The sequence below is a fragment of the Tauraco erythrolophus genome, chromosome 4 (genome assembly GCF_009769465.1).
Source record: "Tauraco erythrolophus isolate bTauEry1 chromosome 4, bTauEry1.pri, whole genome shotgun sequence".
Classification (NCBI taxonomy): Eukaryota; Metazoa; Chordata; class Aves; order Musophagiformes; family Musophagidae; genus Tauraco; species Tauraco erythrolophus.
In genome coordinates this window covers 57890613-58029880 of record NC_141468.1, presented here as the reverse complement: position 1 = coordinate 58029880, position 139268 = coordinate 57890613, and the positions used below count along the sequence as shown (strand labels likewise).

Here is a 139268-nt window from a genome sequence, read left to right as displayed (position 1 = left end):
GTATGAGAACTTCAGGGGTGCAGAAGCACCAGGGAGCGAGAAAGACTGTTTAGGGTTGTCTGAAGGAGTATAAATGGTATAAATGTAAATTAAATTAAGCAAAGGAAACATTAATCTACAAGACTGCAAAACGGCATCCCAGAGGAGCTCCTGTTACCTGATTCACACAAGACTGGATGGAGCAAAGCACACAAGAAACCACGTAAGACACCCTGACTGCAGGAAGGGATTAGATGAGGACAATATGCCTTCGGGACCATTTAACCGCCCACTAACTGCAGAGCAATAGGTCTCAGCCCAGTACCTGGTGGAAACTTCCCGTTCTCTACACCATTGCTGGAAATATTTGTAGACGAAAATAACCATGCTTAGTTCCAGCAGGTTAACTATGGAGGGAGTGCTGTATTCAGAGGGGTTAGGGTGTGGCAGGGGTGTGTATTGTCAGAGTTTTTCCCTTTTACCACAGGAATTTTCTTGAGAGGTCACTGGCTCATCACGTGGTAAGCACAGCAGTGATGGCACTCCTGTGTTTTGTCATCATAACGTTCTCTGGCATTACACAGACCTTTGAGTAGATGTCCTGGACAGCGCTTACCTCTCCCAAGAAGTCTCCAGCATTCAGATACAGCAGTTATTTGGAATGAAAAAGATCAGAGGCTTCATTATTCCTTAGTTAGGTCGATGAGATCAAGATGAGTCCTCTTCCTAACATAGGAAAGGCAACGTGAACTTGTACCCATAACATCTTTACATCACACTATGCATCATATATTCTGGCCTGCCTGTCATACAGAAAAGAAGACCTGACAGCGTAATATGTTCCTCCCAAACGAGGGCTGATATACCGCGTTGCTGCTCATCCTGAATGTGCCAAACACACATTGCTGGGCAATACGAAACAAACAAACAAACAAACAAGCCCAAACAATTTTATAAATGTTCTATAAGAGGTTTGAATGTCTTTTCTTATTTGGTCGATGTTTTTTTAACAGCACCCCTTAGGGAGGCACGTGCAGTGATAGTTATCAGTCCAGCCATACACAAAGCACGCAGAGGTAGAGTCTCCCATAACCGTTGACCTTAAATGGCCTTTCTCCACATAGAAATGTCACACTCTTCATGAAGGAAACCTTTCTGTTTATTTATTTAAGTGAAAAACATGGCCTAACACACGAGCATACAGCAAATATAAGTGTACTAACATTTGGGTTTGAGATAGTCTTGTAACGAATTCCTGAAACATACACTAGTTTGTTTCAGGAATTCATCACACCCCCCTAGTTTTTCATGAACCTGACTGTTTCATTTGCACTCTGCCTAACTGCCCATCTTTCTCAGGGCAACATATGTTACAAACCTCTCTGTAATTTCATGTTCTTACCTTGCAGGCTATGTTTAATGGGAAAAAAAAAAAAATTAAAAGTGTTTTCTTCTTTCTTTTAAATGTAGCTCTTGTCTAAGTGGTAGGACAGGCATTGTCAGCACTGAAAATTCAAGATTAATCAAGCAATTAAGAATTGATATCTAGTGACTTATGTCTGGAAATGAGAGATGCTGCATTCATTTTAGTTGTGCAAGAACCCAAAATAGCTGAACTGATTTTTATGGACAGCAAGATGATTTTAAATCTTTTGGGGAGGAGAAGAAGAGTTACAGCTCCTTCTATTAAACCGGTTTCTTCAAAACCTCGGTGTGCGTTTTGCACGTTCCTTAGCAAAGGTCCAGTCTGTACAGAGGGCCGTGCCGGAGGAGCTGCTGTACTTCAGATTCACAGCCTGCCTTGAACTGAATGAGTCTGAAAGTGTGCAGAAATCCCGAGAGAGTAAAAGCCGAGCTGAAGTTTTACTTTCTCTTCTCTGTGTGCTAGCGCAGCGCTGCACCGCTTGAATAAACAACCCAACCGAGCAGGAATTACATCACCTCAAGACTGTGGTTTCCTTTAAACATTAAAAGAATGGCAAGCATTTCCATTCACGTAATTATCAGCATTATCACCTCTCCTCACACCTCCTTCTTCTCCCGCATCTAACTGTTGGGATGGTAGGGACTTCCCTGCCTCCCTTCCTCCTGAGCAGAAAGAGCCTTTGTGATTCAACTGCAGCCATTTGCTCTCCCTTTTCTAAAGCCTCTCGACAAGCTCAGGAACTTCTGCAGCGATCAGGACGACTTTCTAGGGTGGATGAGCAGCGACTCAGCACATTCCCTCCATGAACATTTATTTGGGGAATTACAGCATGCATACATACATGGGCTTTCCATGTTAATTTGGCTCTGATGAGCTTTCCTTATTGCCAAAATGGTGGATACCTCTGTAAAAGAGAGCAGTGACTTCTCCTGCAGCACTGCTACCTCAGCAAATAGACTTCAGCCGCGCAGACGTGAGCCTGATCGATACCTGCATGAGAAATCAAAAATGAAAAGCAAAGTGCTGCAGAAACCAGTGCTGGTGACTCAGGAAGAACCTTTTTTTTTTTATTTTTCCTAAACTGTAAGGATCTCAGCAGCTTCTGCTTATCCAGCCAGTGGCTCCTGCCTGGACGTGATACAAATAAGAACATAGGAACCTGAACTCTGTTTCTGACTTCACCTCTGACCCTCTGCAATTTTGGAAAAGTCATTTAACCTCCTGAATCTCCATTAACCTCCTGAGTCTCCATTTTCTCCATGTGTGAAGCTGAAACATTGTACTGAGCCTTGCAAGGACTTCTGAAATCTTTGATTTTAATGGCACATGTCAGTGCCAAAAGCACTGTTAGTGGCATTACAGGGCTAATTCCCTCACAAGGGAGGGAAGTTCACTGTGGTACAGGTATTTGGGGTACAATTATTACCCTGGAAGTGCTCAGATATCATTGCATAAAATTGTAGGCAGACAAATCTTTCAGATAGGATAGAAACCAGAGGCCCTGACTGGTTATTAAAAGACATAACGTTTTCAAGAAGCCCATATGTTAGCTTTCCCATGTTCACCCTGTTCCAATTTGGATAATTACATTCTGACTCCTTAAAGCAGGGTGGCTGACCTGCCTAGCCCTACCAGCTGTATATCCAAATCTTCATGTGGCCCAGAGTGATACAACACAATCCACGTATTGCAAAGAGCTGAAGGAGAGGAGGAGCTCCAGGAGAAGTTCATCAGCTGACGAGGAGAAAGACTCCCTCCCAGAATGGAACGGGAGCCCACCCCTCCTGCCTGCACAGCCCTTGCCTTAGGAGCTGACAGCTTGCCCTCCTGTGTCACTTCTCAAGGGAACTTGCCTGATATTGTCAAAGCACCATCACGCTTTGTCCCCAGGTGGTTGTGTCATTGCAGCACTGGTGCTGTGAACCTTGCAGATCCACAGCCCGTAACATAGTTTGGCAGCTTAAAGGCCTGGTTATTAATAGTAAAGTACTTAGTAACGTACTAGTTACTAATAGTAATCTCAATTTCTATTTTATCATTAACAAATAAAAACATTTTAACCCCGACAGTAAGTGGAGAATGGCTTGCCCTAGAATCAAGCAAGAGAAGACATTGAAGGTTCACGTTCTCCTCTTCCCTTGGAGATAAGGTAGTCCCTGTAGCTCTCTGACTTTCTCCCTTTTTATTTATAAACTCTTGATGATACTTCACTATGCATAGCAAATCTTGACCACCACAGAATCCTAAAACACAGAAAGAGCGATATCTGAGCCTTTGTCAACTTCCTGACACAGCAAAGAAGAGGAGCAATATATGCTGCAAAGGATCTTTTCACCATGGACACACAGTAAATTTTCCCAAACCCAAGATAAGATGCCGTTTCCAAACAGCAAAAGAAAGTGGTGGCAGCTCCAAGCAGCCCCCAACATCTGGCCAATTTTGCATTTCAGGCACCATTCTGACCCAACGACAGTGTCAGCAGCCACTCTCCTGTTCCTCACATAGGCACCCTGTGCCCAGACATTGGTATCTGATGGAGCTATTTCTCCAGACTTCATGGATGCAAAGGAGGGGAACCTGTCCTGTCCCCATCTCTTGCAGGTGCTGGTGGCACATGGGCCATGGCGCAGAGCTGGTAGGGGTGCCAGAGGCACCAGCCCCAGGGGCAGAAGACAGTCACAGCTGAGGATGTTCTGCATGGGTGTAGGTGCCCAGCCCCAGGAGTCTGTGGTCTGGTGGCTACCAGGGGAGCTAGGAGGGGTTGTGGGCACGCAGGGGACAGGAAAGGGAGCAGAGAGGACCTAGGGCACCATCTGGTGGCTTCACTCACTGCCTTCCCTAAATCCGTGTCTCACAGGGTCACATTATTGCATGGTCAATGGCTGAAGAAACACTAGGTGTTTCCAAGAGACAGCCCAGCAGGAAGAAGAGACTCCTGCCCTTGGCTCAGGCTTGCACACCCTTAGGGCACTGCTGAGTGGGACAGTGATGCAAACCAGAGCAGTAACAGCCATTTCACTTGGATGCTGTTCAGTCAAGCACCTCCCTTGATAAAGAACCAGCCCTAGCTAGGTATTTAGAGATGATTTATGGCAGTGCAACCCCTGAGCAGGAAAAAGAAGAGGAGTAGGAGACAGAAGCAATGAAGAAGAACACCCTGGACACACATTTCATTGCCAATATCCACCACAGCAAGATCTTTCTTATCTACAGATAAAGGCAAAACAACAGTACCGATGCAAGAGCTTGTCCTCTGCAGGAAAGGATGAAACCAACAAACCAACGAACAACTCAAGTGTACCTCAGTTTTTGTCTTATAGAATCATAGAATCATAGAATCATAGAATGGTTAGGGCTGGAAGACACCTTCAAAGGTCATCTAGTTTAACCCCCCTGCAAGGAACAGGGACATCTCCAACTAGATCAGGTTGCTCAGGGCCTCATCCAACCTGACCTTGAACGTCTCCAGGGATGGAGCATCCACCACCTCTCTGGGCAACCTGTTCCAGTGTTCTACAACTCTCATGGTAAAAATTTTTTCCTAATATCCAACCTGAATCTACCTCCCTCTATTTTAAAACCATTACCCCTTGTCCTATCACAACAGGCCCTCCTGAACAGCCTCTCCCCATCTTCCTGTAGGCCCCCTTGAGGTACTGGAAGACTGCTATAAGGTCACCCCGGAGCCTCCTCTTCTCCAGGCTGAACAGCCCCAACTCTTTCAGCCTGTCCTCATAGGAAAGGTGCTCCAGCCCTCTTATCATCTTCGTGGCCCTCCTCTGGACCCTCTCCAACTGGTCCATGTCCTTCTTATGTTGGGGGCTCCAGAACTGGACGCAGTACTCCAGGTGAGGTCTCACGAGGGCAGAGTAGAGGGGAAGAATCACCTCTCTCGACCTGCTGGCCATGCTCCTCTTGATGCAGCCCAGGATGCGGTTGGCCTTCTGGGCCGCAAGAGAACATTGCTGGCTCATATTGAGCTTCTCGTCCACCAGTACTCCCAAGTCCTTCTCCTCAGGGCTGCTCTCGATCCATTCACCACCCAGTCTGTATTTGTGCCTGGGATTGCCACGACCCAGATGTAGGACCTTGCATTTGGCCTGGTTGAACTTCATGAGGTTGACACGGGCCCACCTCTCCAGCCTGTCGCAGTCCCTCTGGATGGCATCCCTCTCTTCCAGCATGTCGACAGCACCACTCAGCTTGGTGTCATCGGCGAACTTGCTGAGGGTGCACTCCATGCCACTGTCCACGTCACCGACAAAGATGTTGAAGAGGGCCGGGCCCAACACGGACCCCTGAGGGACACCACTCGTGACCAGTCTCCACTTGGACATTGAGCCGTTGACCACTACTCTCTGAGTGCGGCCATTGAGCCAATTCCTTATCCACCGAGTGGTCCATCCATCAAACCCATGCCTCTCTAGTTTAGAGAGAAGAATGTCGTGCGGGACAGTGTCAAAAGCTTTGCACAAGTCCAGGTAGATGATATCCATTGGTCGACCCTTGTCCACCGATGCTGTCACCCCATCATAAAAGGCCACCAAGTTGGTCAGGCACGATCTGCCTTTGGTGAAGCCATGTTGGCTGTCACACACCACCTCCTTGCTCTCCATGTGCCTTAGCATGGTTCCCAGGAGAATCTGCTCCATGACCTTGCCAGGCACAGAGGTGAGGCTGACCGGCCTGTAATTGCCCGGGTCCTCCTTGTTCTCCTTTTTAAATATGGGGGTTATGTTCCCTCTCTTCCAGTCATTGGGGACCTCGCCAGACCGCCACGACTTCTCAAATACAATGGCCAGTGGCTTGGCAACTTCATCCGCCAGTTCCTTCAGGACCCGCGGATGGATCTCATCAGGTCCCATGGACTTGTGCACCTTCAAGTTCCTCAGATGTTCTCGAACCTGCTCTTCAAGTACAGTGGGCGGTGGTTCATCCTCACAGTCCCTGCTAGTTCTTTCCACAGCTTGGGCGGTAAGACAAGAGGCTTTATCAGTGAAAACTGAGGCAAAAAAGTCATTGAGTACCTCAGCCTTCTCTATGTCCCGGGTAACCAGAGCACCAGTATCCTTCCGGAGGGGGCCTACGTTCTCCTTGGACTTCCTTTTGTCCCCTACATACCTATAGAAGTTTTTCTTATTGCTTTTTATATCCCTTGCCAAATTTAATTCCTTCAGGGCTTTAGCCTTCCTCACCTGATCCCTGGTCACTCGTACAGCTTCTCTGTATTCCTCCCAGGCTATCTGTCTCCGCTTCCACCCTCTATAGGCTAACCTCTTCATTTTCAGTTGGTCCAGGAGCTCCTTGCTCATCCACGCGGGCTTCCTGGTCTTTTTGCCCGACTTGTTCTTCATCGGGATGCACCTCTGCTGAGCTTGGAGGAGGTGCTCCTTGAATGTGGACCAACTTTCCTGGGCCCCTCGTCCCTCCAGGGCCGCCTCCCACGGCACTTTGCCCATCAGGTCCTTGAAGAGGCCAAAGTCCGCCTTCTTGAAGTCTAGGGCACAGAGCTTGCTGTATAGTTTCCTTGCTGCCCCGTGGATCTTGAACTCCACCGTGTCGTGGTCACTGCAGCCAAGGCTATCCTTAAGTTTCACATTGCCCACCAGTCCCTCCCTGTTGGTGAGCACACGGTCGAGCATGGCACCCCTCCTTGTCGGCTCCTCTATCACCTGCAGGAGGAAGTTGTCATCCACGCATTCCAGGAACCTCCTGGACTGCCTGTGCCCTGCCGTATTGTCTCTCCAACAGATGTCAGGGTGGTTGAAGTCCCCCATGAGGACCAGGGCTTGTGATCGCGAGGCTGCTCCTATCTGTCTATAAAGCACCTCATCTGCTCTGTCCTCCTGGCCAGGAGGTCTTCTCAAATTAGGATTTGCTGTAAAGCATTGTGAAGGAGTTGTTTTAAAAGGAGTGGATAACCTCAGTGTCACCGACACTCTTTGCAGCAATGTCTACAGCTAAGACAACATGTTGAGGATGATCACAGAGAGAGACTGCATTTCTCAGGACCAGAGACTCACATCTCGTGGTGAGGGCAAAGGATCCTAGTGCTAACACAGCACCTCCTTTAGAAGAAGGCAGGCAGCACCTTTCCACCTCGCACCATTACTTACTTTGATAATGGGCCTTCACTTCCCTGAAATCCTGTCAATACATAGGGATGATTCAACAACTGGGAATCAAAGATTATATCACCGTAACCTGAGAGCATGCTCTGTGCCAAACAGCACCGTGCTGGGGGAAGCACGTGCAGCTGAGGCCCTTAGAGACACCATTTTTAAGGGGAATCCATTTTCAACATTCATTTTAAGGCAAAACGTGTAGAGGGAACACAACAAGCCAGTCATCACCTCTCACTGTTGTGGAGCTGAGGGAGCTGATCCTTAATTTATCTTTTTTTTTCTTTCAATCGCTCAACACTTAAAAATTAACTCCTTTCCTCTTGCTAGTAATACTCATTTTCTGCATCTACTCTCATGGGCCATAGAGCCAGATAAGACAAAAGGACCAAATGACTGTCCTTTGCCCAAACGAACCTGTGCTACAAAATAGCTATACCGATATTATATAAATAATACTTCCTAGTCTCTCCTACCTGTGCCTGAAGGCATTTCCTCATACCTCCTTGGAAAACTCCATACCATTTAAGAACACCCCTGCTCTCCCAGTCTTCTGCTTCATGCCTTTCTCTCTCACTCATTCTGATGCTATTGCAGCTGCCCGTGGCACACGATGCTAAAGAAGCGATATTAGCTTGTGGCTACGTGGCTACGTAGCTTCAAAACTTTCTTTTTCTTGTGCAGCAGCCTTTTACCCTTGCAGGGCCAATTCAAAACCCCTTGAAATCAACACAGCAACTCCTCCCGACTTTGGCAAGCTTTGGCACACAGCCCAAATCCCCAGACTTGCCAGTGTTTCATGGAAATTTTTACTTTTTCACTTAATTGATCAGAACCTGGTGTGATTCTTCCAGTACTTTAGCACTGACTGTTCTAGAATAGCTTTTTCTATTCCAATTACCATTCTCCCTCTCATGTTTCATTCTAAATAGTTTCAGCTACTTAATATATAGAATTGTTCAGGCATAAATGTAAGAAACACTATTTAAAAAAGTAACAGAAAGACAAGACAAATCAATTCATTGCAAAGTGAGATACTTGCCAGGAAATTTCCGGTAGCACTCGGTATGTTTAGCATTTACAAAATTTAAAAAGCAAACCACAAATCTAAGCAGTATTATTTTGAAAGTTTTCACTTTTCATCTAATCCACCAGCTTCTGCTGAATATTTTATTGCCATACTGCAACATATTTATAATTCGTCTCATCATTTCTTCAGATTTGTTAAGGAAAGGAATTGTTAGACCTGTACAATCCTCTGCAAAGTCTTCTGTGAACACAAATGTTTTCTGGTCATATTAGTAAATGCTAAAATTGTTGACTTCAAAAATGTTTATTTAGAATTGTCACGATCACTTAACAAATGGAAAACGGGTCTAAAAAGCCATGCAGTTTATTCATTGCTCTTTCTGAAATGAATTCCTCAACACTGGGAAGAGAAAAAGCATTTTCCTGTGGTTAAAGAAAGTCCAAATTGCACGTTTGAAATCTCTTCTAATAAAAAGAGCAAAGAAATAAGCGGATTATCTCTTTAAACATAGTATAGGAAGGCTGGAGGCCCCAGAGACATTTTCCATAGCCTCTGTCTCTGATGCATAGCAACATTATCTTCAACTAGAGAGGGTCCTATGACCCTGGAGCTCAATTTTAATTTGATCTTCCTCTTTAAAGAGGTTTCTTTGATTCCTCTCAAGTTATGCTACATATTCTTATTTTGGGTTGGTTTTGTTTGGTTGTTATTTTGTTGTTGTTTTTTAGTCTGAGATAAAACAGCCTCAGCTTTTTGATCCCCTGGTTTGATCGTGTTATACGGATATTTAACATAACCTCTTCTCTATCAGAACTAGAATATACATCAGCACAAATAGTAGGTAAGTTCCAGCTGACAGGAGAGAGAAGAGCTTGGATAGAAAATTCACCTCTAGGGCCTCCCTCCTCCCTCCAGTCGCTCTAATTTTCAGAACTGGTCTACCTGGTGAAATAACGTGTGGGGGTAAAAGAGTGTTATACTCGTGTTGGGAAATACTGACCAGCTGAAACAAAAGCAAACCTATTGGTTTTGGTAGCGCAGAGGTACCATGCCTGCTCCCACAGAGGCTCAAAATCCCACACGGTAACGTACATCCATTGCCAAGAAGAACAGGAAATCAGGGAGCTCGGCTTCAACTTCTCTGGGCTGGAACCTGGCCCCAGACTTGCTTGGCTTAGCCCCAGCAAGGGAGTTTCCTTGAGTTCCCACCTCCTTGTTCCTCTCCCTTGTTCTGGAAAGGGCACTGCCACTGAGACATAGTGCCAGGCAGGGATATTTTCTGTTTTCCTTTTCTCCATCTTTATCTCTGTCCGTGCATCCAGTCCTCACAGTATACTGCTGAAGGGAAAGCATTTACTCAGAGGCACTGATTTGAGTCGGCTGAGTATGGTCACAGCAGGCAGCTGTGACTACTTGATGGGATTAGCAGATTATGAGAAAGCATGTTTCACCGTGGGGTTCCTGAGAAAGGAAGAACGGGCAGGTGGATGCTTGGATCTCAGTTAAACTATGCAGGAAGGCCTGATGGCCATGTCAGGAAAGCCATAGGCACAGGATCAGATGGACTGCTGCAGGTCAGGATTGGAAGATCAAGCCAGCAAGCAGGGAGGTCTCTGGATTGTTCTATCATTTACAGAGCATTGAGATTTGAGTACTTCAGCCAGGCCAGGTGAAAGAAACCCACACAGATCCCATCTGCACCATTTCTAAGATACGAGTGAGTGCTTGATAAAAGTAGCTTTTCTTTTGCGTCAAAAGGCTTTGCTGCAAAATAGCTTTGCTGCACCAATGCAGACTGAGCCCGGCGGTATTTGAACAGATGCATTCTGTTGTTAATGAAGGGCAGTTTAGAAGGAGCCAGAAGTTCACAGGTCCCTCGTGGTTGTGCCCCAAAGTCGCTGTGGATCTCTGCAGAGAACTAGAGATGTAAAAGAGTAGTTCTGCCGTACAGAAAGATGTCTGGTCCACATAGGGTCAGATTTTCCCTGCTAGATGTTCTCATACAATGTATCAGAGGATTCTTCTAGAGTTGCTTGCTTCTTAGGAGTCTGCAGAATGATGAAAAGGAGAAGTAAGAAATGGAGGAAAATTAATCAAAAGAAGATTAATTAATTCTTAATAAGCAGACACTGACGTTTGTTCTGTTAGAAACGACTACAAGTGATCCGCTGAAACGGAAGCCACTACAGTGAGAAATGTTGCTCCACCAGAGACGAACGTGACTAATCCAGCCCAAGGGATAAAGATGCCTCCTTTACTTGTCACTCTTCCCCAAAAAAGCTGTCAGACAGGGAGGGGAGGGAAAATTGGACTTGGTAGAAAAATAAATCACTTCGGATTCTGTGAAGGAGGAATTCCCTGACCTCCTCAATCCTGTTTCTTCAACAGTTGAGTCTGTTCCTCACAGGCGTTCCCTGTGCAGACAAGGCGCTGACAGACCGATATTTTAAGCGCAGTGTGGCACAGGCCCGCTGTAAGCAAGGTTACACAGCAAGCAGCTGAAATGCCACCGGGTGAATGAAGCCCTACCTACACTAGCATTTTCTCTGTTGCCACCACCAAGGGGAAACGTTTTACAGAAGTGCTGAGCACAGGCACCTCCGAAGCATACGGCATTAACCCCTTGCTACCCAAGCTGGCAGACAGTCCAGCGCGACAGCATGCGAATACTCTTGTTTCAGGGGCTCTCTGCCCCGTTTCCCCTTACGGCTCCTCCTCTATGAGCAGCATCCCACAGTAACAGCTGTCCTGGACCCTCTGCAGCAGAGTCTCAGCCACCGTTCAGCAATCCTGGCTCCCACTCACAGACCAAACCCACTGGCCCACAAGTCTCACTTTTAGGGAAAACACCCTGTTACCTTGTGGCACAGCCAGCTGGAGGACAAGCGTCCCAGGCAGTCACAGCCCAGGATGACTGAGAGGGAAGCTGATTAAGATGCTTGCAAAAGTAGGGGAAAGCGCAGTCAAATTCTCCTGCGCAGAGATAACGAGGCCCTGCAGCTCATACTTCCCTTCTTTCTGACTGGCACAAGAACTGAGGACACTCAGTGGTATCTGCTCTTGGTGAGAGAGCTCATCCCATCCCCTCTCTTTGCTTTCTTCTCCTTTACTTCTCCCATCTCTGCTTCGACCTTTACCCCACCCTGGCTGAGGCTACCAGCACCTGACTCACTCGCAGACAGTGCTCCTTTGCTCTTGCGTTGTTGCTTTGCTCCTGTTCCATTTTACAGACCCTCTACTTCGCAAAGCAGCGGTTGAGTGCTGTGGGCCACATACAAGTGATTCAGCACAGCCCAGACAGCTCCATAGTAGGGAGAAAACCCCACATATACCACACCTCATCATCCAGACTGAATCATTTCAAAGGGAGCAGCTGATAAAGGTATATGGAAGAATAAACAGGACAGAGAAGAGGGATAAGGACCTACTGTTTTCCCTATCCAAAAAATTCAAAATGCAGCAAGAATACAAAACCAGGAATGCTGTCTTCTCCCCCAGTGCATATGATGCAGTGGGGTATAAGACAGCCTATATTAAATAATCCATCTTTCTCCTCAATAATCAGATATCTGCCACTGCCTTTGCTGCCACCAACCACTGTGGTGCCACAGCAGTCACCACAGGAGGCCAGTGGCCTTGGAACCAGACCACATGGCAAGTAGCTCTGATACAGAAGAGGCCACTTGATTTTAGACCACCTTTTCCTAAGAGGTGTGAGTTGAGAAAATGCCTCAAACACTAAAAAATACTGTCCTTCATGAAACAGAGGGATGGTGCCAACTGAAGCTGGCACCATGCTCCACACTGCAGTCAGTCAACTTGGGGAACTCTGCCCGACAGGACATCAGTGGGAGGAAGCAGGAGATCTTTTTCAGAAATGTTTTCCAGCGTTAGAAAAGTGAATCTATTTTTTTAAGCAGATAACAGGTCTGGAAGGGAAAAAAACAACGAAGTTCTGAGGACAGGAAGATATTCCCTAGGGAGTGCAAAGAGATGCAAGTTTTGTCCCTATGAAACAGCTGATGCCTGCCAAAGGCAGGGTAGAAGGTTGTGTGGGCTTCTGATCTGCTTCATGTGGCCCTCACCAATGATCTGCACCTGCATATTCTGAGTTGCAGCTACCTTCACTATGAGTGAATTTAGTTCTGTATCTCTAACTCGTAACTCCTAGCCCTGCAAGAAAATCCAAGCCCAAAACATACCCACACTGCCTTTTCCTGAGCCCCAGAGCTGACAGAGACTATATCAGCCCAGCCTCTCTTCAGAACATCTTAGCTTCCGCTACCATGAAAAGACTCTCAGGTGCTTAATACCGATGAGAGCAAAGCTGTGTCTAGGATCTGCCCCGGTGCACAGATTCCTCTACCCAGGAGGACTTCTCAGCTGCCTAAATAAACTGGAAAGGGAAACAACAGGGGCCAGCATGTGGGAAACTCTCCATGAATGTTTGTCCCATTCAGAGGGAGCAGCAACACCAAACCCCTCAATGCCTTTCAGGGTATGTCATACAGCAAAGCATCTGCATGAAACCAGGACCGCCAGAACTGGTAGCACTGCAGGAGCAAGGGTTCTGCCGGAAGAGGGAAGATAGGCTACATGTGCAGCCCAGCTGGCAAGTGGATGCCACGTCCTGTTTTCCCCTTTTGGAGGACTGTTAAGTGGGGAAAGAGCAGACACGCTTACTGCCTGCTAGGGTCATGGCAACTCGGTGGGTTTTCTTTCCCGATGTGCCCAGTGCATAATGGAACTCTCCAAGAACAGGGCCCCAGCCCTTACCTTCCCCGGAGGACTCTTTCTGGGTGACAGGTTGTTTGTGTTGTCCTCGAGGACAGAATAGACATCAACTTGCTGCACATCCAGGCACTGCACAGGGAAGAGAGAAGAGAGTAGAGGTCAAATAAATTACTTAGGTTTAAGACAACTAATTGCCCACTGTGTTGTTTCCCATCTTGTACTTGAGATTATTGAGGAACCCCTGCCATCTCCAAAATTTTGAAGTTCCTGACCTGAACTTGGGCAAACAGAAAATCCTTTTCCCCCTGAAATCTCTACAGTGCAGCTGCATCATCTTCCTTTTTTCAGGCTCAGAGACAGGCTTGGATGTTACCTACCCCGTGTAAGTCAGTGGAGAAGAATGCCAATGCCCCTGCATCCCTCCACTCCAAATTGTCCCAGAATGTAGAATAAAGACCCCTCTGCCCATGAAAGGATTTTGTGCACCACGGGGACCACAGGTAATGGGCAGCGCTTTGCATCACCCAGGTCTGTTTAGGTGCCTGACACACACAGTCTCTTGCTCATGGTTATTCTGGGCACACAAAGGTGAGAAGAGGGGTGAGGCTGAAGGTCCTGAAGCAGAGGGGCTTTTAAAAATGGGAAACCCTACATCAGGCATGATTTTTATCTATTGTTCTTTTTTCTTTTTTTTTCCAAGGCAGAACTCTCCTTTCTTCTTAGTAAGCAAAGAATAATAATACAAAAAAAAAATCAATACACTCCCAGGTCCTCAAACATATCCATGGTCCCACACAGCTACAGAAACACACACACGCCCTATGTGCATATGCACCCGATGCACCCGCTGATCCCTCAGGTAATCGTTGTCACAGGAGATGCATGTCAGTTTGAGTGATGTTCCAGATCTGCCTGAAGGATCAAACATAACAATCAGGAGGACTTTTCCATGTGTGTTTCAAGGATGACAGCAGGTTGCCAAGGTGGCTGTTTCTCTGGCAACAGGAAGATGGGAGGAGCTCCGGCCGCAGGAGGGGCAGATGGTACCAGTGGAGAGGCTGCAAAGGGAGCAAGAAGCCCTGCGACACAGCGAGGAGGATGACCAAAACATGGGGGCTTGATTCCAGGGCTGCCAATCACCTGAACTCTCATCATTTCATCCAGAGTTGCAAATGCTCAGCATCTGTCGGGACCGTGGCCAGCAGGATGGTGGTTTGAACAGGACCAGATGATAGAAGAGCAGCATTTGGGAGCAGGGCTTGGAAGAGGCAGACACTCAGACAGGAGAGGGCCACAATGAACGGAGCACTGCTTGGATCTCTCATTCCCACTTTTCCTCTGGGAACAGTCAAATTATTTCACCTGTCTGCTTCCCACTCCCAACAACTCGCTTGCCCACAAAGACATTCCCAGCTATTCACGTGTGCACATGCACACACAGACAATCCCATTTCCCCGTCCTCATTTTCAGTTCTCTTTGTGATACTCACAGTGAGGACCTCGTCCCAAATGCTGCACTCCCAGCAGCTTGGCTCCGTGTCCCCTTGGCAGGATAGGCAGTCTCTTTCACTGCTCTAGTCTGAAGCCACTCATGAGCAAGAAGGGTCCTTTTGGTGTTTAATCTCCAAAAAAGATTCCTTCCCTCTGCAAGCCCTCTTCCCATGGAGGCTGTTGACAATGCTGATCCTTTGCTGGCCAGTTGGAAAGCTGGTGTCTCCAACTGCCACTTGCAAATTAATTACTTTTACTTGGTCACCGACCACCTGCTACTGTCACAGTGGAGGCACACAGGCCTCTCTCCTCCCCGCTGGCAGATGCTTTCCTGTCTCCCTCGCACTGGGAAAAGCTCCCGTGCTCTGGAACCCGCCTGCACTGCAGGAGTTCTGTTTGCTGCTCAAAAAAGCTTGTTTGAAGTGTAAAGCGGATGAAGCGAGTCCCTCGGATTGTTATTTTCAAGCTGCTCATTAACTAGGCAGCTAAGCTGGAAGACAGAGAAAAATACAGGTTTGGGTCTGGGCAGCACAGTGAGGTAGAGCTGCTCCGGGGCTTCAGGAAGACAAAGAGGTCAAGGAACACCTGGCAGTGTAGTAGGAACAAAGTGGGTGCCCAGCTGCCTTGGGGCTTTTTGCTACCCCTGCTTTCCACTGTGTACACCCACTCTCAGGGACCACGAGGTAAACGGTGGCACCTGGAAGAGTCAGTGAGGAAGGCACTTGCTCCTAGAGATGTTCAGCAGGATGGCTTTGCAGAGTGGGCTAGGACCCTTCCCACGCCAGAGGTGAGCCTTGCTGCCATGTAAGATAACACAGAGCTTTTAATGAGCTGCACCAGCCAGTTCCAAGCCCTTACTTTGATGTCCAGTGCTGCCTCCTGTTCATCCCGCTTCCAGCTCCAGGCCTGCAAGGACACTGTGGTTTCCTGACCCAACTCTTTTCTGGACTCTGACTTCTTGCGTTTCCTCACAGATCACATATCTGGCATGTGCAGGCCTCCTGTTCCATCCACCAGTTTCTGACCTCCTTCTTTATCTCATCATTTAGAGCTACTTCTCACTTGTCCTTCCCTTTTCCTTGCCTTGGCTTACCCCAATGCTGATGACAGATTTCAGCCCTCCCCATGAATTAAGCGCTATTTAACACTGCCGAGTGTCAAATTTAACACCAATTTAACACCATCAGATTTTCACAACGCACCTTGTCTCAAAGGCAGTTTGCAGGGCTGGGTTTACACCATGCAGAGTCCCAACAAAATTTAGCAGCAGCACACCAGAGTCATCTTTCAAAGGAAATGAGGTTTGTCAACTATCCCATGCCCTCACCTGTCCTGAGGGTCCATTGTCCACGGTAAGGTAACCTCCAGCGGGTGGGCTGGTACCCCCCCAGCACACAGGAGATGGTCCGAGGCTGCTTGCAGCTCTGCCAAAGAGGGCTGAGCCACCTGCCTGGCACACCGGGCTGGCTGAGAGCCCCGCACAGCTGGCGTGTGCTGAACGGGCTTCGGGGCATGGCCAGCTGGGCCAGGTCCACAGGGTTCTTGCAAGCGTGGGGGCCCAGCTCCCGGCACTGCCTGTGCCTACGGCTGGCTCTGCTGGCTCGCTGCATTAGCCTTAGTGGGGCCTCCTGAACAGAACAACATGATGAAACATGTAATTAAGATGGAGCTAAGGATGCATGACGAGGCCGACTGAGCGAGAAATGGATTTGATTTTTTTTTTGTCTCCTTGCAGAAATCATCCACTTCAGCAGGAAACTACCCATTCAGATTTTTATAAGCCCGAATTAAAAAGAAATTACTTGATATAAATGAAAAGGTTTATAACCTGCAACCTCCTTTACTCAGAGCATTGCTTTTTTCCCCACAATAAACATATCACATCCAATATATAGTGCTTTCTTTTAAACCTCTACTTCAAAAATGAAAGGGCCACAAGACGGTGTCCCCCAACCTGCAAAGCAAGAATGAGAAGGCCCATCCTGTTTTTCATACCTACCCCCTATCATGTCTCCTGCCTCTTTGGCAGAGCTTTGCTTCTCTCTGTAGTACATTCTCCAGAGCTTCGTTTTGTTTAGCTTAAATGATTAATGCAGCAGAGCTTACAGGTTCTCCTTGGAGAGACTTTTCCAGCCCTTACAGACCTCACAGTCAGAAAGGTTTTCTAATATTCAGGCAACATCCTTCTCCACTCACTTTCATCCTATTCCTCCTCGTTTGTCCCACAGATCATGGGGGGAAAAAAAAACCCTTTCCTCCTTAGTGGAGCAGCCCCTCCTATCCTCCTATGGGAGTAAAGGGGGGAAAAGGAATCCATTTTAAATGGAGCTGGACGGGTTGTAAACAGGATTAGGGGTCATGGTTACTTGAGGTAGCTGAGGTCTGGGCCTGACATTTCAGGAGAGCCACTCCAATCCTATTACCCATGACGCTGACACTACTGGGCTCAGGGAGTGGGAGCAGTCAGCATTCCCCAGTTTGGGAAATGGAAAAAGGAGATCCTATGCAATGAAAAGGAAAATGTTCCAAAAGAGAGACTCCCTTCACTTTCTCCCTGTCCTTTTCCCCTTGAGAGCTAGTCAGCTTGCTCAGAACTGCAGTGGTCCATGAGACTGACACTGGTGAAGGTGTCACAGCAGCAGCTCAAAACAGCTGGGGTTGTTGTGGGGAGCACTTCTCTCTGCTCCTTGCCTGGGCCATCCTTCTCCAGCTGGGGAGGGCATGTCCTTGAGACACTCTAGAGTAAAAAGTGGGGCTGAGATCCCCTCTTCCTTCCTGACTTCTGGAGACCCTTCTACCTCTATCACCAGAACCCTCTCTGGCCCCAGCCTTGCTGCTCCCTGCTGCTGCACCACTGGCAGAGGGAAGGTTGCTGCCCAGCAGGGCGTGGTGCAAGGCTTTGGCACTGGGGAGGCCACGGAGTGGGACCAGGATGGAGACATGTGACATGTGCAGTCCTCAGAGGAGCTAAACAGGGCAGAGCACAGGAGCAAAGTCACCAGTACCAGGCTGGTAGCATAGAATCATAGAATGGTTAGGGTTGGAAGGGACCTCAAAGATCATCTAGTGCCAACCCCCCTGCCATGGGCAGGGACACCCTCCACTACACCAGGTTGCCCAAAGCCTCATCCAACCCGGCCTTGAACACTTCCAGGGATGGGGCATCTACGACTTCTCTGGGAAACCTGTTCCACTGCCTCACCACCCTCAGAGTGAAAAATTTCTTCCTTAAATCTAATCTAAATTTGCCCTCTTTCAGTTTAAAGCCATTGCCCCTTGTCCTATCACTACACGCCCTTGTAAAAAGTCCCTCTCCAGCTTTCCTGTAGGTCCCCTCTAAATACTGAAAGGCTGCAATAAGATTGTCCCGGAGCCTTCTCTTCTCCAGGCTGAACAGACACAACTCTCTCAGCTTGTCTTCTTAGCAGAGGTGTTCCAGCCCCTGGATCATCTTCGTGGCCCTCCTCTGGACCCGCTCCAGCAGCTCCATGTACTTCTTGTGTTGGGGACTCCCGAGTTGGATGCAGTATTCCAGGTGGGGTCTCAGGAGAGCAGAGTAGAGGGGCAGAATCACCTCCCTCAACTGCTGGCCACGCTTCTTTTGATGCAGCCCAGGATACGATTTGCTTTCTGGGCTGCCAGTGCACATTTCCGGCTCATGTTGAGCTTCTCATCCATCAGCACTCCCAAGGCCTTTTCCTCAGGGCTGCTCTCAATCCATTCTCCGTCCAGCCTATACTTATGCTTGGGATTGCCCTGACCCATAGGACCAGTGCCTATGCAGGTGTTGCTTACGTTTCACATCATGATACTGGCATTGTCTGTACCATGGTAGAGCAGGGTAAGGAAGGGTTGTACCATGATGCAGACAGAAAGGATGGAGGGTGCTTCTGGTACTCACATCATAGACAGGAGGCGGTGGTGGTGGGCTGGCTGAAGGAGGTGGCGTTTCCACTTTCTGCCTCAGGATATTTAGCTGGTTCTTTCTGGGGCACAACACCTGCTGAGGACAAGACACCAAATGACACATTTGGAGAAAATCCCAATGAGATGAAGTGAACACTAATGTCACGTGAAAGCCAGGTGCTCGCACATCCCCTGAGTGCTTCCGCAGCAAAGAGTGCTGGCGCTGTCTGCATATTGTGGACTAGTCCCTTTCCTCATCACAGGGTAAAATGGAGGAGTCTGATGACTTACACTGGAGCAGCAGAAAGGAGAACTAGGCTCTGTGCGTACATAGAAATCACTTCCACCACTACAACCTAGCTGGACAGAGGGTGTAAGTACTTAACAGCACACAACAGTGCTGTGGGACAGGGAGTAAAGCAGGGCCCTGTTCAAAGTGTGAGTGGGAATTTCAGAGAGGCAAAATGCATTGACTTTTGTCAGGATTTGGCTGGGAAGCTTTTGTTAATACGCAGAGTCTAGAGAAGAGCACCAGACGACCATTAATGATGACACATAGTCAGTGATACACTAATGTGCAAGTCCAGCATGGAGTTGAAGGACGAAGGTCTCTTCCTCTGAAACATTTCTTGCATCAGATGAGTTTTCCTTGAACATGCTCCATTCATGCACAGATAAGGGCCATCCTGCTCAGCAAGCAAGAGAGGAGGCAGAAAAGGCAGCAGGCTTTGCTAAGTATCTCTGTTCTAATTCGGAAAGAAGTGGGATGATTATATTCACATCACATGAAAACGATGAACTGCTTTCCAGTCCATTAGTAACTAAGGAGGATGCTAAATAGCTTCTCTTAAAGATAAACATTTTTAAACCAGCAGGTCTGAGCAAGCTGTGGTGAGAAATATGGCTGTGTTCTGCAGGAGGGCAAATGTAATGACTGCACGATCTCTTCAGGCCCCAAGGAGCGCCCACAGGTCTGAGACTTGCTGACCCACCTCAAAATCTAGAGATGCCAATCGGCAAGTCGTGACAATGCCTCCCTCCTCATCCCCATGGAGACATTGTCTAGGCAAGCAGAGATGGGGGCCTGTCTCCAGCCTAGTCACTCTGTTTCTTACACTCCTTTCCTCTCTATCAGGCTGCCTGCAAGGTAAGTCTCACGAGATTAGCAGGTCTGCCAACCGCTGCCATTCTGTTTTCAGCCTCATGATCTCTGACTGTGTGTGCTGAAGCCTGATGCTCCTTGGAGTCATAGGACTGTACCAGCGGCACAGCCTTCACATGACAATGCATGCAGAGAGCCTGCGCTCATGATGGCAGAGAGCAGGTTGAAAAAGTAAATACAGGGGATACTCTACCTAGAAAACAACAATCCTCAAATTACATTCTGAAAGACATAATTTTTTTTAAGCCAGCCTTAAGATCTCTGGAAGAACACAGACGATGCTCTTTTGAACGCCTGAGGGTGGCAGTACTAGGAGCAGTAGATTTTCCCCAAACAACAGGGATTCCAGTATCGCAACTTCAGAGCTTTTTTCCACAGGGCCTCTGTCTCACCCAGATCTTCATCCAGATCTTTCAGCCCTACTTTTGGCTTTTCTTCTGCTGCTCTCTACATTCTTTCTTCCCCACTCCTGGTTTCCCCTTTGCCCTCAGCTACTCATCCCAGCTTCCACTTCCTTACCCAGCTGGTCCCAAACTGTGCCACTGGTCTGCTCACCTCAGGGGCCCTGTCAATCCAGTCTTAACACCCTCCTCCAAGCTCCAGTGCTTCCTTGTTCCGGATTCCAGCCCGTTTCCCTCCTGAGAAACTTCTTCCAGACTCACAGAATCACTGCCGTTAGAAGGTGCCTCTGGAGATTATCTAGTCCAATCCCGCCTCTGCTCAAAGCATAGTAAACTAAAACAGGTTGCTCCTCCGGTCCTCGTCTCTCTGTCTCTCTCTTGTTTTCCAGTTAGTTGAGACTTCCACACAGGCTTCCTTGGGATCCTTGTCCTGACTTTCTCCTCTCACTCTGTTTTCTCTGGCAAACGTGCCCAAGGCTCTGGTCCCCTTCACTTCCACACTGCAGATTGTTTTCTTCTATGGTGCCTGAGCCATTGCTCAGGAACACAGTTGCACGATCTCCTTGCAATCAGGTTGTGCCCTTGCACTGGAGTAGCCCCTATCTTGAAAGAGGATTAGAAACATGGAAAGTCCTCCCTTCCTCCCGCTACCAGGGCTGCAACAGATTTGCTCGGGTGCGCAGGACGTTACCTGTCTGACTGGCACCGTGTGGAAAGGCAGCCGTGCAGGGGCTCCTTTAGACAACTGAGCTGCTGAATTGACAAGAGCCAGGACTGAGCATGCACAAACTGCAATTTTCCAAAGACCCATCACAAGGCTACATCTCCTTGAATATTCTCATGGCCAGCACACCGCTAGGGTGATTTCTTGCCCTGTGTCAGATCCTTGCTCTAAAGCAGAGCATGCCGGAGTCAAAATGATTACCAGAATTTCTATAATGGGCAAATCAATGACTTGTTTTGTCTTTCCTGTGATCTTTTTTCTCAGCAAGACTGAAATTAAAAAAAAAAACAGAAAATAAACTTGAGGCAGGCATCCAGCATGGAAAATTTCAGCATGGGGACTTCCAATCCAGCCAAGTTAGAAGCAAATGAAATAAATTCCTAGAATGGGTCATGTCAGGCATTGGTTTTTATTTGGTTATAACTTGCCTTTCTTTTCCACAGAAGCAGAGCTGTTGCGGTGATGCTCAATGCAGTAAGAATAACAGTAAGGGCAATGAGGATTTCCCACCCATAAGAGGTCTCTACGTACCCTGTACCTGTTAGAAAGAAGGCAAAAGATTCAGTGTGAGTGGCAGTTACAATCCAGCTGCATTTTTAACCCTGGAAAGAGCCTTGAGAGAGCTAAAACACAGAAGCAGTGCGGAATATGGTGGCACACGTACGCACACCCTTCAAAACCTAGTCTGACTGAAGAGAGAGCAGGGTGCAGCTGAAAAATCACGCAGAAGAGATAGGATATAAGCAGCTGCACTTCATGTAGATTAGAGGGAGGTAACATAACTATGAGAGCCAAGAAAGGTGGTAGTTAGAGGCTGGCAAAGGTCTTTAGTGATAAGGGCAGAAAGACAGATGGTGGAAAGCCCAGAGGCCACACAAACTAGCAGGGTAGGTACTGCAGGCGTCCTCTGACCAGTGTAGCAAAGCTCTTTCGTCACGGCTCTTTGCATTCACACTTTCTAAGAGTTTTTTTCATATCCAGCATTCAGTAATGCAAATCCAGCCAGTCAGCAGCATGTATGTCCTTATCACTTTTCTGTAACATTCCTCTTATCTTGGCATGAAGCTCTCCCTTGCTTTCCAGTCTGCGCATTAACGGAACAATCAGCCCCTTGTACCACATGGCAAAGGGGGAGGGATGACAGTGAGCCCCTAACAGTGAGCACCTAACCTGTATGTCCAACTATGGCGAGCACCCAAGCCACTGACCTTTTGTTCAACCATCTCTGTCATGCTGCTAAAGGCCAAACCGCACTGTCTCCTGAACACTGATACCTAAAAGCACCCTCTGACCCAGTGCCCAGGCACCCTGGTTAGACCCTGACTTTAAGCCTGCTGTTCCCAGGAGGCTGTGGCAGGTCAGATATAAATTACTGCATCTTCATGTCCCTGTCTGTGCACTGGGAACAGTAGCACAGGTCACCTGTGCAAAGCACGTTCAACTCTGATGGCATTAAGTATTGGGCATAAAGTCTTGTTCCCACCTGACTTTATAACATGTTTGGGTAGAGGAAAAGAAGGGCAAAGATCATCTTTTCATAGCCTGATCCAGCTGATTTTTAGCCACCTGCCCTTCCTTTCTGGTTGTTCACTTACCTCTAGCAAGGACAAACACTCCCTTTCCCATTTTCTGGACATCATTCCATTTGACCTCGCAGTAGTACGTGCCAGTAGAAGAGGGGTTTTCAAGTTGCGTGATTCTGTGGTTGTAAGATATGGTAGCAGTCTTATTCTCTTCTCCAGAAGGGATGGCTATGTTTTCCGACCTACTATAGATGGATGTTTTCTGGCCCAGTGAATTAATCCAGTAATAGAAGATAGAAAATTTGGTGTATTTCGGCATGTAAGGGAAGATGACTTTACAAGGGATGGATATTCCTTCCTTGAGCAGTGCAACCTGGATTGGAGGTTTCTGCTGTACATCGACATTTCCCCCTGTAAGGGTAATAATTGTTAGCAGTCACCTAAGATCTCTTTAAGTCAGGAGAGGACTGCTGCCCCAAAGATACAACCACACGGTGAAAACAGCCGTATGTTAGGAAGCGCGCCTGTAGCATGCAGTGTTGGCCCTTGTCAGAAATTGAGTGATTCAGAGCACGTGCCCTGTGTGATCTGCCACATCTCTTAGGTAATTGCTGTGTGATTTGCAATAGCCTGTTGCATTCACAGGCTTCCCCTTTTCCCTTGTGAGCTCCTCTGCACAACACCATCACGCAGAAAGACAGGAAACGAAGCAGGAAGTGAACTGATTTGGCAGTGGTGTGAGACTATATTTACAGCGGATGAATAGAAAGCAATTTTCCAAGACAAATGCTAGCTGGGCATCTCCTGAGACTCCTGAGTTACAAACCTCTGCTTGGGTGTCTACATCTGCCCACGTGATGACTCTGTGCCAGTGAAGGTGCTGTTCACAAGCAGGTGTTGTCAGTGGCACCGTGTATTTCTGAAGCACGAGTGAGGAAGGAAATTGCATATCCTGCACAGGGGCCAGCACCGGGGCCACGAGAAATGAGGCACAGCTTAATCTCTCCAAACTTTTGTGGCTGTAAATGGGCAGCAAAGTGCAAGACTCGATGCTAGACACGGAAACTATCTGCAGAAGACTGCAGATCTTAAGTATCATTACGTGACAGTATCTTAGAGAGATGAGAGATCACGTCCTTCATGTGCTTCCTCCTTACACAGACAGGGCTGTTGAAACTGATCTATCACTGCAATTCAGTAGACAATGATGTCAGGAGTTACAAGAGAGGATGAATAAGCACAGATGGGCAACCATACCATGGTTCACTCCCTGTTTTGTTTAATAAAAAATAAAAAAAAGCTAAGAGTAAGCCACGGGCTAGTAAGGAGCCTGGGGTACAGGACATCTTTGGCTTCCCAGTCAAACCCAGGTTTGACTGGGAACATCAGGCAGTCTCTGGATCCATTTGTTTGGCAACTGACATAACACCACAAATACAGCAACTTAGGAGGAGGCCCGTGCAAACCGTTGTTGTCTTTAAAAAAGGGAACTGGAAACTTACACACAAGTCTTCTCACAAAATGAAGGATTCTTTCGGAGACATGAAAATAGAAAAGGAAAAAAAAAAAGTAGGGAGGGAAAGTAGGGGATGGGCAGGCTTCTCCATTCATGCTTTTGATGGGATTCCCTGGGGTTCTGCATCTATGAACAGGCTCATAACAAGGCATTAAAGCCGTCCCAGAGCACAGCCAGGCTTGATCTCCTGTCATCGTGCACTAACGTCGCATCGCAGCAGCAGCATCACCTCTGCACAGCACGACTCGGCATCGGAAAAGGCAGCTCAGACTCAGCACTGCTGAATGCTGAGCACTGAGGAAGCGTTGTGGGGGGCAAAAACAGAGCAGAGGCATAGCCACCGTCCAGAAAGGACTGTTAGAAAGTAACATCTGTTAAGGAAAATATTCTACAGATGATATAGCCAAGGACAATAGCCTGAGAGTAAGGATGAGCTTAGGTTACATCACTAGAAAAAGGCTCGTAGCTGTAAAAGTAGCTGAGATACAGTACAGTCCTCAGGGACACACTCATTCGTTGTGAGCGCCCAGTCCTGGGTACACTAGATACAATATTATGGAAAGAAGGCAACAGAAAATCCTGCAGATACTGTGGGAGTGATAACCCAAGCGGTCTCTTCTGGGGCTCATTTTCTAAAATCATTCATCATTCATCATCCTTCTCCTCATCTCTACCCAGCAGAACACACATGAATATAGTTTCTATACAAGAGATGGCTAGGCAGTGCTGTAACAAAACAGAAGAGAGATCCATCTTCTTACAGCATCCCAGGAGCCATTAGCTTGAGAAGAACATGCCAGGGAAAAAGCCAAACCGTTTTATTTAGGTTATCTAACCCTTCTCCCACGTTCTCCCTTTCTTGAGGATTCTCTCTCTCAGCTTTGAAATGCTTAAAAGACAGAAATAGCAGCAGCGTGCAAATTCCTAGAGGGGATCTCTGGAAATTAGCAAAAGATAGCAGCTGGAAATGCTCTAATATGAACAAACATGAGAGTAAACAAAAGGAATGGAAAAACGTTTTTTTTACCTCTACACTGAAGCAACCAAAGAAACAGGAAGATGACTTTTAGATCAGAGGCCATGATGGGGGTCAAAGGCTGTAAGAAAGCAACCAGACATGAAGATCCAAGAGGCAAAAGAAATGGGGGTTTGCCAGGTGTTTCCACGCTCGGGCAGCTGGTTGATCCCTTCCCGTTTGCGAAGGAATGGGAGGGATGGACACACACTGCTTTTGGCAAGCTGTTCCTGGCAGATGCAGGCTCTTCTGCTTTTTGGTCAGACTCCTCCCCGCAGTGGGGTTCATTTCTCTGTACTATTGCGATGGTGTTACACCCACCAGCGGATGTCCAAAGATGAGACCGTAAGCTCTTGGATGCAGAGAGCTTTGTCTCCCAATGACCGTAAAATTTCACATGCGTTTAAAGCAAACTTTGTCACCTTCCACAGTGACCGAAGCCCCACATTGGAATATGGAAAAATGTGCTTTGACTGATGTAGATCAGCGCCATTTGAGGTGAATGCGGTCAAATTGAGTGACGGACTCAACCGACTCTGGAGCAATGGACAAGCTTGAAAGTGGCACTGTGGGTGGACACTCTGGAGGGAAGGGATGCCATCCAGAGGGACCTTGACAGGCTGGAGAGGTGGGCCTGTCAGAACCTCATGAAGTTCAACAAGGCCAAGTGCAAGGTCCTGCACATGGATTGGGGCAATCCCAAGCACGAGTACAGGCTGGACGGAGAAGGGATTGAGAGCAGCCCTGAGGAAAAGGCCTTGGGAGTGCTGATGGATGAGAAGCTCAACATGAGCCGGCAATGTGCGCTGGCAGCCCAGAAAGCAAATCGTATCCTGGGCTGCATCAAAAGAAGCGTGGCCAGCAGTTGAGGGAGGTGATTCTGCCCCTCTACTCTGCTCTCCTGAGACCCCACCTGGAATACTGCATCCAACTCTGGAGTCCCCAACACAAGAAGTACATGGAGCTGCTGGAGCGAGTCCAGAGGAGGGCCACGAAGATGATCCAGGGGCTGGAACACCTCTACTATGAAGACAGGCTGAGAGAGTTGTGTCTGTTCAGCCTGGAGAAGAGAAGAGAAGGCTCCGGGGTGATCTCATAGCAGCCTTTCAGTATTTAGAGGGGGCCTACAGGAAAGCTGGAGAGGGACTTTTTACAAGGGCGTGTAGTGATAGGACAAGGGGCGATGGCTCTAACTGAAAGAGGGCAGATTTAGATTAGATATAAGGAAGAAATTTTTCACTCTGAGGGTGGTGAGGCAGTGGAACAGGTTGCCCAGAGAAGTCGTAGATGCCCCATCCCTGGAAGTGTTCAAGGCCGGGTTGGATGAGGCTTTGGGCAACCTGGTGTAGTGGAGGGTGTCCCTGCCCATGGCAGGGGGGTTGGCACTAGATGATCTTTGAGGTCCCTTCCTACTCTAACCATTCTATGATTCTATGATTTTTACGATAATTTTGCACGGATTTGTTTACAAAGTTGTTTTGGAACAGCTGTTCTTTATTATCTCACTGCATGGACCATTCAGGTTTGGGAATACAGGCACCTTACTTCAAACTAAAGATAGTTTAAGAAATCAAGAAATCAAGAAATTAAGAAATCAACCATAGAATCATAGAACCATAGAATAGTTTGAGTTGGAAGGGACCTTAAAGATCATCTAGTTTCAATCCCCCTGCCACAGGCAGGGACACCTTCCACTAGATAGGTTGCTCAAAGCCCCATCCAACCTGGCCTTGAACACTTCCAGGGATGGGGCATCCACAACTTCTCTGGCAGCCTGTTCCAGTGTTTCACCACTCTCAGAGTGAAGAAATTCTTCCTTAGATCTAATCTAAATCTGCCTTCTTTCAGTTTAAAGCCATTACCCCTTGTCCTATCGCTACACATCCTTGCAAAAAGTCTCTCTCCAGCTTTCTTGTAGGCCCCCTTTAGGTACTGGAAGGTCTCCCCGGAGTCTTCTCTTCTCCAGGCTGAACAACCCCAACTCTCTCAACCTGTGTTGATTGCTTTGTTTTCATGGGGAAGCTACTGAGCAGTTCCACAGGGTGTGGTTTCAGGGTAGAGTAGCACCATCAAACTCCTCCTCTACTTGGAACACTTGAGTGCAGGACCACCTGTTTCACCTCCAACATGGAAAACAAGTACCCCCACCAGCAGTGAGTACAGAGGAATGGCTCCACTGTACTCCTGACTGCACAAAACTTCCCTCCACAGCCAACTCCTCCACTGGGTCACTTTAGAGGAAGGCACTCGTATTCCAGAAATGAGAACAAGCAGACAGCGAATTCATCGCTAACAGCTGGGATGTTTCAGATCCACACGATGCTGGCTCTGAAACAGCTTCACAATGCAGGCAAGCCTTAAGAAATCTATTGTAGGGAAATCTAAGGAGAGTCCTTTGAAGAAGAAAACCCTCTTTTTGTGGGAGGATCCTGCCGCCTATACTCACGAAGAGTCTTTTGATTTCAACAAAAGCTTGTTTCTAGCCAAGACATCTGCAATGCAACAGCTGAGCAGTGCCTGACTCAAAAAAAAACCTGATGTCTGAGAGGTCTTCACTTCTCTCTAGGCAGCTTCCTCCTTTCGCACTTCTTGTGAGACATTTGCACTGTCCACGAGAAAGCACTTTTCTGCAATTTCAAGGGTGGCTGCTCACACAGGGTGCTGTGGACGCTGGTGGGGGATGGCTGTGCAGAGAAAGACCTAAGAAGGCAGATGAGCTTGTAAACCATGAATTGTGAAAATCACTCTCTATTGGTTGTTTTATCCCTCCAGACTTTGTAGGAGTGAGGTTTTCTCCAAAGCAACCTTTGGTTTAGAGCATTTTTCCTCCCATTCAGCCTGAGACAGGTCCTCAAGAGGAAGGGGTCTTGACACAGGGGGGTGGCATGCAGCTGCGGCTGCTGCGGCCCCCTGAGCCCAGGGACGGCTCCGGTACCTTGCTGAGAGCCCTGACAGATGGGGAGAGGAGCAAGTGGCTTTGTGTGGCTCTGCAAGGCTGGTGCAGCAGCTGCACTCCTCCAGGGAAGGTTTAACTCAGATTAGCCAAAACCAACTCCTCTCCCCAAGACACACTGACGTGAGCTGCACGGGACTGGTCTCAGCTGGAAATCGCTCCTCGCAGGTCTTAACGCTGAGCGGCAAGGACAATCAAGAGCGGTAACAAGACACTTGGGGCCCACTTGGTATTTCGGATATGTAGGCACAGATCAGGCTGCTGTGGCTCTGGGGGGCTGTGGGGTTACAACAGTACTCAGCAGCATTTCTCAGGCCTGAATGGCATCTCAAGGTAGTTGGGGCAGGGAGGGAGAAGGGGGCAGGGGCTTACTACCCTCCTGTGGAAGAACTCTGCTGAACAGTGAGGGCTTCCTCGGCTCTTATATCACGCTCATCCCCATGGTAGTGCACAGCTTTGCAATTTCCAGCATCGATGTATTTCTAGAGGACAGAACATGCTGCTCCTGTCAGTGATGTGTTTTAACTGTTATCAGCATTTATCTGCTTCAGGAATTCAGAGCGATAAGTGGATTAAGTGCGGTAGGTTTGTAGGGCTGCTAGGTCAACATCCTCCTTCCGTCCTTTCCCTTCTCTTCCTATAAACAACCCTGTTGCCACTCTAAATGCCAAGTCCTAGAAATATCGCTGTCTGGAATTTAAAAAAAAAATAAAATATATAGATCTAGCATTTCAAAGGAGATCACACGTAAGACTCAGCTGTGGGATTAGAGGCACGGCCAGGCCAGAAATACATTCACTGCTGGAATTTGCTATGGTAGAGCTTGCTGAAAAGAAATGGCTTTGAAACGACTACCCAGCAGCTATTAACTGCGAGACAGGATGACATTCTGTTCCTTAGAGCCTAAAGGGAGCCTGAATCTTTGAATGCTAAATTCTAATTCAATTTGGTCTGGGGATTCTGGACTGGGTTTTAACCCTGGAGACATAAATGGGAGGAAGATGAGGAAAAGCTGGGGAGTTGTGTGTTTCTATTACCAGCCTGTAGCAGGGCCGAACCGATCCCCTCAAAACTTAAGTGGAACTAACCAGGATACCTGTGCCAAAGGAAATAAATGACAAAGCTCCAAAGGAATAGGTCATTGTATGACCTTCACTCATGCATTATACAGCACACTGCTGCGTGTGAGCTGGTCCCTGCAGCATAACGAGGAGGGAACTGCCTGTCCAGCTGTAGCCCTGCCACAGCACAGACTGGCCAGGATCCGTATGGCTTGGTCCCTCCTTCGATGCAGTGAATGCTGATCACTTCCCGAGACCAAATACAGGATTGGGCTAGGTGCTAGCAACAGTTTCTGCTTGTAGCTGGAAGGTGGCCATTAATTTCACTCAAACACTGTTAAAAGGCCACGACAGCGGCCAGCATTCCCAACCGCGAGGAAAAGCACATTGTTCTGGCGCGCACAAACAACAACAAGTTTGGGCAAGTGCTGAACCTACCAGAATTGCCTGTTCACAGCTGTGTTCAATGTACACCCACAAGTAAAGGCACACGTGCACACGCACACACACACGTGCCCACACATGCCCCCACAGCCAACTCCAGGGAAATCACTTATTCAAACAAAAAGGCTGCTGCTAGCCAAGGCAAAAGCAATGCTGCAGAGACCACAACAAAGCCTCTTTATTGCTGAAGCGTTTAACACCACAACCATCCAAAAGAGAAACACCGCTTGGCGCAGAGAAGAGCTGCAGCAACTCAACGAGCCTGATTGCAGAGAGCGCTTCAGAGCATTCCCCAGCACGGCAGCTCCGGATTTGCTGCCTTGTCAGAGACCAGCTCAATCCCCCATCGCTGAAAGCCAGCCAGCGGCAACGCGCACACCTCTGAGGATTCACAATCTCTTTGACTCCTCTAACCCCAGACTCTGAGGCGTTCAGCTTCCCTCTGTCTGGCGGCAGGAGCGCCAGTGCGAGCGGGGCCGTACCTCTGCCAGCATTTTTACCACTGTTGTGTGTCGAGTGCCTCTCAGCAGGGCTGGATGATGCCGAGGTAAAAGCTGCCAATGCCCTCGCTACGTTTCTACCCGTTGAACTGCTCTGGGGAAGAGAACAATCAGCAACTCGAGGGGAAACCAGAAAAAGAAAGGTGTTGACACCACTGTGGGGAAGGGAGGAGGCACTTCTAGAATTCCCTTTCACCAGCAAAACGAGCCTGCCTCAGAAATCACCCTGCTTCTGCTCTTTTTCTGTTCATCTACTGGGAAGATTCCCAGGGACTAAATTATCATCACACGCGTGATGCACTCTCGGGGGCTGACGCTGCATGGCTGTGCCTCAACCTCGAGGCGTTCCCTACGGCTCCCCTTCACAGGCTCCCTCTTACAGCCTGTGTGGCAAGCCAAGGGGAGCGGGACTCTGCCTAGAAGGACTTCTTTGCTTTCTCAGGCTGACACCTTCCAGGAGAACATCCACCTGGCCGGGCCCGGGGCAAAAGTGGGCAGGAGCTGCCCTGCTGACAGCAGGGCGGGCCATGTTTCATCCACTCGTGCAAGGAGGTGAGAGCTTCCCGCAGGCAGCTCAACCACACCGGGACGGACAGCAGAGCCCCCCCACAGCCCCGGCCGGGCTCGGGCTCGGGCTCGGTCCGGGGCCGGAGGCCGAGGGGCGGCGGCCGCTGCCCGCCAGCCTGTGCCCTCGCCCACAAGGTGGCGCCGTCGGCCCGGCCGCTCACAGCCGCCGGCCCGGCCCCGGCCCCGGCCCCGGCCCCGGCCCCGTTCTCGCCCGGCTCCGGCCCCGGCCCCGGCCCCGCGGCTGCGGCACGGCCGAGCCCGGCGGCCGGCGAGGCGATAAGCAGCGGTGACTGTATTTTTTTTCCTTTCGAGGCAGGTGAATATTCGTGGTCCGTGTCACCTGCACCGCAGCCGGGTGCTGTGCCAGCGCAGCTGAGGGTGCTGTGCCACCTGCGTTTCAGCCCAGGCGAGGGGCAGACACGGGGCCAGGCTCGTACAGGTCTCTCAGAAAACGAAGCGTGTGAAAAGCCCTCGTTGTGCTGGGCCCGGCCTCGCCCTCCCTCCCGCACCCACCGCCACGGTCCCAGGTCACCAGGAGAGCCGCCGCGTTTCGCAGCCGGTACCACTTAGCAACTCCTCTGCTCAGCCATAACCCCGGAGAAAATGAGCACAACTAGGATCCATTTAAGGCAAAATTAATGCTAATTAACCGTAATCAACAACTCGAAGAACAACATTTACTCAGCGAGCTGCAGATACTGCAGTAGCGGTTTGCCTGTCTGGCGGGAGCAAGCAGAAGATGGGGTGCAGAAAAGGAAAATAAAACCTCACTGCGGGCTCTGTCGGACGCACAGCCCCACTGCAATGGGTTTAATCCATGCCAGCTCTCAGCTGCCTGCCTGCTTGCTGCCCCCCTTGCCTGCCTGGTGCCCTCCTCACCCCCCTCTGTTGCCAGAGGTCACTGTCCCCACCAGCAGCCCAGACCTGCCTCCCACACACACCTCCTGCCCCGCTGCCGGTGGTTCCCCTCACAGCCCCAACTTGCAGCCACCTCCAGCAACAGCAGTCGAGCAGCAGCAGCTGAGTCACTTCAGCTGAGCCCTTTTGGGGGGCAGCAGCCCCAGCCAGGAGGGCGAAGCACAAGGGGCTGCGCTCAGCATTGCCTCCAGCGCCTGGCACCGTCTGCCCCAGCCGCTGACAAGCCATCCCTCCTACGTCAAGGGCGCTTTGGAAACTCCTGCCGGTGCTGGTGAAGAGCGTGGTTTTATTATGAATGACACTTCTCAACTTGCGGAGGCCTCCTGGCACCGTGTGTGGTCCCCCAGCTGGGCTCTCGCTGCAGCAAGGGAGAAAGCAGAGATCATCTGTACACTGATTTTTCCTGGGAAAGCTTTTTATATACTTTCCACCACCAGCAAAGCCCAGGCACCTATTTCATGCCACTAACTGGTAATGCTGCACTAGTCAAGGCTCCAATAATGGCCTTTAACTCACCACAGTTAGAATCATAGAATCGTCTGGTTGGAAGAGACCTTCAAGATCATCGAGTCCAACCATTCACCCTGCGCTGTCAGGGTCCCTAAACCATGTTCCTCAACACCAAATCCACATGGTTTTTAAAAACCTCCAGGGATGGGGACTCCACCATCTCCCTGGGCAGCCTGTTCCAATACTTCACAACCCTCTCTGTAAAGAAATTCTTCCTGATATCTAACCTAAATTTCCCCTGGTGCAACTTGAGGCCATTCCCTCTCATCCTGTCATTCATAACGTGGGAGAAGAGACCAATCCCCATCTCCCTACCACTTCCTTTCAGGTAACTGTAGAGAGTGATAAGGTCCCCCCTGAGCCTCCTCTTCTCCAAACTAAACAGTCCCAGCTCCCTCAGCCACTCCTCATAGGACAAGTTCTCTAAACCCTTCACTAGTTTTGTTGCTCTTCTCTGAACCCACTCCAGCACCTCAACGTCCTTCCTGAAGCGAGGGGCCCAAAACTGGACACAGCACTCAAGGTGTGGCCTCACCAGTGCTGAGTATAGGGGGACAATCACTTCCCTGCTCCTGCTGGCCACGCTGTTTCTGATACATGCCAGGATTCCGTTGGCTTTCTTGGCTGCTTGGGCACACCGCTGGCTCATATTCAATCGGCTGTCGACCAGCACCCCCAGGTCCTTCTCTGCTGTGCAGCTTTCCAGCCACACTTCCCCAAGCCTGTAACACTGCAGGGGGTTGTTGTGGCCCAAGTGCAGGACCCGACACTTGGTCTTGTTGAATTTCATACAGTTAGCCTCGGCCCATCGATCCAGTCTGTCCAGGTCCCTCTGTAGAGCCTCCCGACCCTCAGGCAGATCAACACTACCTCCCAATTTAGTGTCATCTGCAAACTTGCTGAGGGTGCACTCGATCCCCTCATCCAGATCATTGATAAAGATGTTAAAGAGAACAGGCCCCAACACTGAGCCCTGCGGAACACCACTGGTGACCGGCCACCAGCTAGATTTAACTCCATTCACCACCACTCTCTGGGCCCGCCCGTCCAGCCAGTTTTTGATCCAGCGAAGCGTACACCCGTCCAAGACACAGGCAGCCAGCTTCTGCAGAAGAATGTTATGGGAAACAGTGTCAAAGGCTTTGCTAAAATCAAGGTAAACAACATCCACAGTTCTTCCCTCATCCACTAAACGGGTCATTTTATCGTAGAAGGAGATCAGGTTGGTCAAACAAGACCTGCCCTTCCTAAATCCATGTTGACTGGGCCTCATCATCTGACTGTCCTGTATATGACGCATGATAACACTAAGGATGATCTGTTCCATGAGTTTACCTGGCACTGAGGTCAGACTGACAGGCCTGTAGTTCCCTGGGTCTTCCCTCTTACCTTTCTTGTAGATCAGCGTCAAGTTTGCCAACCTCCAGTCAGCTGGTACCTCCCCTGTTAGCCAGGATTGTTGGTAAATGATAGAAAGTGGCTTGGTAAGCACTTCCGCCAGCTCCCTCAGAACTCTTGGGTGGATCTCATCCAGCCCCATAGACTTCTGCACATTTAAGCTGTGCAGCAGTTCGCTTACCGTTTCCTCTTGAAAGAAACCTTGATAAAGCTCTCCATCTCCACCATTTGGTTCTAGAGGCATATCACCCAGTGAGTTAGTCTGACCATTAAAGACTGAAGCAAAGAAGGCATTGAGTACCTCAGCCTTTTCTTCATCCCCAGTCACTATTTCTCCCATTGCATTTAGCAAGGGGTGGAGATTCTCCCTAACCCTCCTTTTTACTGTTAAGGTATTTGTAGAAATTTTTCTTATTGTCTTTTATGTTAGCTGCCAGACTAAGCTCCAGCTGGGCTTTTGCCTTTCTAATTTTCTCCCTGCATTGTCTCACAGAATCCTTGTAGTTTTCGTGAGTGATTAGCCCCTTCTTCCATAGGTCATAGTCTTTCTTTTTTTTATTGAGCTCTAGCAAGAGCTCTCTGTTCAGCCAGGCTGGTCTTCTGCCCTTCTGGCTCGTCTTGCGGTTCACTGGGACAGCCTGCTCCTGGGCTCTGAAGACTTCTGTCTTGAGAATTGTCCATGCTTCCTGGACGCCTTTGCCTTTCAGGACCAACTCTCAAGGTACCCTTCCAACCAGTCTCCTAAGAAGGTTGAAGTCTGCCCTCCAGAAGACCAAGGCAGCAGTTCTGCTGACCCCTCTCCCTACTGCTTCTGTGACTGAAAATTCTCAACAGGGACGGGGTCAAATCAGTGCCTCTACAAACAGCGGCAGACTCACTGCTGCACCCCAGGGGCGTGCGGCTGCTGTGAGCAGCCTGGGTGGTACACCTTGCAAGCCCCCGTGGGAGTACGAGAGCAGGAGTCACAGGCACACAGACCTCCCACGGCCACGGGATGTGTCACCAGCCCCAGGTTGCCACAGCCGGGCCAGCCCAAACTTTCTCACATTAGCAGCAAAAAGGCTCAGGGCGCAATGCTAGGCAGGAGAAGGGCACGCTGCCAACAGCCATGCTCTCTTAGACGCCCCCAGCCCCTCTCCTCGCCAGCTGCATGCATTGAGGTGTGCACATCATGCCCTGAAATCCTCCTGAGTAAAGGGCTGTGCATCCTCTCCATAAGGGGTGAAGGGTGGGAGGCAGGCAGGTTTGGCAGGGGCTGGGTCCTGCATGGGGCAGACACAGGGAGAATTGTGTTGGACAAGGTCGCAGCAGTTGCGAGAGAGCCGCAGGGCCGGTCCCTGCCAGCGACCGCCTCGCCAGATGGCCCTTCTGGCCTCGTCTGCACAGGAAAGCTGCTCCGGCCTCAGAAAGTCCCGCTTCAAGCCAGCCAGCTGTGCCAGCACCGGCTCCTTGCACCCTGGCAGAGAGCAGCTTCTGACCACCACCCATACCCAGGCCCACCCCACAGCTGCCTCTAGATTCAAGCTACTTCCCCCGAAGCTCATTTAAGGAGACCCTGCTGCATCCCTGCATCCAGACCACTTCATTCCCTCCCCCATTCCTCCCCTTACTTTTTTCTGTTTTTTTTTTTTTCTTTTTTCCTTTCCTTTTAATGTCTTCCCTACTGTTTTGGTTTTTTTCAGCTGGGACCCTTTCTTTGGCCTGCGGCAGCTTTCCAGCTCAGGGTGTCAGGGGGCATGACCCTTATCACAGCAACACCGGCCTCAGGAACCAGCAGAGACCCCTGCAGTGGACACATGCGTTCAGCTGCACCCCAATTTAGATCAGCATAGATTTTCTCTTGCACACCAGGCCTCTGCCAGCTCCTGGGAAGAAGGCTGGGAAGGGATTAAGCAGCTAAGTATCTCACTGGCAAATTAATACTGCTTTTTTTTATTAATTCCTCAACTTCGCTTTTATCGTGAACTGTGGAGAATACATAGGCTGATACAGCTGTTACAGCACACTCTCCTAGGGTGGAAAAACATCTTTTCACCACCAGACCCTATTCTGGCTATCCAAGCTAAATAAAGCATCCTGGCAAAAGCATTTGCTGGAAGAACTGCCTCTCTGCTGGGGTTTTTGCCAATGTAGAAACGTGTTTCATTCTGTCTTCCCTCCTCACCTCCTAATTTCCCACCTGCCGTCTACATCCCTGGCTGACAGGAGTGCAGGATGAGGATCTGTAGTTTTGGCCTCATGCAAGAGGATCATCACTGGGTTTTATTTTTCAAACCCTTGCAGAGCACTGCTGAGCCTTCTGGGAGCAGCCAAGGCTGCTGTGGGGCAGGGGGAGACCCGGGATGGGTTTTCTGAACCTCTCTGTGGGACTGGAGGTTGGGAACTGTGCTTGAACCCACTCCAGACCCTCCAGTGAAAGGAGCCTCTTCTGCCTGGAGAACCATGTGATGGTATATGTCAGGCCAACAGGGATGGGAAACAGCACATGCGAAAAACCCTGGAGTGCGAGAGGAGGCATGATCTGTCTGCAGGGAGACACAACCTCAGTGAGAACAAGTGCATGGAGGTGGGACTATGTGGAACCCCATAGCGGAGTCCAGACCCCTTCTCCTGCGGCTAAATATATCTTTACTTGCTCTTTATATATATACGTGTGTATATATATGTGTATATATGTACAGACACATATTTTATACCTAGCTACTAATACTTGCTGAGGTTCCTCTAAGACAGCCCCCCTGGGTCCCCCCCGTAGCCCAAGTAGCCATGTGGAGACCTTCTACCACAGCCGGGCCCATGGCTTCTGCCACAGACCCCTCTCCCCACTCTGTACGTGCTGGGGAGATCCTTCCCCACCCCAGTACTGCTTCCTTTATTATCTCTGCCCAGCTGTGGTTTATAAGTTGCTTAAATCTTTTCTAGGAACAGATAGAGATCGCAGTTACCCAGAATCCAAAAACGCAGACAGCTTGAAATGTGGTTAGACTCTGCCCTACTTTCATTGAGCTGAGAACAAGGCTCTGCCAAGGTGCTCAGGGGAGAGGAAAAGAGGAGAGAAGGAGAAAAGAGAAAGAACCATCTCAGCAAACTACCCCTTCCTCCCACCCCGAGAAACAAACTTCACCCGTCCCCCAAAGCCTGCTGCGTCTACCTAAACTGCACCGCCTCTCCTCCTGGTTTGCCCGGGACCTGCACCGCAACACCTGACGCAGGCACGGACATCTCCCCAGGCTGAGAGGTGTGAGGGTTTTGCTGAACCACAAGGATGGCAACGCAGGGAGTGCTGCAGATTAAAAATGAGACACGTCGGTAGAGTTTTTACCGTCCACACACTCACCAACAGCTTTTCTCCGTGCTAAGTTGCTCTGAGGCCAGGGGAGCTGCCCAAGTGGAAGCGCCACCTGGGACTTCCCTCCTGTGAGAAATCCCCTCCCTGGGAAGTCTGTGCTGTGGCTGCAGAGCTGCTGTGGGGCTGCGCCATGCCTCCGCAGTGCGTACGGCTTCCTCGCACCATGCGGCTCCGCCAAGGGCAATGCTTCCAGGAATCTGCAGTGACCTGGAAAGGGATATCGCTGAAAAAATGCCAGGAGGCCTCTCTCTTTCTCTCAGCAGTGCCATCCCACAAGACCAACCTGCACACAAGGACACGTGTTTCCCACGCCCATTTTGCCCGGGGTCCGATTCTAATAACCCTGGGCTTTTCTTGCAAGCCCTGATGGTGTTCAGAGGAGATGGGACTTGGGCCGGGGAGAACATCCACTCATGATTGCAGATACACACCTCCAGCTCTGTGACTTTGCCCAAAGTAGATAACTTCTGCTAAGTAATTCCACGTATGTTACTCCAGCTATGGAGCAGCAGATAGGCAAGTCACTCACAGTCACTAATATTTTAAGGGCGTTGCTTAATCCTGCTTGGAAGTGCACGTATCAAAGTAAGGATGAGAGCACCAGCGGGGTATTTTTGCTGGTGTTCTCACTAGAGGCAGCAACAGCGAGGCATTTCAGGAGAAGGGTTTGCTGTAGTCAAGGCCATAGAGAGATGCTAAAGAAGGTATTGTCTGAAAGATAATATAGTCCAAGATCATCACGGTATTTATTAACACCATTTACAGGGACTGACTTGAACAGCCTTGGAAGGAAGAATGAAAAAATGCCAGCAAACACATTACGTTCTCCTGCATGAAGTTTTTTCATGCTATTGAAAAGCTTTGTTAGAAAGAATGATGAGAATGGTAATAATAAGGCACTATAATTATACCTGATCCTTCTATAATCTCTCTCTCCACAGAGTTCGGGAGTACTTTACTGCTATTATTGGATTTGAACAGTCCCATCTGGATAACATACGACTGATTTGTTTGCACGGCTTATTTTGGGTATTTCAGCACGTACATTAGAGCTGCCTTCGTATCTGGCCAATTCCCTGCACAGTCTGTAAGAGCAGGAAAAATCTTCAGTTCCTGTTCTCCACTGCCCCATTCTCCCATCCCAATGCCTTGGAGAGCTCTTTCACAGGAGTCCAAGGATAAAAGGAGCCATCAGTCCTCCCCCACCCAACCCAGTACTGCAGAACCAGGGTTACAACCTAGAGGCTGGATACTGCCTAGAGCATCTGGATTTGCACCTGTGTGATTTTAGGCTTGAGATTCAACGAATCCCAAAACAATCCCAGATGCACCTAAAAGTCTAGCGGCAAGAACCTGGCACATACCTTGTGCTAATGTACGCACTGTGAGGTCAGAATAGCTGCTACCTTTCAGGCAGAAGCTTTTAAACAAAAGGGTCTGCTGTGTGCACGTGTTCCCAGGATGCACAGAACCAGGGAAGGCACGATGGATGTTGGCGTCTTTCCGGATGCAGCGTGCTGGAGTTACTTGTAATGCCATCTCAGTTACAGCGATGCTGGCAAGCTACGGCAGCAGCTCCCTTTCACCGTGACGTCTAAACAAGCAAAGCAGCTCCACCAACTTCAAGAACTTTGTTGGGCCCTTGCAGGAGCTCTTGGGTGCAAAGCTGGGCACTTGCTACTTCACTCCGCCAGGGTCAGGAGAAAACAGACACAATTTAAAATAATTCAGCCTGCGTTTAAAAATGGTATTATAAAAAATGAGATTTTTAAAAAAAATTAATAAAAGCATGATACAAAAACTATAGTTTACATAAACAGAACTTTTTTCAGTCTGAAATTCACAGCAATTTGTCACTAGCTTACAGTACAGGGAACGTCCCTTTCAGACTGAATCCCCATAAACCTGAACAAACAAAAGTTGCTGAATTCTTTCGTTCCTCTCACTGCTTTTTAAGGGATTTTTTTTCTTCTTCTGTGAATCAGAGTGGGGTCTTCTGCATCCCTTCCACCTCCTACCCGGCCTCGTCAGCATGGACAGGTGGGGTTTCCAGCGCCTGCCCACTCCCAAGGCTGCAGGCGTTTTTCTTGAGGCATTTAAAAGGACTCGTTAGTCCTGCCTTAAGTTTTCGCCCAACTTCATTCTTCCAATTTGGAGTATTACATCCAGCAATTCATTCTCTTAGATTCTTCAGAGCGGTCTTTGTCAATTTGTTTACTTCTGGTTTATTTTTAAAAGACAAACCCCCAATGGACACAAGCTCTCAAGTCCCTTTTGAAAATGCTGTCTTGTCTGTAAGTGCTTTGTTTGTGATCCTCTCCAGTCCTTTAGGCTATTGTTTATGAGCTGGAAGGCATCTGCACTTGGGCTAATCATGCCGAATGCCAGCAATTCCCCCAGCATGATTTGTTGCACAAGCCAGTGGGAGCAGGGTTTGTTTTGATTATGTTTAGTGTGGAAAACCCGTATTCGCTTACATCTGCCTGACGAAACGGGGCAGAGGTGGTGGTTAATCCACAGTCTTCTGAAGGCAACAACAATCTGGTCATTGATTTCAATGGCACCTGAGACCAGCTCGAAGGTCAAGCGCTCTGACAGCAAGGGTGGTGTCTGGGGAAAGCAGGTAGCCCAGGAGCCAAAACCCTTCCTTTAAAAGTGCATGCACGTTGTTTTGCTCTGTGTCAGAGGAATCAAACACAGATCTAGTGGGCTGCCGGTGCTATATGGTGTTTTGCACGGCTTTTCTGAAGCCGTTCAGCTCCTTTCTGACACAAGGGTAGTGCGGCTGGGACCCCCTCAAGCCCCGCCCCAACTAGCACAGCTGGGCAGAGCCGTCCCAGCTGTCACCTCAGGCTGATGCTGGCCTCCCCTGATGCCCTCAGCTGACAAGTCAGACTCTCTCACTCGTTCTGGACAACGGTGACATTTTTCTCCCTAGGCAGGTGCTTGCCTCCAGGCGTCACACAGATGTCCCCACTTTTCTGCTCAGGAAAGCTGCAAGGAAGTGGCTGAGGGCTGCGCCCGCTGGGGCTGCCACCAAACCGCTGCTAGGGCACGCAACTGCTCGCTCTGCGGGTGGGCGCTGGGGTCTGCCACGTGCAGACACCCCGTCTGCCTCCAGAGGCCCCAGCTCCATGCGCACACAGAGCTCAGCACCGCTGTCCCCTGCTGAGCTGCTCTTAGCTGGCCTGGGCTGCTCCTTCGGCTGTTGAGCCCAAGACCAAGCTTACACTGGCTTGTTCCTGCACTCCTGCCATAGCAGGTGTGCCCAACGAGGCACAGAGCTCAAAGCTGCACCTGGATCCCACCTCTGCCCTTTTCCCTGGCTCAGTCTTTGCCACTCCAGAGGTGCTCCATTAATCACCATTAATCCCTTTTTGCACCCACATAGAGGTTAGTCTCACCAGTGGCCTGCGGCAGGGACTTCCACAGCTTAGGCTATACGTCCATGAAGAAACGTCTCCTTTTGTTTCTTTTGAGTCCCGCACTGGAGTATTTGCTCTGATGCCTCTTTGTTTTTTCAAGAAAACACACTTACTCGGTCACCTACTCCACGGCATTCAGGCTTCACGATCTCTGCCGCAGACCTCAACCATCTCTTTTCTGGCTGAAAAGTCCCAGTCTGTTGAGCCAGCCCTTACACGGGAAGCGCTTTGGAAATACTCTGCTTCGCCTGAATCAAAATCCCAGCTCTGCCAGCCCCAGCTGAGATCACAAGGCAGCAGGAGCACGTGGAGACCCGGGCGGCTCTGCAGGGAGGCACTGGGAGTTGCAGAGCAGCTCTGCGGCATCTCCCTCTCCTTTGACACTCGCTCTCTCTTTGAACGCTGCCCTTGGCAGCTCTGCCTTTGCACCAAGCAACCAACGGCACAGGGCGGGCAAAAAACTCCAGGGCATGCAGTTATTATGATTTTACAGATGACAAACATCTAAGGAACTGATGCAAAACGAGCTCAATTAGACAAAGCCATCACATTCCCCTAACCAAGGTATCCTTGTAAATCAAGGTTTTGAGCACATTTGAAGGCTAATGATGCAAATACACATTTTGGGAGGGACATCGAGGTAACGGTCCAAGACGAAGACACAGCTGTGTGTACACAGGTTTTATTTTGAAGCTTGCCTACCTAGAAGGAGCTCGTTTCCAAACACCGAGGATGCTCACGTTAATAAATTTTTTGAAATGAGTTTGCACAACTTGTGGTTTTCAGTGAATCCTGATCCATCAAGGCAGATCCCTAATGGCAGTCAGACCCGTATGTCAGAGGTAATCAAGTATTATTACAAGAGCTGCTGGCTCTGGGGCCCCTCCTGTGCACACACATGGGTACATATGGAAGTTATTAACAAGTTTTAGCGAAGGATTTTGGGAAATTAACCCCTGGGGCCCCAGAGTGCTGCTAACAGACAGCTAGTCAGGAGTAGATGAAAAGCAGTTTCCTGCTGGATGCCTGCAGTGTGTTGGGACTGAAATCCAGGCTTCTTGCAGCCTGGTAGAGGAAGCCTCTCTCACAAGGACAAAACTTTTCCACTTCTGCCATTAGGAAGAACAGTTGAAAAAAAACATCTGCGAGGCTGTGTAAGTTTCCTCGACAAACTGAAATGAGTCAGCTGGAGAAATATATAACATAACATATAAAAATGCAAACAATTTTCTTCTATTCCCTGAATGGCGCTCAAGAGGTTTTGAGGAAGCTTGTAATTTCTTTATAAGACCCTTCAGGAGCCACCAAAAGAAACGTTTGGATACAGGCCACCAGGAACTGTTCCTACATGGCAGAGGGATAGGTTCAGAGGCAAGGTGATTAAAGTGAACGTCTCCCACTCGTTAATGAAAGCAGCAGGACGTCATTTGCAGTCACCCTTCAGAAGTAAACTCTTACGGTTTTACCTTGCGTGTATTTTTCTCAAGAGTTTAAAGAAAAAGATTTCTCTTCCAATGTTCAAGCAGAAAATGAAGGCAGACTCTGTAAAGCTGGTCGCAGCCGATGCACTTCTCAAATTCCTGTTCTTTCCAAATTGGTTTCCTTTCTTGCACCAATCCTGATCTGCAAAGTGACCTCTCCTGGGGAATAATGAGGATACTCACCCATAACGTGCTTTAAACTTTCCTAATTTAACAATGCTTGGCAGTCATTCACTGTTTTTCATCCACAGATCTCAAATCGATTCGCTACAGCCCTGCATGGAATTGACTTACTTGTAAGACGGAGACGAGCACTTGCTGTGCAATTAAAAAAAAAATACATAAATGAACAAAATAAAGCAGACTTTATTAAAATCCAAACTATATCCTCCTCCCTTGATGTGCTTTTCCTAAGGCACGATCCCAGCTGCAAATGGGGCTCTTCCGCAGCCCCCAGCCGTACAACCCAAGATGCTTGTTTTCGGCCAAATGAGAACGGTTCACAGCCAGGTCAGAGCAATCCGGTTAGAAAGCTCTTCCCTCAGCAAGCTATAACTGCGGCCATAAACCAGAAGCATTCCTGTGCGCCGTTATAAATGTGGAAGCAATTCGCCCACTCTTTCCCCCCTCCCCAGTTTCTGAAGCAATGGCAGCCGAAATGCCCCAGCAACAACACCCCCAAGGAAGAAAAGGAGCGAGGGGATGGGCAGGGTGCCCAGGGCAGCAGACCTGGTCCTGCTCCTCCTGCAGCGGGCAGAGAGGGCAGGCAGCTGTTTGGCTGACCCCACCGAGGCAGCGGCTTCACCTGTGAGCCAGGGCACAGTCCCAAAACATAGGTGCCCAGAGCCACCTCAGATGCCCGCAGAGGCTGGCAGGGCAGGTGTAGGAGCTACAGGAGACTTGCGCTCTGCCAGAGCTCTGCCCAAAGAGCACTGAGGGTGAGCAACAGGATGCTGCCAGAGACCAGGCCAAATCCATGGCAGCCAGCAGCACTCAGATCACGTGTGTGACCCAGGGGTGATCCACGTGGGGAAAGCAGGAGGGAAGTGGTTTTCCTTCCACCAACATGCCACAGCAGTTGGCTGGCACTGCCACCATCTCAGTCCCTCTTCAGGGGGCTTTGCAGGCACAGCACCTGCAATGACAGCACCATCACCACCACCTCCTCCTCCTCCTGCATGGCGAGTCCCACCTCCCTGCCCTATGAAAATGCAGGACCGTAGAGTTGTTCAGGGGAAGGGACACCAGGAGGTCTCTAGCCCAACCTTTGGCTCACACCAGGGCCAGCTCTGACGTCACACCAGGTTGCTCCAGGCTTGACCCAGCTGGGTCTTGAAACTTTTGAGTGTGGAGACTGTTCCTCTCTGGGCAACCTGCTCCCCAACTGCCCTACCCTGATGGCAAAGGGAGTCTCCTCATAGCCACCCTGGACTTGTTTCCCCTACGTCTGCTATGCACCACTGTGGTGAGTCTGGCTTCTTGCTGACCTCCTCATAGGTACAGGCAGGCTGCTGTTAGGTCCCTCTGAAGCCGTCTCCTCTCCAGCCTGAACAAGCCCGGCTCCCTCAGCCTCTCCTAACAGGGCAAGTGCTCCAGCCCCGTGAGCTTCTTGGGGTCAGCCTGTTCTCCCAATCTCACTGCAATTTATTGCAGTTTTGTTGAACTAGGGAGCCCCAAACTAGATACAATACTCTAACTGGGGTCTAAGGCGTGGTGACGACAGGGAGGTAATCACTCCCCTCGTCTGCTGGTGTGCTCCTGTTAATGCAGCCTAGGATGCAGCTGGCCTTTGCTGCCAGACAGCCCACAGGAAGATTCAGCTTTGCCATCTACCAAGACCCCCAGTTCTTGCATGGGTTACGGTGCCTGGGCTGGGCTGCTTCAGGAGCTGGAGATGTCAATAACCCTGGGCCTCAGAGCGTGTGTTCGAGCACGGGATGCTCAGGGCTGTCCTCTCACGGTGGGCTGAACCTCAGTCCCCTTAGTGACACTGCTTGCGCTAAGGCAGGGCACCCCGACCCTCACCCAGGGCATCACAGCCAGGCTCAGGCATCCAAGGGCTCCAACTCACCACCTCTAATGGACCCAGAGATGACAACAGATGCAATTATCTGCTTAGCTTTTTGCCCTGGCCCTGCACAAGATTACAGCTCCGGCAGCAAGCAACACCCTACCTACATGTCAGCTGCCACCATGCATGCGTACCCTGCAACAGTGAATAACCCCAGCTGGCGCTTTTGTGCTGGGCTGAGAGCCACGGCAGCTGCAGGGCTACCCGGCTGCCCCTGGCTCCCCGAGACCGAAAGGAGCAGGCAGCAGGGAGATGGCCAACACTCCTCTGACACTTATTTAACCACCTCAGTTCGTAAGCCAGTGCCCCATGATAGCAGGCCAGGCACCTTGCCATCAGCAGAGCCAGGCAGGCCCCCAGAGAATAATTCAGAGTGTCTAAGTTGGGCTCCTGCGATGAATCACACTTCGTATCTCTCTCTGCGCTGACTGCACACTTTGGTTCCTCAGATAAGATACTTGAAGCCAAAAGAGCAAATTCAGAGTAATCTCTCCCCACGTTCAGCTTTTTTCCCGGTACAGGTCTGAAGGGGAAAGTCAGCGTGAGCTCAGCAGGCTGCCCACCTGGCTGCGGACCCTTGGCAGCACGCTGGGGGAAGCACCCATGGCGCTTCTCTCTTCTGCCGTGAAACGGTTCGTACCCGATTCACACATCAAATTCTACGGCATCTGAACACGCTTAATTTCTCGTTCTACATTGCTGTTTTCAGTCACTTATTTCAAAGACATCATATCTGCCTGTACCCTTGAAACCAACCATAACGTTATTTAAGCTGACTCTGTTCCTCTCATTTGTACTCATCCTCACCAGTTTGAGTTCACTGATGCTGTGTCCTATTCTAGGATCTTGAATTACTCATGTTTCTTTCAAACACTCAGCACAAATTTTAAGGTACTAACGATACTTCTGAAAATCTCACCCCTACATTTTTAGGATGTATCTTATGTTTAGAAAACTCTTTAGTTGATTACATTGTAGGATGAATGAAGTTGATTGTTCCCAGCTAGGACCATTCACGTATGTCCTGCTTCTGGTCTTTATAACTTGTTTGGTTTCAGTTTGATTGCCATGCCTCGGCACTACACCAGGTTTCCAACACCGCAAGGGAATGAAAATATCACCATGTATTCATTGACTTAAAAAAATCAGTATAAAAACATGTTTATTAAAATTTTAAGAAGTCTTCTATAAAAAATTCTTTGCCTTTTTTGAGGCAAAACCAAATTATCTTTTTATGCTCTGTAGATGGCAGCAGCATACTATCAGATGAGCTTAAGAAGGGGGACTGGATCCCATCTGTTCACACTTTCCCAGGGCAGACCCAACTCTCCAGATCAGGATCACCTCCGCGGGAATACCATGCCCTTAGTATAACATAACTCATCTGCACTCCCAAAAATCTGTTCAAATAAAGCAAAACGCAAAAGCCAGTGAAGCTGCACATATCGTACATGGCTGCAATGGTTCCCCTCTAGTGCAAACACTGGCTTCTGAAGTGGCAGGCATTGCATCCATGCTGCGAGGAGTGAAATGTGCTCTTGCTCCGCCGCGGCTATGTGGGTATCCGGTCGGCACAGGGGTTGCGCCCACTGATGTCCAAGTTGCACTACTGTGGAGGGCTCCGCCGCACCACTTCACGAGGGCAGATTTGCAGCAGAAACGAGCTTAGGCACTTTGGGGTAGAGCAAAACACAGGGCTGACCTGGGAAGACAGGCAACTCACCTTCTTCTCAAGCTTATAAGTTATAAATGGAGCAAAGAGCAAGACCTGGTGGGGAAGAAATCTCTGCTCTTCAGGCTCGCTTTACCCCAGGCATCTCTGGGGAAGGCCAAAGGCTGTGCACGTATAAGGATGCAGCTGTCACAGCCAGCAGGTTTAAGTCCTGCTCCCCCTGTCCTCCCCTTCCTCTCCCAGCAGCCAGTCCAGCCTCACTGGCGTGGCGTGCGACCCACCAACGCAGCCACGTAACAGGCACCTCTGTCTCCCACACGCACGCCATCATCTCCCAGACCCAGACGGAGAGGGTCTGGGGACAACGCTCCCCTCCGACCCTCCGGTTTCGCCCGGGAGTGAGGGCACCTTCTCCCTTGGGCGCATCCCTGAGGAGCCCCCAAGCCCTGCTCCATTGTCCGTTGTGGTGCCAGCAGGCAGCCTCCGGCAGCACAGTTCTCGCAGTGTGGGCACTGCCCGGCGGCTCCGGCACAAGGGCTCAGAGAACACCAGAGGGGTTCCCCCCATCTCATCAAAGTGCAAGGGATTGTTCCGGGTCCCTGCCACCACCAGCTCCAGCAGCCGGACCACGCAGTCCGAAAACCAGTTCTTCAGGCGAAAGTAGCCCTCTTGGAAAGAGATTCTGAGGCTGACGGGCCCTGTCGGCATCCGTACGCTCAGGCTGAACAAGCAGTTCCCCTGTGAGCTGTCCCGCACCAAGTAGGTCCCAACGGGCTCTTGCTGGAGCTTGGCGTGAGCCTCCCCCACAGACAAGGGGCCCCAGTAGAAGTCGCTGGCCTGGAGGATATTGAGGGATCGCTCCAGGACCTCCCACTCACAGCTGCGAAACATCCGGAAACGCGCAGGCAAGCTGGGGGGCGCGGGGCTGGGGAGAACGCTCCGATGCTGCCTTTGCGGATGAGAAACAGTGGTGTGCGTGTTGTGCAGATCATCTGGCCTCCCTCTGATCATTTCTCAAAGAGCCCATGGATCCTGGAAAGATGCTGCCTTTACCATGCTTCCTCCTTTGCATCCAGCCTGCAGGACAGAAGGAAAGTGAGGCAAACCCAATACCTTCTTCTAACAGGGCAAGTGAAGACAATTCACAAGGAAGAAAGACCAGGAAGGGTACCAGAGAAGGTACCAAGGAGCTACAGTATGTCACCAACCTCCAGCTGCAGGGACAACCAAGGATATACGTGCAGGAAGGGCTCCATCAGGGTTCCTCCTCAGCACAGGGCAGCACCTTAGAGAGCGCTGCATCCATTAGAGTTCTGAGATTCACAGCCAGGGCTTTCTTTCCCCAGCACAGCCTTCAGCAGGCTGGTTTGAACTTTGCAGATCTCAGGATTTCGAGATTTCCTTCTGTTGGATGTTTAGGGGCTTTTCAGAGTGGCCTTGAGACTGGCAAGAGGAAATGACACCTCAAATCAGAAGGGAAAAATTTCCCAAAGCAGGAAAGCATCATTCCCTTTGTCATTCAGTGAAAGGTGGAAAGGTTTCCCGCGCCTCTTCAACCCTTTCTCTCTCAAAAGGACAGACAACAGGATTTAGAAGAAGCAGAAGATGGGAACGAGTCTTTCCCATCAAACTCCATGAACCACTCCCTCATCCCAGGACATGCCTGTTTCACTGCATCAGGAGAAAGCAAAGGTCTCGGATCAAGACCCCTTCAAGAAACATTACACCATCCAAGACTCCTTCAAGAAACATTACACCATCAACTTCAGGGCCAGGACTGTCACGAATGAGGTCACTTAGTGCCAATACCAGACACTGATGACATCCCAGGGATGGTTCTCCTCAGGCCCTTCCAGCCTCTTAAATTCTGTTTCTGCCAGAGGTACCTCTGCCCCGGCCAGCAGACAATGCTGCCCTCTCCCAGTCACTGTCCTTCACTCATGTGCTGCGTTCAAAGTGCCCTCCCTTACTGTCATGACCCTGCTCATCTCCTGCACCTCGTAGTATCACCAGGCTGTCTTTTTTTCAGAAATGCAAATTCCTAGAACCAGTGTTGCCAGGAGCCATCCAAGTAATTTCAATTTTATAAAAAAACACATAGTCTGCATGTGTGTGTGTGTATATATATACACATAAACATAAAAACCACAGCCCCAAGCCAGAGGCTCATTCTTTGTGAGAAGCTGAGCTGTTACATACCACTTCCCCAGGCCTGACAAGTCAGTAGCTCACCGCCAAACCCTGCCCTCGGTCCCTTGACATACTCCATTAACCCAGTCACACTCGCTGACAGCACAGCCGTGCTGGGAGCAGAACAGACTGCTGACACACAGCCTGCAGCGGAGGAAAAAATGTGCTTCTCTGTGTCCGGCAGTCCCAACCCCAGACTCACAGGAGTATCAGGGCTCGCGGCAGGCAGGCAGCCTCCCAGGGAACATGTAGGGACTTGCGGAGGGCTTGTTCTGGAGGGAGAGCTTTAGGTTAGGCTTAGCTCCTTGCGAGGTTCCCCTCATCTCGCAATCTCTGCCAGCTATCCAAAAGCCTCGCACTCCTTTCGGTGCTCGTGGCAGCTGGGCAGCGGCGTGGAGCCCGATCTGCGCCCAGGGAAAGGACGTGGAGCAGCAGGGTCAAACGTCTTTCCCTCACATGGGCACAGTAGTTTTCGAAAGGAGGCATCTGCCCGGCAATGCCTTGCCTACAGTCATTTCTTCTCTCCTAACATCCCTCTCAATACCTAACAGTAATAGCAATAATGTAGTTGTCAGGCACGTCTCCACACATAGAGCCATAAACACCCTTTCCAAAAGCAGCCTGGGAAGCTTCTCTAGTTTCTAGCCCTACGATTTGCAGTCCACAAGCCACTAAGGTCCCTGGTACCGCTCTGAATGTGACCGATCCTGCCCTTTAGCTACGTGTCACTGCGGGAGGGAAATTCCGCAATTAGAGAAAGGTAGGAGGGGTAGGAAGGAGTTAATCAAGTTGGGTTTTTTCTTTTCCATTCAAAAAAAAAAAAAGGCAGCAGTTGAAAGCTGCTCAGATGGTTCAGCAAGTCAGAATAAATCTTAGGGGAAGTTGATTTAGTGAGCAGAATGCAAGTAAACACAGCCACCACGTGCTGCGACTAGGGTCGTCTATCGCCACCAAAAACTCAGCACTGCAGGCACCACGAGAAGTTGCCAGCATCTCTGTCCCTTTCCTTCTCCTCTCTGCTGGGTGAGGAAGCTATAGAGCCCTCTGTCATTAGCTACTATACAAAAAGAAGGTCATACTCCTGCCAGATGCCTCCGGGGCTGCAGCTATAGCCTCCACAGGAGTGAGGAGGAGCCTTGCTTCCACCAGCAGCCACTCTTCCCAAAAAGCAATTTCTCTTGGGTCCAAACGATAATTTTGCCAATCTCTTGGGTCTAGGTTGGAAAATGAATTCAAGCAGGAAAACAGAAGCAGGCAGCTGCCTTTCATTTCCAGGCTAGTTTTAAAAATAACAAACAAACAGATAATTTGTTTAAGGCTGCAGATGCTATTTGACAGAAAAAAAAAAAAAACTTGTTTGTCCCAGTTTTCAACCTTGAGTCATTCTCCCAAGTCCTTTAAGGAAAATCCACTGCTACTAGAAGTCTGACTGACTAAGAACTGAGACTGTGTCATTGTTTCGAATTCAAAATAAATGCAAAAATAGCACCCTCCCAATTTGTTAACTCGGTTTGAAATCTACATATGGGTCAGAGCCTCAGACAGCGTGAATTTATTTAGCTTCAGTGACCCGTTTCCAACAGATGACTGCCTGGTCTGCAGTGCAGTATTAGTTATATTAATATTAGCTCTACAAGTGCTTCCTGATATTACCATTAAGGTTCACTTTTAATGGGTCAACAGGTCCTCGAGGTACATGGCCTCCTACATCAAGGAGGATGAGCAGACTCTCAGGATTAGGAATAAGCCAGGCCAAGGGTATAATGAAGTACACATGCATAATTAGTTCTGCTTCTGATTTGCCACACCACGGTTTGCTTTCTCTCCCTCCCTCAAAAAAAAGCCCAAAAAACCCCAACGCCCAAACACATTTCTACCTCCCTACTGCTGGATGGTCAGAACAGAGCTTGCAGCCAAAGCGACATACTCTAAAAAGCTGGCGTCCCGCTAATTAAAAGGCTGGATAAGTTTCCCCAGACCTTCCGATTTACTGCAAGTTCAAGAGCTTTTTAAAATAAGTGCTCTTGACACAGGGCATTCTGCTTTCCTCCTCGCTCGCTATCCAAGCAAAGCAGCGTGTTTCCTATAAGGAGACAATTCTAGTAAACTAGGGGACTCTGTGCAGCCTCTGGTGTCAGCCAAGCTAGCCCTGCACCCTGGGGCTTAACAAATCTGGCACGTTCAACAAGTACTCAGCTGTGATGCGTTCTTCCATTCTTCCTCCAGGACACTTGAAAGAGCTCACCTCTTTATATTTACCATCCATAGGGATGAATTTCTGGATATCAGGCCTGGAAGTGGTCCAGATTCAAAAGCTCCAATGTGGCACGTCCCAGTTTTTGCAAAGCTTTACTGAAGAGCAGATCCATCCTTTGAAAAGACAAGAGACATCCATCAAACAGGTGACTAAGTCCATTAGTTTGCCATAATGTGGATGTACAACAAATCTGGGGACAGGTTGTCTCTCTCAACTTCTTTGACCTGTATTATTGTAGAAACACGTATACAGCACTTCAGACAGCAATAGAGACAACGGATTACTGTTGTGTTGTTATTGCTATTATTGCTACTTCCAAAGCCATGAGCTGATTAAGTCCAGACAGCTCATGGATGGCTTAAGGACAAATGCAAAGACCATGAGGTTGCCATCATCTTCAGGAAGCAAGAACCATAAAACCCAAATGTTAGAGATGACGGCAACAGGAACAAGCTTTAGGATTTGGAACAGCAAACTCAAACTTGTGCTCAATGCAATGCACAACTATTTAGAGTATCTTATCTGAAACAGGCCAAGTAGCCATTCGTTGCTACACTACCTGAATAACGACCCAGTCCATTCTGGCCTACGCTCTCCTGCCCCACTTCCCTGGCTCTCCAGGTTTTTCTCTCTCACCTCACAGATGGAAACTAAACCTGCTCATATGGTGGAGCAGCAGACCACCACTTGTGCAATCACATGTCTGTCAGCGGATCTATCAGCAAGCTGAAAAGACAACCCCAGCTTTCTGCACGCCTTTCAGACACAGTCCTGTAAGGCTTCATTTACATCTAAGCTCCGTTACCCAACATCACTTCTATGTGTTCCTCCGAGCCGAGCCCGGACCAGGCACATACCCCACCAGTCCTGCTGACTCGCAGCTAGCAGAACAGCGGCAATTCCCAGCGCAGTTAGATGGAGGCTGGGATAATTTGGGAAAGCTCTTCCTGAGGCACCCTGCAAGCCCTTGCAGCAGCGTCCCCATCGCAGCCAGCAGAGCCTGAGCAGACATCTCATGCTTGCACGTCTGCATCCCACAGAAACATGCTGCCTACTGATTTGTGGCTAGATAGAATGTTTCAAAGGAAAGCTCCAGCCAACGTCTGGAAGAGAAACCTCCCTGGTAAGAGCCAAGCACGCAGCACTGTGTTTTAACGGCGGGCCAGCCTGCTTCCCACGGTCGCCACTGTCTGCCACACACTGCCACCAGTTTACACCACGCCGTCACCGCCACGGTGCATGGCCGTACAGTCACGCCAATGCCCCTTGTCGCCAGCACCCTACGACGGCCAAGGCGACTGGGGATGATCCAGAAATGGCTCGCGGAGGGGGAAAGGAAAGGCAGGAGAGGCACAGACAGACGAGCACCAAGGGGCACAGAGGGAGCTGTGGTTAGGCGAGGAATGCGGCGCAGCTCAGCTAAGAGGACCAACATTAATCACAGCCAGTTTCTCCAGCACAAAGCAGGCCTAGGAGACCTTGCTGTTCCCTCTGTCTTTTATGCCACAGCTATAAATAGGGTTTGATGTGAAGTTGCCATTATGCCTGACACGTGAGGGAATACGTGGAAAAAAGGAAAAAAAAAAACAACAAACAAAACACACCACATATACATGTACGCAACCCAAACCAAAATCATGTTTCCCTATAAGACCAGTATTCAACAAGGATGCAATATAAAAAAAAAAATATATATATATATAAATAATATATTTTAGAAGTCAAGGCAGCACACACACTGTGACAGTTCCTACCCCCAGGCAGTAGAGATGCCAAGCAAGAGGATCCTGCATGCATGCTCTGGGAACCAGCTGCTGGAGACCTTGCAAGAGGACTGGTCTTATCAAACCCTTCCCAAGATTTCAGGGTTGAAGAACATACTTCATAAACCCATTAATAACTTCTCATGGATCTGATACTTAGGTGTTGTACTTCATACATTTTTCTATGACATTCACATTCTGCATTAACACGACACTTTGCTGATACAGGCTAAAAGGTTTTTAACCCAAGAAAACCCACCAGACAGTGTGATGTGCGCCAAATACTCTTCAAGGCAGGGTAGTCCACAAGCATGTTTGGTTTCTGCATAACATGCTTTGAGAAAAAAAAAAAGGAAGGTGACAGTTTACACGGAAAGCGAATTGCTTTTGCTGTATTAATTGAAAGAGCTGGCAGAAAGAGCCCATTTTCAGGGTCTCCTCCTCACACCTGGAAATACTATGCACATTCAGAACTACTTTCAAATGAAACAGCCCGTTCCTAGTAGAAATAGCCCAGTGTGAAACTGTAATCCTGCTGTTTCAGAATAACAGAGAAGCCACATCGCTTCCCTGAACTTGAAGGCTGCTGTGCAGTAGCCACAAGCAACTATAGCCTGTTTCACAGCAAGTAAAACTACCAACTGACTTCTGGCAAAGACAGCTTCTGTTGGAGACTGAATTACTTTCCCCTCTCCCTGTAACTGGGTAAAAGAGAATTAAAAAAAAAAAAACTTAGAAAAAGGAAATCAGTAGGGGTTGTTGCTAAGTTTCAAAGCTGCAACTGAGGCTATCTTGCCATGGTTTAAGGAAAGAGAGTTGTTGCTCCTTACCAAAAATGCTGTTGCGTTGGCCAGAGGTAAGCAAGGGAAGCCCAGTCACGCTGCTTCTGACCCTTGCAGATTCACAGCAAGCAGCCAACCCTGGGAATGTTGGTGCCGCAGAACTATAGGAAGCCTCAGCCCTGTGCTCAGCCATGGAACACAGCCTCCATGAGGCTGCCTTGCCTTCCTTCCCACCCCACCAGCTGGGAAAGCAGCTGGCTGGGAAGGCAGCCGGGGCTCTCTCCAGTTTGGGTGCAGAAATGAGGAGATGGGGAGAAAGCAAGATGAGGATGAGGAAAGAGACCAAAACACCAGTCTCTCATGGTTCTCTATCGGAAATGCTCTGTCCTGTCTCCCAGTCCAGAGGAATCAGTGGGAAGGGGGTGGCGATGCCCAGGACTGCATCCTCGCCCTCAGTCAGGGCAAAGCTCTGCATCCACCTGTCACGGCTCCTCAGCCTTGCCAGCTTCCCCATCCCCAGACCAGCAGCACAGGTACGTTTCCTCCGTTCCAGCCTCTCTCAGCTAAATTGACTTTTTTCAGTTGTTCCAGCACCAGCACCCTGTTTGAGGAAATGAGTAAATCCTGAGAAGCAAAGGCCATCAGCAGTCCCTGCAATGGCCGTGGCCTCTTATCAAAACCATCGCAGTTAGCAGAAAGGAATTCAAAGAAGCAGCTAACTCTAAGAAATGAGCGGTGTCTGCAGCTAAAACTGGTTCAGTATCATGATCAGAACTAGGATTTTAGAGAAGACTCCCAGGCGCTTAACCAACACGAGCCAGAGCACAGAGGAGAGACCCTCCCTTGGCTCTTAAGAAGGACCAGCTTCAGAAGACGTGAGGGGCCTCTGAGCAGTACACCATTTACCTAACCTTCAGAGGAAGGGGCGAGGGTCACAGAGCACAAATGCACCACAACGCTGAGTTTTATAACGGGGGATTTCCGACACACAAAATAAAGAAACTAGTCCTGAGAGTCAAAAGTGAAAAGAAAAAAAAAAATAAGTCATGAGAGGTTATTTAGGAAATCTTAAAGTCACAGAGCGCACAGACTTCCCACAAACGATGGAGGAGAGGCAGTGCCTGGATCAGAGGACAGGCTCAAGGGACAACACGGGTCACACTGCAGGTAGTAGCTGCTGTAGGTGCGACAGCTTGCAAGGGCCTCTGCCATGGATCAGAGGTACCAAACACACACACTACAAAAAACACAGTCCCTGCCCAAATCTCTCTACAACCTCAATAATCCTCCAGAAGATGAAAAGCTAACCCTGGTGGAGCCGACATAAAAGAATATAAATTACTGACAGTAGGGAGCAAATTTACATGAGGATGGCAGTCATGAAACTGGGACAGTAGGTAGCCAAGATAAACAAAACAAAAACCAGAAAAAAAATGGCATTTTCAGTTTATCAAAAGCAGAAAACCTCTGGTGGAATCATTTAGTTCACTGGGATACCAGCAACTGGGGACAAGGACACTGCAGAAAAGCTATATAAGCAAGCAGATTTTTTTTTTTTTCTTGCACAGGATGCTGAGGAGATTCCCCAATATTTAATGCTATTTAACCTGAAGCGGGGGAAGTGGGTGCTCTATCAGAAGAGATTGGGAAAAGTGACATTAAAGAGCAGAAAATCAGTGGGACACAGTGGACTATACCTAGGGATTTTGAAGGAATTTGGAAATGGCTGGTTAAGATGCAAAGAGAGGTGCTCTCTCAATCAAATCAGCTGCCACTACCAATTGCCAGAGGGCTGCAATTGTTGTAAGGAACATTTTTTTGACAGGCACTGCTAAGGCAGGAGAAGCACACGGCTACCTGACTGTGGGGGAGAGGTAATCCCTGGTAGTGCTTTTCATCAGGAAGACAGTATCTGAAGCAGCAACAGCTGCCAGGACATGCCTTACGCTTCCCTAAAGCCTCCACGCCAGAAGCACGCCAAAAAACGAGACGCGGTGCGCGAGGTGAAGAGCCAGCAGCACCTCAGGACCTGTAAAGCAAATGGACAGAAGATAAGGAGAATCTGCGCTCCGGGGTGATGGGAGGTATAAAAGAGGTGTCCTGAGGAAACCAAGGCATTTCAGCCCCTGTACATCTGATCACCTCTCTGCCACCCTCCCAGCCACTGTTGTCTTCTCCCTGGATGGACCCAGTCCTCTTTGCAGAGCGTCCCTCTCCATGACAAGTCGGGAGGTACAAGCAGCCCAAAGCCTCCCCCAGCCCAGGTGCGAGCAGCTCCTTCCCCCTACCCGTGCAAACACACACCTTGACCCAGGTCCCTTTCTGGAAACCATCTCCCTGTCTTCAAGCTGCCATTGCCCACGACACCTCAAACACCAGCCCCAACCTCACCCCACAGCAGGCAGCTTCCAGCCTCGTCTCACTTCAATCCAGGCAGCTAGCCAGAAAAGGGGTGAGCCCCCTCCGTCGCCTTCCCAGGGCAAACAGTGACAAAATCACTTCACTCTCTGCAGACCAGAGGAGTAAAAGGTCACCAAAATTCGGCAGGCTGGCAAGCACCAGGAAGCCAGCTGAGACTCTGTCCTCACAAAGGCAAGTGGATGCTCGATGCAAACTTGTGGGAAAACAAACTGGGTCTATATTTTGAAGAGCGATAAATTTAAGTGGCACAGCTGATGAAGGAGCCGAGTAACCGTTCTGAGAGTTCATTAAGGAAAGCTCCAACTCCGAATGCAAAATCAGTCATTAAAAACCGAGAAGCAAACCCGAGCCCAAGCGTGAGAATGCAAAATGGATGGGTGGGGATGTAACAGTAATGTCACCATCTGAGATAATACGTTCAGTTCCAGTCACCTTAACTAAAACCAGACAGAGCTAAAACAAAGGGGATGGGCCTAAAGATGGGTGATAAGAAGTCACATCTAAGTGTGCAGACAAGAGAGATACAGGAGAAACTTCATGCTCAATTTAGACAGCAGAGAGATACAAGGGGATGCAAGAGAAAGATACAGTACAATCGCGACTTTTTTTTTTTTTTTTTTTTAATGCTCTTTCATAAAATTAGAAGAGAGGAAGTTCAAAGGTGACCGAGATTGGAAAGTAACTAATTTTAAAACTCATAAAAGGATAAACTCCAATCACATAGACACTAAAATGCTGCTGCTGGGGAAAGTGAGAGCTGATCTGAGGAGTCTCATTTCTCTTCTTTCTCAAACGTCTCTGTAAAGTACTCACCAGCCTATGTTTTAGTAGACCTTAGGCAGAGGAAACCAGCAGCAAAGTGCTGGATTTTTTCAGCATCACCTTTTTAAGCCATCATTCAAACTTCACTTACATAAGACTAAGGGGAGCCCAGCACAAGGCGTAGTTGTCCTTTAGTTATGCAAAACTGAAGAAGCAAGCAAGGGTTTACAAAGTCACAACAAGGAAATCAACTCTGGACCTCCAGCAGAGTAGTTAAAGGAGCTCAGACCGTTTTTCCCTCCTTTTTTAACTGACTAAAAAGAAGAACACTTCTTGCTTTTATGCGCTGACTTGAATATCGGTGTGCGTCCCACACAAATGGGCCATTTGTGAGTGATTGCTGCTAAAACAGCTTTGCATCAGAAATGGTTGTGGCAATGAGATTAGAAAGAAACATTCCCCCTGCCTCAGCAGGCCCCTGAGTGGGGGATCTTAGTCCATTTGTCGCTGACCCGGGCCTGGGAGGATGAATGCGACTTCTAAGCAGGGGGAAATGGAGAATGTTTCTCCAGCTCCACTTTCCCTCCCTCCACGTCCCCAAATCTCTCGCCAGAGAACAACAACTCAAATACGCCCGAAGAATAACACAGATTAAGAATAACATTCCTGGGTTGTCAAAAAGCATCATCAAGCCATTCCTGTGGGCATCTGCGCCCATCGCCACCAGCGTGTGGAACCAGGCCAACCTCTGCCGAACCCCCTCAGCTTTAGCAAGGCACCTTCAGCAAGCTGCAGTTCAGATTGGAGGATCAGAGATCTCTGACATTTTCCAAATGCTAACAGTCACACTTCTTTTCTTCCCTGACAGTCTTAGCCTAAGTTTCCAAATAAACTTGCCTACCGAAGAACCACGAAAGTGGATCCAAACTGCTTCTGAGCTGCAGAATCACACACACACACAAAAACCACCCAAAACCTTGTTGCACAAGTCACAATCCGAGGTCAAAATTCCGCAACAAAGGCAACTGAATGCCAGCAGCTTAACCCGATTTTGCCGGCCACAGCTCCAAGGTAAAGCTAATTGCAGCCTCTTTGCAAACTGAACACAGGCACCCTTCGATTCTTTCCCTCGAACTTTGCATGTGTTTGCGAACAAGCAGCAGCACACAAAGCGCATGGGCGCAGGAAGGGAGAAGGCAGAGAGAATGTGCATTATCAAAATACCTTGAGAGCGGTTCTTGGAAATGTGCAGCCTGCAAGCCTGTATCAGACACTCATTTCCTGTGAAGTGCACACAGGCCTTTTCATTTCTCCACTGAAGAGGATGAAAATAAGGGGGCAGCTCTAAAGTCTCCAAAGACAACACAAAACCAGCATTTAGCGATTTCACTAGAACTGAATTCACGTTTTTATACTATTGAATACCTATCGAACAGAAGCTGAGATTCCCAGAAGTTTAAAAAGCAGGACTTTCTACACCTCTCACTTCTAAATCTTAACTTGAAATCTTGCACTTGGTCGGTGGGGGAAATGAATTTTACTCGAGTCATTTTGACCACTCGCTAACACAAAGCCACCAAATCCTGCTACATGAAACACCACTGCACTTTTTTTTTTTTGTTAAGGGTCTGAGACCGATTTCAGCAAAATGGTGAGCTAATGAATACCTTACTGAGGCGGAAGGCTGCAGGATATGCACAAATGCAAACCAGAAGAGCAGGCAGTAGTGAGGTGCACTGACAGGGTAGAAGGCGGTAAGCTGATACCATGCCTGCCTTCTGCCTTTACTTACACATAATCAAGGATCTAACTAAGGTAGCATTTAGCTGCGTTATTTTAAATAAATATATGATGCCTCCTAATGACACACACACTTAATACCTTTACTCTGTAAAAAGGCATCATATCCCTGTATGTCTTGTACATACCATCCACGTTTTCATTTAGAGAGAGAGATGCAGGTGCCCACCTCTTCTGGCTTGCGAGCCTTCAGCAAGCTCTGCTACCCGAGGTCTGCAGTGGCCTGGAATAATGGCTCAGAAACACGCTATTTCCCCACAGCTTTTATTAATCTAACCACAGCGTCAAGCCGACCCAAATGATGTCATATTTAAGTATTCGCACTATCTGTCTATTGCTGACCAAACTAAGGTAGGAGAAAACAGAAGAGAGAAGCCTGTGGGTGGTGGGGGAAGTTGGGGGTGGCGAGGAGCTGCAGGGAAAGGCTTGGAGGAAAGAGCAAAACCCCAGTGGGGACAAAAAGAAAGAGAAGCAAGGGAAGAAAAACAGCTCCTAAGGCACACTTTCTCCTTTGTTTCTCAGCAATGCAACCACAGCATTACTGACAGCAACTAGAAATTTACACCACCCAACTCCAGCTCTACCCTTGCGCAAACCAACCAACAACTTCACAGAAATCCCAGTTGTATTGAGGGTAAGAGGCACTGGCTGCGTGTTTGAAGCTGTCATCTGGAAACTGCATTTGGCCTTCTTCGAGCAGGCACGGCAGGGGCAGGGACACACACCTGGGACGATGTGCAGAAGGTCAGCCTTTCTCTGGTGCTCCTCTGTCTGTTTTTCAGGACCACAGCAGAGTTTACCTGTGCCTTCCAAAGCAATCTTAAACAAAAAGCCCTGTGCTCTCAACCCCACTACATTTTATTAAGAGACAGGTTACTGAAGGACACACCACACGGCACACTAAACGATAAGAAGTAGCAAAGGAAGGCCCAGATTCCAGTCTGGCCCAGAAGATGTAAACCTGTGTGGGAGGTTTGCATCTTGGGTTTGTGCCCAAGAGCCTTCCACTCTGGAGTGAACAAGAATCTGCACTTCAGCAACTACATTTTAAATCACATAACCAGCAGAATCGCTCACGAACACAGGAACAAAGCTTGGCTTCATCTGCAGCGACTGGCCCATCTTGTCGTAACTTGATTCAACCAAGACCAACATTATGCGATAAAAGAGCCTCAGTCCTACAAACTTCTGTGCATGTGCATAATTTTTAAGCACATGACCATAGCCCCGCTGTGACTGAATGGGCTATTTGACGTTCACACAGCATCTGAACTACAGGCACAATTGTTTGGAGAAAGAAGATATGTCTGCATACCCTCTTAAGGGCACAGTCAACAGAGAATGAAACATCAGGAAACTGGAGCTGTTCCTAATCCCACCCCATTTTACAGAGTTGAGCATGGTCAACATGTGACTGGGTTTTTCATTTAAGTTCTCTGAAAGAGACTGCAAAGACTGCTGCAAGGACTAGAACTAGCAAACGGCACTGTCTGGACCACATTGTCCTAAATAGCAGCTTGCTAACAATCTCTTTACCCTCAACTTTGCAGAACAATGGTCAAGCCACATTCCCCTCTTTCACCCATGCAGGGGAAGAAAAAAGCCAGGGACGTTAATTCAACATTCTTCAGTTTCTCCGAGTTACCTCCAGGGTTCATCCAGACTCTCTTTCTAAGCTTCTACTGAGCAGAAGTCATCCACAAACTAAATTAAAAAGAGAAAAAAAAAAAGAAAAGAAAAAGAAAGAAAGAAAGAAAGAAAAAAAAAAGCTCCTACGAGTAGCACGAGCTGAGGTTTTAGGTAGTAACTATTCCAAAATTCTCAGTAAGAGTGTGTGTGTTTGTGGGAAAAAGTGAGTAGCGGATCCTACACGGCTGCAAGCACCATGACTCAGATTGCATAAAGAAGGAGGTTTTAGCGATAACCTTTGCCGACGAGGCTTTTCACAGGCGCTCAGCACCGATCTTCTGAGAAAAGGCAGGTGTGAGGCTGCGTTCTGACTGTGCCGGGTCTGGAGGATGGCGAGTTCCTCTGCCTTTCAAGGGTAACCCCAACGGGCACGTACGCTCCCGGTTCACGGTTACCTCGTTTCCCTGTAACGCCTTCGATTCTGGCAGGCAGCTCGCTTTTCCAGCGAGGACTAAGCGTTACATCCCGCGCACCGGTTCTCCGGTGCGTTATGTGGAGGGAAAGAAGCAGCGTGAAGAGCCAAGTTACGTGCTCCCCGGACCCATGCGGCTGCTTCCCTACAGATCCCATCTCAGACATTGCATAATTTGCAGGTTTCGCTTTAAAACAAGCATCTCCCTGCCCTGGTGCTGTGGAGAACACCTTGCCGGCAGAACAAGCCCCACGGAACCCCCCAACTGCGCCCAGCACCCCACCGCCCCCCCAACACAGCACATGGCCTCCCTCAGGGCCGGCAGTGAGTTGCTGGCACCCCAAATCCTCCGCCAACCCGCCCTGGGAAAGGCACCTCGAGCTCCCGCACGCTCCCTCTTCCCCAGCCGGCAACAGCCCCAACTCCCTCCGGAGCCAAACCAGCGCGGGGCTGCGCCCCCCGGCTCCCGCCCTGGTAAAAAGCCAAGGGTGACCGAAGCAGACAGACAACATCCACCCACACACCCCCAAAAAGACCGTGTTCAGTTAACGCCGCACAGCTTACTCTCGGCACCTCCGGGGCCGTGGCCGGGCGGCGCTACCGCCGGTGCAGGCGAGCGCTCAGTGCCGGGGACACAGCGGCGCTGCCCGGCCCTGCCCCCGCCGCCGCTTTCCCGCCCCGAAGCGAAACCGAGACGGCCCCGCTCCCTGCCGCCCGGCGCCGCCGCGCTCCTCATCCCCCCTCGGCCCCTCAACTCACACAGGGGCCGGTGCGCGGCTTACCGGAGGCGGCGCGGGTGCTCGCCGGGCCCTCCACGGCTGCAGGGCGGGCGGCCGGGCGCCCCCGCGGCGGCTTCGGCTCCGGGCAGCGGAGCGGTGCGGATAGGAGGGGAGGGGAGGGGAGGAAACCCCCCAAGTGTTTCTTTTCCGAGGAAGGAGCCACGGGGGAGGGGAAGGGGAGGGGTTTCTCCCTCTTCCACCACCCCGTCTTTCCACGGCGTGGCTCTTGCAAGAGGAAAAAAAAAAAAAAAAGTAAAGATGAAAAAAGTTGTGGGTTTTTTTTTTTTTTTAAGAAAAGTTGGACAGATAGGGAAAGAGAGGAAAAAAAAAAGGGAAAAAAAAAAAGTGGCTGTGAAAGCCCCTCCGCTGCAGACTGGCCAAGGAACCGCACCGGGAGACACCGCAGCATCCACTGCCCCTCCCCCCCGGGGCCCGCCGGAGCCACGCGCTGCCCCGGGCCCCGCCGGCGGCGGCGGGGGATCGGGGCTCTGCCCCTCTTCCCGGTTACCGTCTGCTGCCCTCCAACACTGGGCTGGAGCATCGGAGCTCGCAAGCACCGGGGAGAGGGTGCTGTGGCCAGAGTTGGGGCAGCAGAACTGTGAAACACCGGGGCGGGGGGCTCTGCACAGGGCCGGGGCAGGGGAGCCAGCAAACGAGGTCCTTTCACACCGGCGGAAAACGGGAAGGCTGGCCCAGCCCTTACTTTCACTGCCCGAGTTCTCCCAACTCCTCTCGGGCACTGCAGGAGCCCCCAGAAGGGCACCGGGCACTCGGGCAGCGCAGCGTCTAAGAGGAGCGCGTCTAAAAACACACACTGTTGCCTTGGCGGGTCCAATGAGAATACGGGAAATAGGGAAAAAATGGGAAAACGCACAAAAATTTTGTGATGTAAAACATAAATAGTGCACTGCGTGGTGCACACCATGAGTATATTGCTGCTTAAAGAGAATAGAGGGAATAGGAGAAAATATAAACTTCGCAATTCAGTACAAACCCCGCAGTTGTAAAGGCCTAGCCTGCAATCAGGCTATGACGTGATTGCATCATCAGAGCTCTCATTCACCTATATACTTTCTCCAGATCGCAGCGAGACTGCTGTACGCTTGCGTTCCCCGGTGCGTGCGTGCCAGGTGAATTGTCCTGCTGAAAAAGCCGTATGCCAACACCCAACACAGACATGCTCTGGCTGCTCCGAACCAGTCTAGTGATGCAAAGCAGCTGACGAGAAGAGCTTTACAGCTGCTTTGCATCACCAGGGAGCACGAAGCAGTCAGAAACACACCGCTCAATCTGACTTGCAGCCTTGCCAGAAGTTCCGCTGAGTCCTTGTTTTCATCTTTCAACTAAGCATGAAGATGCTGCTGACCACAGAAGAATTTCTGAACTTCCATAAGAGTCTGGGCAAAGTGCTTAATTCTTTTTCAGGGAGGCTTCGGTGGGAGGACCTGCTGCTGGAGCCCTAAATCACAGCAGAGATGAAGTACTCATCTGTTCCATTTTTGGTTTCTAAGTAGGCTTCTCACACTTTTCTTTGTATTTTTGGATGGCAGCTTCAAAAATATCCTGTGGTTTGCTTTACAGTTGCCTAGTAGGGAGTCCGTTTCCCTCTGTGGGTATTTATAGCATTTATTGGGTGACTTCATAGACTCTATCAGCCACCTTGCCTTAATATTTTTAAATGGACCAGTCTAATTCTGCCTTTTATTCTTTCTCTTCGTCTCTGCCTGAGAAAAGTAACAACTGGCCTCACTGCTTGGAGATTTTTTGTGGGGCTCGCTCGTCTCTCTTGTAACCATGACCTCGCAGTAGTTGCAGCTGAAGCGTATTGCAGCAATCCTCTTCAGCAATAAAAGTTAGCGAGACATGTCATGATGCCAACATTGACCACAATTTTCCAAAGCTGAGACTTGACTCACAGGGACCAAAATGTGTTCAGGATCGAGGTACCTCTGAGGTGGCTTCATTATAGGTGGAAAACAAGAGGATGCTGAAGTAGCTTTGTGTCCTGTGATGCAGAGGAGGAGAGAGCAAGCAAACCATGCTCAAGCACAGGCTTCGCTGGTGCTGCTTTTCTTCCCTGCTAGCCTGAAACCAAGCCTGGGTGTGTTCAAGGTGAAAAACAACCCCTACTTTTAGTGAGTTTTCTTAAGAAAAAAGTAATACGAGCAAATTCCCTAGAACCCAGAGACTCCCCACTCTTCCACCATGGGATATATGCTTTTTTCCCCAACTGCTTTCAGTGCACGGATACCCATCTGAAAGGCTCTGTGTAACAAGTGTGGGCGCAGGCAGGCTAATAGTCCTGCCATGTGCAACCTGCTTTGAATACTGCCCATGTGGTGCATCTCTGGAGAAAGCTGGATTTATCCTGACAACAGGATTCTGAGATTCCCAGGATGCTGATGACAGCATGGAGAGGAATAGCTCCCTAGAAGAGGACAGGATTTGTTCTTATGATTTACAATTTTTATCCTACCTTTCATTTTTCACTCTGCGTAAGGATATGTATACTCTCACTATTCCTGATACTAAAACTTTAAAAAACATTAAAGCATTAATTGATAGAGCTGCTGACAGATTGAACCATTTCCAGAGAATTTTGTTTGAAGTCCAGCTGCTGAGGGCAATAGGTCTGAGTTCATTCTGCCTTTGGATCATAGTTCTGCTTTGTGGCATTTCTCTGCTTGTTCTTCAGCAACCCCCAAACCTTTGATAAGTTCAAAGATTTTGATATCCAACAACCCAAGAGCCAGTAACACCCTAACGGCTTTGCTCTTTCTCAGCATGCGGATTCCTTATGGCCTGGACAAGGCAAAAAGAGCCACAAGCTGCCTATTTGCCCGTGTCAATTTGGGAGGTGTGGGAAGAAGAGAGGTATTTTGGGGCAGGTCACTACAAACTGCTGGATAAAGATGGTTTTCTGGGAAACCGAAAGACATGCATTGCCCTGGAGGAAGGGAGAAAGTAGTGTGGCTTAGAATGGAAAAGAACAGTTAGACAGAATGAAGCACTGAAAATCTGGAGAAGAAAGGAGGAGACGTGCAGAAAAGTGAAATGAGAAGAACATAGAGGGCATGGGGTGTGTTGGGGGTTAGAAGATGGGTGAACATTTTAGATGTGTCAGTACTGCTTTGTCTTTCCACCAGCAAACCTGTGAGTGGAACCTCAGCTGGGGCTGGAGCATCATCTCCAGATGATGTGTGACTGATTATTTAGGGGCTCAGTGCCTTACAGGGCCCCCAGCCAGACCCAAATGTGCTGTCGCCCAATGCTGTGCAGACTGGCTTTGTGGATGGGATGTGAGCGGGAGGTGAAACACACTGCACGTAGTCTGCCCTGGTGATGGAGTGATCGGAGTGGCCCAGACATAACCTGGAGGGTTCCTGCCAGGTGGTCAAATGGGAAGGAAAGGGAGACAAGCTTTAAAGCATGGGGCAGGCCTGGGTACCATGGCATGAGAGGTGAAGCAGGCAGTGCATGAGATTTTGTACAGAGAGGAGGATGGAAGGATGCTTGGAGGGTGGGTAAGAAACGACAGCCACGATCTCCTGATATGCTGCAAGTTCAGCCTGCAAACAGTACAAAAGGTACAACCTTTAACTTTATATGGCCTAAGGTGGATTTTCCCTTTTGACCCTTCCTCCCCTTTCTAGATGGTCCCTCTCATAACTTCCTAAAAGCTTCCTTTTAGGAGATGCTAACAGCAAAGCAGGAAGAAGAAAAAAAAACCCAAAAAACCAACAACACCACCAACAACAAAAAGAGAAAGCCAGGAGGACAAAACCAACACACAAAAATCCCCCAGCCCCCTTCCTCTGTTCCCCCCCCCAGACAAAACAAACAAACAAACACAAACACCTTTCTGTGGTTTAGAGCAGGTGGAGGCTGTATTAGTTCAACTCTTATGAGAAAAATTAGCACAAGTAGTGGCCCCTTTGCATGAAGCTGTGGCCAGGCCCCTCCTTCCCCTCTGAGAGCAGGGCTCTTCTCAGTAACGAAGAGAAACTGCTTTCCAGGAAAGTGAAGGTACAGGGGCTGCCCAGAGCGGAGTGACCTAGCGCAGCTGTGGGGAGCTGTGCGCCGCTGCTCACAGGCTGCCAACCTCCGGCACAGAGCTGGTGCGCTCCTGTAGCGAGCGATGCGGCATGTTGCAGCAGGCAGGAGCACTCGGCATGGGCAGGCTGGAGGGTGGGGAGCCATAACCAGTGGTGCAATGGGCACCCCACGCGCTGCTGCCGATGCACCTTCGTTCCAGTCTGCAACAACCTCTGCTGTCGTGGCTCTCCCCCACAGCTGCGACAGACACCATGCTCATGCGCTTCAGCCTGGCACGAGGTTCCTGCACGTTCCTCAACTGGGCCTGAGGTTCCTGGAGCAGCAGGGAACATACGCCCGTTCTCCCAGCACCATTGGGCAATGTGCAACCCAGCGTGCCTGCAGGCAGCAGGGGCAGGAGGCGAAGCTGGGAAGCCGAGCGAGCCGGTGCACTGCTGAGACCGGGCGCAGCGGTTGCCATCAGGAGGCTGGGCTTTGCAGGGTGGCTGCTGCAGGGTGCAGCAGCCCGGAGCTGAGCTGCAGCGAGCAGCAGCTGGGAAGAGGTAGCCCAGCGGGCCAGAGGGATGCTTTGCTGGTGGCTGTTCAGGCTATTTTCAAAGAAAGGGCTTCTCTGTGCAAAGCAGGGCAGGTGGCCACAACCAGCTCCTTTCCCCACAATCACATAGATCCAAAAAGCTGAGAATAAAATCTACTCATCTTCTGTTCTGGACTTTATAATATGCACAGTTTTTTCTGTGAGGAGACAAGTCTAGCAAGACCTTGTATGTTTATTATTGCCAAACTTCAAAGGCAGAGGAGGAGAAAAAGGTAGGGCAGTTCCCACTCGTTGCCAGTGCAGTTGTGGCTCCGTGCACGCTCATTCACCTGGGGAAGGAAGACCCAGCAGTCAGTGACCTTCTAGGTTTTCAAAGAAAGCACCAGGCTGCATAGCCTGGAAGGTATTTAGGTCACATTTAAGCAGCTGCAGAGAAAACAAACAGCCTTTTATAACTGTATAACAAACCGCTCCCTCCCCTCTGAATCTGGCCTATATGTCAAACACCCTAAAGCAGAAACAGAGGAAGATCTGGGACAGGGGCAGGGAGCTACCAGCCCACTGCACCAATGGACTCAGGTGTGAGCTCCTTGGGGCTCTGTGGCCCCACAAATCCATAACCACTTCATCTAACTCCTCCTAACGTTGCTGCCTACCCAGCAAAGAGGGAGAAGCTCAGTTAAGTATTTCATCGTGCCCTTGAGGCCTATTGCTTCTCCACATTATCTCACATTTTCAGGGCAAGTTCCTGGAATGTTGTCCAAAAGTGCTGGACCTTGCCTGGAGCAACCCTGCCCGTGCTTCCCCAGATTTGTGCCTCCCCTTCTGAGATGGGAGGTGATGCTGAACCCTACTCACAGGAGACAGGAACAGAGTCCTGACCTGTGCCCACCTGCTTCAGGGTTTTCGCCAAAGCAAACAAAAACAGCCATGAGAGGCCACCCCGAAGGATCACAGGGAGGGATCCAAGACAGACCCCACGGCAGAAGGGTCCTGAGTTATTGCTGGACCTAGAAGCAGGGGCTTCCTCAGCTGAGGAAGCTGAGCCTCTAAACGAAGAAAAACAACACAGAAGACAAGAAGGAGTATAGCTCTGGGCTATGACTTTGGGAGTGGCTGTAGCAGACGCATTGCAGGCTGGTACCATCTGACAGCGGTATCTGTCGCACTAGACTGATTTCCAGACTGGTCTGCTTTCCTGACGATCACAGGACAAAAGACCAATCATTGTTTCTTTGTTAAACGTTTTATCTTGATTGAAAAACTGCTGATGGTTGGGAAGCGGCCACCACCCTAAGTAAACTGCTCAAGTACTTAACTCCTTTCGCCATTATAATATGTATACCTCATCTCTAGACTGTTTTTCTCCGGCCATTGTTGGGCAGAGCAGCTTGTAGAAGAGCAAAAACTTAATCCTGCATAGGTATATTAGGCTTTGATCGTATCAGTCCTAAACTCTCCTCCTCCATAAGATGTCTTCGAACCCTTTAACAGTCCTTACAGCTCTTGCAGGAAACCTCTCCAGCTTGTTAACTTCCTCTTTGAATTGTAGATGTCAAAATCGGGAATTCTTTCAACATCAGTAATCACATCCGTGGAATTAGCAGACACAATATAATCTCCTGCAATATAATCTCATTACACCTGCTCCGCATTCCCTGCTCATACATCTGAAGACGGAATTAGCCTTTCTGACTGCAGCGTTTGCTGGGAGCTCACATTCAGCTGCTCCTACATAGTGAGTCAAGCCTTTGCCGGAGTCACTTCTTCCGTGGACAGAGCTGCCAGATAAGAAGTGTGGCTCGCATTGAGTATTTTACCATTTGGCTGCTTCAAAAACACACATTACGTGCTTGTACCAACTTCAACATTTTGACACTTGCTAGCTAGTCAATTTTCATCCCAATTACTACAAAATTTGTTAATTTCGTATCATTCCAGTTTTTTAAAAATCAAAATGCAGTGTAAGACTATCACATTCCTTGCTGGACCCATATTAGGTCAACAGCTTTTACATTTATCAGCCAAATCCATAAACCAAACCTGTAATTTACATCTCCAAAAGTTACCAACTCAGTTTGATGGATTCATTTCCATAAACACATGAGACTTGGCATTTACTAGAACTCTTCCCTTGTTTTTAAATGATCCTTGGATGTGCCATTTCCTTATTCTGTCTGAGGTCAACTGGGAGCTGGTAGGCCTGTAATTACAAGTGTCAGATTACTTCTGGTTTTCACCATTATTTCATCTCAGCCTATGGGGAATCTGCCAGATTTTCAAAGTGAAGGAAGGTTAAGTCTAGGCAAGAGCTGGAGAGAAACTCCTTTCCTTTCCCTGCTGCTTCTGAATTAAATACATTAAAATAGGTGCTTACTCCAACAGTGTGTACGGGTTTTGTAGAGACCTGGAGAGTAGCTTGCCCAACTAGTTAACCAAAATAGGCCCAGGGGCCGGGAACCAGCAGAGACTCCTGAATCTGTCCCAAACAGAAAAGACTTTCTGATTAAGGAGGAAATGGAAAGCTGAGACGAGAGTTTACTTGTATGATAGGTGCTCATATATAATTTATACGCAATAAATGTTTCTAGCTATTTCATTAGTTGCAAATAAAGTGATACAAATGTGCACCACTTGCAGCTGACGCATGGTGTGTGCCTGGCGCTGCTTCCAGCTGAATGGCGGTGGTTCACGTGGGGATGATTTAGGACTCCAGCAGCCCCACTATCCAAATTCTCCTGCAGGTTAATCCCTGGAGCAGATGCATGCCACTTTTTCAACCACTCATAGCTTGGCTTATTAACTTAAACTGCCAAAGATTTCCATTTAAACTATCACACTGGCCCCAGACTGTGGTGGGTAAAGAGCCAGCATCTATCTATCTCTCCTACCTTCTGCAGGGCTGGAGACAAGTAGTGCAATAGGCACATGCCTGGAGCAAGGGGAGAGAAACCAACTTAGGCCTTCACAGCATTTTTTGAGCTTAATACGTCAGTGGCTATTTCAAGCATCAGACTCATTCACATCAGTGAAATTCAACAGGAAATTAGGAAAAAATAAAACAAAAGTACACCATATGAGGTACCTGGATAGGTCTGCAGCTGTTGAGCAGAGTCTGGGATGGCAAGACCTCTCGGGCTGTAGGACATTCACATCCTACCTCAACTCTTCCCCCATGGGCAGCTCATTTAAACCCTTGTGACTCCCTGAGATCAACTCTGAGGCAAGCAAGGTTTGTGGTTGTCATCATCAGTGACATCGAGGGAGATGTCCACTGGGAAATGTCTGCAGGGTGCATATCTGTGGTTCAGCCCCTCACTGAGGCATCTCCTTCTCATAAGTCCAGTTCTCCTGCCAGAATAGGGGATGAAGTCCTCACCTCTACAACCATGTGCAGAGGGGACGGATGAGAGGGCAACTTTCCTCAAGCTGGGGGACACCAAGCAGTGTGTATGACAAAAGGCAGAAGACTCAGCAGGGATCCATGCGCTGGGGAAGTGGGAGCTGCTCTGTGGTCATTAAGTGCCCCTCTGCTGTGAGCTGCCCAAGCAGTGCCCACACCCAACACCAATAGCTCTGCACTCACCAGATTTCCCTTGTCTCCTTGCAAGGATCCTTCCACTGCTTGGGGCTGCTGGAACAGAGAAGGAGCTGCTCCCAGTCTCAGAGCAGGGAAGGATCTGGTCCCTGTTCCAGAGCAGGAACTGCTCTGCGAGCCTCAACAGCAACCCAGACCTGCCTGCTGCCTGCAACCCAAAGCCTGGGAGCCAGCATGCTGGGGCTGGTTATGGGATACATTTTGCCCTGTGATCACTTTTATTTTCCTGTCCACTGTAAATCGCAGTATATAGTCACAATGTGGGGCTTTATTATATAGAGGTATATCCTCTATATATCCTCTAAAAGAAATCTGTTAAGCTAGCAAGAGCATGCTTTTTTACTTGTGTAGCTGCATAACAGAGTTTGGGGTACAGGGCTATTACTAATAAATCACCATAAATAGATCAATATGTCAGCACTTCAGTGCTTGACTCCAACCAGCTATGGGGAATTTGTCCCTTGGTAGCAATCAATCTGCTGTACTTAAAGTTTCCTCACCAGATCTGCAGCTAGCACAAACTGATCAATGCTGTTCCAAGTCAGCGGAGCATAACAGCTTTGCATGTCCCAATGTTCACCCTCACAAGTCTCCTCCTCCTTTGCAAGGACACAGAGGTTAAATTACCTTCTGCCGAGTACACGGGATATCTCAAACTAACTCCCCAGTTCTCAAGCAAATCCAGCCTTACCACCAGCCCAGTCATCCCCACCAACACCCCAGCACCTTGCCAGGTGGAGTCTAATTTGGTCCTCCTCAAGCAGCAATTCCACTGCAGTAGCCTGCAGCACTTCTTAGAAGTAGATGCAGCAAAATGAATTCTGTGAGCCATCCAAATTTTGCCAGGCATCCTGCATAGGGCCCTCCTCCTGGGGGGTGGTTTGCCAGGTGGTGCAGGGGGTGATGCATGGTCTTGTAAATGCTGGGCTGCTCTTTCAGAGGGGTAAGTATCATTGCTACAGAGGACATGAGGGACCTGAAGATTTCAACAATCTGGCTTCGGCTTATAGGATGACAGGCCTGCTGTTGAGGGAGGGTCTGGGGCTGCATCCCAGTGCAACCTTCTCCACCTGGAGCTCCATCCCACATCACCTATTGCTGATGATTTCCATGAGGAATTTTTCCTTTCGTATGAGGTCCCTGCTGATGGAGCCTCCTACCAGAAGTGACTTAGGATGCAAGTCACAGGAGTCAGTCACTAGAGAACACATCCTTCGCACCCAAGACCCAGAGGCCATTTGTATGACCCAAAGCAAAGAGAGCCCAGATCCTACTGGCTGCTGGAGCAAGGAAGAGGGTCTAAGGTGATGGGGAAGAGGGTCCAAGACCTGTGAATGGTGACTAACATACTACCAGGGTAAGCATGGACAGCAAGATCCCTGGGTTATCCCAAACAAGGCTTGTGCCTGAAAACTGGTTATTAAAAAGAGGTCAGGGGTGCCATATAAATTTGGTAACTACCACATATCTACAAGCTCTGTCTAGACTGTTAACAAGCTGCCTGGAACCAGCTCTCAGCATGTAGCGCTCAGAGGATGTTGTTTGTGAGTACAAGTTCTCAGAAATGAAGTTCCCTGTGCCCTGGTGACATGTGGCAGCCAAGGCATGGGGACCAGGGTGTGATATCTTTTGCTATGCTTGCATGGCTGACTGGACAATGCCACCACCTTTGATGGGTTCATTCCACTGCTCCCCAGAGGTGGGCCTGGCTCGCAAGGATGGGCTGTGCATCATGCTTCAGGTCTGCATGCCTGATGGTCTCTCCTTTTCAGATTGCAGTTAAGTGGCGATGGATTTTCCTGGCCCTTGTCCCACCAACCGCAGAGGTTCATGCAAGGGGTCAGCATCCTTCCTGCTCCTGACATAGGCTCCTCTTCCTCAAGAGCCACACCATAGACAGAAGAACTGCAAGCCTAGCAGCCACTGCCTAACAATTACATTGCTTTCTGGTGGCTTTTTGTGAAGAAATCCCAGCAATTCACAGGAAGACCCTGCCATCCCTAACATCATCATCAGTGACTGATTATTCAGTGCATTTTACAAATCTGTTCTACCAAAAAAAAGCTCTCACTTTTCACCTTTTGTAATCAGACACCTACCTCTGACAGTTGTAGGAAAGGAGCTGTAGATGGTACTGTGGCCTCTCTCCCTCCACATGGTTCCCCAGCACTTGTGGTCTGCTTTCTTGCTCCTCCTCCATGAAGGCCTAAGAAAAGGCAATGTACTAGACTTTCCAAAACTATAAAAATTCATGCCCTGATTTCCTTTCTAATGGCTCACCTGGAGGGGATGTTGTGAACTGCATAGCTGTCATTTCTTCTTTGTGATGGGTCCCCAAGGTTACCTTTCAACTGCTGTAGTGCAGAGCCTATTCTGCCAGGATGAGTTTGAGCTACGCAGGAGAAACAGGGCTGTAAGCTTCTACGCTGGTTTCTTTCAAGCGTTGCAGGCCATTCTGAAAATGTATTGTGTAATTTAGGAGACTGATGTGCTGAACTGAGCAGAGAATTTTCAACTACCAATATAAAAATGATTCCCTAAGAACAGACATTCATTCTGCTCTCTCCACCTGTTCCAGCAAGGAGTCTTGCTGCTCATAGTGTGGTTTGACTTTGCTTCATTTGACTGCTGAGTCCTTGACTGAAGGGGAATGGTTGTGGTCTGCACTTGGCCTGGTAGACTTTGACTGCTGGAGGAAGCACCAGCGATACCTGAGTATTGACTTTCTTGAAGCCTGGTCTATGCGGCCACCCCCTTTCTGGGCAACTAATGAGGCAAACTGTGTAGAAACCACTCTGGCTGAGAGGGGTCTGTTTTTGCAGAAGAGTGGAGCAGCTAAGGCAGTGCTGTCTGTTGTTTATTCGCTGCAACTTGGCCTCCCAGTAGAGTCAGTTCACTATAATGGGTCACAGTATGGGAGAGCGACTCTCGCCCCTGGAGCAATGTGATTCCAGCAAGCGTGAAGAGTTCAGAAGAATTTCTCCATCAGAGAGTGACAGAAGTTCAGCGCTGGTGTCAAGCACTGAGCCTGTCTGATGTCGCTACCATGCTCCTGGGTCACAGTTAAAACATCTCACACTGTGATGCTGCAGCACAGGTGGTTTCTACTCTCAGTAGCGTGCCTTCTGGAGGCAGTCAAGGACCAGCCATACCTCCATGACTGCAATTCCTCTCAGGTCCCTATCATGCCCAGTAGGGTGATCACAGCTTCGGACCCCACAGACATCATTAACCCCTCGTTGCTCTTACAGAGCCCCATCAGAACACAGGCTCCGTGCAAGGCCTGGCTACCTCGCCACGGTTCCCCCTGCCCCAGCACCACAGGGGAGAGCTGGCAGGATCTGGGTCTGGCCAGGGGCTCCAGGACCAGCTGGAGGAGGTGGAGGCTGCCATGGCGTCACCTGTTTGCTCAGGCGAGAAGCTTCGGGGTCTGGAGAAAGGGGCAGGCCAGGTTGCTGTGACTGGGAGGAAAAACAGGCCGGGAGGAATGCAAAGCGGGAGCAGTGCTGCGGAGGGTCGCGCGTTTGCCAGGATGGCCCCTCGTCGCAGGGCCAAGGGCAGGGAACGGTGGGGAACCAGGGAACGCTCCCCAGGCAGGGGAGGCCACACTGTTGCGCCCCTGCCCGCCCACCGCCCTGTCTCCCGGCCGGACCCCGGACCCGTGGGGCGATGAGGCTGGACAAAGATGGCGGCACCCCGCGTCCCACCGCCTCCCTCCGGCCGTGGCGGCCCCGCGCCGGCGGAGCGGCAGGAGGCGGGGGCCCGCGGCACCCCGGGGAGGCGGGGAGCAGGGCGGTGCAGCCGGCCCGGCCCGCCCGCCCGCCGCCGGGCTGCGTTCTCCTGCCGCGGCCTTGCTCTGCCGTCCCGGCCCGACGGAGCGGTAGGAGGGGGCCGGGGCGCAGCGTGCGGGCGGCGCGGGGAGCGGGGCCGGGGCGGCCGCTCTCGGCGCCGAACGAGAGTCGGTCGCCGGGCAGCCCTTCTCCGGGGCCGGCTGCCCCAGGGCACCCCGAGGCAAAGGCCGGGATGTAGCAGCCCTGCCTGCCCACCTGGGGAGGGCCCCCCGGAGCCGGGGGACATTCCGGGGCCAGAGGCCCACCGGGCTCGGGCAGGGCAGGCCGGGGAGGGCAGTCGGGTTCTGCTGGGAGCCCGGGTCATCGGTCCGTGACGAAGGGGCAGGACTGTGGTCACAGCAGGAAGTCAGCCCATGGTTGCCACCATCAGGCGCAGCGCAGACACCCGGGGTCAGAGACAGCCCTATAACCAGCAGGCAGGCTGTGGTCCCTGGGGCCAGGGCATTGGTGCTGGAGACCAGCACTCCTGCAGTGCTGCTGGGGCTAGGTCCTGGGCTACTCATGGGCAAGAGGGAAGAATGTAGGGGAGGCCCCAGGTGTGGCTGATTGGGAGCCTTTGGGCCTGTAATTGCTCTCAGGGCTCTGACAGCAGCCTTCTCTCTCGGCCTGCCTGGTCTGTCCTCACACCTTACAGAGGTGTGGGCTTAGGAGAGACTTGCTGTAGAGTGATTTAATTGCTCTGGGGTCTCAGGGAGCTATTTAAGAGACCCAAGACTGGGAAGGGGATATGGCATGGTAGGCTTGAGGATGGGTGTAGTCAGGCTGCCCATGAGGGGCCCTGGGGGTCAGAAAGGCTTGGGGGTAAAGAGGAGATAGATACTCAAACCACCTCTGGAAGACCCCCAGAGGTTGGATAGTACTGGGACTTCACTCAGGAGGCTGAGGTCGAGTAAAGGTCAGATGTAGCCAGGCAGATTGGCAGTGATGAGACAGGTTTGAGGTCGAGCGGGTGCCTGGCAGGTTGTGGACCCGTGTTCCCATGCGGGGTCCCTGGTCCTGAGGGGTGCATGGGAGGGTGGCAGCAGTGACCTGCTGTGTGGCATGTAGGCAGCTGCTCTCTCGAAGGTGCCGACTGGTGGTGTGAGAGAGAAGAAGCACCAAGGTAAGAGGAGAAGGTGGTAACAGGCTAGTACTGGAGGCAGCATTCATATTCCCAAAACTGCCTTTTTGGTTTGGGACAGGTGCTTGGCTGACTGCAGATAGCTAGGGGAATTCTGCATGGTTCCCTCTTGCCAGATCTCCTGCGCCTTCTGGTCGGGTTGCAGCTGCTGCAGAGACACAGAGAGGAGGCTTGCATAGGGAAAGCTTCTTTCTTCCTAGGAGCGTTGCTAGTACGTGCTGGGAGGAGGATTCCCCAAACAGGCAGGCAGAGACGGCAGCTTGGGATGTTGAATGGGGAGCTATAAATCAGCAAGCTGCTAATTAAGACCACAGGAGGCTGGTGAGTTACTAAAGACCTGTATTACTCTTTTCAGAGCTCTGGGCCATTAACAAGATCCCTGGGACCTACTCCGAGCACGTGGCTCTCCAGGGACATCACTTGCAAGCACTCTATTTTGAATATGTTCTCAGAGTTGAAGTTCCCTGTGCCCTGGGGCCACGTGGCAGCCAAGGCCTGGGGACCCTCAGAGGGACACCCCGTGCTGTGCTTGCATGGCTGGCTGGACAATGCCAACACCTTTGACAAGCTTATTCCACTGCTCCCCAGAGGTAGGTCTGGCTCATCAGGATGGCTCTTACGGTGTTGCAAGGCTGAACATCTGATACTCTCTGTTTCAGATTGCTATTATGTGGCAATGGATTTTTCTGGCCATGGCTTGTCATCCCACCGACCTGCAGGTTCCCCCTACCATTTTCTGGATTACGTGAGTGATGTGCTCCGAGTGGCAGCAGGTGGGTAGTTGAAGGGACCCTTGAAGGCATGTTTGTGCAGTGGGTGCTATATTGCTTTTGCTTCTTGGAACAAGCAGGCAGCATTTACTGCCAGGAGAGAGGTCAGTTCCCTCTGCTTCTCCCCAGCCTGATGTTAGCTGGTGCTTTGTGACCACAGACTGAATAAGCATCCCTATTTCTCGCTGTTTTGTGAGAGGAAGAAACAGTAAGCCCTGGGAAGCAAGTGTTTCTGTACTAAAAAGCAGTAGTGGCGAAGTGGTGGATGCCAGTTCTGCCAGACTCACTTTTTGTAAGCAGCCAGTGATCTCTAACCAGTGTTAAGTGTATGTTGGAGACTCCTCTGTTTCTCCCCTATGACTAAAGCTGCTTGCTTTAGTATCATACAAAGAAATCTGAAAGCCAAGGTGTCTTGGGCTCCTAATAACTCCTGATGTAACTGCCCATCTGTATGCTGATCTTGGGGAAGGCTGTGGCATGTGCAGTTTTGCATCCCCCATTGAGTGTATGAAGAGCCTCTAGAAGTTCTCTGATGTGCCAGAGGGTAAAACACGTCTTTCAGTGAGGTATGTTTTCAGATGGGCAGCACTGATGAAGCAGTATTTTCCCATAAGCCTCTCGGAGTGCCCTAAAAATGGATTGAAGAGCCTGATATACTAAATGGTGCAGAGAGCTTTCACTTGGAGTAATCGCACTTTCCTGAAGGCAGTGAACCTGGCTCTGTGTCCTCACGGCTCTTGCGGAATGCCCTGCAGCAGGATGCTCTGTCAAGGTCTCTCTCTTCCAGCAGATGCTGCCCAGTCAGGCTCCTTTGCTTCTTGCCAGTCTCGTGTCTGGCAACGAATGGGAATTTGCTGTAGTTTGTTTGCCATACAGAGAGCTTGAGAGCTGCGTGACTTAACTACCAAGGAAATGAGGTGGTGGATGCTCTTTTTCTTTAAAACTGGCCTACTTAGCCACCTCATTTCTGGATTAGGAAGCAAATTAAGCAATGCAAAAGCCCTCCTGGGAGAAGGGGCCTGTGTTGATGGAGGAGCAGAAAGATGCTGCTGCTCTGGTTTCTAATGCAGCATTGTCTGTTTTTATCTATTGCCACTTAGCCTTGCAGTGGAGACGGTTCACCCTGATGGGTCACAGTATGGGTAAGTAGCTCATGTCCTTGTAAGCTATGAGAATCGTGGAAATAGTAGCAGATAATTAACTTACAAGGCATGCTTCTAGGAGCTGGGTTGGAATATTTATTATATTGTGTCAAGTAGCAGGTTCCTGCTTGAGTGATTAAAAAATCTGTGCCCTTGTTTGAAATGCCTTTGCTTTCAAGACCCTGTAGTACAAACGGTGCTGAGGGCCTTTCCCTCACCCGCAGGAGGAAACAGTCATGGGCAAAGAGGGGTGGTCTGTGGCAGGAAAATTCGAAGCAGGCCTTCCTGCCTGGACCCTGCAAGGCCACAAAGCCTGGGGACAGCAGGGCCCTTCTTGGTGGGTCATGGAGCTTGCTGAGGGTAAGTGGACTCCAGGCTCTGTCCCTTTGTGCTTGGGACATGATTGGGTTTTGCCATGAGTTAGGTTTTGCTCTCCAGGGCTGCTCCGGCCGCAGCTCACAGTACCTGCGCGCTATGCTATTTTAACTAGTAACTCCTTGTCTTTTGCTGTCTGAAAGGGAGATGGAGACGGCACAGAACAGGGAATCTAGCTGGCCGATAGTCTTGCTCTATGGCTGTGTCCTGCCCGCTGGGAGGGCTTTACTCTGAACTTGGGGCTTTGTCCCTTGGTACAACACGCATTTGTGCTTCTAAGGCAGCTCCTGCTGTGGGGGTGGGGAGTTCCTGTTACCAGAGGGTGTCCAGTGCATAACCGAGCACACTTCTTTCCTTGGCAGGTGGGTCTGTGGCAGGAATGGTGAGTAAAGCATGCCTTCTTCATGGGGTTTGTGATTTCTGCAGCTGGAACAACAAATGGGAGAGGAATGAAAGGGACAGACTGTGGGAGACTTGGATCTCAGGGGAGGAGAGACCCTCCCCTGACCCCCCTCTCCAGTGTAGCTGGATGAAGACATCACTCCATGCTCAGCTTTTCTCTTTCTCTCATATTGTTTCATCTCTCCTCAGTTCTGTTTCCTTTATCCTGAGATGGTGGACAAGCTGATCCTGCTGGAAAATCTTGGCTTTCTGCTAGCTCCAGAGGTTAGATGTCACATGTCTTTCCCCTCCCTTTTTTAAATAAAATACAGATTTTTTTTTTTTTCTTTCTCTGGGTTGTTCAGAGAAAGCACTGATGTGATGAGTTCCTGGCAGGTCACACAGGTCTCAGGGCTCTTCCTTTTGGCAGGCACAGATCTGCTTCTTGTTGCATGGACTGAAGTCCCTGCTTAGGGTGGCCCTTCGGAGATGCTTGGTAGTGCTCCACATCCTGGAGTCCCTTAGCACTGAAATTCACTTGTCTGTGCCATGCCCCTGTACAAAGGGAACCAGAACCTGTGTCCAAGCAACTGCCAGCTGAGGTTGCCTTTTTGGCAACAGCTTGTTGAGTCATCTGAGCGCAAGATCGGTGGATTTCTTTTTCTGTTCCTGGCAGGACATAAAGCTATATTCCTAACCTGCTGTCATCGTTACCAGATGCTGGGGCTTTGGTTGGTGGAAATGGGACAGAAGCCCAGGGTCAGAGAGACAAAAGATCCCAGATTTCTTTTGTCCTTTTGAACAGTTGTCCTCAACTCCAAAGTGAGGTAGGAAGGGGTAGCCAAGATGGCAGGGGTGAAAAGTTAGTGAGTTCTTTACAGCAATGCTTAGCTTTCTGTTCCTACCTTGCTTTTTAAATATTACTGTTCTCTTTTCCCAGAAATAGGCATTTTTAATATGATGTCCATAACTGGTACTAGTTCTGAGGGATGCTGAAGGGTGAAATGCCACCTTGTACCCTCTGATAAAGAGTAAAATGGAGAGGGGTTACTCCTGTTCCGTACCTCTCCTTTGTTTCAGGACACTGAGGCATGGCTGAAATCAAAACGGATGGTGATTGACAGATTACTGAGTCTAGAGGCAAAGCAGCAAACGCCCAAAGCACGTAGCCCGGAAGCAGCATTGCAGAGGTGGGTTCCCATCTGTCCTCTTCGTTTGCTGTCTGCCCTCACCTTGGCTGCTTGTACCAGAAGGGGAAACTCTGCCTCTTTTAAGTCCTCCTCTGGAATTTCAGCAAGACCTTTTGCTTCTGCTGCCAGAAGCTGCTGCTTCTTCCTGCTCTTTTCTGAAGCAGCCTGAGAGCTCGCTGTCACCTTGTCATGCCATTTTCGCTTCGCTTCCTCCCTTTTCCAGCAGAACAATCTCTGCCATGTCTCCCCCAGGCTCTTAGAAGCAAACAGACATCTGACAGCAGAGGGTGGGGCAATCCTGCTGCAGCGAGGAGCAACTGAGACACCCGCTGGTAAGGGGCTGCTTGGAGACAGGGCTCATCACAGTGCTGGGCCAAAAACGCTGGGTGTGGGAAGGGAGTGGTGCCAACAGCCATTGTCTTCCACAGAGTACAGGGTGCCCTGGCTACAAGTTTAGGCAGCCTAAATGGGATCAGCTAGGTCTGGAGGCAGAGCTCTCCATTCCCAGCAACTGGGTCAGAGTCCTAGAACAGCTAAAGAAAAGATATCAAAAAAAAAGGGAAAATCTGAATGAAACCTATTCCTCTGGTCTCAGAAAGTCTTGGGCAAACCCCAAAGGTGAGGAGAGGGAGAGCAACTCCTGCTCCTGCGAGACATGAAAACCTTGTCTTGTTTTTTCATTCCAGGGCTGGTGTATAACAGAGACATGAGAGTCCGTACGGTGAGCATTGCTCTTCTGAGGCACCCCCCGCTGCTTCTGAGCCCTGAGCTTACAGAAAACTCGGAGATAGAGGAGGCCTGCTCGCTGAGCCTAGGCCCTGCCTCCACCCAGCTGTTTACTTTCTGCTTCCCTAATTCCCACATCTCTTTTAAATGCTGCTCTTAAAAGAGCCTGCGCTCGGTCATTAACTGACTCAGCTTACAGTCACTGGAAAATGTTACAGATTTTTTTAGCAGTTTCTCTGCCCCAGGGCCTCCTGGCCCCATTTTCTTGCTGTTATAACTCTTCAGGCAGCAGAAGGATGGATGCTTTAGGTCAGCTTCTTTGTCAGGTCACTTGTATAAGAAGGGGAAAGAGTGGAGCAAAGTCCCTATGTTCGATATTTTGACAGGTTTGTGCCACTTTGGAGGAAGTAGGGCCTCATCTACCTGTGCTACTGCCAGGCTACGAGTAGTGTACTGTCTCCTTTTTAGTGAAAGGATTGTTAAAGCTTTCCTCTGCTATGCGATCATTCCCATATGTGCTGCATCCCGGCAGGCAGCATTGTTGGCAGCCCTGAAACGCAGCTGGACAGAAGGAGCCTCTGCAGAGCCAGCGACTCTTGCGCGCAGCCTGGCCGCCGGTCGTGTCCCAGCACAGCAGCTTCGGGGCCGCAGCCACTCCTGCCTTCAGAGCCACCAGCGCAGCAGGGGTCAGGGACACTCTCTGCCCCCAGCTGCTGTCCCTGACCTTTGCTGCTCTCTCAATCTTTGCACCTGCAGCAGAATCGAGAGTCCCTCACAGTGGAGCAGTGCGTGAAGCTCCTGCAGAAGATTCAGGACCGTGTTCTCATCATTGTGTGAGTGAGGCACAAGCCAAACCAACCCTTGCTGCTTCCCTGCAGCCCTGGGTGGAGGGGATGAAGGTTAGAGAGGAGTCCTTTGCTACTCCCTCCTCTGCAGCAGCCACCCAGACCTTAAGGCTAGCTAGCGCAACAGTAGAGCCTCACATGCGAGAAGCATTTCCCAGTTCCCCACCACTGCCATGGCCCGGGCAGGCTCCTGGAGCAGGAAGAGAGCAGCTGGCATGTCCTGCTCCTAGCCTAGTGCTGCATTTTCAGGTTGGGCCTCCCTGGTGCAAGGCTGACCAAGGAAAGGGCCAACCTGCCCCGTCCACCCGATGCTCATGCCTTCACGTGGCTGTCCCGCAACTTTCTGTCCCTTGGCCCTACAGCAATGGACCATCCTGGTGACTCTCCGCAGCACTGCTGCGTCTTGCTTTCTCCTGGCCTGACTCTTCCCCCAGTCACAGCAACTCAGCCCTGCCCCCTTCTTCAGATCCTGAAACCTCTTTTCTGAGCAAACAGGTGAAACCACGGCAGCCTCCACCCCCTCCAGCTGATCCTGGAGCCCTTGGCCTGACCCAGCTCTTGCAAGCTCTCCCCTGTGGTGCCCAGAGCAGAGAGCAGCTGTGGGGAGGTAGCCAGTGGCTTGCACAGAGCCCTACAGCTGTTAAGCTGTCTGGGTGGGTAGCTGGTTCTGCTAGTCCTCCTCTGCATTTTTCCCATCTCCTTGGAGGGCAAGAAGTGCAGGGCTCTGGCTACCTTGGTCAGTGTGGTGCTGTTAACAGACTCTCTAGGAAATGACAGGAAGTTCTAGAAGTTAAGAAAGGAGATGCAGTTTGGCTTTCCCTGATCTGTTGAAATCAGAAGAGCTTAAGGATTCTCCTGCTTATCCAGAAATGCAACCTCCTGGTGAGGATGAGTCCTCTAGGCCATACAGAGTACATAGCTTTAAGCCTGGGATGTTACCTTGTCCCACCACCTGCAGTACAGTAGGAGACAGCATGGTCTTAGCTCTGCAGGAGGTCTAATGCTGGCTTCTCCAGGACTGCCCTGGTACCTCCCTCTCCAAGCAGGGCACACCCTGTTTAAAACAGCAGCATGGAGTGGGGAAAGGAACAGAGGAGCGATGCAGAAGCTGGCTGGAAGGAAAAAGTTAAGAGCAGAAGACAGGGTGGAGGCAGGGAATGATGTACCTCGGACCAGTTAAGGAGCCAGCTCCAGGGGGGATAATATTTAACTGGTCTCCACTGTCATACTACTAGACAGTCACCCAAGGTTTTAAATGTAGTTTGGCAAAAAATAGCTGCTTAGCCAAGCTGTGCAGTGCTCCTCTGACTACCATGTACGACCCTGCAACCCTGCTGTTTACAAGCAGCCTGGAAAGAACAGTTGGGTCTGTCACCCCTCTGCCCTGGGGACACTGCCTCTGCCCTGGGGACACTGCCTCTGCCCTGGGGACACTGCCTCTGCCCTGGGGACACTGCCTCTGCCCTGGGGACACTGCCTCTGCCCTGGACAGCAGCCAAGACAGACAGAGGCACACTATGTGCTGTACTGAGCCGTGCTGTTGCTTTTCAGAGCACGAGATGGACTCTTGGTACCACACAAGCTAGACAGCAGAAATCACTTTGTGAAAGCCCTACGGGAGGCATTTGAGTCTACCCTCAGAGAGGTGAGAGCAAACTCCATCCTTCCATCTCTGTTTTATGTGCCACCAACCTGAGCAGCAGCTAGGAAGCAGATCACCTTGCTGGGCAACCCCCACTAGGTGCTTTGTGCTTAATGGTGCAGCCCTCACACGGAGAGGAAGCCAACTCTGCCCCTGTTGCTGAGATCCAAAATTGGTATTGCCTTCTGGACCCAGCTCCTCCCTGGTCTTCCCATCCCTGTCCTGCCTCACCTCACACCCTGAGTGCCGCACAGCTTGCTGGAGGGAACACTTTCCTGGTCATCTTCTTGTGTGTTCTCTCTCCAGCACATCCAGCTAGTAGAGGTGCCTGGGAGTCATTTTGTGCACCTGAATGAACCTGAGGTGGTGTCTGGGATCATCAGCAACTTCCTGACGGCGCAGAACACCAGAGCCAGGCTCTAGGAAAGAAGGGTCTGCTGCAGTAATCCAGGAGAACAGGGAGCTAAAAAGTAGGCTCTGGAGAAATTGTCACCATTCCTACCTCACAGTGAACATCAGTTTCATGATACCTGTCCCTAAGCTTAGCTCACTGCAGGGTGGAAGCAGGTCTGCTGGTGGTTCCCTGGAGGAGAGCTGAGCAGAAGATCTCGGTTGTCAAAGGGAAAAGGAATCATTCCTCCACTTCCAGCTCTGTGAGTACAGGGATAGATGCCCAAGGCAGCCTTCCCCTTGCATGCTTCTAACTTGACCCAGAAATACAGCAGGAATACAGGCAGAGGCATCCTCCGTGAGAGCAGCAGCACCACCAGTTGTAGCATTGTGAGAGGTACGTGGCTCATCTCACCTCCTCCCCGAGGATGGTGCGATGAGTCTCCTCCCAGGGTTAGACCTACTGAAAAAACAGGGAAGCGTTCTGCTTCTCTGCTTGCTTCCATGGGTGCCTGAGCTCCGAGGACCTGAGTGTCTCTGTTCTACTGTGAGAGCTGCTGCTTATTTATGCTGACTTTTAAACAAGAGCTCACCTGGACACAGAAGGCCATTTTAATGAACTCCTAGGGAATGAGTCAGTAATCCTCTAGCTAAACAGCTAGAAGAACTACTAACGATGGAAAAATTGGCAGAGATTATTTTTGTCCTAAATAAATATTAATCTCCCACTGTTAACTCTGTCTTCTTGACTGTATAGGAGAGTGAACCTCCTTTCTTTTGGGATGCTCACCTAAGCAGCTAAAACACCAATCTTTGGAGGCAGTGATTCCTACATGCATTCTGCTTTAGATAACGGTGTATTAAGGATCCATCTGCCTCCTAGTTAAAATTGATGCAAAAAGCCAAGTCAAGCAACCAGGCATGGCAATCTCCCCATGCAATGGAAACTGCACTTGAAGTGGGTTTTCTAGGGGGAAGGTAAATCCATTTTAATCTAGCTCTGTGGAATTTACCAGCATTTCCACCTTACATTGATGGTCATGCCCATACGGAGGCAGCAGGCAGTAAAATAGAGGCGTAGAAGCCTGAGGGTGGGTGGGTTACAGCCCTTCTCTGATCACAACAGTGCACTGGGGTGAACAATCATTAAGTCCAAGGCTGCACAAACATCACGTGGGCAGTACAAAAGCACTGCCTCACAGCTGCATCTGCCTATTGCCATCCTCACCTGCCACCTCTGGGTTGGTGACAGGTGAAATGGAAACGAGCCTTGGTGATGAGTATGGTTTCTCCCTCCGAAGCCAGGCTGCCATCTCTTGTTCTAGGGGTGATGCTGAACAGAAGTTCCTGTAGGCCTGGCTGTAGAGGTCCATGCACAGATGGAAGACTGGGCACCTCAACAGCTGGCTGAGACGGAGCTGCCTGGGAGGGAAAAACCAAGAGAAGGGGTAGGGCTCTGTACCACACCACTGATCTTTGCTTGTGATAACAGGTCTGGGAAAAGCCCAACTGGGAAGTTCCCAAAGTCACTACCCTGCTCTTTTTACTCACCCCACGAAAATATGTGCGAAGGAGCATAGGCATACAAGCCATGACTTTAATTGCCATCCCAACACACAAGCAGCTGTCCCCCACAGCAGACCATGGGAGACAAAGAGAGACATTCTCATGTTCTGAGAACATAGCGGCAGTTTATTTACAGTTCCTCAGCCATTCCCTGCCCCTGCAGAGGCTGTGATAGGTCAATACCAGCTCTCACCAAGATTTAGGAGGTCCTTAGGTGGAAGCAAGATACCAGTTGTCCCAGGAATTGCCTCAGCCCCTTGACCTGAGTGCCCTGGGAAGTGGTGCTGCAGGGTTGGACAATGGCTGGGACAGCAGGTGGATACCGGCACGAGTTGAGAAAACTCCTTCTTCAGCGGCAGTTGCTGGGATCTCCCACTTCAGATCCATGGGCAGGGACAACCTCAAGCTGCCTCAATTCCTTGAAATCCTTTGGCACGTGGAGTCCATAAGCATCTCTCCCACCCTCTCCAGCACAGGCATCCCAGGAAATAGCTCGGCATGGCTTAGTATGGCCGAAACTTGCGCTGGGCTCTCATCAGCGCAATTCTCTGCTTGTCCTCCTCAAATTTCTTCCTCAACTGTGCGATGTCTGAAAGAGGCAGAAAGAGAAAGAGGACAGGTCACAGGGGAGCAGCCGATCTCCCTCTCCTGGGGAGCTTCACTTCCACACAACAGGAGGGGCTCAGCTCAGTCCTGACAGCCTCAAACACACACTTCCCAGAGCAGGTCCTTCTGCGCCTGGGCCGAGTGCCAAGCTGGGGCTCTGGCCGTTCATCTCCGGCAGTGCTGCAGCTCCCTCTTGGGGAGGAAACAGGCTAGTTTTGCCTTTCAACTGCTGCCTCTCTGCAGACTGAAGAAACATCTATTGGAAAGCCATGACCTACACACTCTCCCGCAAAATATTCCAGCAGCCCTTGCTAGGACAGATGCTGGCAAGGGGCCCCCAAAAGCTGGCAAGGCCGTTCGCACAACCACCCAGCCGACTGTTCACTTGCAGCTGGATGTAGCCTCCACTGAAGGAAAAAGGATGCTCTTCGGGCCAGTGTGAGAGACGGGAGGCAGAAGCAGGAGGAGACTCAAACACTCACGCTCTCTCTTGGTCTCACGATGCTGCCAGGCATAGAAGTTGAGCAGCTCTTTGCGGGCCCTTTTCTGCTTCTCCTTCTCCAGCACCTGCAGGTTGGCAGCCTCTGTCCGGGGCAGGCCAGGCTTCCGGCCCTTCCGCGTTACCTTCACCCAGCCCTCCTCATCTGGAACGCCCTCCTCCTTGGCTGCTTTGGCTTCTTCCTGTAAAGACAGAAGGGTGAGGCAGCTCAGTGCGGAAAGGCTGGCAGCCAACCTGCTGCACAGCTTCCCCACCGTCCCCCTTACGCACATGCAAAGCTACAGCTCCTGCTTCTGCACAAGATTAGAAGGAAGGTGTGGGACCAAGGGCACATGCACTCAACTGGGTCACAACACTACGCGCCAGCCAGGACCCAATTTATTTGTGGATACCTGTTGTAAACGCTGGGTGGAAGGACCAGGACCAAACCAGGACCTGACCGCCCACCAGCAACTGGGAGTAAAACCTTGACAGCCAGCGTGTTTCCCTCTGCCCTTTCCACTCAGACCTGGGCACTGAGAGATCCTCTCTCTTCCTTTCCCCTCCCCAAACAAACTGCTTAGCCAGGTTCCCTCCCCAGCCTGCCCTCACCTCTGCTATCTTTTTGTCATACTCTTGCATGTAGGTGTCCACCTCGGCCTTCAGCTCCTCCCGATCCACGACTGAGGCTGCGTAGCTGTTGATCCACTCTGAGACAGAGGGCAGAAGTCAGCAGTAGCCTCTGATAGAAGCAAGCCCTAGTGTGATGCCTTTGGGCAAGTTTAGAGAGAACTGCTGTGGAGATGGACACAGTCTGTTCCCATTTCTTTTCAGCCTCCCCACTGCCACAGCTCAAGAAACTTGTGGCCCAGGCCACAGTCAGTAAGTGATGGGAAGAGCTCGCAAATTTCTCAAGCAGAAAGTGGGCTAGCCTTAAGCCCAAGAGATGCAACAGTCAGGGCTGTGTTCCTCCCAAGGGGTCGCATCCAAAGTGCTGTCATCTTGACTGATACCTGGTGCCTGTTATTGAGCCTGACTTCCACTTTGAGGGCAAGACACAGCCAGTTTCTCCGAATCTTTGTGATATTGAAGAAACGTCAGAAAAAACTACCCTTCCATTGTACCAAGTGATCCCATTCTCCCATGGGGTCACTGGACCAAATCCCAAGATCCAGCACAACAAGGTTGCTACCTCATGAATAATAAAAGCAGGACAATGAAGCACTGGACGTCTGCCGGCTCAGTACAAAATGGTGAGAATTAGTCTGGGACATACAGGGCAGGATTCAGTAAGGAATGAGTATTGTTCTTCCCCAGCACTAGCTAGCAAGAAGATAGCTAGGGATGACTTACTGCTAATGCCGGTTTTCACAGGGTGACTTTCTGTTGATATCAGCAAGGGACCTTCCCGTGACAGGGCCTTGGCTGCCTGGACACCAGCTGGTTTCCTGAACACCACATATGCTACTTGAAATCCCTAAAAGAAAGAGACACCTAGGCCAGTCAGATACACCAGGGAAACTGGCGATGCAGCAAGGAGCCGCAGTACAAATAACAATAAAATAAATCAAACAAGTTACAGTGGAAAAGCAAAAAAAAGATAACGTAAACTTAAATAAGTAGTCACGTCACCCAATACCCCCAAACGGTTTTCCACATCTCATGTTCCAAATAGTACTTCAGCACTTATGATCTTTTCCCATTCTGACCACTAAAGCATCAGTATTCCTCACCTGCCCCCCCATCCCCCGAGCTTTACCGTCACAGTCTTGCAGTTGAAGAATTTGGATGTGAGTTTTTCTTTTTTCTCTCCTGACCCTGGCTTCTCACAGATGTCCACAGACTGGACACTCCCGCAGCAGGCGAACAGCCTCGACAGAGAGTCCTTCACGCATAAAATAAGAGAGAACGAACGGTACAGGAAAGCAGGAGCAATTCCTCTCCCCACCGTCTCGCCCACGGACTACCGGAGCACAGCAGGCGGCTCTCCGCCGCGACCCCAGCCCCTCCGCCCGCAGCGTCCCCGGGGCGCGCCCGGCTCCTTCGCCCGCGGCCGCACGCTCCTGAGGCGACGCTCTCGGCCTCCAGCCGCCTCCGCCGCCGGCTCGAGCCCCGCGGTCGCCCCCTGCGCCGACGAAACCCCTCTACCCCCTCCCACGGGCCGCCCCAGCCCCACTCACCGGGCTGCAGTACGGCGGGACGTTGAGGACGAACAGGGTGCGGCGAGGCGGGTGCGTGCTGCCGGCCCCTTCCCGTACTTGGTGCTCCTTCAGCAGAAGACAGTGGGGCGAGCGCTGCCGCTCCCCGAACTTCACCGCCAGAGCTGCGGGCGACGCACCGGTTAAAGACGCTCCCGCCCCGGCCCCGCTCCCGATCGTTCCCACACCCCCGTCTCACCCGTGTAGCCCGCCGGCGCCGTTCCCACCGCACGCTTCTCGGCGGCCGCCATCTTAGCGCGGCGGGAAGCGGTGAGAAGCGGCGGCCGACGGGAGTTGTAGTTCTCGCGCACGGGGAGCGTCGCTGCTAATGGCGGCGGCGGGTCCCTCAGGGCGGGCAGCGCCTGGAAGGCGCTGCCCGCCGTGAGGGACTCGCCGCCGGCCGATGGTTGAGCGTAACAAAAAGATTTCCCCATCCAGAGCATCGTCATTTAGTTTCGCAGTTCGGAAAATGAAAACCTGAGCGGTGTAAACCCCGGGCAATGTGCTTAATTCCTAGAGAGGCAAGTGACAGAAGAAATAAAGGTATGTAAAAACATTCAAAGACAACTGTAAGATTTTAAAGACTGTTGGTCGGGAAAAGGAAAAAAAAAAAAGATGACCTTTACAGAGGAACTTGTATTTATGACTGAAAGGAAGACGGAACCACTCAAAAATAAAGATATTGAAGCAAGGCATTATGTACAAGATGAAAAAAGGTCAGTGAAATTAAGAAATAACACAGAGCTGACTCACCAAACAAATACCCAAGTTAATCAACATTATCAGAAGAAATCAGAATAAATTATCATGCAAAAGCCATGAAAAATATATCGCAAGTTGTGGCATCACTTCAGAAGTCAACATGTATTTGAAAAAACAAAGAAAAAAAAAAAAAGAGAAACACCGTTACAAATTACCTACTACCTGTCCTGGCCAGCCATACTGAATTAGCGCAAGCCATCAGTGTTTCATACGCAAGTTTACAATTTCTAACAACCCATAAAAAAACCAAACCTGAACAAAAATATATAACCATGCTGCATGAGGGCATATGTGCACAGATGTGAGGTCAGAGGCGGCAGGTGAGCTCAGCGGAATGCAAACAAGATTAACATGACAGCTGGAGGACACCAAGGCAAAACCGGAGAGCTGCCAACTGAACTGCTTGGAAAGGACTAGGAATAACTGGTTACTCTTCTTTCAGTGCCCAGCAAAAGACGCCACACTACAAAGTATGAGAAGACTAAGACAACTTTAGAGCTGACTCAGAAGAGCAATGCACATCGAGACATTGCTGTAAGACAAAAGATGGACTAGTATTTGGACAATCATTGACTTCACCAACTTAAAAAAATAGTAATAAAAAAATACTGCCATAGATCACAGAGCTAGAGAACAGAGCAGGAGTTCTTCCAAGGAAGTACATTAAGGTAATTTCTCAGAGATAACCTAAACACAATGCATAAATTAACAGCAAGTTACAAAGTGCATCTTGCTATTTGGCTTTTAGAATGGACATGAATCCATTATGAATAATAAAAAAAAAAATGCTTGAATCTCCCCTTGCAAAAGAAAGAGGCAAGATATGCACTCTGAATACATGGGTCTTCACATTTCCACAGCTTTCTATCTAACTGATAATGAAAGTACCCTATTTCACCTAGAACAGAACCTGATTTCACAGCTGTGTTTTTTTTTAAATAAAATTACTTTTAAAATTACTAGGCTGTCAATAACAAAGGCCGTTCTTTTTTTTTCCTGTGACAAGAGAATTCTGGGGACACAAATTGCTTCCACTTAGTAGCAAGAATCAGCTACTAATTTTGACGATCCAGATTAAAGGGTTTATGAATATCAATTCTCTCATTCATCTACACCTCTTGCTCTTCATCACATGATCAGTTTTGAAGTTTCTATATTCTTCCAAAAGCATGCTTGATTCAATGTTGGAACAACTCCATCTATCTTTAGTTGCTTCACAGCATCTAAAAAGGCTTAGAATACACTCTGTATAACAAACGTTTATTCAGAAACAGATAATACATTATATTATCCAACCCCTAATGTTTCCTCCCCTCCCTCCCAGCTTTTTTTTTAATAAAACACAGGTGTTTGATGGGCAATCTAAAAAAAGAAAACAATAGCTATCTTAGGTCCCCTCCCCTTGAAACATCTGCTGTTCACACGAAGCACCCTACCAATAATGGTGTCATTGGCTTCCAAAACAAAGAGAGCACTCCGGAAAAACAAGTCCTGCCAAGTCCTCAGTTATTTCCATGGCTAAAAGGGATACAGTGAGATAGAGGAATAGTTTGCACAAGTTGGACAGATCTGCAAAGAGTTAATACAGAACAAGAAAGCAAAAGAAACATAGGGTTGACCAAGAAATGGAATCTGGACCTACAAGAGTTACAGAGAGGTCATTAAAGTTCAGCAGAGCTGAACAGAATGGATTGGGTTAGTCTCCTAGCTAGACGGATCAAGTTCAAACTCCAACCAGATCCTGGAAGTGGCTCTTCACTTTCCTCTCTTATAATACCATTTGAACAAATACAAGTGAATGGAGCTACTGAGACTTCAAATATCCATGGCAATAAGGCTGCACTAACACAGGACGTATCGGAAGTGCCATCTAGTGGCCTTTGGCTAGCCATAGATGCTCACTGGCCTAAGGTACATCCTTGCTGCTTTGCACGGGACGTAACACTCCCCTCCTATGGGCTCCTTATAGACTGCTAACTGCTCTCCTCTCCAAATCCTCTTCCTGAAGCCGTGAAGCACAGCAATCATCCTCCAGATCCACACATGCGAGCAGCATGCCCACAGAAGAGCCAAACACTGTCCAAATGACATATCTCCAAAGAAGTGAGTTCTCAGGTGCAATAAAAGACTGCTTTCTACCTATTAGTATCTGAAAAAGGCCCCAGGTCCTTCCTTTTTATAGGAGACTGGGTAAGTTAGAAAGTAAAAAAAAAATAATAATGTCCCTGCATCAGCAGGAAGCAATACAGTCTAATGGGAGTGAAACACTCGGATTTCCTCTAGCTCTGAACACAAGCCTGGTTCTTATTTTTCAGTCCAGAAAGAATAGAGCAACTGAGCCTGACCCTACAGAGCCAATATATTAATTGTAAAAATGCCAGAGCCTTTCCCCCCACCTCGCATTACCAGAACTGAAGCATCCCTCCCACAGCACAACGGGTGGTGCACTTGCGCATATGTCCTTTCTGCCTGATGCCTCCGTTGGCTGGTATTCACAGTGGAAAGCTGAGTTTTTCATCCTTCTCAGTGGCACAGCTGCTGAGCAGAAAAACATCCAGCAGCCAAACTGAAGCAGTATGATACTGAATGCAGACAAGTCAAAGGTGCAAGATGGTGCTTCCTGCATGGAGCCACACCTGACTTTGTACCCAGCACAGCAATTGCAGAAACAGTGTGGTGTTCTTGCCTGTTGATAATCAAGGGGATGCACCTTTCAGTTAAAGGTCAATCAGAAGAAAAGAGAAGGAGATCACCACTCCTTCCCTCAAAGTCTATGTGCACTTTTAATGGTCACTAGGGGCTTTGCAGTAAAGGAGGGAGTTACACGGATGCTCGGTAATACATTACTGGCAGAAGGGGGAGATTATTCTTTTGGAAAAAAAAAATCATGGAAGAAAATTCCAACTACGAAAACAGAAAGTACACACACAAGAGGAAACACTATTGTACAGTAAGGTAGCGATCATAGAAAACAAAAAATTTTGTGGCAGGCAAATGCAAACAACATCTGCACTCCTGCACTTTTCTCGTTCCCCAACTTAAATGAGTTTTCCAGTCCACTGCTCGCTTTCCCTTCTCAGAGTTTAATTTTGAATTCTGTGGGCTGCACAGAGGCAGAGACCCCTGAGGATTTGAAGAGTGCCTTCAAGATAGTGTCAGGGTCCACCTCAGCTGGGGGATTTGAGGCAGCGCTTGCACTTGATCGGCGTGGTTCCCCTTCCTTCTTCACTGAAGGGGTATCACTCAATCGGCTGGAGGATTGGAAAAAAAAAAAGAAAAAGGAGTATTTAACTGCTTATTATAAAATAAAATTTAACACTATGTCTGCAATCACTATTCTCAGTGTTGCCCCCTTCCCAGTATTAGAGATGAAGGGTTTAAATATGCTTTCCTCATGAAAAGTTCCTCATCTCAGATTTGTTTCAAGCCTCAGGGCTGGGAACACTATGGAGTCAAGCTATATTGCACTCAGCTCAACACAGAGCACCACAGAGAGGAAGAGAAGGAGAATATTCATGGGACAATAATTTGCCATTGGTTTTCCTCTCCTCAGGTTGTCCTCAAAACAGAACCTGCAACCGTGTTTGATTCTACCCCCAACCAAAGGACACTTACAGCAATATAGGCTGGTCTGAGGTGATGACATTCCCATTCATATGAAGATTGCACTTCATTGGTTGACCTAAACCAACACAGTAAAAAAATCCTTATATCAGAATCGTGGTAAGGCAAGACCTGGAAATATCAAACACCAGTGCAAGCAGTAGAGTTCCACATGCTGGGGAAACATGAGAAAGAACAGCCGATACATCTTTCGTTGCAAAACCAGAGCAATGGAAGAGCCACTGAAACACTCAGTACAATATGGAAGACTGACACTAATCAAGAAATTACATGTAGGTACAAGACCCTTAGCAGAGACACAAGAGAATCTCCCATTCTCAGCTGTCTGATCCTCTTCTGACATTTGTAACATATCACTCATCTAGAGAAAGAAAAAGCATCTATTTCCAGCTAAAAATTAACAGCTAATTTCAGCCTACAACAACATTGCAGGTATATCCAGATTAACAAATGCATTGTTCAAAGTTTATGGAGAAGCTGATTCCAATTGTTTTACAGGACTACACCTTGAGAGTTTTGCAAATATTAGTTTTACCTGTACTGTGCAAACAGCTATTCTGTAGCAGGCAAAGCCTTCTTAAAGATCATATAGTTCTCAGCACCGGATTAGAAACAAAAGAAGTTTTATCTGGAAGTTAGAACAGTGGAACGTCCGGGACTCTGCCTCTAGCTTTGAGCATTCTCTTCCTAGGAAAATGTGTTGGGGTGTTGTTTTTTTGTTTGTTTTTTTTTTTTTTTTTTTTTTATTTTCACTTAAATAAATTGTACATATTTTCAGCTAGTTACATAGGAGTGCATTATACTGCCTAGCTCTTGAACTGATTTTCTGGCATTTCTTCCCTCTTGGTGGCAGATAAGCATCTGAGATGCTTTTAAACTCTCTGCCGAGGTGGAAAAGTTTTTGTTGATTTATCTATCCTAAAAGCAACTTTGGCCTCAAACTTACCATCTAAGCACCTGTTGTTGTACTTCTTGTATGCCGTGATAGCATCTTCTTTCTTCACAAATACTACCTCGGCCACTCCAGGGTGCACCAGCCGGGCTCGCTTCAGCGCGCCGCACACACAGAATAACTCCTGAGGGCAGAGAGTTAGTCATGACGCGGTCACAAAGGTGCTGCTTCAATCAAAGACACCAAGTGAGAAAGGCTGAGTTTCCTAATCGCACCATCCCTCCTGCTTAGCAAACACACAGCAGAATCTGGACGCTTGCCTTCCTGTGTTTGCTAAGGTACGAGTACTTGGCGTTAGTGACACAGGTTGCACAAAGATCCATACTGCTGACCAACGCAAGCAAAAGAGTTCAAGGCCAGTACTCTATACTGTTTGTCTCACGTGAAGACCAGGCTCATTCGCAGCCTGCTGAGAATGGAAGTGCCTAAATAATTTGGATGGGGGCATAAGTTTGAGGAGAACATCAAGCACCATTTGGCATGAACTCTTGTAAGTGATGCCAGGTACCTCAGTTCACCCTAGAAATGGGATTTTGTCCCATCTTCTTAAGCATACACTTCTTTAGAAGAAGTGAACAAAAAACAAACAAAAAAAAAATCAGGAATTAAAAGGTTTTGCAAGGAAAGCAAACCCACATCATAGCCCTCTTTACTGCATTCACCATAGATCAAGTGATTTATCAGAAGAGGTAGGATAAGGGAAGGAAGATTCACTCATACACAGTTGGGCAGTAAGCAACACTCACAACAATGTCTTCCTCTGTGACTCGAGGATGCAGGTTGTTTACAGTCATCTTTGTGCCTTCCAAAGGACTGAACGCCAGCTGCCAACACAAACAAATCCATCAAATAAAAAGGTCAGAAACATAGCAGGCAAGACAGCACAGCAGAGAAAGCACTAAAAAAGTCACTAAAGGGATGTCTGGGAAAGTCTATACACACACATACACAGGCGAGAGCTACAGCTAGTAACGGGAAGTATCCATGAGCCCCTTTCCATGCTAATTTCTCTCTGAAGTAACTTTTCTTTCAATCCCAAGTACACCACTAATTTAATCCACATACATACACAGTACTCTCTAGTCATGCCCACATGTTTAAGCACATATCTCTGCTACACTCAGAACCAGCTGGCAAACCCCAAAATATGGCTCCAGCCCCTCAAGAGCATGCTGAACTCAACATGCCTGGGAACATCTGGTGGGTCACCTGTACCCAGCATCAGGCAGTTCAGCAAAGCAAAGCCAGACAGGCTGTCCACAAATTGCCCGAGAGGTCTTCTGTGGACAGACACCAAGAATCCTGTTTTTCTCCTTGCTAAAAGGAGCAGACAAAAGACTATGTTAAGTAGTAGTGTTCAAACACTACTCCTAGGGACACGAAAGCCACTAAGGAGGATCCAAACAACAACTGCTACCTCTCTGTAACATGGGTTCCTCCAGAACCATGTGCTCCCATGCTAGAAAGAAAAGTTCAGAGAAGCAAGATGCACTATCTGAAAATTCCCAGTCTCTCAATATATCTGAAGGAACGGATGTTTAGACAGGTTTCAAATTCTTGGGACATAGGTTGCAGTTATCAGAATAAGCTTGAAGGAGTCCCAGAAATAACGCTGGAAGGCAGGCAGAAACGAGCTGCTCGCATAACTGCTGAACAACAAGTTTCACATGTCTCAGACTTCTATAAAGAGCATCTCTCACTTCTGAGCTCACCTCAACAGGCGCTGGTTCTTTCGGAGGCTCCTCCTTTGTCACTAAGGTCCGGGACATGTTTGTCAAGGCCTTCGTCCGCATAGGAGAGGGAGGTGCAGGTGGAGCTGTGTACGTATCATTCTGGACCACTTTAGTCAGGGGAACAGTCTTGGACAGAGAGAATTTATTAACACTCAGTCCAGTCTACAGGAAGAGAAAACAAAGAATCTCAGAGCTGCAGGCTACAAAAGTCATCCCTCTTTTCCAAGCACCAACAGCAGGAGAGCATTACCAGCATGCACTAAGAATTCCTTGTCCTTCCCACTGTCAAAACCACTACAGAGCTGGAGATTTCAGCTTTGAGACAAAAATCAACTAAAGTTTCTGGGCATATGTTTACCCCAAAAGAGTACTTCCCTCACTGACAAGCCCTTTCCAGTTTCATAGTCATCTTAAATGAACTCCACAAGAGGTATTTGAATTTGAAAAGATCCTTTTATCCAAAGATTTTCAACTACTTAAAAAGGGTACACAAAGATTGTTCATTAACAGTAAGACTGAGCTGCTCTAGTACAAACAGCAGTACTTCTTCAGAAACACTAAGCCAGGGCACACACAGACATGGAGTGTAACCTTTCCAGTTGGAACTACCCGAGTTAAAAGCCAGACTAAAAATTGTGCCTAGTAGAAGCTGTGAACACTGGAGATAACCATTTCTCCTGCAAAAATAAAAAAAACCAACCAACTCATAAGACTGTTTCTAAGGATTGCAAATGGCCAGGAGCTCTATACTGAATACCCACGAGAAAAAAAACATGGGATAACCATTGCACTAGGCTGTCTGTGCAATGGTAAAACCACATAAATTTGCTTTCTCAGAACCACAGAACAATTTAGGGTAAACCTATGTCCAATCCCCATGTCTGAAACAGACCTAACTTCAAAGACACATCAGGTTGACTCAGGGCCTTATCCAGTTAAACTCTGAATATCTGAGAACGGCAATTTCACCACTTTTCTTGGTCTGTGTGCCAGAGGCTGACCAATATCCCGAGGACTTCACAACTCTCCCCAACACAAGCAAACAGAACTTCCTTTGCTGCAACACATTTTTCAGTTCATCTTCTTCCGTTCACTCCTGAAAAGAACCTGGTTTTGCCTTTTCTATGACCAGGCAGTGAGAGTGGACAGATCTCACTACAGCCTTCTCTTCTCAGCCTTAAGAGACACTGCTCTCTCCCCCTTTCCTCACACATCATGTGTTGCAGCCCCCTGACCATCCTATGGTACTAGTTGTGGTCTGTCAGTGTCTGTCTTGTATTGTAGAGCCCCAGAATAGGCACAGTGCTCCAGGTGCATTCTCAAAATGCCAAACAGATGGGAATAATTATCTTCCTTGAGTTGCTGGCTATGATCTTACTAACATACAATCTACAGCTGCCTTTCACTGCTGCAAGGATGCACTGCAAACTCATTCTTAGTATATCACCCAGCCGGACAACTGAGGCTCCTTCCTACAAAGCTGCTTTCTAGCCAGTCAGCTCTCCACTTAAGTTGCAGAGGGTTATCCCATCTCAAGACCAGGACCTTGCATTAGTCTGTGTTGAAATTTCATCTTCTCCAGAGCCTCAGCACTCTCTAAAAAGCTGTCAAATAAGATTTTGTATGGCAAGAGATTTTCTGCTTTGATGTCCAGTCTCTAGAAGCAGCAGAAAGCTTCCCTTGCTTGCCTGCTCAAACAATAACCAGAGAGGCTCAAAGCACTTCCTCAACAAGAAGAAAGTCAAGAGCTAACGTGCAGCAACCTGCCAGCAAGGGAGAAAGCACACAATCTGGCTGCAAAAGGCCTACAAAATCACGGTTAGCCTAAAACAGACTCTGTCCAAAAAATAATGCTAGAAGCATTGGCACAAAGGGAAGGGTGGGGTGAAGAGCAAACGTATGAGGAGAAAGCATTGTTTACATACTTTAAAAGAACATAAGCCCTGTAAAGCTGCAGCCTCTGCGTCCACCAAATGCGAGCATGACATGGTGGGGACTGTTCAGATAATCCCTTACCGCGTTGTGTAGGAAACTGTTCGTGGTGGTGATTTTCATCTGTTTGCTAGTAAGGGGAGAGACACTTTCATCATCGTCTTCCACGTCATACAGACCCTGAAGACAAGCAAGGTAATCGTTTATAAGCAGGTAGATTTAATCTAGACATCATTTCCAAGTACGTAATCTTCCCCTGCCTTCAGCCTTCTTCAGGTAATGGACGTGACTACATCGGACTTTACTTCTGTCCTTGCAGACTGGGCACGGGCAGCTGAATGTATGCAAGTCCATTTAGAAACGCTACTGTAAAAACCATCAAACTTCTTTCCCAGAAATGCCACAGTAAAGCTATTTCTTCAAGTGTACTCCCTAGACCTCATCAGGACTGATAAAGCCACATTAATGGAATAAAGCCTCAGTCTCTTACTTTTTAGCACCCTGCTACTTTAAAGTTGAAGCCTGTGCATATGACTTTTTTTAATGATTTTTTTTTTTTAATTAAGCAGATGCCTGCCAAATACATCTGAACCAAAAATTCTTTTTAAATAGCCTGTTTTCCTCAGCACAGCACATATCCGTCTGGCACTAGAAAACACTGCACTAGAAGATTTACTGAATGAATAATTAATTTCCCAGTTCAACTTAACATGCATAGCCCTGCCTTAAAATACTGAGGCTGACCTCTATGCAAATTTTTTTTTCAAGGACTCTAAATAACGTTAAGAAAAAGTCTATACACACATGTCAGTGCCCAGGACATAAGAAGTCACAACTCAAAACAGCTTCCCATTAATTCAGTAGAAAGGTGAAGAAACATGGAGAGATTAGCAATAAGAGCTTGCAAAATAAGTGGGTTGTCATAGTCAGCAAAGTTCTGGTTTACAAACAGGAAAGTTGTTCCAGTCACAGAAATGCTATGAGAGAAAAAAACAAAAGGGATAGTAGAACAGAGGAGAATTGTGCAGAAGAGAAAAGAACGGGGAAAACCACTAGCCATCAGGACAACGGACTTGAGTTTGAGAAATGAAATGGATTCAAGGCTTATAGTGATGAGGTCAGAATAATGAAGACACTTCCTTAAGTGACAGTATCTGAGATAGCTGAGGGCAACAGGTCAATGTAGAGGTAACATACACAATAGCTAAAGTTACCATAATCAAGGCCAAAAAAATCCAGGATATGATATTGTCAATGTCAGTTTTCCAATATTTCATGTAATGAAATGTACACACACACAAAATAAAATAAGTAATAAAAACATGCAATTCCTCTGAAAGCACCCAAGGTGGTAAGGTGACTGGAAGGCTGGGGGCTGCGACGAAGGCCCTTTAAAATTGATCCCAGAAGAGACAGCACAAATTCTAGGGTTTTCATCAAAGTCTGCTTAATAAGAGATATGGTAACTTTGATAGCACATCAGAATACCAGTTAACGACATTCACTATCAGGTTTCCTGCAGTGACCCACAGCTGGGATTTCACAGGAAGGTTATACCCTCTCCCACCTCACTGTAGAACATTTGACCATGTACAATCATATCCATTCTCTGAAGAAGCTGGCAAACAACCAACAACTTGATCTGATGTGGTGTCACTGAGAAATTTACAGAGTAAAGACATCAGAGCTAAAGGTCACAGCCTCTACAAAAAAAAAGTTAGCGCATACAGATAAAAACTGGACATATCTACTTCGCATTCATACAACACACAAGGAATCAAAATCAATTAGACTAAATGAAAACCTCAATTACCATGACAGTATCTTAACCATATGAGAATAGGGAGCTAAGCTACTAGAGAACTTCCAAACACTCCTCTCTTGTTTCCTACTTAGAGTTTTCTTTGCACCTGCCAATGTTTATGGACACCTTCCTTCCCCGCTAAAGGTAATGGGCAAAGAGCACAGAGCAGGCACACACCTGTTTGTGTGTCTGGTTGTTCACCACATTGATCCTCATTCCTGCTGGATGAGAGTGTCCAGGAACCGGAGCCTTCTGCTACAGTAAGAGAGAAAGAACCAAAGCATTAAAACACTACAGTCCATCAGATTGCCATTTCAGAAGACTGGAGCTGTTAGTTGATACCCTGAGACATTTAAATGAAACTCACTTTCCTGCTGTTGAAACATACTACCACAATATCCTATTAGACAACACACGTGTTTCCTGTAATATGTTCAATATGAGATAGCTTCACTTAATCAAAGACATTAAAGCCTAAGGTCACGCAGAGAAACTGATTAAACAACGAGAAACTGATTCTAATTACTTGAGTTTTAGACCAAGATCACTGGGAAGGAGACTTAAGTCCAGCTCTGCCAGCACTGACTAGATCTACATTTCTGCCAGTATGAAACCATGAACGGGGTAAATCAGTAAGTAAGCTTCTCTTCTTTCATGCTACAGGGAACCAAAGACACCTATTTCCATCAAACTCAACAGGCTGGGACTCAACACAGTTTAGTTTAGTTACGTTTCAAAGGAGAAGTATACACTGTGCCTTCACACCAGAGCTGGAATAAGCTGCAGTGAATAAAATGATACACAGGGCAGCATAGCTGGCCCTTCTACAGTCTGTTATCCCATGAAACAGGGAAACCACAACAGAAGTAGTCGAAGAATGTAGCTGTACTAATCAGCAACTGAAATCAAGCAGCAACTCCCTCAAAAACGCCCTTTTGGTTTTCAAAAAAGCTGGAAGCTGTCCATTACAGAAAAGAATGGGTCTCCTTACAAAAATACTACATACAGCCAGTAAAACGTTCAGATTTGCATTCTCTCCAGACTCTATCTTACACCACAGCACCCTCATGTTTCAATTTGCTAATCAATTCAGAAACAAGGGTACCTGTCCTACGGAAACACGAGCAGAACTACGGAAATTCTCTGAGTTTCAAAGCCTTTTTCCTTTCCTTTATGCGAAACAAGACTACAGTACAGGAAGTTTGAGCTGTGTGCTGCATCTCAGATCAAGATACTCTAGTTTGATTCTGCTCCCACACTTGGGAAGAGAGGAGGGCCATGGGCAATTTAGAATTTAGGTATAAATCTAAAAAAAAATAATTAAATAATTGCTCATGTGCAGTTTTGTCTGCAGTCTTAATCACTATTATATTCTACAATATTTTTTCTTGCACTGTGTTGTCTAACAAACAGAAAGTACTGCAGGCCAAACCAAGTCATTCAAAAAAACCCAACCAAACAGGTCAGAGCAAACTGCTGCTGTTCTAAGGCTCTGAAAACTATTTTAACTCCTAGCAACTGCGTAGAAAATGTTCAACTCCTAACGGCTGATGGTGGTGATTTGGCTTAGACCTTAATTACGCTACTAATTAAAGACTACTGAACAGGCTGCTCTATTGCTCTGTGATTAGCCCTTCTTACTGCCACAAGAGTCCTTTCTCTTTCTTAGGTCAGGCCGGCAGGAGATCTGCAGAGTAATGGGAAATTTCCTAGGCTAATTTACAGAAGAAACATGCCTGATGCTCTTGAGCAAAACCCACAACTGAGCAGAACGCAGACTCATCTAGGCTTTCAAACTGATGAGAATAGGAGATTTTCGGGGTACGTGTAAGCACACACTGTTGATCTTTGTGAGGTGGAAAATGAAAGAGGTAGGCGAGGAACTTCAGTTACATGCTTGTAGAAGTGAACAACAAAACCACTCCTCAAACAACAATCCTGACAATCTGGAAACTTCTCTTTTGACTCTACCCACTGTACCTAACACACACATAGTTCAACAGTAGTTGTTACTCAGAGAAGTTTGCTAAGAATCAAGTTACTGTGCACACAGCAAAGTGAAATTAGAAAATTGTCAAAGGAAATCAGCAGGTTAGGATGATCAACTGGTTACAGTGCAATTAAAATAAATTCTAAGCCTCAGAAGGAACACATCATGCAATCAGGCAACTCCCTGGAAGCCAGGGCTTTCCTAAAAACCAGACAAGTAGAAATAGAGAAATTGTAAAAGGGCTCATTGCATTTTAGATCTTCTTAGATACAAACATAGCTGTATATTCTAAACTGTTATCCCACCACTAGGATAAACCAGTTATCTAGACAGGACGATCCACCACATCAGACTTGCAAAGAGGGGTGGTATAAGAATGACAGAAAAAGCACACGTTTTTGTATTTAAGTGGGAAAGAGACTACTTAACCATTCAAGACAACTACTTTAATGCTGACAGGAACACTGCTTTAGTCTTTACTGGGCCCAAAATTTAAATGAAAATTTAGATGAAAGTTGGGATTCTACAAAATGCCCCGAGCAGCCGGAAGGATACCCAAAAAACTCTGAATCCTGCTGTACAGGCTGGACTGAACTGTATCACCATTGCTTCTATTGTAAACACGTGAACATATTAATGTAAGTATTATTATTTCCACTGGACTGCTGCAGAATAACCGAGGGCTCAAACACGGCTTGCTTGACCTACTTGGATAGTTTTGGTGATTTTCATGGCTGGATTTACTGTCCCCATAGTTGGGCTGATGGCAGCTGGAGTGCTCCTTTTTAAGCTAATCTTCTCTCTGGCATCCACCACTTTGGTCACCTTTTCAGCAGCAACACTTTGCTGTTTACGGGAATTCAGCATCTCTCGAGCATCCTGCACCTTCCCTTTGATTTTGAACCGAGCGTCCTTTTGAACCAGTTTTTCACGGGCATCTTTAACCCCCAGTTTGTGTCGGGCATCACTAAGTCCAATCTTCTGTCGGGCATCAAATGTCCGCTGGAAGCCGACAGATGGTGATGATCTGTTTAGAAGACTCTGCTGGACTCCAATGCGAGATCTTACACCTCCAAATACTGGTCTTGTGTTAAGCCTGAGGAAAAAAGAAGTTTCAGACACTATAAAATGTGATACTGTATCAATAAAAGTGTTTGTGTTGCTGCGAACAAAAGCTCATTATTACTGCACAGAAATCTACTTAGGTTAGATGTCTAAATACAACAGCAGAGCTCCTAAACTGTTTTATGCTGGATTTTACTTTCTACATAAACAGCTAAGGAACTGATTTCAAAAATCCATCCTTAAGCTCATATTTACAAACTTAGGTAAAGGGTCTGGCTTCAGCTATGCTAAGTACATACCATATTTAAACAAAATTCATCAACAACTTAGGTATTTTGAGGAAACGTTTGAAAACAAAGAGGAACAGAAACAGCTTTCTAGCTTTAGGACTAAGCAGGTCCTTTAAAGCATCTTTTGTAATACAATAGTATGTCCTGATACAAAGGAAACATGGAACTACAAGTGATTTCAAGAATTCTGGGCAGTAAGTTCAGATTTGTGGGAGCATACAGGCTTGGGTTATAGGACGTACAAGCACCACACCAATATCAGTTCAAAGCCATCAGTTTCCAAGTTGATTAACTGCCAGCAAGAATACTTATCCGTCAAATTACTTTTTAACATCACTGCCTCTTCTTTAATCCACTAACAGAACTGCTGCACCCGACGGCCTTTACTTTTTAAGCACATCATCAACACAATACTGAGAATAGAAGGGTAACAGCCTGCAGAAAGGACACCATTTATGCTTGTACGCAAATATTACTAGGTAGCAGCCTGTTGTGTAGTGAAAGGTAAAACTAGCTTCTTGCTACAGGTCTGATTCACTTTTTCAAAGTCTCCCCTAAAAGGAAGCAGCTTGTCTAATTTTTTATACAGTTTCTCCTTCAAGTATTTTTTTAGGTTTTCTTTTTTCCATTGTGTGCCTTTTTTTTTTTTTTAAAAAAAAGATGACAAAGTGGTAAGAGAAATCTTCAAGTTAAGGTACTGAAAAAATATTCTTGCTACTGTTTTTTTTTTTTAAATGTAAAATAAGCTACAGAGGGCTACAGTGTTAACCTGCTTTCTGAAATGTATTATCCAGTATTACAAATTCTAAAAGTAGATATCTAGAATTTGTTGTAATACTTAAAACGCTTACATCGCAAATTCAAATGATGATGCAACTTAAATTCTCCATTATATGGAGTTTTATATCAGTATTTCCTGATCTAACTCTACCATCTTAACATTATTCACAGTCATCTACTTTCAGTGGAGAGGAGAGAGAGATGAAAATGAAAGACTGAACCTCCACTTATGCCTCTTTCATTCTTGTGTCCAGACAACTGGAGAGCTAGGACTGGGGTCCTATTTTGTTACCTAGCTAGGAATCCGACAGCCAAAGCACATTAGCTAGAAGAGACAGGAGTATTACTCTGGTTATATTTTAATAAATGGTCTTAATAACACAGAAGACTAACAGTACCCATAAAGCAACAATCAGAGAACAAAGCTTCCCTTGCGATTTTAAAAAGCATTAATTTAACTATGTTGAAAGCATTCAGTTGGAGAGCTGCAGAAGGGCTTGATGAGTGGTTCTCCTTAATAAGCATAAAAGAGGTCAAAGTAAAACCAGAAATATATGTATCAGCATTTAAGTAAGAATTAGTTAAAAACATTAATGACACGAATTAATGAAATCGGTTAGGAAACTCTGTACTGAAGATTACAGTCTCTGAAGACTTTTGTGTTTATCCTAACAAACAACTCTCTTCTGTAGAGAATTGCTTACCCTATAACAGCATTAACTGACTAGGCATTTTGTGCCACAGCTCTTGAAATAAAAAGGAATCTCAAACATCTAATTCACTTTCCAGAACTTCAAGTCCTGGCTTGACTAATTTGTGCATTAGTACACTTTATATGTGAAGATTTTTCTGTTATTTCATCTGGACTACTGAGCAGCATGGATATAGTGATTTAAGTTTATTCAGTTTACCCAGCCTTCACAAAGTCAAGTTAGCTACCTCAGAAATCTTACAAAGAGAGATAAACATGACAAACAAGAGAAATGCAAGGAACAAAAATTCTTGCAGTGCTGCAAAGGGATTATTGTTCAGCGATCAAAAGCAGGAAGAATTCCTGGGAGAAATGAGAGTTAAGGAGGGATTTGGAAAAGGAGAAAGGAGGTGCTTGGCATATTAAGCAGCATAAGACTGTTCCAAATACACAAGATAACATGAATGAAAGCACAAAGCCAAGGCCTTGTCTAGACTAGGATTTAAACCTGCGTTTGAATGCTTTGCTAGTACACATTAGCAGATAGCTTTCAAAATACTACTCTAGACACCTAAGCGTAGACATTCAACGTTAAAACATAAGATTACCCAATGATCACTAAATTAAAAAAAAAACAACACAAACAATAGAACCACAAAAAAAGGAGCACACTTAGCTAACACAGATGGGGAGAAATCGATGGACAAGACCTTCAGAAACATCAAGAGACTATGGCAAAAGGGAAGATGAAAAGCTACCAAAGGAGAAGCCCGATAAGAACTGCCAACAGCTGCACTAGAGTAAACGGCCCAGCCTATGCTGGAGACATCCTCTACATCCACACAACCGTTTCAAACAATCTGGCAGAGTCTCATTAACTACGCTACTGAGACCACCGCTTCCAAGGGCCAGGCAGCAATTCTGACGGTGCCATGGCAGCCTGAGGCCTCGCTTGTGCGGATCCCGACCAGCTTTGCCACGGTTACGGCTCCCCGTGGCACAACTACACCTCCCACAGCAATCCCACAATGCACCGTGCCGCTCATCAACGGCGATGCGCTGCTGGGAGCTGGGGGGGAACCGAGCACCCCCAGGGCGCTGCCTGACGAACGGCTGCAGCCCCGCAGCAGCTCCCGCTGCAGGCACAGGGCAGCCCGGGTACCGGGGGGGCTGGGAGTGGGCGCGGGGAGCCGCGGCCCTGCTCGTCCCGCCTTGGGGAACACGCTGGGTTAATCTGGGGGGAGAAGCAGAAGAGAGGGGATGAAGTGCAGGTCGGAGGCACCAGCGAAGCGATGGGTTGTGCCAGGAATCGCGGGAGGGACGGGAAGGGCCCGAGGACGGACGGGGAGAGGTGGCGGGCGGGCCGGCCCTGCCGGGGCCAGAGCCCTAAGGGCAGCGCAGGCACAGCGGGGCGAGGTGGGGGGACGGACCCCCGCCCCGGCCCAGCCCGCCCCCTCCCTGAGCGACGGCCAAATGGCCAATCAGCATCAAAGCACGGCCCCGCAGACCAACGCCTAAGCCAATGGGAAGGCGAGAGCGCAAAACAGGGCCGGGCGGCGCTGAGGCGGGCAGCGACCCGCAGCCTCCGGAGCGGAACGATGACAAGGAAGAAGAGAGGGGCCGCCGGAGGCCGCCGGGCCGGGGCGCCGCCCTCCCGGCCGCTTACCTCCCTTTCACCGTCACACCGCGCTTCCGTATGAGCTCGTCCAGAGAGAGGTCCGCCATCTTGTCGCGGGGCGCAACGATCAGCGCAGCAAGGGAAGCCCGGACATGACATCATACCGCTTCCGCTCCTCGCTCCGCCTCCAGAAGGCACGCAGTCCCCGCCTCCGGCCCCGCCCCATGCGCGGCGCCGGGTCGGCCGTCCCACAACCCCCAGCGGCTCTTCATTTACATACGGTCCGTAGCACGTCGCGTCCCGGTTCGGCCCGTGGCAGCGCTTGACGGCGCATAACGGAAAGAGACCGGGACGGGTCGTTAGGGCAAGAGGAGCTTAGCTTGTGCTCTGCGGGGCGGCTCGGGGAGCCGCTCGCCGTGCCCTAAGAGCTAACGCAGAGGGGCCGCCCGACGGGGCCGCCAAGTGCCCAGCATGCCTTAAACTTATGAGTAAGGAAAATAACGACCCGGGGTGACGCCCGGGTCCTCACTGCCAATGTGAGAGGAATTTTTGCGCGGGTACAGGTCGTCCCCGGGTGGCCCGCTTACTTCGCGGGGCGCCCGGGTGCAGTGATCTGCCCGACCCGCTGTGCGCAGCGTTGCAAAGGCAGAAGTGGGCCCCCGTCGGAAATCTGTGTTGGGACCATCCTGCTGCGGGGCGTCCCGGTCCTTCCGCGTGTTAAAGGAGAATTTGGGCGAATCTGTTTAAAGAAAAAAAAAAAAACATTAACTGGCATCTCCTCCCTGCTCTGCCTGCCGCGTTCAGTTTCTGCGTCAGGCGGCCCCTCCGAGCTGGCCCAAGGGTCTTCACGAGGCTTAGAAATCCATGGCCAAAACTCTGCTAACGTTTCGCGTGCCTGCAGGATGTGATTCCTTTTTTACGCTCTTGTGGGAGGAATGACGCCGTTTAAAATCAGACTAAGGAAAAAAAAAAAATCACTGAAAGGGAAAAGCCGCCTTGTGCAGGCTTGGGCAGAGGTGAGCTTTCCAGGGTTTTTCCAGCGCCACCTCCTGCCCTGCTCTGAGTCACCAGCTTTGGCGTCCGTACTTGCAGGACGGTGGCTCTGGGTTTCACCGCGGGCCCCGGTGCTGTTGGGCCTCCCCCAGGGCCCTGCAGCGTGGGGTTTCTTCCTGTCGTTGGAAGACATGTCTCCGAAGCGCGGTTTTACTTCTGCCTGCCCGCAGCTCGCTCTCTGTCCGGGGGATTCCCTGCCTGGAGGATCACTGGTGGCGCGGTTCCCCTCTGCGCCCTCACCGTTTGCTTCCTACCAGCTCCCGCCACAGCGCTCTGAGCTGCAGCGACCCCGAGGCACCGCAGCGTGCGCAGCAGCGTCCCCTGGGTCGCTGTGGAGCTCCTGGCCCGTGCACGCTCCGTGTGAGATCAACAGGGAAGGTGCTGGCAGGCAGCTCTTGGACTTCGGCAGAGCAGGAGCTGCCAGCGAGAGCTGGGGACAAATGCAGAGGAGACAGGTGCAGCTGAGGTGGCTGCTTATAGCCACGCGAGGTCAGCATCCTACAGCACAGATTTTTTCTCAGGAACGTTTCAAGCCTTGGTGAGCCCACAGTCATACCAGTAGTGATGCCAGGTCACTGCTTAGTTATCCACTGGTATTTGATCCAGATCAAGGGTGGCACATGACTGTACAGCTACCAAATTAGGGTACACGATAGTAGGTTTATGCCCTTTTTGTGCTGCCTTTCTGCAGCTCTCGAGATACTTGATCGAAGTCAGGTGGTGGGGTAGACGGTGTGTGACAACCATAAAGCTTGCTGTTGCAAAACTAACAGGCAGCGCTTCCTTGGACAAATTTGTATGAATATAAGAGCAGCCCACGTGGTTCCAGACTAGAGGGCTATCTACCCAGTATCCTGTTTCCAGCCTGCAAGGGTCCCCAATGGAGGTCTCTTCGAGACACCTGTCCAGATGCCCATTGACCTCAGTGATATTTGTGCAGCCACAATACCTTTTGGCAAGCACTTCGCTCTTGCTGCATGGTGAACCACCTCCTGCTGTGTGTTTTGCTTCCATCAGCCTGGTTCTTGCAACTGAAGGTGGACAGCTCATGTGTAGCTCCTACCCACACTCTCTTCTGCCTGTGAACCCCTAAGTCATCTTCTCCCCAGGTGAAGAGTCCAGACCTACTCACCCATTCCTTCAGTGAAGCTCCCTTCCCTCTGCAGGCACCTCCCTTCCTGCACGGAAGTCTCAGTGGGAGGCTGGTTATGGGGCGTGAGCCATGTTTTTGCAGGAAGGAAGGGTTTGAACCTCAGGGTCTTCCATTCCCTGTGTTTATGATTGTTTTACTCTTCCATGAGACACGACAAGTTGAAGCTCAGCTTTCGCAGGTCTCTCCTGGTCCAGCTTTGCAGCTCTGAATGAGAAGTCAAGTATTTGCTCAGGGGTGGACGCAGGCCTCCTCTTCCCTTGTCATGGCTGGGAGAGGGGGAAGGTACAAGCAGCAGCAAAGAGACCTCTGTGAGTGCGGGAGTCCCCAGAAAGCGCTTCTTGTCCAAATGTGCGGGGAAACTTCCAGGCCTGCCCTTGCTTTTTCAGAGGTGGATTCCTTGAGCATGTCTCCTTCATCAGCTGAGACCTAGGTCACAGAAGTCAGAAGAGAGGAGACCCTTTCCTTGTCTCACATCAACTTCCTTTTTAAAATACTAATTAGGAAATTATGTAAAGGACATTATATGAACCTTGGAGTAGTACACGGCACAGTATCCAACTTACAGTGTTACCCTCACTGAGTCGTACAGAGGCACATGAAGCAGCTGAAAGCAGAATGACATGGCCAGAGAAGATATCCCATGAGTTGCTGTGGAGCAAGACCACATCATTACTCAGTCCAGATGATGACTGACTGCAGTGTTAGATGTGTTTCCTTGCTCTTCAAAGGTCAGAAACCCACATGCCCTGTGCGTCAGAAGCCAAATACCCTTTCTAGTTGACTTCAGTTAGGAAACGTCCTAACCATCTAAGCTGTTAGAAACCTTAATTCTTCTCAATTACAATAAAACTATTAAAAATTTAGTATGTAGGCAGCATGCTCCCCCTTGATGGCATTAATACCATTGCCATAATCATTACCTTCACACAGAAACATTTTCTATTAAAAGGATTAAACAATTTTGTAATTAAACTCAAGGGTGAATTAGCTGCCATAGGAATAATTTTTCTATGTCAGGTTTTGTACACTGAAGTAGAATCCTAATAATTACAATAACAATCTCCTGAGTTATTATATATTCTTTTTTTGTTCAGATTGAAGACATAGAGACATTAACATTTTTGAAGATTATACCAGGAATGTCAGTTAATGTGAGTTCTGTTTGAGTTCTAGTTCTTGTTTATGTCTATAATCTATGATTTTTGTTACTCTGTTAATTATTTATTAAGACATGTGTTTCCTAGCAGGAACAAATTTAATTTTAAAAAATAAGAACAGAAAAAGATCAAATTTGAGAATTAGCTTGGACTAAAACCAACATTTGCAGAAATGACGGGATATTCCTATTACGGTGAAAGTTTAAACTATTAGTAAATATGCAGGACTAGTCATCTCTTCTAATTTATTCACTGGAGCACTTCAACTATTTGCATTGCACATAACCCAGAACAGAGCAGGACCTGTTGTGGTGGTGTTGCTTTTTGTCTGGGTTAGATGTTGCAGCAATAGAAGTCAATTCCCGGAACCTGGGTGTTGGCTGCTGGGATGTTTGCTTGTCCTGCCTGGCCAGAGGAGTCATGTGCTCACTTCCTCCTAAGCCTCAGCTCACAGCCAGTTGTGTTAATGTATTTGTCCTGGCTTTGAACATGGGCACTGCCAACTGTCAGCCTCTCAGTAAGCGTTTTAAAATTCTGAGCTTTCTTACTGAAATGTTTAGGAAAATTGGTCCCTGCCCCACAGAACTGTCCTCAAAGTATATAGTCAAGAACGTAATCCAAACTGGTCTGTAAAGAGGAGTTTTAGGCCTCTTCAGTTCCTAAACCACTATTGCCTCTGCTTTGCCAGTGTGTGTCGGGGGCATCCTGAATGAAGGAATCACTCGAGAAAAAAAGCTTGTGGTGTAGTGGTTTCTATGCATGTGGAATTTGGATTGCACCAGCACTTTGCATTTGTATTCAGCATACTTTCTGCACTGTGCAGTTCTAGCTAGGTAAGCAGTGCTTGGTAAATACGTGAGTTGTCAAATGCCAGTGAAATGAGTCAAATAACTCATACCACAGATATTTACTCTGAAGCACACACGTTCATCAACATTATGCTGTCGATGTTGTTGCTTTTTTAGTCCTTTGAAAGTAGAGAATGGGAGCTGATGAACTACGCATTTTTCACCCAGGTTATCGGTTGGGTTGTTTGGTTTGCATGCGTTTGGGTAGGGGAGGCAAAGGGGAGAAGAAAAGAAACGGTCAACCTGTTCACGGCTTTTGCTCATGGGTGAACAGTCTCCCAGTTTGTTATCCTGTGCTGTGAGAATTTGGTTTCAGTATCCCAAGACAAGCCCTTGTAGGAAACTAAACTGCTTGAAATATCTCAGCTTCAGCTATGCAAGATCTCAGCATTGCTCCTCAGGTCAATTGCCCAGTTGTTCCTTCAAAATTACCCATGTTGGTATTTGAATGATTCTCACAGGAGTCTATTGTGAGGGATAATGAATTTCTAAGGAAACTTTCTGGTGAAATAGCTGCTATTTGCTTTCCCAAGTACCCTTCTGGAGAATGAGCAAGAGATGTGTCTCCGTGCATTTAACCAGAGTTCAGTCATCACTTTCAAAAGTGAAAAACCTTCTAAAGAGGAGTTAGTGATATAATTCAAGTATTAATTATGTGTTGTTGCAAGATCCAGGAAAATCCAGAAGTGCTGGCTAGCTGTGGTGGTGACTGTGTCTGGGGTCAGGCTTTCTCCCTCTAAGGGGAAGGCACAGTGGTGGGGCTGGAGCTTCTGCTGTGTCTGTGAAGTATGTGCTCTGTAATAACTAAGGGACGATGTCTGTCTTGCAGGACTTATACGTTTCATTATCATCAAGTTTACTTTTTACACTAAAAATAAAATATCTGAGACCCTCAGGGCCCTACTAACGACACTGACCGGGTACTTCTTATGATCTAAATGGTGTTCCCTGGATAATCACAAGGCTGGCTTGCTCTTTCTTCCAGGAACTGAGCCTCTTGCATGCTGGTCCTGTTGCTTTCTTACAATGGGCAGCAGACTTGCTCAGAGCCAAAGCATCTGCTTGCACTTTCTCTCTCCATGTATCCGAACCCTTGGACCCTGGTCTTTGCAGCTGTTAGAAAGCAAGAGGCTGAGACAAGAGACAAATCCCCTGGCTCACTGACCCACCTCGCTCTCTCAACAAAGCTTCCTGCATGTGTGAAATAAAAGTATGTTACTGAGAGGGAAAAGGTCAAAACACAGATAACAGCTAAGCAAATACGTGTGGATTATAACTGCTGGCTGTTGCAGATTAAGTGTGGTTAAACGAACTCTTTTATCTGTGTTCTTTTGTCTGAATAGTCTTACTTAGCACTGTTAAGAATTGTTAGGATTAATAACCTTGTTCAGCATTAGCAGCTAGGTTTGCTGAAGCCTTAGGCTGCACGGTCTCAGCTTTCACCTAGGAAAGTTGAACTTATTTTGAACTGTTGCCTAGTTATGTGAGCAAAGGTCCTGAGACCAGTGAAAAATGGAAGACAAGGGGGCCACGACTGTCAGCAGAAGCTGCAACTTATCCAGGTAAGAAACAGCTGACAGCCCGCCTGGAGCCAGAGAAAGAATCCAATAAGGAAGAAAGAAGACCTCAGACCAAAAATTACCACTGGACCAAGAGGCGTGTGCAAGGTGAACAGCACATGAAGAACAGGTGCATAAACTGTAAGGGTATGAAAGCCCAGGGATTTCTTTGTTCAGAGTCCCTCTCCAGAGGCACCCAGCTCGAGCTGCTCCTATTGCTGTACCACTCAATTAAATTACTTATTTTTTCAACCTGGATTCTGACATCTGAGGCTCTGCTGCGGGAAACCTAGGACAAAGAATTTCTTTAATATGGCACACTTATCCTCTGACAGAAGATATCCTGCCATCCAGAAACTGGGAGTCTTTGGGTTATGGAGCAATAGATGCCAGCTATGCACAAGATTGAGACCTCAGACATTGTCTGTGTGTCTTCCAAATTACTTAGCTAACGCAGTGTAAAATCAGTTCACCAGAAGCACTGAGGGTCAGTGAAGTTATGGGATGTTGCTGCTGCAGAGCATGGGAGGTAAAGAGCAGGATCAGAGATTCTCAGAGTCAGAATAGTGACAGGCTTGTGCAGGAGAAGCCCAACGCAGGATACTTCTCATTTGCCCATGCCAGCTGGCCTTGCCATTTACTAGCATGTAAAGTGGATAACTAGGTCTGTACAGTGGCCCGAAGAGAGAGCTCTCAGGAACACCTCAAAAGTGGGGGGAGGCCACAGCCTGCTGCATCGTTTATGCTGTTCTTCAGTGCTATGTCTCGGTGGTACATTCTGACCTTTGCCTCTTTCGCTTCAGTGAGGATACTAGAAAAACTGTTTTCTTAGAAAAGTTGTAGTGTTGGGTGACAGAAGTGGAGCTGATGTTTCAGTCAATGTCTCTACCAGGATTATAGTGATATTTTTAAATTCCGCTGGGAAGAAGCTCTTTCTCCTTCTCCGGACAGTGGGGAGAGCAGAAGAGAAGAGAACTCCTGGGGCTTAGTCTTTGGTGGGAGCAGACAGACAGATCTCCCACCAAAGTGTGAAGGACTGAGATAGCAACTAGTTGCATCCTAGACAGCTGAAGAAAAGACATTGTGCCTCAGCTCCAGGGATAATCCTGCATCACTGGTAGGATGATAGTGTAACACAGAGGAATCCTTTCTGGATACCAGGTGGAGGATCTAACCCACCTGGCTGTGTGAATTCATTTGTACAGAGCTCTTGTCTTGCAGATGTTGCCTCTGGCAGGGATGAGCAAACTTAGGCTCTCATCGTTTGTCATCCATCTGTGAGATGTGAGATATAGAGATATGAGATATAGAGATATAAGTAGACTTGTCCCATTCCTGGATGAATAATCCATGAGCAGGGAAAGGGTCTTATGGTCTCCACTGAAATTTGAACAAAATCTATGTCAGGACTGTCTTAGCTTGGTTTAGATAGCAAACGAGACCAAGTGAGAGGGAGGCTCTTCCATGGTTGTCTTGACTTATGAAAAGGAAGGGGAGGAGGGGGAGGAGGTGGTGGGAAACACAATACAATTCTCAGGCCATGAAAGAGTCCACTTGTCCCCAAGAGGCACAGGGTGGAAGAACCTATGGGAGAACAACATATCAGCAGTAGCAGTAGCATTTCTCCAAGTCTCTCAATGATGATATAGAGCCAAAGAAGGAAGATAAGACAACTCTGGGTTATTTCATCATTGCATCCTGTACAGCATGGAGGAAGGAAGGGTGTATCTGTGTGACCCAACCTGTTCTTCGAAGGCTTCAGGCTATCTCAGGACAGCAGCAGCAGCAGTAGACACAACCATTATCCCTGCCCCCAGCGACCTTTCTAGAACAATGGTGTTTTGTTGATTGCTCCAAGGTGCTTAGACTTAGCTGGAACATTCGATACTCAAATCCAAATCCTGCATCTCCCTTTGCTGATAGGAGTGGTTTAAGGAATGTGTGGCCTAACTCGCGTACACTGGATGTTCAGCTCAGGTAAAATCTCACCCTCAAACATCAAGAACTGGGAAAAGAGGTTATGTTGAATCATGGGCTAGATGTTGTCCTTTGCATCAGGAGCTGTGAGACTCTGGCAATAGGGAAATTTCACAGACACTTTGTGGCAATCAGTGGACCTTTGCTGCTAGTGGATGAAGTACCTGGTCTATTGTGAGTGGTTAAAAATCCTGTAGCTGCGCAGGAAGGAGTCAGCCCATTCACAGTTTTGGGGCTATCGCACTCTAGCCCAAATGACTAGGGAAGGGGAAGTTGTTGCTCCTTTGAGATCAGCTGAGCATATGTGTGATAAATGAGTGAGTCCCAAACAGAACTCCAATCAAAGTTTACAATTTATTAGGCGAATAAAAGCAAGCAAACAGCGCTGGGTGCGCCGGGAGTCTCTGCTCCACCAAGACGCACACCGTATAGTTCCTATTTCTGGTTTATATTTCTTTTACTAATACATATTCTTAATTATTTCCGAGAAAAGGTGGTCTTATTACAATGAGCTCAGAGAAGTCATCTCCATAGTCTCCACCCCTAACCCCCCCAGTTGCGCATGCACAGTGTCTCCTGGTGGTCGTGAGTAGGGGTCTCAGGGATGAAGGCTGTATGTCTTCCTCGTGATGACTTTTTCATCTCCCCAGAAAACTAGCGAAGTCATCATGACTGCTCTGCGAAATCATCAGGACCATCCTTGTTCTCCATCTTGGCTCCTGCTTATCTTACACAAGCGTTATGCAACTTACAGATATATGGCTTAAGCAAGCTAACTCAAAAGTGGTTAAGCGAGATTAGAGATTAAGCGCGTACAGGCCCCTAGACCCCTCTTGTCTAACACCTTGCAATTGGCAGCAAAGCAAAAACGTTAGGTGGCTTTTGCAAGAAGCAAGAACTATATATATACCATTCTGCTTCCTCTAGGGCTATGGTTATATAAGAACAAACAGAATGGTTAAAGGTTATATATACAGAGAAGGTCATATTTCACAACTGGGGCTTGCGGTTAGCAGCATCATGAGGCATTTCGCAGGTTTACATTTTTGCATTTCACAGAGATCTTAAACTAAGACAATCACTTATCTTGAATAGGCACACCCTACTCCTCGCCACCTATTTGCACACCCATTGTCCCATATTGACACGAATCAAATGAACATATTTCACAATATGTAACAGGGAAAAGATGTTTCAGCAGTATTTCAGAGCCCACATCTGGTAGATTCTGCTAGGTGCTGTAGAGACAGAGCAAAAAGTCTGCTCCTGATGACTAGCAAGTGTGTGTGAAGCCTGCTAGAAAGGATGCAGCAGTGCTTGTAGCCTTCTGAAGGCTTTTAAATCAGCCTTTGAAACATAAAGCTTTGTAACTTGAGTGTTTTATCCTAAAGCGAGCAAAGAAGATGTTAAAGACACATCAAAGCAAATGACCATACATGAGAACCTGCAGAAGCAATGAGCTTCAAAGATAAAGCTGATCCACAGAACAGGACCAGACTGACTCAAAGAGCCATAAGTTCTTAAAAATCAGGCTGACAAAACTTCTAAGCAGAAAACAAATACAGCATAGCAGCTTGCCATATCTGTAGTATTACACCTACATAATCACATTGTTACACCTATATAATCACATGGCATTTGCCTCAGGGTCATGCTGAAGCTCCTACTTGCTGGCACTGGACAACTTCCCTGTCATTTACCTTCTAAAGGTAATGTCCAGACAAGATGAAGTGTTAATGCACTGCCCACCTTAGTCTGCAACACCTTACAAGGTATGAAAAACTAACTCTGGTGGTTCGTTGCTTTTGCGAAAGTTGAAGGAAATATGGTGCATATGTAATTTTAATTCACCTGCTCTATTCCATAATGAGTTTTTCGGTACAGGTCTTTTACAGACAGTTTCTCAGAATACTTTGTTTTTCTAAAAGCTAATTTTCTTGCACATGCCTGGATCTCAGCTCATGTTGTCAGTGCAACATGCTCACAGATTAGTGGATTCCTGAGAGAAGCAGAGAAATTTGCTTGCAGAAAGCTGCACAGAAATTTGTCTTTTTTTCTGGAGGCCCTCAAGAAAATGCCAGGGAGTTTGTGCAGCCAAGAAAACTGCTGGACTAGAAAGCAGAACTGGAGGAAAGGACTTGGCAGGCACACAGCAGGATTTCCAGTCTTTTTTATTTGGCAAATCTCAAGATTCTCATTCAGTATTTTGTCACGTGAGCACATAAACATGCATTTGTCTCACTGCATCCCCCTGTGAAATACAACGTTTAGAGCACTTTGATCAAGAGCTGTGGCAGGTATATAGCTGAAAGGCTTTGGAGCAGTAAATTGCACAGACATGGGAAAGTAGCTGAGTACTAACAGGCAGGTGGCATTTGTGTGGACACAACTGGCCTTTTGGCATATAAAAGCAGGCCTCAGTGTCTGTGTCCACATACCTACACACACCTGTCTTCTGAGAGTCCCTTGTAGCCTTTGTGAGACTTGTCTTTTAGTGCCTTGATCTGTTTCTCAGCTAAGTATGTTTTTACCCAAGAAGGATGCCTGTTTCCCAAAAGGCCGTCTTCATTGTTGCTGCTTATTCATTAGCAGAAAGCATGAGCCTGCAGTTTGTGTGCCTGCTACAGCTGCAGGGGAGGGCAGTGATACCCCTGCTCTTAGGCATCCCACAAAGCGTTGGTCCTACCACATGCTGTTGGTGAGGAGGCAGGTGCCTCCACAGGGTGGCTGAGATCCCCACTCTGATCCGACAATGTCATAAGCATTTGTGAAGAACAGGTAAGGTAGGCTAGAAATACAGATTCTCTTTCCACACAAATGCTGTTTAGAGACAGCAAGGAACAAATGTTACATAAAATGTATTCGTGCTGCCAAGGCAAACGTCTTCAATTTTTAATACACATTTGTAATTAATGAGTTATCCTAGACGTCCCAAGCCCAGAGGCATCTAACCTACTAGCTCTGAAAAGCAGGCAGTTCATGGGGGAAAGAAAAGCAGGATATTGCACAGCAGGTGTTTCATCTTCTTATGGTCATATAAGTAAGTAGCTTGACTCTGAAGTCATGCTATATTTCATCCCAGACTACACCTTTTGCAATGACTTCGTCCCCACGTTTCATGATGGGCCACAGAAACCATATTTTTGTGCAATACTCCCAGCCTTTCCTGTCCACGTGCTCTAAACAATGCTTCGAGTTTTCCTGTAGGTTCCACACAGCTTTAACTGGTGGGTCCTGAAGAAGCAGCAAACAATAAATTCTGCAGCACAATATTGCGAACTCTCTTTTAGTGGTGATTTTTGTGTCCACATCAGCTTGCTGAAAATCAAGTGAGAACAGTTTTCAAAGCTTTGTAATACTACATTGATGAGCAGACATTGCCTCCCTGCTCTCATTCTGCGCAGCTGCTTCCCATGAACTACGCACTGAAGAACTTCATCTGTCAAAGCTGATGGTACCATTTGAGTGGGACAGGCAGAGGTCCCAGGGTCACTTTAAAGGATCTTTTATTTACTAAGTCCTGGCTTCTGGATTGCTCAGCATCCAGCAACTGTCTCTATTTCCTCATACCCAAAGAGCTTGAGAAGCCTGAGCTTTTGGAAAGGCCCAGTGAGCTTGCAAAAGGGGGAAGCTGCTCTTTGGAAGCTTCATATATACTTGACATTTATTATTTCCCATGAAAAAAAAAACCTAGACTATAGTCCATTTGGATAGCAATCACCAGGGCTATGTTTACACCAATAGTCTCTGCAAGCTTTCCCGGCCTCTCAGGGGTTTGGCTGCTCATTGTTCAGGGTCAGCTCTGATATAGCATGGCAATATAACCTTGGATTTGACTGCTGCTAAAACAGCTGAGCTGGCAGAAAGAGTGATGTGAGAAGGAGTTATGAGAAGCCTCATCTCCACTCACGGACCCTCCACCACTTGTCCCGGGAGCCGATTCAAGCTCAGTGGTGGCTGGGTGCTTACCTGAGCTGTGATGTTAGGATGCCTGTGACCAGCCTTGCTGACCCTGACACACAGAGCAACATCCCAGCTTGGTCTTGACCTGCCTGGTCACTGTGGGTTTGCCCAGTGATCACCAGACTGTGGCTGATCCTGATCACCACCACTGGACCTGCGCTATGCACCTTTCCTGGGTCTGGCAGGCCTGTGCTTTTGTTGGTGAGGGCACTGCCCTCCCTGTCCTGTCATTCCCCACTGCAGCTTTGTATCTCCCTTACAAGGTACCTCTGTGTATGCCTGTGAGAATATTAGGGAGTATATGAGCTAGAAGAGACTCACCACAAGTGGACAATAACCTCAAGCAGAAGGGAGACCTCTCATTTTTTTAAGTACCAAGCTGCTCAGACATGCCAGAAAATTGAACCACCCCCCCTGTTCCTGGGCTGTATCTTTACTTACTGTGATAATTTTGCTGTAAAGCTCTATGTCCTTTTCATAATAGGAATATCTCAAGAGATTCCTTATCTCTTGCATTTTGCCCTACAAACCAAGCACAACATAAAGCACACTGTTAGCATGCGGCATGGCCAGCAGGGCAGTCCCCGAGCACTGGGAATTTTTGTTTCTCAGATCGTGTTAATCACCAATGGAGAAGCTGCCTGTTTCAAACTTTGGAGGAAGGTCCCATAAAAGCAACACAGGGCTGGAAAATGCTTTCTGCACTCATGTATGCGCCTCAGCCAGCTGGACAATTCAGACATGCAGTGTATGTCTGTGTATCATGGGACACAGACGGGTTTCCGGAGCTCAGCTTTCCACACCCCCATCCCTCTCATCTCATAAGTTATCCGCACTGGCATTGCCAATATATTCAGAGCAGTGTCCCTAGCAGAAGCTAAGTTCTAAATGAATGGCAGATGCAGATAGCCCTTTTATCCCACCACCTGTGTCCAGTTACACAGAAACATAAAGTACCTGTTTGTAGATGGTCATAGTGTCATTCAAAGGTGGAATCTCAAGAACTTCAAATATTTTACTTATTCTCTCCTGTATATCCTTCTCACAGGCATCAAACAGCTTCTGCAGCAAAAAGACATCAGCTGATTACAGCAGCAATCACACTGAAATGAGAGGTGTAGTGTGGAAAATGTGCTGAAACCACATCTACATTACAGTAAATTGTAGGGCTGCTGACTGATTGAAATATGTCTCCAATACCTGGAAATAAACTTTCATCGAGCTGTTTGCATGTTGAAGCCCATTCTCCAGCATCTGTAGGGCCTTATCATCACAATCAATACTAATAATGGCCTCATCTCAGTCTTGTCTTTTAAGGTGTACCATTTTGTTATTTTCCTTCAGATCTCGCCGGAATCGGAGCAGTGAGTCAGACTTCAGAAAGAGGTCTCCCATCTAGTACTCAAAGTGTTAACCATGAGGAAACTGGACTATGTTTTCCCACTTGTGCTTAATGTGGGTGAGATATGGGACTGGGATTTGAATGTGCCTTTCTGAAAGGCAGGAGAAAACAGGTCAGCATCAGTTTGCTCTCTACAGCATTACACAGGCCCTGCTGGGCTGGTAAATCAGAGACCAAACTTAGTCCACAACTTTATCTGATACAGAAAATACTATACTCAAAGCCTGCTATACTGACTACACCATATTGATCTGATAGAATCAGAATGAGAAAAAGAACATGAACAAACCTTAATCATGCTGCTGCCAGCTCTATACGTCATAAAGCAGCCTCTGGAGCTCCTGAGTTTTTCCCAGTTGTGTACCCTGAGCATCTCATACCAGTGAAGCACAGCAGTCAAATGTGAAGGGTCATTCATGTTCTCAGAGTGCTTGTGCATGCTCATCACTTTAGACAAAAGCTCATTGTTTCTAGGGCAAGAAGGATATTAAAAAACTTAGCTAAGACAAGACAAAAAAATGAACAAGTGTAACTATTTTAATGAATCTATTTCATGAATCCCATGTTTTCTGCAATGCACTTCTCAACTATGTTTTATAGCTGGCAAGCAGCTTTCATGTGGGAAATAGTGCTTTCTCAGCTCAGTTTTGCATGATCACAGTGGAATCTGATCAAAGAGTGGCATTTCGACTATGTCATTGTAGGCTGATTTCTTTTATTAACATGTTCACCCTGGGAATGTCTCCTTCCCTTTCTAGAAAAACTCAAGTCATCTTCCAGAAATCAGTTACAAAGAGATGCTGGTAGGTTGAAAGTCTGAGGAGGTGTCTAGGCTGTCTGGTCAGAAACAGAGAGTCCCAAAGGACTGGAGGAAGCAAGATGTGGCTCTTCAAGGTAGAAACACACATGTCGTCAGAAATCTGAATAAATACCTTACCTTGCCTCTAGATCTTTGATCTTCTCTTCCAGTTGCTTTTTTAACTCTTTCTCCTGAAGCTCTTTTTGGGTGACCTCTCCAGGAAATGCTCTGAAACAGATTTCTTTTGTGAGATCTCTTTATTTATACTCGGACACTGAGACAACAGTGGACCTGCCTTTATTGAATAGTCTGAATTCCAGCAAAAAAGCCACGAGGTAGGAAAGCACTCAGGAAAAACTCCAGGGGAGCTCAACAACCTGCCCTGAAAGCGAAAGCTATTTACATCAGAAGAAAGGGAGGTAGGGTTGTGAGGACTAGAGATTGAAGAAAACTTGAAGTATTCTCCACTTGTTAGAATCTACTCTCATCTTTTCTCTAGTTGTTTTCTCCATCATTAATATAAAAATATTATCAGCAAACATCCCAAACCCTCCTGAGAGTTCTCTGCTCCTGGATTCCTTTCTCCACAGACGTCTGGGTAATGTCAGTCTCCTATTCCTCCAGCAGGTGAAATTCTCCGATTTCCAATGCCTACTCTTTAGGTGATACTACTATAGCTTAAAAAAGCCCTCTCTACATGATGACCCTAGGTCGATTGCAGACTCACACCCTAAAAGTGCTGGAAATTTTTTGCTTTTTATCATTCACCAGAGGTTTTTAGAGATTGTGTCTTCTTCTGTATCACATTGCAGAACAAGTACATGCAGCTCTAATACAAAGGAGATCTCTGTCGCGGACTGCCTGTATCTTCTCACAGTGGGTCGCAACCAAACGGCTGTTGCGACCACGATGTATCTCACGATCAGAAGGCTGATCCAAACTCGCTATTATCTCACTCCAGCAGAGCGCTCTGACTCACACGCTCCAGGAGAGAACTGCCCCACTCCCTCTTGGGAGTGCCCCGCCTTTAATCATCCATGAGTCACGTGGTCTCCGGCTGACCAACGTGACTCACAGCACCTGTCCTGACGAGGCACAGGTGCTTTCTATTGTAGTAGCCCATGTAGCAGCCAGAAAACTTCCGCAACAGATCTTGTCCCATGTTTCTTTCCCCTCCTTTCAGAGTAAGCCATACCATCTTATATTAATATTCTGATCTTGTGAATTATCTCATCAAATTTCTGCTCTGTCAACTAAATTACCTTCATTACTGCACACAGAAATGTTGTGTTCAGAGCTTGTCTAACCTTGGACATGGTAGATGTATTATCCATAGTGGAGGAAGATGACTGGCTGTGGGTGAAAGGGCAATACTGAGAAGAGGAAATTCAGAAAAACCCAATACTCACTCCTGATAGCCCCTGTGTCCCTTCTGGTAAGAAGGTTTAGAACTGCTGGTCTCCTGCATCATGTGATGATCAGATGCATCACGCTGCCTAGAGATGGACAAAAACTATGTTAAGCAGACAGACCTGGGAACAAACCAAGAATGAGGACCTGAATTTTGGAGGTGTAATCTGGATCTGGACTGGTTTTCTGACAGCCTTCTGTAATTAGGCAAACTCAGGGACACAAGTGGCTGGGCTTGGTCATCATTTGAGTTTAGGTCCAGTGTCTGGGAACCTTTGCCTTACATCAGCCCAAGTCTCAAACTTGAGCCACTCCGAAAGAAAGCTCCAAGGTTTCAGAAAATCTGAGTATTCCTTCACTACCAGGCTATTCATGACTGCACACCTGCAAACGCTTCATGACTCACAGATATTCCACCCATGATCAGAAACCAAAATACCACAGCTGGCTTTCATGGAAATCCCAACAGCAAAGCCTCTTCCCCACAAAGCTGTTCAGGAATGGTACGGACATCCAGCTGTACTATTTGAAGTTTATTCACTCCTGGCTTTAGTAGCTGCGAATGATTTATGTTTGCATTTTATCCCCACGATACCATCCATTAGGCTATTATTTATTTTTCTTTCCTTCTTATTAACCATTTCCCGCCTCCTTGCCAGTATTGCCACCACTATGTCTTCCCTCAGTGCTTGCCTAGTTCATAAGAGGGCAGTTTTCACAACAAAAACCCAGGACTGCCTCTGCACATCTGTTCAAACTGTCCTCAGAGGTGCTTTTACCACCTTCCCTTTCTATATTAGGCTGGATGCATTTATATTGAGGGCTGCTGTTGTTAAGGCAGCTATTACATGTTCAGAGAAGTATTTGCACTGAAGTGAAAGTTCATCTCACAACATGACATGTTTTCATGTCATGTGCCCTGGGTCATGCACCTTGATCTGCACTCCAAGAAAACTTGTTTCAGAGTCAGCTCATGCCTGGCCATGACAACGCAGTCAAGCAAGGGAACGCAAATTTGGTGTGTCTTGCAGGACAGAGTTGTGATAACCAAGCCTTGAGTATGTCTCAGTGACAGTTGCAAAAACATTTATGATTTTCCACTCATATATATTCTTAACATAAAGAATCACATTATCTGTGACAACTCTCCTTGTAGTTGAGTATCAACAAAGTCAAATCAAACTCTTTTCTTGCCGTCCGTCCATCCATCAGGGGAAGAAAGAAATAATAAATCACATTACAGTCAGTAGGCAAGCATCCATTAAAGTCCTAAGAAACACACAAGCTAAACTTCCTCCCTCCGATTCCTGATCAGCCTGTAGGGAAAAAATATCTAGAGATCAAAACTTCCCAAGGCTGTGCTTTGCCAGGCGGGTGATTTGTGGTGCTATGAGTCAGTACCAACAGTGCAAATAAAATTATCCAAAAGTGTAAGATCTGCATGTTATATGGTGCAGATTGAACAGCTGCTGTAAATTGGCTCTGGGTTCCCAATATAGCCCAGACAAAATTTCATGCTAACTCAGGGTCCTCCTTGTGTCTCGCTTATTTGTAATCTTTTGTCCAAGCTGTCCCAGTGTACACCAGCTACAGTTGATTGTCAGGGGCCACACTAAACACTACAATTTCTGGTCACTGGACTCACCTTATTTCTTTTTCCACCTGCACCAGCCTTTCTTCCAGACCATGACATAAGGCTTCCAGCCTTGAAATCTTGTCTCCACAGGCACATGGTTGCAACAAGCTGTCAGATGTTTGTCTGAGAAAAAAAAAAAAAAATCTTAAAATGAAGGTAAAAAAACCCCACATACTCTAAACAGCTACCTTATACAAAACAGCCCTGTGAGCAGAGGCTCCATGGCTACATCCATGCTAGCAAATAGATCAGAGCCAGAACAGAAGCTCCAGGGCACATGATGGCCCAGCACACACCTGGATGCAGTTTTGGCACAAGTGAGGTAGCTCTCCCCCAGATGATGCCTGTTATAGTTCAGAGGACTGCACGGGCCAGGGTTTGCCAAAAACAGCAGAAGGGTTTGAGTAATCATTAGGGCTGGATGAAGTGGGCAGGATACAGGGAAATCTCTTGAAAAACAAACTCAACCCAGACCTGCAGAGTGTGAGGAACAGCAAATGCAGGTGCCTATTCTGCTGAAATCAACTTCGCAATGTAACCGCTATTGGGGTTTTAATAGAGAAGAACAAAGCCACATGTTCTCAAGGTAATTTTCATTTCTACATTCTACATTTCATTTCTACTCTGTGCCCTGTTTCCTAATGAGCATCTCAAACATCAGCTATTACCACAGAGACAATCCTAGGCTGAGGTGGTCCTGCAGCTTGGACACAGGTGGAGCAGACAGCAAGCTCCTTCCTGCAGCTAGGCAACGTCAAAGAAAGCCTAAGCATGCAGTTTACACCATCAATTTATGCCAATCAAGTCTGCACAGCTGCTGCGAGGAACTGTCCTACCCCTCTTTCTCAGCACCTCCTCTCTCCTTTCCTGCTGAAACAGATTTTAGTTTTGTTTACTTGCATGCATTATTTTCCAGTCAAATCATCTCATTTCCAGTCTTTCACTGAGGACACTTTTTTTTCTTTAAGTTCAACAATCCAGTAAAAAATCTGAGTTTAAGTCAGTCTTTCCCTGCAAAACTGTTCAGAGACTGGGCCCCCAAAGTCCAGGATCTGTTATACTATTGGTACTGTGCTTTCCAGTTTCTCTTCCTTTTACACCCATTTAAGATCTGCCTCACCCTTTGGAGCTGAACTTGAGCTGAATTTGAGGAAGTTAACTGCCTCTGTGACTGACAGGAAAAATAGTAAGTAGAAAACAGAGCTTTTAGTGAAATATTTCACAGTCGGGAAATGTTTGCAGTCTCTCACTGCAACCCCCCAAGGGACTTTGTAGAAACATTCAGACCTACTAAGGTTAAACTTGGGAAGTTTAGCCAGAGAAACCCCTTGTGCAACATACCTGCCGTCTTCTGCAGTCATCTCTCTAGGATCAGCACCCTTATGCACTTCTCCAAACCACCCTGATCTGCTGTTGCTGCAGACAGCTGAAGACATCTCAGATGAATCCATGGTTTTAAAGCAGCAGAAAATGGTTGCTGAAAGGAGCGGCAGCACAGGGGACTGCTGCCAGGAGCACAGGAAGCTACTGCAAGTGTTGCACTTTTTTGCTTTCACAAAGGGACTTTTCTGCTATAAATAACAGAAACAAGCCCTTCCCTTTTACCGGAAAAGGCACTCTTCCTTTGCACTGTATCTAGTATTTCAGCTATCTCCAGCCAGTATAATTGGGGGGTGAGGTGGGTGGGGTGTGATTTCCTCCTGCAATATAAGCCTGAGCAGTTTCGATTTTATCCCAGCCCTCTCTGATAGCTGCTCTGTAGCTGCCAGAGATGTACAGCTGTGCACTGCCATCAGCCATGGCCAGCGAGTCAGTCTTCGTCGTTGCTATAGATTTTGGCACGTCCTACAGCGGGTACTGTTTTTCCCTTGCTTCAGGTGCAGACCAAATCCGTCAGGTGTACTGGGGAACAGAGCACGGGCTCAAGACCCCAAAGACGCCCACGTGCATCTTGTTTGACCAGAAGAAGCAGTTCAGGAAGTTTGGCTACGATGCTGTGATGAAGTACAAGAGCCTGCCCTCCAGCGAAGCTGGCAGCTGGTACTTCTTCCAGAACTTCAAGATGAAGCTGTACAACACAGTAGGTGGAACAGTTAATTCTAATGGGAGTCAGAGCTATTCATTTATTTGAGGGGTGGGGGTTAGAGGAATTGGTGAAGAGGGCTGAGTAGTCTGGCTGGTGAGGATGAATGAATGGAAATCAAAAGGCATTTTAATGAACTGAAGAGGAAACTATTTATTTTCTGGATTAGCCAAAGACATCACAGGTGTCCTGATTTTGACTGGGACAGAGTTAGTTCTTCTTCAGCAGCTAGAAGAGCTCCATGCTTTAGTTTTAGTCTGGAATTTGTTATGAGAAGAATGTTGATGGCACACTGATGTTTATTTTTGGTACTGAGACATCAAGGACCTTGCCAGTGGGCAGGAGCACAACAGGCTAGGGGAGCATAGCCAGGACAAAGGGCTCACAACTCCTCTTATAATTTGAACTTAAGACTTGGCCAATGAAATATTCCATATCATGCAATGTCATGCCCAGTATATTGCTCTTCTGGGAACTCTCTTGGGAGGGCTCTCTCGGGGACTCTTGGGATGTTATATCTTGCTCGTTCTGTTTTTAGCCTCTCTCTCTGATCTGGGATTGCAGTATCGGGACTTATCTGTTTCAGGACTGTTTACTGGGATGGTGTCGTGGTTTAGGCCGATCTGGCAACTAAACTCCACACAGCCGTTCTCTCACTCCTTCTCCAGTAAAGTGAAGAGGAGAAAAATATAATAAAAGGACTGAGGGTCAAGACAAGAACAGAAAAGGACCACCCACCAACCACGGTCCTGGGCAAATCAGACTCGGCTTTCTTAAGGCAAAGCAATTTATTAAAAGTTACTTAATAGGACAAAGGGAAACAAAACCAATTACTTGAGAGGATAAAAAGAAACAAAGCCAGATCGTAAAAACAACATCTCCCCACCCCTCTTTCCTTTTCTTCCTGGCTCTACCTCACCCCCAGCGGCACAGGGGGACAGGGAATGGGGGAGTGTAGGTCAGTTCACCCCATGTTGTTACTGTCGCTCCTTTCTTAAAGGAAGAGGAGTCCTTACACCATTTTCCCTTGCTCCAGTGGATCCCCTACTCACAAGGAAAATCCACAAATTTCTGCAGTGCGAGTCCTACCTGCAGGATGCAATCCTTCCACGTGGATTGCTCCAGTGTGGGCTTTACCACAGTCTCGGATTCGTAGGGAGTTGTTGCCACTCGCTCTGGCGTGGGTCATCCCACAGACTCTAGATGCGTCTCTACCTTGTGGTGCCCATGCTTCACGACCAACCTCAGGCTCAGGCATCTCTTCTCCGACGTGGGCTTCTCCACAGGCTGCGAGTGTGTCTCTGCTCCACCAAGTCTGTCCTGGCTGCAGGGGGGCCGCCTGCCGTCTTGTCACCAATTGCAGGGGAAACTCAGCTCTGGCACACCTCGTCCCATTCCGTCTTCACTGACCTGGTGTCGGTGTGGCCGTTTCTCTCAGATCTTAGTCTTCTCTGGGTGAACTCGGCGGGGTGCTCCCCGAGTTCCCCAAGCGGCTCCACTGCCACCATCCTCAGCAGGTGGTGCCAGCCTTGCGCAGGCAGCCCCCGGCCAGGAGCCAGGGAGCGGAGGCAGTGCGCTCCTCCCTTCTCTCCTCACTCCTGGGCAAAGCACCTTTTCTGGTTCCTTTGTTCCAACTTAAATAGGGCAATTCGCAGAGGTGCCGATTGGCTCAACCCCGAGGGGGATGGGAGTCCGATCTGGTGGCCAGAACCGGGTCTGACCCGGTTCCAAAACCAGGGAAGCCACAGGGAGCAAATCCCCTCTCCTGCCACCAGAACGCCCCCCACATCAAACCATCACAGATGGGACAGGCATTGGTCACCAGGTGGTGAGCAATTACGCTATGCATCACTTGTTTGTATATAATATTATGATTATACATATATACTTACTATTATTATTAAATTGTTCTCATCTCAATCCACAAGCTTCCGTCCCCTTTCTCCTTTAATTCTCTTCCTCATTCCCTGAGGGTGGGGGAAGGTGAGAGCCTGTGTGGCATTTAGTTGCTGGCTGGGCTAAACCAGGACAACAGGACTTTCTTTTATGATGCTGTTCATTGTCTAAAGACAATAAAACCTGATTGCATGCTTTGGTGAAGCCAAATACTTGTTTTTAATGAAAAGCTGCCCTCAGTCCTTCACTGGAAACAAATGAAGCTTCCTGTAATTCAGAGGTGGACAACTTCAGGATCACCGTAAGACTCCTCCCATGTTATATGCCTCCCTCTAGCTTGTCTCTCCCTCCCTTGAAACGATATGCTGAAGCCAATTTAAGAGTGGCTAGCTGTCCTTCAAGTGTGTAGTGACTATCATTTCTTTCTGAAGGCTCTGTGCTAGTTCGGAATTGTTCACAGCTTTTTCTGGGTTTGCTCATTCAGCCAAACATTATGCTACCTTAGGGCCTCCTTGTCCAAAGCGTGGAATAAGCCAGGCCACAGGGCCAGCCCAAGGTAAAATCTTGTGTCTGCTCTTTGGCATCTTCCAGTGCTAAGCAATGAGTGCTAAATTGGATGTGGCGGTGGGTGGGAGGCCTCTGTGAGGACTTCCCTCAACAGGAAAGCTGGGAATTATATGTTCTGCCACAGTGTCACCTGTGGAGTGGTGGGTTCTCACTCACTTTTGGAGAGGGCTAGAGAGACCTTTTAGTTCAACCCAATTTCTCTGCACCCAAGGAGCAAACGATTAAGGGAAATTTCATTACAGAATCACAGAAAGGTTGAGGTCGGAAGGCACCTCTGAAGGTCATCTGCTCCAATCCCCCTGTTCAAGCAGGGCCACTGAGAGCTGGTTGCTCAGGACTATTGTCCAGCCAGCTTTTGAATATCTCCAAAGATGAAGATTCCACAACTTCTCTGGCCAACCATTAGAAGGTTTCAGCAACAATGAAAGGGGAACACCAGTTCCTAGACACAGAACTAGTTATTTCTGAATCTCCACAGAAAGTGTCTGTGGAGGACATGACATGACAGATTCCTTTTATCACCTTCTTCTAACTGAGCCAGGAACAGGGACAAGAAATAAGATTGTAAGTAAAAATGAACATAGATTCCCTTTCTCTTCAGTGGCTGCACCTGCAGAACAGGATTCACCTCACTTTTCTTTGCTATGTGCCACTTGAGCTGGGCAGCACCTGGACCTGCCTGTTTTTCTCCACTAGCGGTAAAGGATCCCAACTTACTGGAGCTGATTATCCAGCTGATAATCCTTGTGATTTAGGGCTGTCTTTGGTGGCTGCTGAAGCAAAATGAAGAAAAGCACATGCAGTGAAGGCTGGCTTCTGACACTTCTTTGGATACAGACAGCAATTCCCACTCTTTCTAGACAGAGCAGAAAATCAAGGACCGGTGAATGGAGTTTTGGTCTCCTGGGAGAGACTAAAAAAGTGTCAGAGCAGCCACCTGCCTTAAGCTTTGGATACACCCAGGGAGACACATAAACCAAGAGAAACCTTGTAGAGAAACTGTGTCAGACCAGGGTGTTATTTGTCTATATGTTTGTCCAGCATATATTTTGTTAATGCTACACACAGAAGTATTGGTGCAACCAGAGAGCTCTGATGTCTCTATACATACACCTGGGAAATGTATGGTGGTGTCACATAGAAAGTACAATTCTCCCCACTGGCTGTTCAGGAGGATCTACAGGGTCATTACAAAATTTGGCCTAGGAGAAACAGTTGACTTATCAACCATGTTGGTATTTTGCCTATTGAAGGTAAAGCGGTTTGGTAGCTGACCTGTGTCAGTCAGATGGCAGTTAGCCTCAATACTGAAGCCATTGCTGGGAGTTCACTCAGGTTTGGAGACAGGACCTCCTTCTGCGCCATATGTTGCTCAGTGCGAAGGGGACGGGTCTTGTACTGAGACTGAAATGTGTGACCCTGAGACATTTTTTTGTAGAAAGTCACATCTGGCATGGACCTGAAAGACAGCAATGGAAAAACGCTTCCGGCTCTGACGGTCTTTTCTGAAAGCCTCCGCTACCTAAAGGAACATGCCCTGAACACCATTCGAGAGGCCTCTTTCCAAACCGTTTACAATCAGGAGGAGATCACCTGGGTCATTACTGTCCCGGCCATATGGAGTGCTGCTGCCAGGCAGTTCATGCGGCTGGCGGCGAAGGAGGTAAAAGCACTTTATCCCACTTCCTTAAGTTATCTTCAGAGATTTCTTTACCCGTTGAGGCAGAGGAACTCCTCAACATTTAACAACCTGTGTCTCAAATCTCAGTCTACCAGGAAGAGAAATCTCCCACGTTGGGGGCAGTGAGGGAAATGATGTTCCAAACCATCAGTAACAACCACCATGTAGAAATGAGCCCTACGGAGATCAGTACTGCAAGAACCACCACCCCAGCACGGTCTCCTGGCGCGAGAACAGCCTCCCTCGCAGGTGGCATTTATGCAGTGGCGATCTCACCACCTTTCCTTGAACTGACACTTCTCTCTCGTGATTTTAGGCAGGCCTCATCTCTGACATGATTTCTGAGAAGCTGATTGTTGCCCTGGAGCCAGAGGCTGCGTCACTCTGGTGCAAACAGCTTCCACAAGAAGGGTTTATGGCAGAAAACAGTGACAAGAAGAAGTTTCAAGATTCCCCTGGGATCCAGTATATTGTTGTTGACTGTGGAGGTAAAGTTTTCCCTGTTTAACAGGTACCATCTTTACTGGGCATGGAACATGGCTGTTTCACAGTATCTGACACAGTGGGACCCCAAAGGACTGCAGTGCAGTCTCAGAGCTTGGACTCCACTGCTGTGCTTGTCATAGGGTTTTTGTTTTTATTTCTCACTTAATGAGATCTTTGGGTAGGCAGAAAAATGGAAGGAAAAGACAGATCACTCTGCACCGTATAGCAGCACCAGCCACTGACGGGCACCCACACGCTGTTGTATAGCCTGAGCAAACAGCCTCCTCTGTGGGAGCAAGCGTAGCACCCAGTGAACTGATGGAAGAGGTTAGCTAGCAGGCCCTGTAGAGTAAATCCTTAAGAACATTTGATGGAGCACATGATAGTAATTTATCTATTTTCCTGTGTGAGTTTTCTGGTGTAACATGAATTTCCTGCCAAGAGCAATCTGGTGATCATGAAGAAATACTGAAAAGGTATCAAGAGAACCACAAGTTTCTGAGATTCTCACAACTGCCACTCACCTTAACTCAGAGCTTGTATATTAAAAGGCAGGAGTCAACTATCTGTGTGAGTAGGCCAGTCTCCTTTCATGATCAGAAAGGAGATCGGCTTGTGCAGGGAGTAAGTCAGAGCAAGTGAAAGAGGGTAGATTTCGTTTAGATATGAGGAAGAAATTTTTTACATTGAGGATGGTGAGGCACTGGAACAGGTTGCCCAGAGAAGTTGTGCATGCTCCATCCCTGGAAGTGTTCAAGGCCAGGCTGGATGAGGCTTTGAGCAACCTGGTGTAGTGGAGGGTTTCCCTGCCCATGGCAGGGGGGCTGGAATTAGATGATCTTTGAGGTCGCTTCCAACCCTAACCATTCTATGATTCTATGATCCAGCTCTCATCAGCAATTACTGTAGGAGCCTTGAAAGACCAGGCTTGTAAAAAGAAGTGTGTAGATTTAGGAAATCTAAAGGTGTGCAGGCAATAGCGGAGGAGTGAGGACGTGAAAAGAAAGCAGCAGAAAACTGCACTTGTGAACCAGGAGTTCAGAAGGTAAGATTATGTTTAGTGGAAAGTAAGGACCTCATGTACTTTAAAGAAAACCAGCTAACTTCATTTGTGTTTGTGTGTGTGTGTAGGTGGCACAATAGACATCACGGTACATGAGATCCAAGAAAACCATTACCTGAAGGAGTTACATAAGGCAACTGGAGGTGGATGGGGAGGCAACAGAGTGGATGAAAACTTTACTGAGTTCCTCAAGGAAATATTTGATGATGGTGTATGGGATGAATATGTAAACAGCCACCCTACCGAATTACAACATATGATGTACAACTTCAGTCTACAGAAATGCTCTACTAGCAGGGAGGCAGTCTACATACATTGCTACTACAACTTGACCAGAGTGGCAGAGCGCAAAAAGGACATTTCCCGCTTCTTCGAAAAAGCAGAAGGAGCTGTGTGGTGTGATGGGATGATCATGATCACATATGAGAAAATGAAGAGCTTTTTTGACTACAGCGTCAAAAATATCATTCGTACTTTGAGGGAAATTCTTGACAAGCCTCACATGGCCAAGATCCAGTACATTTTGCTTGTGGGAGGCTTCGCGTCTGCCATCATCTTGAGAGATGCGATCAGTCAAGCCTTTAGTGAGAAGTATCACATCCTTTGTCCAATGGAGGCCCAAGTGGCCGTTGCAAAAGGGGCTGTTTTATTCGGAGTCAATCCACAGTTTGTTGCCTCAAGAGTCAGCGCTCGGACATATGGCATAGCAGTAAGTCAGGAATTTGATGCTGCTATCCATGACTTACATAAACTAAGGGTCTCAAAAGCTGACAACTATATTTATTGTACAGATCTCTTCAAGAAATTGGTGGGAATTGAGGAGTCAGTGAATATAAATGAAATTGCCCATTATAATTTCCATCCAACAGAACCAGATCAGACAGCTGCATGCTTTTCTTTCTACTGTACAGAAAAGCAGGATGCTAAGTATGTAGACGAGGAAGGGATGGAACGGCTTGGCTCATGTACAGTGCCAATGCCAGACACAAAGCTGGGGAGGAAGCGCCAACTGAAGCTGGATATTAAGTTTGGGCTCACAGAATTTAAAGCCTTATGTACTGACGTCACTTCCAAACAAAGTAGGGTAGTTGTAATAGATTTTTTAGCTGTGTAAATGCTCAGTACATTGAGCATCAGGGACAATAACTCAAGGGAGAGCATGGCTTCAGTGGAAGGCAATAATCAATACAATACGGTCCATTTGCCTTCTCTAAAGTCCATCATCCAGCCTTCTGCTCACACAGGTAGATAGGTTCCTTCCATTCCTCACCAAACACCCTTTCAGTCCAACATTTCTCTTTCTGTTGTATCTGACAGTAGATTTGTCTGCTGCTTTATCTCTTACCCTTCTAGCTTAGCCCCATTGCATCTCTGAACGCAATAGTCTGTACCACCAATATAATCATCTGTACTCTATCTGTGTTTGATACAAAGCTTCTGGACTGGTATCTGAATAACTTCCACATATACCAGCCCATAACTATTTCTTTTAGCCTGGTATCTTCTTTCAGCTACATCCTCTCTTCCTCTGATATCAGGTCTCTTTATCTGGAGTCCAGGTTTAACTCTGCCAGGGGTGACATTCAATGGATTTGAGTTTTTTTCAGAACATTGCTTTTATAGATTGTATGTCATTAAAGTGCTCTTGTCCCAGTCAAGATACTCTGTAAAGCAGTAACTCAATGTAGTCTGGGGGCTTGTATCCAAAACCTGTGGGAGTGTTGTTCCCATTAAACCATTGGGTAGTTTGATCTCATTAACTGGGCAGATACGAATGCCAGATTGTAACATTACAGATAGGAATAGTGCTTATGCTGCTGCCTGAACCCCTCTGTCCAGCTGTGGGTACTCTCTACATCTCCGACTTGGGCTTTATATTTTCCATGTCCATGAAAACTAATTTCTTTGCCTCCTGCCTACGGCTCCTGTGCACAGGTTCAGCATAATGTGGCCTGCGTGAGCCCAAATTTGTTCAAGAGAAGGATGTGATCCTGTAGCGTACTGGCTCTGACTGGGGTGGAGTTAACTTTCTTTGTAGCTGCTGTTACGCTGCTGTGTGATTTATGACCAAAACAGTGTTGATAGCACCCCAATGTTTTAGCAATATGTCGTGGTTTAGCCCCAGGCAGCAGCTAAGCACCATGCAGCCGCTTGCTCACTTATCGCTTATTGTTTTTTTTTTTTCTGGGTTTCTTTTCCCCTTCACTAAGGATGTGGAGTTTCCATGCTCAACACCAGCCTGTCCCGATGCAAATACATGGTTAGCTGGATACACTGCATGAAAACTCACTGCTGGCATCTTTATTAGCTGTAATGACAGTGTTAGAATCACTGCTAGCCATGTACTTAACGTTGCCAATCATTAAGGTAGCATTCAGAGGCTTAATCGGTATATATGCTATGCCCTATAATGTGTAAAAGCTGAATTATTTTGAATACATTGCCTTTGTTTTCACATTTAAGGTCTTATGCTCGCAATAAAAGTATTCTCAACAGAAAACTGTACATTTCTATCATGTCAGATGTTACTTCCTTGTTAACTATGTGAGAGCTGTTCTGGATGACTAGGTCCCAAGAAGCTGAGTATTCCTGCTTTTTTCTTATCCTTTGGACTTGGTACTTTCACCAGTGCAAAGTGCAACATAGCTCCAGCCCAGCCCACTACCCCTCTCTGAACGGGAGAGAGAAGTGTGGTCTGGTGGTGGTGTCCAAAAAGTGGGATTTTACCCAGTATGCAATCCAATACACACAGGGTAGAGATATTTCTTTATTACAAAGTTTGCGCAAAGTTGGGAGCTAGGTGGTATTCCACAATGCCAGCTCTCCTTTACCAGAAAATCATCGCACATTTATCCTGTTGCATGATTAGTATAAACCCACCCAAAATTACACGCATTGGTTAGTACTTAACATATCATCTACTACTGGTTAAACATATTTAAATTAGTGCACATACTCTGTGCAGGCATGGGGGGATAAATCTCTTTGGTCCTGAATTGAGTTGGTGGCTGTGATCTTCGTTTGCCACCTTTACCTTTCCACTAGTTACTGCTGGCTCTTGCTGACTTTATGCTTGTGGTATTTTTCTAATCTCATTAACCTTCCTTATAGCAAGATATTTTCTTTATCAGTCTTTGAAGTCCTTGCTTCTGTTTCTCCTTTTGTGATTGCTCCTCTGCTATCCCCTATCATCTTAAAGGAAACAAAATCTAGTACATCTTGCATCAGTGGCAGCTGGGAAAGCTGCATGTGTCTGCCCCAGGTCTTTCCCTCCCATGTGCTATGGGCTTTGGCATTCAGACACTTACACCAACAGTCATGATTGCAACTCCTAATTTTGCTTGTTTTGTTGAGCTGGTAATGTTGATAACCTCAGATACTGAGCATTGAGCAGATGCAGGTGTTTGCCATCTCCATAAAAGCAATACTGAGCATCAGCATCTCAAGATAAGAATCCGAGAAACCTGGCAATACCTGCTACAGGGGGCTCTAACCTCAGTCTGACAGTACGGGGAAGTGTTGGAAAAATAAGAGTTACAGGTGCCAAGCCTTTCCAGTCATCCTCTATAACAGGTGTGTCTGCTGAGCTGGAGATTAACCCATTGCACAATAAATAGGGTAGTTTATTTTTCTTAAACACGAAACTTCGATCACGAACTTTCAAGGAGAAGAAAACATGGGCAGCTTTGCAGTGCCTGTGACCAGGGCATCAACGGGCTCCGCAGGCAGTCGCCATTGCCAGATCCCACATGGCTGGGTGGGTAGAAGATGCAGTCTGTTTCTGTCACCGGAGTTTACCGGCTGCCTAAAGCACGTGGTTTCTCGAAAACCAAAAGGAAACGAAACCAGCTTCCCAAACTGCTGACGTTTCCTTGCACTGCAGTGGGAGGCACGTCCTTGACTTCCTGGCTGGGGACAGGGCCAAGAAAAGTTTGGCTGCCACATGCAGGCTGAAATACCACGGCTGTGCCCCCTGCTCAGGATTTCCTAGCACTCTGTCCTCCCGGCCTGACCCTGCCAGTGAGGAGCACTCCGTCTGTGGCCAAGGCTGTCTCTGCAGTGCTGCCCAGCACCCTCGTTAGAAAACATTTCTCCTTATTCAGCAGAAATTACACTTCAGAGCATTCGCTTTCTTTGGGATATTAAACAAAACAAACCATGAGAGAGGAAAAAGAAATAAACCAAACACGCATCCTGTTCCTCCGGGGTGGGGGAGTGAGTGTCGGCAAAAATATGACGACATTACGATTAAACCACAACTTTTTCACAGCAGTACACTTTTGAGGCTGAAAAAATAGGCTTCAGGCGTTTTTTTATTTCGATCTCCTGAGGTGTGGTACAAATGCGTATAACCCTATTAGAGATGTCAAAACTTTATGAGATATTACTGAGTTCACCTTACAAGGACTCGGCAAATCACGTGGGGGGAAAATAGAAGATAATTCTCCAAAAGAGTAAAAGTAACACCCGAAGGTGAAAGGAAAGAACAGGAAAGCGTGTCACAGAGAGCATGGTGACATGCTTGAAGGCATCATTGTTCGTTTCGTCTGTGCGGCAGGTCCTGTGCCACTCACAGCTGGCTTAACAACAGACAAAAGTGACCCACTGCACCCCAGAACTGGACAAACCAGATGAATTTATGGTACTTCTGTGGAAACACGTTGAAGAAAGGGCAGTGAATGCTGAAAAAGTAGAGACGAGGCCAGGGCAGAGGGAGACACGGCTATGGCAGGGCAGGGTGCACGAAGGGCAGCAGGGCAGGAAAGGGACACGGAAGGAAGAGAGCTGCCCGAGCAGGGACAGAGGGAAGACACAGGGGCACCCAAAGGGACAGTGACCAGTGGAGGAACCCACACTGGAGCAGCTGAGTAGGACAGAAGGAACAATGAGAGCAATGGGGCCCCTACACATGATCTCCAACTCCCGCACAGCTCATGGTCTCAACAAACGGCTTGAGCGTAACCCGCGGCACAGGAGTGGGGGGCCGGGGTGGGGAAGACAGGTGCCTAAGTGTTGGTTGGTTTGTTACTTGGCAAGATATTAATTTGATCAAAATTTCCCAACTCAAACCAGATATTTTTGGCCCACACCAGGATGTCTGACAATACATCGAGTGAACAAGCGCCTTTGTAATACAAAGTCCCAAATGAGATTGGGAAGAGCCTGTAAACTGCTGCAAACAAAAAAAAAAACAAAGGGGAGGGAAAGGAAGGGAGAACAAGGGAGTTGAAGAATAAAAGGCTAAGAGGGAAGATGTATCCTTGAGCAATGTGCAGTGCTACCATAGCTCAGGCCAGAGTGCCAGGCTCACCACTGTGCTCCAGCTTCTCCAACTGAGAAGTGTCCACAGCAAGTCAGGGTACACCAGGATCCACGAGGAAAACATGACACCTACAGAGCGGAGGAAAAGTTGCAAGCAAGTAGTTGTACACATCCACATCCCAAAGAAAAATCAGCTTTACCTCCATGCTCCAGACCTGCCCGAGCCCTTTTCCCTTTGGTTAAAGTTGGTGCTGCTCTTTCTTCAGAAGCTCACTCTGAGGCCACCCATGACCAGTACCTGGTGCATGTTCTGCTCTCGCCTAAAAACTTGGTGCTTTTCCCACTGAGCTCCTCTCCGGAGGTTTTGGCTCCCAAGGGCTGGGAACCACCAACCCCTGCAGCACAGCTCCTTCCTCTGCATCCCTGTGCTGGCAGCTGGGCTCAGCCGACCTGCATTTTCCTGGTTTGTGTTACCTTCAAAGAGGCAGCAGTCCCAGCAGCACAGCGTGCCTGAAATTTGGGACATTTTTCAGAGGATTTTGGGACGAGAAAGCAGAAGGCTTTGCAGCTTTCTATCCGACTGCTCTCTGCTGTGGTGAAAAGGTAGGGGGGAGGGAAGTCGGGGATAGCTTCGGTGAAGCCATTAGAGGCATCCCTCTGCAGAAGTGGGACACAACCACACCAAGACCGATCGGTCTCTGTGAGGTTGCAACCATCACTTTCCTTCTGCCCCGTGGCATCAGGCTGGTTTTGCTCGCTGTTCCACACATTTCTTCCTTTGCCTATTCCTTCCCTCCTCTAAACCATCCCAAACAATACAAGGTTTTGTCTGTGCTCAGGGTCCAGCAGCAGCAGCAGTTTCCTCAAGCCCCTTAGCCCTTATTTTGTGTGCATGCCCTGGAATCAACCAGAACATTCCTGCCAGAGGTTAAGCCTAGGTGCCATGTGGCTAATCCCAAGATTTTTTTTGCTTCCAGTTCCAAGTGACCGTGACACGTACACGCTGTACACTAACCTTTCTCCTGCTGCTTACCTCTTTCTCCCTCCCAGGCAAGTAGGGCTTAAGGATAGGACAGACATCCCAGCTACAAGCCAGAAGGATTAGGGCAGCAAAATGCCTGTGCTTCCAGCCTGGTAGTCCTGCACCCATTTATCTCCTGCATTAAAATGACATGGCTTGCTAGGCCACTGTGGCCACGGATGCTGTGCCCATGCTGTTGTCACTGTCCCCGCAACAGTGTCGTTTTGGGCTGGTGATGCCTCCCACCCACCGGCTAGGAGCAGCGTGGAGTGAGTCCCTGCTAAACCAGAGGGCTGTGGGGAAAGCAGGGACTATGTCATGAAAGCAGTACTAGAGAGAGTTGCCAGAGCTGGAAACGGGATCTTTGGACTGAAGGAGCAAGAAGTGCTGTGAAGAGGAGATGGCAGGGCACCACGGTGCCTGCAGCACAGCAGCGATTGCAGGAACAAACCAGGAAAATTAGTGCTTGGGCAAGGATCGCTCTCAGGAAAGAGAAGCCAAGCACTGGGCTTGGCAGGGGTGAGAGGGGAAGAGAGATGATCTTTTTCTTCCCCTCTGAAAATCCCCTTTTCCTCTTTTCTCCTCAGACAGTGTGATCTTTACTCTGGTACCTGACGCCACAGTGAGAGCGCTAGTCCTCCTTCCTCATGTGGTTGGTTTCTTTCCTGATTAAACGTGATTAGGCAGCCGTAAAGCCTGCAGAAATGTGACCAAGGGGAACGGAGACAAAGAGTCCATTCAAGATCTCTTAAATCCCCAGGGCAGTATTTAGAGAGCCCCGAGTAGAGAACCAGAGCAGAACTGCCCTGCCAGGACCTCCTCGTCCTTCTCGTTCCCACTGTGTCCTTCATTGCAGCCGTCTCCTCCACCATGTCGTTCTCTGAAGCAGAGGTGCAAAGTGCCCGTGGTGCCTGGGAGAAGATGTATGTGGATGCTGAGGACAATGGGACAGCTGTGCTGGTCAGGTAAGGAAGGAGCCCATCCCACTGCTACCCAAGAGGACTGAAGGAGGAAGGCCAAGAAGGATGGAGTTACCACCTAGGAGCATGTCTTGATGCATTTTCATGCAGCCCTTGCTGGGGACGTTTTGGGGTGCTGTGGTTTATCTCACCTCCGGGAGGAAACAGTGAAGAGAAGAAACCTACACAAAGAAAAGTAAAAGGAAATGGGGAAGGAGGGTGGAAAAGGAGGGAGAGACAAGAACAATTTCTTCACTCCACCTCTGTCCCTAGTAGAAGGGTGATATATTTAAGGTAAAAAAAGTATGGTATAAAAGAGAATGGGAACAAAATATGGGCCTATTTACCTCTTTTCCTTTACGTCTGAACTCCTTTAATGATTTTCCTTTCCAGTCCAGAGCCCATCTGTTTCATTGTATTGTATCCTTCCCGTGGGCTTTCCTCTCTTAGTTTTCACTGTTTTTCTCTCTTCTTCTGTAAGACACAAGTTTCTTCTATTCAACTTTCACACGTCCCTCTCTCAGCTGGGACATATATCACCTCCATAAGCACTGATCAGTCCAACTACTATTTCTGGTTATCCTACCTTTACCACGCCGTCTCACTTTCTTGTATATCACATCTTGTCCCTCAAGGTATGTTATGCGTGGCTCTTTCCTTCTATCTGAGGAGCGTTAGGGTCAGAAATGCAGATATAAAACATTAGTAGCATTACCCCAGTGGCTTGGCTCCCTGGGGTAATTTACTCTAGAAGGTTTTGGCTTAGTGTTCTACAGACCCAGCCCTGCCTTTAGAGAAGTTCTGGGCTCCCCAGTACAAGACATACCAGAAAGAGTTCAACAAAGGGCCACTAAGGTGATAAAGGAACTGGAGCATCTCTCCTGTGAGGAAAGGCTGAGTGCTGGGACTGTTCAGCCTGGAGAAGAGAAAGCTCAGGGGAATCTCATCAATGTATATAAGAACCTGAAGGGAGGATGCAAAAAAACCAGAGCCAGGCTCTTCTCAGTGATTGCCCAGTGACAGGACCAGAGGCAATGGGCCCAAACATAAAGACAGAGGGTTCCCTCTGAACATCAGGAAACATTTTTTTGTTTACTGTGAGGGTGACCACGCACTGGCACAGGTTGCCCAGAGAGACTACAGAGTCTTCATCCTTGGAAATATTCAAAAACCGTCTGGACATGGTCCTGGGCAACTGGCTCTAGGTGACCCTGCTTGAGCAGGAGGTTTGGACCAGATGTCCTCCAAAGGTCCCTTCAACCTCAACTGTTCTGTGACTCTGCAAAATGCCATCTGGACTTTGCTATTGCTATTTCAAGTGGATAACTGGTTTACCCAATGAGTAAACTGCTTTTTTGAGAGCTTGACCAAGATGATTGTAATTGATGTATTATAAAATCCAATTCCTTTACAAGTGACATTGAATTGTGTTACTTTTGAATACATAAAATGAGCAGTACCTGGTACTGAAACAATAATCCATCACAGGCAGTAAGAAAGCTTTGGGATGGACTCTAGGAAGGGTTTAATTAACCAAATGAATAGGAGGGTTTCTCCATCAAAACACACACTGAGAGCACAGTGGACATATCTGCTGTCCAGAACATCCTTGGGAATATTGCACTGTCACACTCACCCCTTTGTGAATGCACTCCCACTTCTCTGTGGATTTTATCTCCACCTAACACTAAGCCAACACTGAGGAAACATTTACTTCAGCAGCAGTGGAGTAAATTCAAGGTAGGTAGGTTTTCAGGTGGATTAAGCAAAGGGAAGTGCCCTGGGGAGAGGCAAGGGAGGGGACAGGCTGCCGTGGGCACAGGGATTGTGCGCAGATGGCAAGGACAAAGGAGGACCAAGAAACGCAGGCAAAAGAGGTGTCTGTTCTGATAAAGAGAAGGAAAAAGGGCAAAAATGCAGGAGACAAGGCCTGGAACATGAAGCCATATCTGTATTGATGCCTCAGTACACAGATTAGGATGTCTCTCATTTCTCAACAGGATGTTTACCGAGCACCCAGACACCAAGTCCTACTTCACACATTTCAAAGGCATGGACTCTGCCGAAGAGATGAAACAGTCGGATCAGATCAGAGGCCATGGCAAGAGGGTTTTCACCGCCATCAATGACATGGTGCAACACCTGGACAACTCTGAGGCTTTTCTTGGGATAGTGAACCCACTTGGCAAGAAACACGCCACCCAGCTGAAGATCGACCCCAAAAACTTTAGGGTGAGCTCGCAGCCCTCTTCCCAGGGGGTGTAATTGTGATGGGAGGATGCCTTCCCCTTTGAGAGGCAGAACTGAGAAAAACAGGCTTTGTATATATAAATATATATATTTGTATATACAGATGCCAGATCTCTCATTCCTGCCATCTTCCACCATCAACTGTCTCAGAGTGAGAGATGGAGATGATGGAAGGCGAGACAGCTGATGGTGGAAGATAGCAAGAATGAGAGTTCTGGCATCTGTTGGGAAGAAGGCTATGCAGCAGATGTGGTGCAGGCAGGTCTGCTCAGGTGGGAGGTGCGGACCTGCCCGTGAGTTGTAGTGGGTTTTCTCAGTGCAACAGGATTCCCACGCTTGCCATTTAATAACAAGACACAGAAAAGCAGCTTAACACTGGACTTCAGTCCTTGATGTCTATTTTCTCTAGTAACAGGAACTGAGCTTTTCTAGGGCAACTAAACCAGCTATTATTGAGCAACAATGGCAACAGCATTGCCATCACTGAACAAACACAGATAATAAATCTAGGATCAAATAACTTGCCCAAGTCCAACTAAGGTCACTAGCAGAGTGCATTTAAAACTGCCTGCCTTACACAGCACAAAATACAAAATGTAAAAAGAGGCACCTTCTGGCAAAGGTCACTCAGGCACCAGGAAGGTGGTTTCCAAAGCAGTGGGCCCCATGTTCAATAAGTGGGAGAGTAAGTGAGGATTTCTGCTTGGAGAGATCCTGAAAAGACTTTTTCAGGGTAAAGATGCACACAAAATAATAAATGCTTCACAGAAAAGGAGCTGATGTTTCAAAGTATGCCGCCTACCTGGCTGCTGTAAAGACAAACAAACCCTCATTGCTACAGAGCACTAGATAGCTAACAAGCAGGAAAGATTAGGAAGAAACTTACCCCCAAGCCATGTACTCCATAGGGGTCCTACACAGGGGTCCTCAGGACCTCTAAACATTTGGGATAGTCCACTGCCAGATTGATTGCAGTAGATGGACCAAGTGAACTGGTCCTGTACAACCATCTTTAAGTGCAGTCAACATTAACTAGATACAGGGTAGTTAAAAGAAACAGCAGCAATGACTGCATTTTTTTGTGAATTCTATAATGCACCTAATTTTCCGTGACCTGTTATGAGCTCTGCATGCTATATGCTGTTGGATTGTTCTTGTATCCCTTTCTGTCCTCCAAGAATCTCAACTAAAAATATTTATTTTGTTCTTATGCCTCTAAAGTGAAGGAAAGTGCACACTGGTTGTTTCTTCCTTTCTCCTTGTTCAGATTATCTGTGACATTATCTTGCAACTGATGGAGGAGAAATTTGGCGGAGAGTGCAAAGCTTCCTTTGAGAAGGTAACCAATGAAATCTGCACTCACCTGAACAATGTCTACAAAGAGGCAGGTTGGTGAGGATGTGAAACCTCCAGGCTCTTCTAACGTCTCACCAGCACTGATTTGCTGGTTTTGGTCCTTCAGCCACAGTTGGAAGAATGAAAAAGTAAAAAAAAAAAGGCTTATATAATGTAGATATCAATAATTTCCTTAGCCAACAGTTTCTACAGCTAAATAAAACCTGCAGATACATCAAAGCCAAACAACAAATCCTGATGTGCTTTGCAGCTTCAGTGCTCCAGGTGGGTTCCTCTGGCCAGCATCCTTGAAGACTATATTATAAGACGATGATTTTAAGCTTGCTATTCCTGAGAGAAAGACTTGCTTCTTCCAGCAGCATCAGCCCAGAGAGGCACCAGCAGCTCTTTGTCTCAGCTGCCACCTCTCCATCCTCATGAATGATAAGCATGACCATTTTGAGGTCATTATTTAAGAGGCAATAGGTGTTGTTTCATGTTTGAACTAAAACAATGAGGGGAGTGATGTATGGGAAATACTAATGTCTGAGAAAGACACGGGGAAAGTCCCATCTTACATAAGCCAGTGGAGTTCCCCAACCTTGGGAAAGGTTTCTCGGAGCAGCTTTCAGTGTAAGGGATGGCAACGCTGAATGCGGTCACCACTGGGTCCCTCTGGGCAGGGGATGAACATCTATGATTCTATGATCTCCAGCACATGGATTTCACTTTTTTGCTACTCCCAGCAAATCGCGCTGGCCACGT

General features: G+C 48.1%; 8 protein-coding genes and 1 non-coding gene across 14 annotated transcripts; 4 read left to right on the top strand and 5 right to left on the bottom strand.

The window, feature by feature from the left end:
- Window positions 1-8872: 8872 nt before the first annotated feature.
- Window positions 8873-25123, bottom strand: NFAM1 (NFAT activating protein with ITAM motif 1). Its single transcript, XM_009978277.2, has 6 exons — window positions 25042-25123; window positions 22571-22909; window positions 21404-21513; window positions 18684-18782; window positions 13334-13420; window positions 8873-10605 (listed from the first exon to the last, which is right to left on the bottom strand). The coding sequence occupies exons 1-6, from the start codon at window positions 25094-25096 to the stop codon at window positions 10546-10548; spliced, it is 750 nt and encodes a 249-aa protein (XP_009976579.1). The 5' UTR covers window positions 25097-25123; the 3' UTR covers window positions 8873-10545.
- A 20582-nt stretch (window positions 25124-45705) lies between these two features.
- Window positions 45706-46389, bottom strand: LOC104382959 (suppressor of cytokine signaling 1). The gene has a single exon (XM_009991017.2). It carries the CDS (start codon window positions 46387-46389, stop codon window positions 45706-45708), a length of 684 nt encoding a protein of 227 aa, XP_009989319.1.
- Window positions 46390-72258: 25869 nt separating this feature from the next.
- Window positions 72259-81589, top strand: SERHL2 (serine hydrolase like 2). Of its 2 annotated transcripts, XM_086611014.1 has the most exons (12): window positions 72259-72302; window positions 73749-73983; window positions 74053-74166; window positions 75264-75305; window positions 76043-76062; window positions 76272-76346; window positions 77142-77251; window positions 77504-77583; window positions 77938-77972; window positions 78734-78810; window positions 80374-80467; window positions 80771-81589. In XM_086611014.1, the coding sequence occupies exons 2-12, from the start codon at window positions 73836-73838 to the stop codon at window positions 80885-80887; spliced, it is 912 nt and encodes a 303-aa protein (XP_086467140.1). In that variant the 5' UTR covers window positions 72259-72302; window positions 73749-73835; the 3' UTR covers window positions 80888-81589. The 2 variants fall into 2 exon arrangements, with proteins under 2 accessions (XP_086467140.1, XP_086467139.1); XM_086611013.1 differs by having other exon boundaries at window positions 73749-74166.
- RRP7A (ribosomal RNA processing 7 homolog A) lies at window positions 76089-89090 on the bottom strand. Of its 3 annotated transcripts, XR_015222128.1 has the most exons (8): window positions 88871-89090; window positions 85685-85827; window positions 85264-85389; window positions 84858-84981; window positions 84117-84214; window positions 83509-83707; window positions 82614-83009; window positions 76089-76106 (listed from the first exon to the last, which is right to left on the bottom strand). XR_015222128.1 is itself a non-coding variant. In XM_086611012.1 (7 exons), the coding sequence occupies exons 1-7, from the start codon at window positions 85951-85953 to the stop codon at window positions 82924-82926; spliced, it is 828 nt and encodes a 275-aa protein (XP_086467138.1). In that variant the 3' UTR covers window positions 82466-82923. The 3 variants fall into 3 exon arrangements, 2 of the variants coding, with proteins under 2 accessions (XP_086467138.1, XP_086467137.1); XM_086611012.1 differs by lacking the exons at window positions 76089-76106; window positions 88871-89090 and adding an exon at window positions 85902-85953 and having other exon boundaries at window positions 82466-83009; XM_086611011.1 differs by lacking the exon at window positions 76089-76106 and having other exon boundaries at window positions 82468-83009.
- Window positions 89091-89532: 442 nt separating this feature from the next.
- On the bottom strand, window positions 89533-103094 carry POLDIP3 (DNA polymerase delta interacting protein 3). 3 transcript variants are annotated; one of them, XM_086611010.1, is made up of 9 exons: window positions 102992-103094; window positions 99199-99595; window positions 96687-96764; window positions 94790-94885; window positions 92753-92935; window positions 91787-91864; window positions 91035-91164; window positions 90080-90146; window positions 89533-89715 (listed from the first exon to the last, which is right to left on the bottom strand). In XM_086611010.1, exons 1-9 carry the CDS (start codon window positions 103048-103050, stop codon window positions 89541-89543), a joined length of 1263 nt encoding a protein of 420 aa, XP_086467136.1. In that variant the 5' UTR covers window positions 103051-103094; the 3' UTR covers window positions 89533-89540. The 3 variants fall into 3 exon arrangements, with proteins under 3 accessions (XP_086467136.1, XP_009987459.2, XP_009987461.1); XM_009989157.2 differs by having other exon boundaries at window positions 99208-99595; XM_009989159.2 differs by lacking the exon at window positions 96687-96764 and having other exon boundaries at window positions 99208-99595.
- A 320-nt stretch (window positions 103095-103414) lies between these two features.
- On the top strand, window positions 103415-103563 carry LOC147528884 (U12 minor spliceosomal RNA). The gene has a single exon (XR_015222140.1). It is a non-coding gene; the product is annotated as a U12 minor spliceosomal RNA (small nuclear RNA).
- A 9110-nt stretch (window positions 103564-112673) lies between these two features.
- On the bottom strand, window positions 112674-121422 carry LOC147528883 (uncharacterized). Its single transcript, XM_086610250.1, has 8 exons — window positions 121242-121422; window positions 119910-120023; window positions 118264-118350; window positions 116993-117082; window positions 116345-116525; window positions 115611-115715; window positions 115095-115175; window positions 112674-114008 (listed from the first exon to the last, which is right to left on the bottom strand). Exons 1-8 carry the CDS (start codon window positions 121349-121351, stop codon window positions 113757-113759), a joined length of 1020 nt encoding a protein of 339 aa, XP_086466376.1. The 5' UTR covers window positions 121352-121422; the 3' UTR covers window positions 112674-113756.
- Window positions 121423-121662: 240 nt separating this feature from the next.
- On the top strand, window positions 121663-128809 carry LOC104375502 (heat shock 70 kDa protein 12A-like). The gene is made up of 4 exons (XM_009981862.2): window positions 121663-121980; window positions 125885-126109; window positions 126444-126615; window positions 127745-128809. Exons 1-4 carry the CDS (start codon window positions 121672-121674, stop codon window positions 128788-128790), a joined length of 1752 nt encoding a protein of 583 aa, XP_009980164.2. The 5' UTR covers window positions 121663-121671; the 3' UTR covers window positions 128791-128809.
- A 6020-nt stretch (window positions 128810-134829) lies between these two features.
- On the top strand, window positions 134830-138619 carry LOC104375501 (cytoglobin-1). The gene is made up of 3 exons (XM_009981861.2): window positions 134830-134924; window positions 136919-137150; window positions 138436-138619. The coding sequence occupies exons 1-3, from the start codon at window positions 134830-134832 to the stop codon at window positions 138562-138564; spliced, it is 456 nt and encodes a 151-aa protein (XP_009980163.1). The 3' UTR covers window positions 138565-138619.
- Window positions 138620-139268: the final 649 nt, after the last annotated feature.

Excerpts from the sequence above, each read along its gene's own strand:
- RRP7A (XM_086611011.1), bottom strand. The coding sequence starts at position 89,090 with ATGCAGGAAGCACCATCTTGCACCTTTGACTTGTCTGCATTCAGTATC. Across the intron at positions 84,215-84,857 it reads TGTGAAAACCGGCATTAGCA|AGTGGATCAACAGCTACGCA; the intron begins GTAAGTCATCCC and ends CCTCTGTCTCAG. Across the intron at positions 83,010-83,508 it reads TCGTGAGACCAAGAGAGAGC|ACATCGCACAGTTGAGGAAG; the intron begins GTGAGTGTTTGA and ends TGCCTCTTTCAG.
- LOC147528883 (XM_086610250.1), bottom strand. The coding sequence starts at position 121,351 with ATGGATTCATCTGAGATGTCTTCAGCTGTCTGCAGCAACAGCAGATCA. Across the intron at positions 120,024-121,241 it reads ATGACTGCAGAAGACGGCAG|ACAAACATCTGACAGCTTGT; the intron begins GTATGTTGCACA and ends TTTTTTTCTCAG. Across the intron at positions 117,083-118,263 it reads GGACACAGGGGCTATCAGGA|AGCATTTCCTGGAGAGGTCA; the intron begins GTGAGTATTGGG and ends AATCTGTTTCAG.
- NFAM1 (XM_009978277.2), bottom strand. The coding sequence starts at position 25,096 with ATGGCCTCTGATCTAAAAGTCATCTTCCTGTTTCTTTGGTTGCTTCAG. Across the intron at positions 21,514-22,570 it reads AGTGTTTGTCCTTGCTAGAG|GTACAGGGTACGTAGAGACC; the intron begins GTAAGTGAACAA and ends TCTTTCTAACAG. Across the intron at positions 10,606-13,333 it reads GAAAGAGTCCTCCGGGGAAG|ACTCCTAAGAAGCAAGCAAC; the intron begins GTAAGGGCTGGG and ends ATCATTCTGCAG.
- LOC104382959 (XM_009991017.2), bottom strand. The coding sequence starts at position 46,389 with ATGATCAGAGGGAGGCCAGATGATCTGCACAACACGCACACCACTGTT.
- LOC104375502 (XM_009981862.2), top strand. The coding sequence starts at position 121,672 with ATGTACAGCTGTGCACTGCCATCAGCCATGGCCAGCGAGTCAGTCTTC. Across the intron at positions 126,110-126,443 it reads TGCGGCTGGCGGCGAAGGAG|GCAGGCCTCATCTCTGACAT; the intron begins GTAAAAGCACTT and ends TCGTGATTTTAG. Across the intron at positions 126,616-127,744 it reads TATTGTTGTTGACTGTGGAG|GTGGCACAATAGACATCACG; the intron begins GTAAAGTTTTCC and ends GTGTGTGTGTAG.
- SERHL2 (XM_086611013.1), top strand. The coding sequence starts at position 73,836 with ATGTTCTCAGAGTTGAAGTTCCCTGTGCCCTGGGGCCACGTGGCAGCC. Across the intron at positions 74,167-75,263 it reads TGTGCTCCGAGTGGCAGCAG|CCTTGCAGTGGAGACGGTTC; the intron begins GTGGGTAGTTGA and ends ATTGCCACTTAG. Across the intron at positions 75,306-76,042 it reads CCTGATGGGTCACAGTATGG|GTGGGTCTGTGGCAGGAATG; the intron begins GTAAGTAGCTCA and ends TTTCCTTGGCAG.
- LOC104375501 (XM_009981861.2), top strand. The coding sequence starts at position 134,830 with ATGTCGTTCTCTGAAGCAGAGGTGCAAAGTGCCCGTGGTGCCTGGGAG. Across the intron at positions 134,925-136,918 it reads GGGACAGCTGTGCTGGTCAG|GATGTTTACCGAGCACCCAG; the intron begins GTAAGGAAGGAG and ends ATTTCTCAACAG. Across the intron at positions 137,151-138,435 it reads TCGACCCCAAAAACTTTAGG|ATTATCTGTGACATTATCTT; the intron begins GTGAGCTCGCAG and ends CTCCTTGTTCAG.
- POLDIP3 (XM_086611010.1), bottom strand. The coding sequence starts at position 103,050 with ATGGCGGACCTCTCTCTGGACGAGCTCATACGGAAGCGCGGTGTGACG. Across the intron at positions 99,596-102,991 it reads GGTGTGACGGTGAAAGGGAG|GCTTAACACAAGACCAGTAT; the intron begins GTAAGCGGCCGG and ends TTTTTTCCTCAG. Across the intron at positions 94,886-96,686 it reads ACAACCAGACACACAAACAG|GGTCTGTATGACGTGGAAGA; the intron begins GTGTGTGCCTGC and ends GCTTGTCTTCAG.